This window comes from Salvelinus namaycush, chromosome 17 (genome assembly GCF_016432855.1).
Source record: "Salvelinus namaycush isolate Seneca chromosome 17, SaNama_1.0, whole genome shotgun sequence".
NCBI classification, from domain to species: domain Eukaryota; kingdom Metazoa; phylum Chordata; class Actinopteri; order Salmoniformes; family Salmonidae; genus Salvelinus; species Salvelinus namaycush.
Window position 1 is genome coordinate 7,575,575 of NC_052323.1, and position 144,179 is coordinate 7,719,753.

At 41.8% G+C, this 144,179-nt stretch overlaps 4 protein-coding genes and 1 long non-coding RNA gene across 6 annotated transcripts in view; 1 reads left to right on the forward strand and 4 right to left on the reverse strand.

The window, feature by feature from the left end:
* Nucleotides 1-42,004: 42,004 nt before the first annotated feature.
* LOC120062250 (leukocyte cell-derived chemotaxin-2-like) lies at nt 42,005-44,407 on the reverse strand. The gene is made up of 4 exons (XM_039012075.1): nt 44,283-44,407; nt 43,941-44,052; nt 43,507-43,658; nt 42,005-43,049 (listed from the first exon to the last, which is right to left on the reverse strand). The coding sequence occupies exons 1-4, from the start codon at nt 44,320-44,322 to the stop codon at nt 42,883-42,885; spliced, it is 471 nt and encodes a 156-aa protein (XP_038868003.1). The 5' UTR covers nt 44,323-44,407; the 3' UTR covers nt 42,005-42,882.
* Nucleotides 44,408-44,866: 459 nt separating this feature from the next.
* LOC120062249 (leukocyte cell-derived chemotaxin-2-like) lies at nt 44,867-47,959 on the reverse strand. Its single transcript, XM_039012074.1, has 4 exons — nt 47,825-47,959; nt 47,478-47,589; nt 47,050-47,201; nt 44,867-46,580 (listed from the first exon to the last, which is right to left on the reverse strand). Exons 1-4 carry the CDS (start codon nt 47,862-47,864, stop codon nt 46,414-46,416), a joined length of 471 nt encoding a protein of 156 aa, XP_038868002.1. The 5' UTR covers nt 47,865-47,959; the 3' UTR covers nt 44,867-46,413.
* Nucleotides 47,960-55,140: 7,181 nt separating this feature from the next.
* On the reverse strand, nt 55,141-59,806 carry LOC120061989. Its single transcript, XR_005478375.1, has 3 exons — nt 59,711-59,806; nt 56,263-56,422; nt 55,141-56,045 (listed from the first exon to the last, which is right to left on the reverse strand). It is a non-coding gene; the product is annotated as an uncharacterized LOC120061989 (long non-coding RNA).
* A 3,943-nt stretch (nt 59,807-63,749) lies between these two features.
* Nucleotides 63,750-67,321, reverse strand: LOC120061990 (proteinase-activated receptor 4-like). Its single transcript, XM_039011777.1, has 2 exons — nt 66,926-67,321; nt 63,750-65,347 (listed from the first exon to the last, which is right to left on the reverse strand). Exons 1-2 carry the CDS (start codon nt 67,035-67,037, stop codon nt 64,269-64,271), a joined length of 1,191 nt encoding a protein of 396 aa, XP_038867705.1. The 5' UTR covers nt 67,038-67,321; the 3' UTR covers nt 63,750-64,268.
* Nucleotides 67,322-88,943: 21,622 nt separating this feature from the next.
* The window catches only part of LOC120062252 (E3 ubiquitin-protein ligase RNF130-like), a 78,522-nt gene continuing 23,286 nt past the window's right edge, over nt 88,944-144,179 (forward strand). For both annotated transcript variants that reach the window (XM_039012077.1, XM_039012076.1), the window contains exons 1-5: nt 88,944-89,076; nt 89,628-90,082; nt 121,848-122,042; nt 139,443-139,693; nt 143,276-143,347. In XM_039012077.1, the coding sequence (XP_038868005.1) occupies nt 89,815-90,082; nt 121,848-122,042; nt 139,443-139,693; nt 143,276-143,347 (786 nt within the window). In that variant the 5' untranslated portion in view covers nt 88,944-89,076; nt 89,628-89,814. The remainder of the gene's footprint in view (nt 89,077-89,627; nt 90,083-121,847; nt 122,043-139,442; nt 139,694-143,275; nt 143,348-144,179) is intronic.

Genomic DNA, 144,179 nt, shown 5'->3' on the forward strand with positions numbered 1-144,179 from the left:
GTTCATTGAACAAGCATGGGAAACATGTGTTTAAACCCTTTACAATGAAGATCTGTGAAGTTATTTGGATTTTTACGAATTATCTTTGAAAGACAAGGTCCTGAAAAAGGGACATTTATTTTTTTGCTGAGTTTACATATGAGATGAGTAATTCAAAATATGTAAACATTATTAAAGTGAGTAGTGTTCCAATTATTAAAGTGGCCAGTGATTTCCAGTCTATATATATAGGGCAGCAGCCTCTAATGTGCTAGTGCTAGGATTTAACAGTCTGATGGCCTTGAGATAGAAGCTGTTTTTCAGTCTCTCAGTCCCAGCTTTGCTGCATATGTACTGACCTCGCCTTCTGGATGATGGCGGAGTGAACAGGCAGTGGCTCGGGTGGTTGTTGTCCTTGATGATCTTTTTGTCCTTCCTGTGACATTAGGTGCTGTAGGTGTCCTGGAAGGCAGGTAGTTGTCCCCCGGTGAGGCGCTAGGCAGCCCGCACCACCCTCTGGAGAGCCCTGCGGTTGTGAGCAGTGCTACAGCCTGACCATATGCTCTCAATTGTGCATCTGTAAAAGTTTGTGAGGGTTTTAGGTGCCAAGACAAATTTCTTCAGCCTCGTAAAATCCCCAGCTACAATAAATGCGGCCTCAGAATATGTGGTTTCCAGTTTTTACAAAGTTCCTTGAGCGCCGTCGTGGTATTGGCTTGAGGTGGAATATAGACAGCTGTGACTATTACCAAAAATAATTCTCATGGGAGTTAACACGGTCGGCATTTGATTCTGAGGTATTCTAGGTCATATGAACAAAAGGACTTGAGTTCCTGTATGTTATCACAATACAATCAAACCATGAGTAATTAATCATGAAACATACACCCCCGCCCTTCTTCCCGGAGAGATTGTCACGCCCTGACCATAGAGAGCTGTTTATTCTTTATGTTGGTCAGGTCGGGGTGTGATTAAGGGTGGGTTATCTAGGGGAATTGTATGTCTATGTTGGCCTGGTGTGGTTCCCAATCAGAGGCAGCTGTTTATCGTTGTCTCTGATTGGGTATAATATTTAGGTAGCCATTTCCCCATTGTGCTTTGTGGGATCTTGTCTAGGTATAGTTGCCTGTGAGCACTACTCTAAGCTTCACGGTTCGTTTGTTTGCTTTATTGTTTTTGTTCGAAGTTTCTCTTCCAAATAAAAGGATGGAAACATACCACGCTGCATCTTGGTCCACTCCTTATAACGATCGTGACAGAAGATCCCACCACCAAAGGACCAAGCAGTGTGGCCAGGAGGAGAAGACATCCTGGGCCCGGGAGAGAAAGGAGTATCAACGGTGACTCCGAAGTTCACGACCACGACGGAAGCCCGAGAGGCAGCCCTAAAAAAAATTGGGGGGGGGGGGGAAATGGGTTGGTTGGCGAAGCCGAGGGGCGAGTCTGAGAGCGAAGAGGAATATTGGGATAGACTGAGCGAGGAGTATTGTGAGATAGTTGAGCTTCCGGCGACAGTTCCCAGTCCAGAGCTTCCGGCGACAGTTCCCAGTCCAGAGCTTCCGGCGACAGTTCCCAGTCCAGAGCTTCCGGCGACAGTCCCCAGTCCAGAGCTTCCAGCGGCAGTTCCCAGTCCAGAACCTACAACGACGGTCCACAGTCCAGAACCTCCAACGACGGTCCACAGTCCGGAACCTCCTGAGACGGTCCACGATCCGGAACCTCCTGAGACGGTCCACGGTCCGGAACCTCCTGAGACGGTCCACGATCCGGAACCTCCTGAGACGGTCCACGGTCCGGAACCTCCTGAGACGGTCCACGGTCCGAAACCTCCTGAGACGGTCCACGAGCGGAGTGGGTACTTCGCCCCGCCCCCGACGGTAGATGCCCACCCGGACCCTCCCCTATTGAGTCAGGTTTTGCGGTCGGAGTCCGCACCTTTGGGGGGGGGGGGGGGGGGGGGGGGGGGTACTGTCACTCCCTGACCATAGAGAGCTGTTTATTCTCTGTTGGTCAGGTCGGGGTGTGATTAAGGGTGGGTTATCTAGGGTATTTGTATGTCTATGTTGGCCTGGTGTGGTTCCCAATCAGAGGCAGCTGTTTATTGTTGTCTCTGATTGGGTATCATATTTAGGTAGCCATTTCCCCATTGTGCTTTGTGGGATCTTGTCTAGGTATAGTTGCCTGCGAGCTTCACGTTTCGTTTGTTCGCTTTATTGTTTTTGTTCTATAGTTTCTCTTCCAAATAAAAGGATGGAAACATACCAGGCTGCATCTTGGTCCACTCCTTATAACGATCGTGACAGAGATATTTATTCCTGTCCTCGCGATGAACTGAGAACCCAACTGGCTGAACAGACTCAGACAGTATATCCGAAGAGAGCCATGTTTCCGTGAAACAGTGTATGTTACAATCCCTGCTGTCTCTCTGGAAGGAAACCCTTGCCCTGAGCTCGTCAACTTTATTATCCAGACACTGAACATTAGCGAGTAATATACTCGGAAGCGGTGGGTGGTGTGCCCACCTGAGTCGGACTAAAAGTCAGCTCCGAGTGCCTCTTTTCCGCCGTCTGAGTTTTGGAACAGCATCTGGGATCAGACCAATTGCCCTGGGGGATACGAACAAAGGATCCGGTCCTAATGCTGGTAATGCTGGTGAGTTACCGTCGCTCTGATATCTAAAAGTTCTTCCCGGCTGTATGTAATAATAATGTAAGAAATAACAAGAAATAACACATAAAAAAACGAAATACTGCAAAGTTCCCTAAGAGCCCAATGCACGGCTGCCCTATCCATTGGCGCCAGTTTTCCACTTTGATTCACCGTCATCACATTGCATTTTTGAGTTGAAATGATGTGGAAACAACTTTGATTGAAGTCATAGTCAATTGATCAATAATACTCTAAGCAAAAATATTTATCTTTCTTTTACAATCTGTAGAAACTATGAGAATAGAAAGGTTCAGAACTTTTGTGAAACATCACAGCACAGTTGCAAAATATATTGCAAATGGGAGGGGTTGAGGGAGCTGAATGGTGGGGCAAAAAAACACAAAAAAACAAGATAACTAATGTATAATATACTGTGTCCATAAAATGTATATAGGTTCAGAACCTTTGTGAAACATCACAGCACAGTTTAAAAATATATGGCAAATAGAAATCAAAACAGGATGGTCTTCAGAGATAGATAGGAAGGGTTGAGTGGAGCTGAAGGATGGGACTAAAAACAAACAAAAGATAACTCATGTAAAATATACTGTGTCTGTAAAATGTATATAATATGTCAAGTATAGGCTGCAAGCAGAAGCCTAAGTGTTGTTGTACATTAGTTTACTCCAATTAGGGGAGGGGTGGGTAGGGTTGGGGGAAAATAATAAAGGAAAATATATACAAAATAATATATATGGGGGATTGGAAATTATGCAGACAATTACATTGATAGAAACCATAATCTGTTTGCAATATTAAAGCTGATCCACCCCCTAATTAAATAAACACAACATTGATTTAACCAGTTTTTGCCCAGTGGGTAAAGTTAGGTGAAGGCACAGTAATGAGTAGATAGGGTCAAAAATAGCCTTGTGTGTCAACGGCAAGACATAATCTACAACGAATGACCAATGTAAATAAGGTCCATAAGACTCTCCATAGAGGGCTATAGCAACCTTATGTTCTGCTATGACTCGACGTACCTATGGCCCAATACCCAGAATAATGCTTTGGAGGCTTCTTGGCCACGTTTGCAACACAGATAATGACTTACTAGGCGAAGATGGAGAGCTCTTTCTCTCATCATAGCATCTGCACTTAATATCTGTCGGCACTAGGCCGCACATACTCAGGCTCAATTAATCAGCAGCCCACCTTTGGAGAGGTAGCCTATCTACCGACCGACCACCATGCCTGTTGGAGAACCCAGGCAGGGGAGTGTTCGTCCAAGGTGCCCTGAACAGTTGGGGTGCCATGGGTGTTAATTTAGACCTTGGGCCCAGAATCCCTTTGAGAAGGATTCAATCCCCCTTCTCAACGGGGGGACAAGGGAAGTGCTTCCACCCCCTGAATGTATTTCTAATTCAATCTATTCAGAAACAGCAGGCCGTCAGTATTCCAGCCAACGTGGAACCTTCCCTGAGTTTCTTCAATCACATCAGAAATGGCATGGTAGAGAGAAAGTGATAGAAAGCCAATATATAGTTGAATGTTGAATGTATAAGAAACAGAGCACTCTGTTTCTTTTGATGACATGCTGCTGAATGCCACATGTATTTGTAGGAAGATGGATGCAGACGTTCCTTTTGCTTTATTGAATTATTCTTACAGGGAATAATTATAATTTCCATCTCTGAAAGGAGAAAGAGTACAGTGCAGCCCATCAATTTATAATGTAGCCATTTCTTCCTCGGAATATTGTAATACATTGCTGCCATCTAGTGCTTTAGATAGAACAAAACGAACAAAAAGATTACTGTAAATACCATTGTGGAGCTAAGGGACATTGATATACAGTTGAAGTCGGAAGTTTACATACACCTCAGCCAAATACATTTAAACTCAGTTTTTCACAATTCCTGACATTTAATCCTAGTAAGAATTCCCTGTCTTAGGTCAGTTAGGATCACCACTTTATTTTAAGAATGTGAAATGTCAGAATAATAGTAGAGAGAATGATTTATTTCAGCTTTTATTTCTTTCCTCAAATCAAAGTTTATTTGTCACGTGCGCCGAATACAACAGGTACAGTGAAATGCTTACATACAGGCGCTAACCAATAGTGCAAAAAAGGTATTAGGTGAACAATAGGTAAGTAAAGAAATAAAAACAACAGTAAAAATACAGTGAAAAACAGTAGCGAGGCTATATACAGTAGCGAGGCTATATACAGGGGCGAGGCTACATACAGACACCGGTTAGTCAGGCTGATTGAGGTAGTATGTACATGGTACTTGGTAGATATGGTTTAACTGACTATGTATATATATGATATATGATAAACAGAGAGTAGCAGTAGTGTAAAAGAGGGGTTGGCGGGTGGTGGGTGGCGGGACACAATGCAGATAGCCCGGTTAGCCATTGTGCGGGAGCACTGGTTGGTCAGGCCAATTGAGGTAGTATGTACATGAATGTATAGTTAAAGTGACTATGCATATATGATAAACAGAGAGTAGCAGCTGCAAAAATAAGACTTTTTGTCCTTGACTTGGCACTCTGGTACCGCTTGACATGCGGTAGTAGAGAGAACAGTCTGTGACTGGGGTGGCTGGGGTCTTTGACAATTTTTAGGGCCTTCCTCTGATACCGCCTGGTGTAGAGGTCCTGGATGGCAGGCAGCTTAGTCCTAGTGATGTACTGGGCCGTACGCACTACCCTCTGTAGTGCCTTGCGGTCGGAGGCCGAGCAATTGCCATACCAGGCAGGGATGCAACCAGTCAGGATGCTCTTGATGTTGCAGCTGTAGAGCCTTTTGAGGATCTCAGGACCCATGCCAAATCTTTTTAGTTTCCTGAGGGGGAATAGGCTTTGTCATGCCCTCTTCACGACTGTCTTGGTGTGTTTGGACCATTCTAGTTTGTTGGCGATGTGGACACCAAGGAACTTGATTCTCTCAACCTGCTCCACTACAGCCCTGTCGATGAGAATGGGGGCGTGCTCGGTCCTCCTTTTCCTGTAGTCCACAATCATCTCCTTAGTCTTGGTTACTTTGGGGGATAGGTTGTTATTCTGACCTCCTCACTATAGGCCGCCTCGTCATTGTCGATGATCAGGCCTACCACTGTTGTGTCGCCTGCAAACTTGATGATGTTGAAGTCGTGCCTGGCCATTCCCAGTGGGTCAGAAGTTTACATACACTCAATTCGTATTTGGTAGCGTTCCTTTAAATTGTTTAACTTGGGTCAAACGTTTCGGGTAGCTTTCCACAAGCTTCCCACAATAAGTTGGGTGAATTTTGGCCCATTCCTCCTGACAGAGCTGGTGTAACTGAGTCAGGTTTGTAGGCCTCCTTGCTCGCGCATGCTTTTTCAGTTCTGCCCACAAATCTTCTACAGGATTGAGGTCAGGGCTTTGTGATGGCCACTCCAATACCTTGACTTTGTTGTCCTTAAGACATTTTGCAACAACTTTGGAAGTATTCTTGGGGTCATTGTCCATTTAGAAGACCCATTTGCGACCAAGCTTTAACTTCCTGACTGATGTCTTGAGATGTTGCTTCAATATATCCACATAATTTTCCTGCCTCATGATGCCATCTATTTTGTTAAGTGCGCCAGTCCCTCCTGCAGCAAAGCACCCCCCAAAACATGCTGCCACCACCGAGCTTCACGGTTGGGATGGTGTTCTTCAGCTTGCAAGCCTCCCACCTTTTCCTCCAAACATAACGATGGTCATTATGGCCAAACAGTTATATTTTTGTTTCATCAGACCAGTGGAGATTTTTCCAAAAAGTAAGATCTTTGTCCCCATGTGCAGTTGCAAACCGTAGTCTGGCTTTTTTATGGCAGTTTTGGAGCAGTGGCTTCTTCCTTGCTGGGCGGCCTTTCAGGTTATGTTGATATAGGACTTGTTTTACTGTGGATATAGATGCTTTTGTACCTGTTTCCTCCAGCATCTTCACAAGGTCCTTTGCTGTTGTTCTGGGATTGATTTGCATTTTTCGCACCAAAGTACGTTCATCTCTAGGAGACAGAATGCGTCTCCTTCCTGAGCTGTATGACGGCTGCATGGTCCCATGGTGTTTATTCTTGTGTACTATTGTTTGTACAGATGAACGTGGTACGTTCAGGCGTTTGGAAATTGCTCCCAAGGATGAACCAGACTTATGGAGGTCTACAATTTTTTTCTGATTTCTTTTGATTTTCCCATGATGTCAAGCAAAGGGGCACTGAGTTTGAAGGTAGGTTTGAAATACACTGAGTTTGAAATACATCCACAGGTATACCTCCAATTGACTCAAATGATGTCAATTAGCCCAGAAGCTTCTAAAGCCATGACATCATTTTCTGGAATTATCCAAGCTGTTTTAAAGGCAATGTCAACTTAGCGTATGTAAACTTCTGACCCACTGGAATTGTGATACAGTGAATTATAAGTGAAATAATCTGTCTGTCTAAACAATTGTTGGGAAAATTACTTGTGTCATGCACAAAGTAGATGTCCTAACCGACTTGCCAAAACTCTAGTTTGTTAACAAGAAATGTGTGGAGTGGTTGAAAAAACGAGTTTTAATGACCCCAACTGTATGTACACCTTTTTATTGTGTAAAGTAGCATAATATACATGAATATACATTTCATAGTTGCATCAGTGTTTCATCCAGTTTTTACAATTACTACCCCCCCCCCTCATCTATCTGACATACTTGGTGGGGTTGGACCTGTTGCACATCTGAAGGTGGACATGAGAAGTGATCCCGCGATAGACAAAGTTACATGGGCAACATTGTCCCCAGCCGCTGGCCCTTCCTCACTATGCCACAGTACTTTACTGGCTTCACATACCACAGCTTAAAGCACAGACTTCGGGAAAAAAGGAGAACATGTTATTAACAAATGTTACACTTAACACCAGGTTTTCACGGCTCTGGACCCTGGGCACCCACTCTGTATACAGTTTCCTTTTGACCAATAGCTTCCATTAACCCTCAAGATGCTAGCATACAGTTAACTGCCAAAATGATGGAAACACTTGAGGTAGTGAAGGATACAAAGTAAATTGAAAGCAGGTGCTTCCGCACAAGTGTGGATCCTGAGTTAATTAAGTAATTAACATGCCATCAGGCTCAGGGTCATGTATAAAAATTCTGGGCAGGCCATGACAATGGTTTGATGAACATGAAAACGATGTAAACCATTATATATGTATGCCATGGCCGTCTCAGTCACCAGATCTCAACTCAACTGAACACTTATGGGAGATTCTAGAGCGGCGCCTGAGACAGCGTTTTCCACCACCATCAACAAAACACCAAATCATGGAATTTCTCGTGGAAGATTGGTGTTGCAACCTCCAATAGAGTTCCAGACACTTGTAGAATCTATACCAAGGTGCATTGAAGCTGTTCTGGCTCGTGGTGGCCCAACACTGACACTTTATGTTGGTGTTTCCTTTATTTTGGCAAGTACCTGTATTTACACGTAGTCCCGTGTGGCTCAGTTGGTAGAGCATGGCGCTTGCAACGCCAGGGTTGTGGGTTCGTTTCCCACGGGGGACCAGTACAAAAAAAGTATGAATGTATGTACTTGTAAGTCGCTCTGGATAAGAGCGTCTGCAAAATGACGTAAAATGTAAAATCATTTTGACCCCAAAAAAGAAATATTGTTAAAAAAAGTCTAAACATATCTGTTATTTAGACACTTAAATGTCTTTTGAAACACAAATAGCTTGTGTGCTTCCTGTGTGCTTCCTCAATGGGTGCTAATAATGATATTGTCCAAAGTACACTATGGTAGATTAGATATAATATGCAATTCGTTTTCCATGCAATTTGTTTTCCAAGTAAATCCTTTTAGACAGGAACCCCATTGTTAATGTCCCTCTTTCTAGGGGCGGAGTATGGCATAGATCTGCCGTTGAATTTCACGTTGATTGGCGCATAGACTGATGCCCCGGGCCATCCGATCATGCTACGTCAACCCCCATGTGTTCGCAACAGCCAGCTCTGGACAGAGACATGAGAAAATGTAAATGATTAGAGATTCACTTCTTTTTAATGTAATTTTAGACTTTGCATGTTGTGCATTGCAGTTAGTAATTTGCTAGCGTTTTATTTTACAGCCACCGATACGCTTTATCTATAATTTCTCTTCATAATTTCTCTTCATATGACAAGGATTGGAAATAATTTGCCAATAGATTGTCAAATTGATTCATGATGACTGCTAGCTTGCTAGCTAAGATTTTGAAGGTATGATGTTGACATGAACAGTCCAATCAAAGCAATAATAGATACAATCTGATTTGATGTCATTTTATCTGTGGCCAATTACCTTGAGCCTTCTTGGATGGGTACTTCTAATGTAACTATATGGCAGCACCCAGGGGGCTTGAATTTTCTAGCTCTACCTGGAGACATAGTGTACCCATGAGTGACAGAACACTGAGCCAATCACGGCGCAACTAGAGAACATTACCAACCCCTATGCTCCATATATTCTGCTGGCTGCTTCACCACCACAGAAAGCACTGAGCTAGGCTGAAACACCTGCATTTTGAAGCAGCCTTACTCAAGAAAAAAAAGAAACCATGTGGCTTTGTTATATATTTTTTTTACATTGTTTACAAACTGATATGTGACACGTATTAATGCCAAAATAAAATGCAAAATAGGCATCACCTGCTAAACAGGTGAGCCTCAAAACAAGTGGGGGCCTGCCCTGAATGACAGGTCGCCACTGGTGATATAATTATTACCCAATAATTACTTCTCTCTCACCCACTCACAGGCATGTGCATGCACAGATGCATAAACACACATATTACACACGAGTTGCTTTACCGTCGGGCTCCATAGTGTCCTTGGCCAAATCTGTCCGATCCTCTTATCCTGTTGTATTGGTTGGAGGAGCACAGCTGGCCAAATCTTTGTGACACAGATTCTGCCAGGATGGCTTGAGGAGGAGATGGTGATATACAGTTAATAGACATGAAATCAAAAAAGAATAAGAGTCTATCATTAATCTGTGGCCTGCTGGAGGTCATTTTGCAGGGCTCTGGCAGTGCTACTCCTTGCACAAAGGCGGAGGTAGCGGTCCTGCTGCTGGGTTGTTGCCCTCCTACGGCCTCCTCCACGTCTCCTGATGTACTGGCCTGTCTCCTGGTAGCGCCTCCATGCTCTGGACACTACGCTGACAGACACAGCAAACCTTCTTGCCACAGCTCGCATTGATGTGCCATCCTGGATGAGCTGCACTACCTGAGCCACTTGTGTGGGTTGTAGACTCCGTCTCATGTTACCACTAGAGTGAGAGCACCGCCAGCATTCAAAAGTGACCAAAACATCAGCCAGGAAGCATAGGAACTGAGAAGTGGTCTGTGGTCACCACCTGCAGAATCACTCCTTTATTGGGGGTGTCTTGCTAATTGCCTATAATTTCCACCTTTTGTCTATTCCATTTGCACAACAGCATGTGCAATTTATTGTCAATCAGTGTTGCTTCCTAAGTGGACAGTTTGATTTCACAGAAGTGTAATTGACTTGGAGTTACATTGTGTTGTTTAAGTGTTCCCTTTATTTTTTTGAGCAGTGTATATATAGCCTACTAATTATCGGCTCCCACAACCATACTTCCCCAGACAACACACACCCACAGGATTCTTACATTATTACATTTTATTTAGTCATTTAGCAGATGCTCTCATCCAAAGCGACTTAGGGGTAGGGTTGTAGAGAATCGAAGGACCGTGAATGTAATAAGAAATCTTAGGTGCTGGCTGAAGGCCGGTAGCAACCACTACAGAATGTCAGAACAAGGATGAGGTGGCTGTCCAGGTTAAGGGGAGTTTAATAGAAGATGTCCACATTCTCACACACACACATCTGACCACACACATTCTGTATGGCACTTTGTGACATCGGCTGATGTAGAAAGGGCTTTATAAATACATTTGATTGATTGACCACTCATGGTTCAGATAACTGAGAATCGTGTGCAGTGAGAACTGACATTAACTATGTGGTTCTGAAAGGAAAGAGGAGAAAGAAAACTTAGGCTATAGCACTGCTATAATATGAATGACATGGCTGTATAAGCAAGCACAGGTTAGTATATAACAGCAAAGGACTATAACACTACAGCAGGTATAAGGCCTAGTCACATGGCAATAGACTAAACAGCCTATTGAACGTACACATGAAACTCAGGGAATTGTGCTCAAATAAACATTACAGTAATGTTGAAATGCATACATAATACAAATACAATGCGCATGAGTGATATGAACAGAAAACAAAATAGCCTAGCACCATAAATGTGACCGACCGGCTCAAAACGGTCTTATGTAGCAAAATTTGACATTTTCATTGGATCAAAGTAAAGACTCAGAGCAAAAAAAAAATATTTGTATCATACACTACAGTTGGGGAACAATGGGAAAGTAATTTTGCTTCGAAAGTTTATAAACTTGAAAACTCACTTTTGAGAAAATGGCCTTTGAATGTTTTGGTACTACTATTGGAGAGCCCTTCATTATCTACACCCATTCAGCATCGTTCACACCCTCTTAAGCTTTACCCCCACCCATCTCTTTAACTTCTCTATGGTAGGTGAGACGCTAACGTCCCACCAGGCCAACATCCGGTAAAACTGCAGAGAGCTAACATTCTAAATACACCATTCGTTATATTAAACATTCTTGTAAATACATGCATCTTACATAATTTAAAAGATGAACGTCTTATTAATCCAGCCGCTGTGTCAGATTTCAAAAAGGCTTTACTGCAAAAGCAAACATGCGATTTCCTGAGGACGGCGCCCCGCACACACAAGTATTACTAGCATTTTCCAACCAAGCATTAGCGTCACGAAAGTCAGAAATAACAATAAAATAAATCGCTTACCATTGAAGATCTTCCTCTGGTGGCAATGCCAAGTGTCCTAACTACACAGTGAATGTTCGTTTTGTTTGATAAAATAAATGTTTATAGCCTAACACGAAACATTTGTAAACCGCTTGCGTCGTTATTTCCGTCTCATTCAACTTTGGACGAAGTGTTCGTGGTAATTACACACACTAAACAAACGTTTATCCAGTCAAGGTTGGTTTCATTGCAATCCTCTGGTTGTTTCTAACACAACCATACTTGATGGTTCTTTTCCCGGGACATATTGACCGAAACAAACCGATTTGAAGACACCAATCAATGACCTCATTGCGCACCAATGGTAGGACCAGTCTGTCGTTGAATGATTGTATTTTGGCCCAATGACTACTGATCATCTTTAAATCTAGCTTGGAAGATAGCCAATGAGCTGAGGTAAACGGCAATACGTTTGAAGACCAGCCTTTGTCGTAAACTCTGGCGTAAAAGAGGTAAATTCGCCATTGCAAATCCTACTTGACGGAGCCACGAGTGTTACGCATAGCAGTACATATTCAATAGCATTTTCAACAAGTTTATTTATTTAAATGATGGCGAATAAATCAGGAAAAGCTAAAACAAAGTCTAGGTATACAGATTTAACCCAAATTATAGAGGAAATTGATAGAGACAGCGAGACCGAGTTGCTTCAGGAAGATTAATCTTTCAGCGAAGCTAGTTTTGACTCCCAGGCGGAAGACATGTTTCTGCATGGCGAGGATGCCATGCTGGATTGGTAAGTTCTAATGCTAATGTCATTGTTTGAAATTAATAATATCAAATATTATTCATTTGAGATTTTTTGTTGTTGATTTTCTTATTTTTATTTGCAATATATAAAAATATCATATGTAATGAAATGTGTAAAGTGTGTGTGTGTGTGTGTGTGAGATATTTTTTATATTTTTTTTCCATAAACATGGAATGGAACAGCACTTCACCATAGTGATTATGTTCCCTGTACTCTATATATATCTGTTTATTTTACGTGTTGATACAGGGCTCATACGTGAAAGTATTGTTACAGATTTTTTTATCTTTCACAGTGGCAGTGATTCTGATTATGAGCCACCAATGCCTAGGTGTACATCTCTCTCTGAAGCTGGTCCATCCAGCCAGACCCCCGCTGTCTCCGGCTCCACACCTACCCGGCCATCTAGAGGTGTGAAGTCAGTGACAAAAAAGCGGAGGTGGGGAAGAGAGAAACCTGCAGACAGAGGGCCAGAGGGTCATTGGCACTCTGTGTTAGAAGATGATGTGGAACCAAATCCACCAGTTTTTAGACTCAAAAGGCAGCCAGGACCTCAAGTAGACATGACTGCAAAGTACAGCCCCCTTCAACTTTTTCAACTGTTTTTCACCTCGTCAGTTGTTGATTCCCTGGTGTCGAACACCAATAAGTACGGGGCTAAGAAGCAGGCAGGAAAGAAAGAGGCATGGAAGACCATTTCCATGTCAGACCTTTTCTGCTACTTTTCAATGGTCATTTACATGAGGCTGGTGAAGTTGAAAACTCTAAGGGACTACTGGAAAACGTCAGCTCTCTATCAACTACCTTTCCCCATGACTGTCATGTCTTCTAAAAGGTTTCTGACTATCTAAGCCAACTGAAAATTATTCATGATTATTATTTGACCATGCTTGTCACTTATGAACATTTTTGAACATCTTGGCATAGTTTTGTTATAATCTCCACCCGGCACAGCCAGAAGAGGACTGGCCACCCCTCATAGCCTGGTTCCTCTCTAGGTTTCTTCCTAGGTTTTGGCCTTTCTAGGGAGTTTTTCCTAGCCACCGTGCTTCTACACCTGCATTACTAGCTGTTTGGGGTTTTAGGCTGGGTTTCTGTACAGCACTTCGAGATATTAGCTGATGTACGAAGGGCTATATAAAATAAAATTGATTGATTGATTGATTGATTGATCTCACGGGCGCTTCACATCAGTGACCCAGAAGTTGATGGGGAGAATGACAAGAAGAGAGGCACACCAAGGTTTGATAGGCTCTGCAAAATCAAACCTCTCTACCCCAGCATCGTTGAGGCCTGCAAGACCTATTTTCAGCCCGCCCAGAACCTGTCCATCGATGAGAGGATGGTAGCCTCAAAGGCCAGAATCAGCCTCAAACTATACATGCATAACAAACCAACCAAATGGGGTTGCTGATTCTTTGTGTGCCTACACTTGCAATTGTTTTGTTTATGAGGGGAAAAACAGTTTTGCTACCGGTAATCCCAACAGGGTGGGATTTCCAAAGACAAAGATGAATGACATGCCTAAGCGGGCTGAGCGGGGTACCATGCGATGGATCCGTGAAGATGGCCTGCTGTTTGTGAAGTGGATGGATACCAGAGAGGTGGTCATGTGCTCCAGTATCCACAAGTCCTTCAGTGGAGATCACGTCGTCAGGCGTGTGAAGGACGGTGCCGGGGAATGGACCACGAAAAATGTTCCCATTCCAGCTGCTGTGGAGGACTACAACAAGGGCATGGGAGGTGTGGATCTGTCAGATGCGCTGATAGGATACTACAATGTTCTCCACAAGTCCATGAAATGGTAAAAGACATTTTTCTAGCATTTCATTGACATTGCTGTGGTGAATTCCTTCATCCTCCAGAAGGAAATGGCCAAGAGCTGTGGACAGCCCCCGATCTCACAGCTAGCCTTCAGGGAGCTGCTCATCCAGGAGCTTGCTAGCTACAGCAAGTCCACTGCAGCACCTTCTGTCCCTTCTGCTCCAACCAGTGGTGTTCACCTGCCCAGATTCATCTCTGCAGGCATGAATGTGCCTCAGGGCAAAAAGGGCACAGTAGGGAGACGTCGTTGTGTCACAGGAAATGCCCCATCACCTACACCACCTGTTCAGTAAGCCTCTGCTTTACAGCAGAAAGAGACTGCTATGGGCCATGGCACCAGCAGCACAATATTGTGTAGAGGGCTAAGAGTCTTCACAATATTGTAAATAGAAAATGTGTAAACCCTTGTTGTTTGTTTATTATTATTATTTTTTTATTTTTTATTTTTTCATATATTTTTTTTTTTGAGGGGGTGTGTTAGAATAGCATTTATGTATTTTGTATATAGTTATTTCCTTCAAAATGTATCACTGTACCAATTCGGCCACTTGGGTACATTTGGATACATTTGTGTGGGACACCTGGGTGATTTCATGCTCAATGTCATGTAGCTCGCTCATTTTTGAAGTTATCTGTCTAAAACTTTGCTCAGCTATTGTTGCCATCTTATGTTCTTCATTCAAATCATCCACAGCATCCTATCTGTATGTTTGGCTGTTCTTGTTCATTTGAAAGATGATGCAGCAACAATAAAAAAACAGAAAACGTATGTTTATTTCCTTGTATTTTCTTCTACCAGATCTATTGTGTTATATTCTCCTACATTCAATTCACATTTCCACAAAATTCAGAGTGTTTCCTTTCAAATGAAACCTGAAAGGCCGCTCAGCAAGCAAGAAGCCACTGCTCCAAAACCGCCATAAAAAAGCCAGACTACAGTTTGCAACTGCACATGGGAACAAAGATCATACTTTTTGGAGCAATGTCCTCTGGTCTAATGAAACAATAATAGAACTGTTTGGCCATGATGACCATCGTTATGTTTAGATGAAAAAGGGGGAGGCTTGCAAGCCGAAGAACGCCATCCCAACCATGAAGCACGGGGGTGGCAGCATCATGTTGTGGGGGTGCTTTGCTGCAGGAAGGACTGGTGCACTTCACAAAATAGATGCACTTCACCAAATAAAATTATGTGGATATATTGAAGCAACATCAAGACATCAGTCAGGATGTTAAAGCTTGGTCGCAAATGGGTCTTCCAAATGGACAATGACCCCAAGCATACTTCCAAAGTTGTGGCAAAATGGCTTAAGGACATCAAAGTCAAGGTATTGGAGTGGCCATCACAAAGCCCTGACCTCAATCCCATAGAACATTTGTGGGCAGAACTGAAAAAGCATGTGCGAGCAAGGATGCCTACAAACCTGACTCAGATAAACCAGCTCTGTCAGGAGGAATGGGCCAAAATTCACCCAACTTATTGTGGGAAGCTTGTGAAAGGCTACCCGAAACGTTTGACCCAAGTTAAACAATTTAAAACTTTACGGTTTTTACTTTTTTAATTACCGTTTATATTTTTAGTTTTTCCCTCAACTTTTTTTTTCATTCAACTTTTTCACTCCGGACGCTTTATCTGGACATGGTTCGTCAGCACCTTCAACAGCCAAAGCTAAGTAGTAACATTAACATGATGCCTTCTAATTGCAGTTGCTGTACTCATAATATACAGGAGAACGATCGCCTTACGGCGAGGATAGCTGTGCTGCAAGCCCAGCTTCAGACGCAATCGTTAGGCAAGGGTAATTTCAGTGTAGGAAAGGATGAAACAGCGTCTGTGCCACCAGTAAGTACAGATAGTAGTATAAATCCCCTCGCACAGTCCCCGCAGCCGTACAACTTTCTAATGGCTTCTGGAGGGAAATGCGGTAGGAATGCTCAACCGGTGGGTGTCGCTCATTCAGCCGACAGAAACTTTCAACCGGTTTTCCCCATTAAGCAGCGAGTCGGAGTCTGAGGCCGAGCCTTCTCTTGTCTCTACTCCCCCCGTTACGGGGTCTGAGACGCTGAAGCTTCCCACCATTAGCTCTGACAAATTGAAAACCCTAGTCATTGGCGACTCCATTACCCGCAGTATTAGACTTAAAACGAATCATCCAGCGATCATACACTGTTTACCAGGGGGCAGGGCTACCGACGTTAAGGCTAATCTGAAGAGGGTGCTGGCTAAAGCTAAAACTGGCGAGTGTAGAGAGTATAGAGATATTGTTATCCACGTCGGCACCAACGATGTTAGGATGAAACAGTCAGAGGTCAACAAGCGCAACATAGCTTCAGCGTGTAAATCAGCTAGAAAGATGTGTCGGCATCGAGTAATTGTCTCTGGCCCCCTCCCAGTTAGGGGGAGTGATGAGCTCTACAGCAGAGTCTCACAACTCAATCGCTGGTTGAAAACTGTTTTCTGCCCCTCCCAAAAGATAGAATTTGTAGATAATTGGCCCTCTTTCTGGGACTCACCCACAAACAGGACCAAGCCTGGCCTGCTGAGGAGTGACGGACTCCATCCTAGCTGGAGGGGTGCTCTCATCTTATCTACCAACATAGACCAGGCTCTAACTCCTCTAGCTCCACAATGAAATAGGGTGCAGGCCAGGCAGCAGGCTGTTAGCCAGCCTGCCAGCTTAGTGGAGTCTGCCACTAGCATAGTCAGTGTAGTCAGCTCAGCTATCCCCATTGAGACTGTGTCTGTGCCTCGACCTAGGTTGGGCAAAACTAAACATGGCGGTGTTCGCCTTAGCAATCTCACTAGGATAATGACCTCCTCCATTCCTGCCATTATTGAAAGAGATCATGATACCTCACATCTCAAAATAGGGCTACTGAATGTTAGATCCCTCACTTCAAAGGCAGTTATAGTCAATGAACTAATCACTGTTCATAATCTTGATGTGATTCGCCTGACTGAAACATGGCTTAAGCCTGATGAATTTACTGTGTTAAATGAGGCCTCACCTCCTGGTTACACTAGTGACCATATCCCCCGTGCATCCCGCAAAGGCGGAGGTGTTGCTAACATTTACGATAGCAAATTTCAATTTACAAAAAACAAAATTACGTTTTCGTCTTTTGAGCTTCTAGTCATGAAATCTATGCAGCCTACTCAATCACTTTTTATAGCTACTGTTTACAGGCCTCCTGGGCCATATGCAGCGTTCCACACTGAGTTCCCTGAATTCCTATCAGACCTTGTAGTCATAGCAGATAATATTCCAATTTTTGGTGATTTTAATATTCACATGGAAAAGTCCACAGACCCACTCCAAAAGGCTTTAGGAGCAATCATCGACTCAGTGGGTTTTGTCCAACATGTCTCTGGACCTACTCACTGCCACAGTCATACTCTGGACCTAGTTTTGTCCCATGGAATAAATGTTGTAGATCTTAATGTTTTTCCTCATAATCCTGGACTATCGGACCACCATTTTATTACGTTTGCAATCACAACAAATAATCTGCTCAGACCCCAACCAAGGAGCATCAAAAGTCGTGCTATAAATTCTCAGACAACACAAAGAATCCTTGATGCCCTTCCAGACTCCTTCTGCCTACCCAAGGACGTCAGAGGACAAAAATCAGTTAACCACCTAACTGAGGAACTCAATTTAACCTTTCTGTGCTGCCATCCTGTTAGAAGGTAACAGATTATTTTATTACAATGGTTAAAATGGATTTTCATTGTGTTCCATGGTGTTATTTGCCCCCTAGTGGAGCTTTCTGGTACTTAGACTGTACACAAACAGGAAGTAGAGAATTCGTTCTGCACGCATAGAAGCAGCTAAAAACAACGCTACGGTGCAGGTCTTTCAGTGTAGTTATTTCTTGTCACGCTTCAGCCTTGGAAAATATTTGTTTGTAAGTTCGATTCAAGCATTTAGCTAGTGATGATAATCTTGTTATGGATAGAGTTGCTTACATATCAATGTTGATTGGTTGCATTTACTCACACAAATTGCAATGCCTTTCATGTATGCCGTTAGCTGTATTACTTTGCTCGTGCGTCATGCAAACGAATTGTAAAATATACAATACTGTAGTTTTGTTACCGATTCTAGTGTAATATGCTTTGTTATTCTACATAGATGGTTGTACATTATTAGAGTAATGAAAGGAGTTAGTCAATTACCATATGAGTAACAATAAGCTATATGGTTTGGCATCATGCCAGATGCATGGTACCTTAGCACGTGCTTTGTATTCATGCAACTTCAAATGTATAATGTACAGCTACAGTATGTCGGTCTGAATTGAATACTAAAGTATATTCTTTTCTGTATTTTGCAGTTTTACAACATAAACGTTTTCAATATATTCATTCAAGAAAAGTCACGCCTTGGGAGTTTTATTGAAGACTTAGTTGTTAGCTATCTGTCTAGTTTTGCATGGGAACGCAACTCAAGGGCAGAATAGTAAAAAAACATCATCACGGCGGGCTCAAGCTCAAGAATAACCACACACGGTGGTTTTGTTTCTACATTCATCAGCCAACAAAGCCTCTGTTCCTGTGGAAGACCAGCAGTCTACGGTACAACAACCAGAGCCAGGAGTTCGACAGAGAGAGATGGAGGAGCCTCTTCAGCACCTTGGGACCAAGTCTCAATCTACAAGATCAAGATCATCAAAACAGTCAAGCAGATCCTCAACGGCGAGTTCTGCAGCCATCAAAGCACGCGCCAAGGCAGACGCAGCGCGTGCACAAGTCTCCTATGCTGAGAAGGAAGCTTCTGTGATGAAACAAAAGGCAGAAATAGAGGCCAGCTTGTTGAAGCAAAAAGCTGACCTCGAGGCAAGTTTATATGTTCTCCAAGTTGAGAGAACAGCTGCTGCTGCGTTGGCTGAAGTTGCAGCCTTTGAAGAAGCTGTAGGATCAGAACGCAGAGAACTAGACACAGGGACACAGCCCTTAAGTCCAGTCCAGCGTACCTGTGAGTATGTGCAACAACATGCTAGGCCCTACTTTGCTGAACTTCCATTTGAAGTGGAGAAACAAGAGCTTAGTGTTGACCCAGCTACATGCCATAATCCAGAAAGTAGCAAACAACAGAGCATGAGCAGAGACTCTCCGTTCAAAAGAAATGAACAGCAGCATGGTGTAAATGGAAAACAAGCCCACTTCCAGTCACACACACAAAGCGTCCCTGAGTCACAAGTGGCACCAGACCTCATCAAGTACCTCCTACGCCGTGAGATGGTGAGTTCCGGACTCCTGAAGTTTGATGATCGCCCTGAAAATTATTGGGCATGGAAAGCATCCTTTCTCAATGCGACCAGAGACTTGAATTTATCAGCCAGGGAAGAGTTAGATCTAATTACCAAGTGGCTAGGGGCAGAGTCGTCTGAGCAAGCAAACAGAATTAGATCTGTCCATATTTTCAACGCAACAGCAGGGCTTAACATGGTCTGGCAACGACTAGAAGAGTGCTATGGTACACCCGAAGTGATCGAGAATGCACTGTTGAAGAAAATTGATGATTTTCCAAAACTGGCTAACAAAGACAATCACAAACTAAGAGAACTAGGTGACATTCTTCTCGAACTGGAGTGTGCTAAAGTAGAAGGGTACCTTCCAGGCCTCGCTTATCTGGACACATCTCGAGGGGTAAACCCTATAGTAGAGAAACTTCCATTCAGTTTACAAGAAAAATGGATTGCACAGGGATCCAAATACAAGGAGGACTATCGGGTAGCATTCCCACCATTCTCGTTCTTCTCGAGATTCATCAGGAACCAGGCGAAAACTAGAAACGACCCCAGTTTCACCCTCTACACCTCAACTAACCAGGTGTCTATGAAAAGTGAGAAACCTGCCAGGTACAGCAGCAAGACACCTGTGACTGTATACAAAACCGATGTGTCATCTGAGCCCTCAGACCACCAAACCAAACCCAGTAAGACAAAGATTGAAAACCCTGACCATCACTGCCTGATACTTAACAAACCTCATCCTCTTAAAAAGTGTCGTGGGTTTAGATACAAAACTCTAGATGAGCGCAAATCATATCTCAAAGAGAATGGAATTTGTTTCCGATGTTGTGGGTCAACTCAGCACAGAGCTAAAGACTGTAAGGTGTCAATCAAGTGCTCTGAGTGCGAAAGCGACAGACATCTTGCTGCTCTGCATCCAGGCCCAGCCCCTTCAAATACAGACACTGCTACAGCAGAGAAAGAGCATGGCGGGGAGCAAGGTGACGATGCTCTTCTATCTGTCACCTCAAAGTGTACGGAGATCTGTGGTGAGGCAGTTAATCCAAGATCATGTTCAAAAATATGCCTAGTTAAAGCTTATCCGGCTGGGAAAAGAGAGAAAGCTGTCAAAATGTATGTAGTGCTTGATGAACAGACTAACAAATCTCTGGCCAAGACAGAGTTTTTCAATCTCTTCAACATCAATGACAACTCTGCTCCATACACCATGAAGACCTGTTCTGGGGTAACAGAGACTTCAGGCAGGAGAGCCGTCAACTTGATGGTGGAGTCTATAGACGGACACATGCAGCTATCTCTCCCTACTCTGATAGAGTGTGATATGATGCCAGACGATAGGACGGAGATTCCCTCCCCCGACATTGCGTATCATCATCCCCATCTGCAACCAGTTATGGACAAAATTCCAGCTGTGGACCCAGACGCTCCCATCCTCCTGCTCTTAGGACGAGACATCTTAAGGGTACACAAGGTACGAGAGCAAATCAATGGGCCCCACGACACTCCTTATGCACAGCGACTCGACCTCGGGTGGGTCATCGTGGGTGAGGTCTGTCTGGGAACAGCTCACCGACCAGCCAATGTTAACGTTTTCAGGACAAACATACTTCAAAATGGTCGCACATCCTATCTGAGCCCTTGCCCTGACATCATCCAGGTAAAAGAGAACTACAACAGCGTAGCTCAGAAACACATCTCTCCCTCTACAGTGCACTCGAGAGATCCGAGCACAACTGTGAACACAGACAGCCTGGGATGTTCCGTGTTCGACAAAACACAAGACGATGATAAACCAGCACCATCAGTGGAGGACAAAGCCTTTTTGGACATTATGGACAAACAGGTTTTCCAGGATGATGGAAACAACTGGGTGGCTCCACTACCCTTTCGCCCCACTCGACGTCGCCTTCCTAATAACAGGGAGCAGGCCATAAACCGTCTCACATCACTTCGCAGGACTTTAGACAAAAAGCCTGACATGAAGCGACATTTTATTGACTTCATGCAAAAGATGCTGGATAACGACCAAGCCGAACCTTCACCGCCACTAGAGGGAGACAAAGAATGTTGGTATCTACCCATATTTGGTGTTTACCATCCACAAAAGCCTGAACAAATAAGAGTAGTATTTGACTCCAGTGCTAAGTGTCAAGGCGTGTCACTTAACGATGTTCTGCTCAGTGGTCCAGACTTAAACAACACACTCTTGGGTGTCCTAATGCGCTTCCGCAAGGATTGCATTGCACTAACAGCAGATGTGCAACAAATGTTTTACTGTTTTGGTGTACGTGAGGATCACAGAGATTACTTAACCTTTTGTCAATAGGGGGAGCAGTTAGCATTTATTTTTTCTGGGTGTTGCCAAATTAAACTGCCTCGTACTCAATTCTTGCTCGTACAATATGCATATTATTAATTCTATTGGATAGAAAACACTCTCTAGTTTCATAAACCGTTGGAATTATGTCTGTGGGTGACCCAGAACTCTTTCTACAGCGAAATCCATGACAGGTACTGCGAAGGTCTGAGAGCGAAGCTCTGGTCTCAGATCAGTTTTAAAGGTCTGTGTGTATCCTATGGAACGACATGAACTGCACCCGCCTTCCCCTGGATGTCAGTAACCAATGAGAAGTGGAATGGGCTTGCTACGTAGCTCTCAGAGGTTATAAAAGGCCAAGGAGTGAGGGTAGCCTTCTTTTCGACGCTGACCATTACGCAGAGAGGGACCTCAGGATGCCATTTTCAAACGCTCAGTTATCAACGTTAGATGTATCCGTCTGTAATTTAATTCGATATAGGTGTTAGAAACATCATAACGAAGCTATTTTAAACCGAGTTATATCAGATTATGCGAGTATATTGCTATTTTTCGGAATTTCCTCAGTATTGCGTCTTGAGGATTTGGACACGTTGGGGCAAAATAGCTATTGTTAGCTATTGTTAGCTGCTATATCAGAAGTTGAATGCAACGTTTTACAACCAAGCAACGATTCTTTTGGACAAAGGACCACTTGGCCAAGATTCTGATGGAAGCTCGTCGAAAAGTAAGAGCTATTTATGATGTTATTCCGTTTTTATGTGGAAAAATGTAAACTCAATAATGGCGATTAGTGACGCCATTATTGCGGCACTAGTCTGGCTGTAACGCACACTGTATGTCTAGTAACGTTAATTTTAAAAATCTAACTCAGCGGTTGCATTAATAAGTAATGCATCTTTCATTTCATGTCCAACCTGTATTTTTTTAGTCAAGTTTATGAATAGTTTTCGATAAAAATAGTTGTATTTTCAAAATGGCGCCGGGCAGATTGCTTGAGTAGTTGGACACTTTTTCCATTGTGTAAGCACGATTTGTGCCGCTAAATATGCACATTTTCGATCAAACTCTATATGGATTGTGTAATATGATGTTACAGGAGTGTCATCGGAAGAATTCTGAGAAGGTTAGTGAAAAAATTAATGTATTTTGGTGATGATAACGCTATAGTCCATTTTGCCTTGAATCAATGCTCGGGTAACGTTTGCAAATGTGGTATGCTAATATAACGATTTATTGTGTTTTTGCTGTAAGACACTTTGAAAATCTGAAATATTGTCTGAATTCACAAGATCTGTGTCTTTCCATTGCTGTGAGCTGTGTATTTTTAAGAAATGTTTTATGATGAGTAAATTGGTCATATACGTTGCTCTCTGTAGTAATTCTAGTCGCTTTGGGGAGATTTGTGATGGTGGCTGCAATTGCAAACTATGATTTATACCTGAAATATGCACATTTTTCTAACAAAACCTATGCTATACAATAAATATGTTATCAGACTGTCATCTGATGAGGTTTTTTCTTGGTTAGTGGCTATCAATATCTTTATTTGGCCGAATTGGTGATAGCACCTGATGGAGTAAGAAACTGATGGAGTTAGAAAAGTGGTGTCTTTTGCTAACGGGGTTAGCTAATAGATTTACATATTTTGTCTTCCCTGTAAAACATTTTAAAAATCTGAAATGGTGGCTTTATTCACAAGATCTGTATCTTTCATTTGGTGTCTTGGACTTGTGATTTAATGATATTTAGATGCTACTATTTAATTGTGACGCTATGCTAGCGATGCTAATCAGTGTGGGGGGGGTGGGGGGTGATCCCGGATCCGGGTTTCTGAGGCGGTAAAAGTTAAGGTTTCTCTGGTATGAAGACAACAATCCAGATAGAAACATAACTGAGTACAGGATGAAAGTCCATGTATTTGGGAACAGCCCTTCACCAGCCGTAGCCATCTACTGCATGAGACGAGCAGCGCTACAGGGTGAGAAGGAACACGGATCAGAACCCAAGCAATATGTAGTGAGGAACTTCTACGTCGATGATGGGCTGACATCAGTAGCTACTACAGAAGAAGCTATCAACATTCTAAGAAAAACACAAGCAATGTTGGCGGAGTCCCACATGATACTACACAAGATTGCATCCAATAGCAAAACAGTTATGGAAGCCTTCCCTATGGAGGACCGTGCAAAAGACTTAAAAGATCTGGACCTAGGAGTGGATCCTCTCCCCTTTCAACGGAGTCTAGGACTTTCCTGGAACCTGGAAACAGACAGCTTCTCATTCCAGGTGTCCCACAATGAGAAGCCTTTCACGTGGAGAGGCATCCTGTCCACAGTGAATAGTCTTTATGACCCCCTTGGGTTCGTGGCTCCAATAACAATGCAAGGTAAAGCCTTAATCAGAGAACTCTCTTCTGATCAGAGTGAGTGGGATGCCCATCTTCCCCCAGAAAAAGAAGAGAAATTGACATGTGGAAGGAATCTTTGATGGAGTTGGAACATATGTATATTCAGCGGACCTACATCCCAGTCTCCTTGTCTACCACTCAAAGAAGAGAGCTACACATCTTCTCGGATGCCTCTACAGTAGCCATAGGAGCGGTAGCCTACCTGAGAGTTATTGACTCGGAAGGTCAATGCCATGTTGGATTTGTCATGGGGAAATCAAAATTGGCCCCTCGTCCGGCCCACACTATCCCACGCCTAGAACTGTGTGCGGCTTTGCTAGCTGTTGAGATGTATGAACTGATCAGAGACGAAATTGACATTGATGTAAATGTGGCCAAGTTCTACACAGACAGTAAGATAGTTCTCGGTTACATCCACAATGTCACCAAAAGATTCTATGTGTATGTTGCCAATAGGGTAACTCGCATCAGGAAGTCTACCCATCCAGATCAGTGGTGTTATGTAAACACTGACAGCAATCCAGCAGACCATGCAACCAGGCCTATACTTGCTGCGCTCTTAAAGTACACCAGTTGGTTCTCAGGTCCACCTTTCCTGACCCAAACAAACTCAAGTGAGCCTGAGAACATAAAATTTGACCTTGTAGAGCCTCACGCAGACGCAGAGATTCGACCAGACGTCACTGTCTTCGCCTCTAAGGTTTCTGGAGCTCAACTCGGCTCTCATCGCTTTGAGAGGTTCTCAAGCTGGAAAGCTCTCAATCGAGCCACAGCACGACTCATTCATGTTGCCAGATCCTTCCATGAAGGTGCGGACAACACCAACTGCAGAGGCTGGCATGACTGTAATAAACTATGCGGTACAAGTGAGTTGTCACAAGCCACAACAGCGATCATTCACTGTGTGCAACATGAAGCCTTCAGAGAGGAATTCAAATGCCTTGAAAAAGGAAAAGAGTTCCCTAAACAAAGTACACTCAAAAAACTGAACCCAGTGATTGATGAGGATGGGTTGCTGAGGGTGGGAGGCCGCTTATCCTCCGCCGACATGTCACAAGACGAAAAACATCCTCTCATCATCCCACGGACACATCATGTCGCCACCCTGCTGGTAAGACATTATCATGAGCAAGTGGCTCACCAGGGCCGTCATTTTTCAGATGGAGCTATTCGAGCAGCAGGCTTCTGGATTATTGGGAGCAAACGTCTGGTCTCTGGTATCATTCACAAGTGTGTCACCTGCCGCAAGGTTAGAGGAAGGTTAGTTGACCAAAAGATGGCTGACTTGCCTGCAGACAGACTCTCATCTGAACCACCATTCACCAGCGTTGGACTTGATGTGTTTGGACCATGGAATGTCATAACTCGTCGCACTAGAGGTGGTAGTGCAGACTCCAAGCACTGGGCGGTGCTCTTTACATGTATGTCTACTAGAGCAGTCCATATCGAGCTCATCGAATCCATGTCCACATCAAGCTTCATCAATGCGCTGAGGCGTTTTTTCTCTATCCGTGGTCCAGCAAAAGTGCTACGCTCTGATCGAGGTACAAACTTTATAGGTGCCTGCAGGGAACTGGGTATCGACACAAATGACTCAGAACTGACTAAATACCTCTCAGATAAGGGATGTACTTGGATATTTAATCCTCCACACTCGTCTCATATGGGTGGTTCTTGGGAGAGACTCATTGGGGTTGCCAGACATATCCTTGATGCTATGCTGTTTCAGACGGGCTCCACTCGTCTCACACATGAGGTCTTGAGCACTCTTATGTCTGAAGTTATGGCAATAATCAATGGGAGACCCCTAGTGTCAGTGTCAACCGACCCTGACATGCCTGCCATTCTCACACCCTCAATGTTACTGACACAAAAGACCAGCGCTACCTCAGCCCCTTCTGGATACTTCAGCATGAACGACCTTCATGGAAAACAGTGGAAGCAAGTCCAGTGTCTCGCTGACACCTTTTGGAAAAGGTGGAGACAGGAGTACCTGACAACGCTGCAGAGACGCAGAAAATGGACAGCAGAAAAGCCAAATGTAAAAGTGGGAGACGTTGTCTTATTGAAAGACAGTCAGGCACACAGAAATGACTGGCCAGTCGGGCTTGTGGTCAAAACCTTTCCCAGTACTGACAAAAAGGTTAGGAAAGTAGAACTAAAAATTGTCAAGCAATGAGCTGCTAAGGTGTTTCTGAGACCAATCTCAGAGATTGTTGTTCTTCTTTCTGAAGCATCCTAGAGACAAAAGATACAAATAGAAAGGACATTATTTGTTTCTTGATATGTTTTATTTCATAGTGGCACAATTTCATTATACCAGGCGGGGAGTGTGCTGCCATCCTGTTAGAAGGTAACAGATTATTTTATTACAATAGTTAAAATGGATTTTCATTGTGTTCCATGGTGTTATTTGCCCCCTAGTGGAGCTTTCTGGTACTTAGACTGTACGCAAACAGGAAGTAGAGAATTCGTTCTGCACGTATAGAAGCAGCTAAAAACAACGCTACGGTGCAGGTCTTTCAGTGTAGTTATTTCTTGTCACGCTTCAGCCTTGTAAAATATTTGTTTGTAAGTTCGATTCAAGCATTTAGCTAGTGATGATAATCTTGTTATTGATAGAGTTGCTTACATATCAATGTTGGTTGGTTGCATTTACTCACACAAATTGCAATGCCTTTCATGTATGCCGTTAGCTGTATTACTTTGCTCGTGCGTCATGCAAACGAATTGTAAAATATACAATACTGTAGTTTTGTTACCGATTCTAGTGTAATATGCTTTGTTATTCTACATAGATGGTTGTACATTATTAGAGTAATGAAAGGAGTTAGTCAATTACCATATGAGTAACAATTAGCTATATGGTTTGGCATCATGCCAGATGCATGGTACCTTAGCGTGTGCTTTGTATTCATGCAACTTCAAATGTATAATGTACAGCTACAGTATGTCGGTCTGAATTGAATACTAAAGTATATTCTTTTCTGTATTTTGCAGTTTTACAACATAAACGTTTTCAATATATTCATTCAAGAAAAGTCACGCCTTGGGAGTTTTATTGAAGACTTAGTTGTTAGCTATCTGTCTAGTTTTGCATGGGAACGCAACTCAAGGGCAGAATACTTGCGCAATACCCTAGATGCAGTTGCACCCCTAAAAACTAAAAACATTTGTCATAAGAAACTAGCTCCCTGGTATACAGAAAATACCCGAGCTCTGAAGCAAGCTTCCAGAAAATTGGAACGGAAATGGCGCCACACCAAACTGGAAGTCTTCCGACTAGCTTGGAAAGACAGTACCATGCAGTATCGAAGAGCTCTCACTGCTGCTCGATCATCCTATTTTTCCAACTTAATTGAGGAAAATAAGAACAATCCCCCCCCAAAAAAATTATACTGTCGCAATGCTAACTAAAAAGCAGCATTCCCCAAGTGAGGATGGCTTTCACTTCAGCAGTAATAAATTCATGAACTTCTTTGAGGAAAAGATCATGATCATTAGAAAGCAAATTACGTAATCGTACTAGAGCAATCCAATTAAGAACAATACACAGATTGCATATATCCCCAAATCGCAGACATGCCTTTAGCCCCTCTTCCTCTTCTCCTCAGTGTCTTAAATGCAAAACTGATACAGGCACCCTAACACATTGTTTATGGTCATGTACCAAAATACAAAGATACTGGTCTGGTGTTCTGCAAGAAATTGAAAAGATCCTAGGGGTTGATCTAGAATTGGACCCAGTTTCTTTACTGTTGGGTCTCCCTAGTAGGCATGTTACTTCTGTGAGTAAGAGGAGGCTTTACAACATCCTTACCTTTGCAGCAAGGAAAAACATCCTTTTACGGTGGATTAGTGATAAGGTTCCTTCTATTAAAGATTGGCATAAGATACTTTTTGAATGGGTGCCTCTGGAATATCTGACATGTACATTGCATTCTAAAACAGATCAGTTCTACAAAGTGTGGGAACCCTATCTAAATTACCTAGAACCTGAGGTATCAGCTATTATGCTGCAAGGATTCTCTTAGAATGGTGGTGATCTATGTATTCAGAATTACACTGTATGTTCCATGTGTGGAACCTAACTTCTTAGTTTGTAAGTTTGTTTAAAATGTATGTATTGAGAGACGCAATGATGGGGATAGGGTGAGAGAAGCGGGGAGAGAAATGGTGTGTGTATGTGTGTGTATGTGTATGTATATGTATATATATATGTATGCGCAGGTATGCGTAGGCGAGTGCTGTTTTTTATATATTTTTTTTTATTTTTTTTTGCTTTGTCTCTGTTGTTGTATCTCTTAATATGGGTGAAAATTGTGAAATTCCAATAAAAATACTGTTTAAAAAAAATTAAATAAAAAGAAAGCAAATTACGGACTCCTCTTTAAATCTGCGTATTCCTCCAAAGCTCAGCTGTCCTGAGTCTGCACAACTCTGCCAGGACCTAGGATCAAGAGAGACACTCAAGTGTTTTAGTACTATATCTCTTGACACAATGATGAAAATAATCATGGCCTCTAAACCTTCAAGCTGCATACTGGTCCCTATTCCAACTAAACTACTGAAAGAGCGACTTCATGTGCTTGGCCCTCCTATGTTGAACATAATAAACGGCTCTCTATCCACCAGATGTGTACCAAACTCACTAAAAGTGGCAGTAATAAAGCCTCTCTTGAAAAAGCCAAACCTTGACCCAGAAAATATAAAAAACTAGCCTAAATCGAATCTTCCATTCGCCTCAAAACAAAATTGAAAAAGCTGTTGCGCAGCAACTCACTGCCTTCCCGAAGACAAACAATGTATACGAAATGCTTCAGTCTGGTTTTAGACCCCATCATAGCACTGAGACTGCACTTGTGAAGGTGGTAAATTACCTTTTAATGGCGTCAGACCGAGGCTCTGCATCTGTCCTCGTGCTACTAGACCTTAGACACTTAGGCCTTTGACACCATCGATCACCACATTCTTTTGGAGAGACTGGAAACCCAAATTGGTCTACACGGACAAGTTCTGGCCTGGTTTAGATCTTATCTGTCGGAAAGATATCAGTTTGTCTCTGTGAATGGTTTGTCCTCTGACAATTCAATTGTAATTTTCGGTGTTCCTCAAGGTTCCGTTTTAGGACCACTATTGTTTTCACTATATATTTTACCTATTGGGGATGTCATTCGAAAACATAATGTTAACTTTCACTGCTATGCGGATGACACACAGCTGAACATTTCAATGAAACATGGTGAAGCCCCAAAATTGCCCTCGCTAGAAGCCTGTGTTTCAGACATAAGGAAGTGGATGGCTGAAAACGTTCTACTTTTAAACTCGGACAAAACAGAGATGCTTGTTCTAGGTCCCAAGAAACAAAGAGATCTTCTGTTGAATCTGACAATTAATCTTGATGGTTGTAAAGTCGTCTCAAATAAAACTGTGAAGGACCTCGGCGTTACTCTGGACCCTGATCTCTCTTTTGACGAACATATCAAGAATGTTTCAAGGACAGCTTTTTTCCATCTACGTAATATTGCAAAAATCAGAAATTTTCTGTCCAAAACTGATGCAGAAAAATGTATCCATGCTTTTGTTACTTCTAGGTTAGACTACTGCAATGTCCTACTTTCCGGCTACCCGGATAAAGCACTAAATAAACTTCAGTTAGTGCTAAATACGACTGCTAGAATCCTGACTAGAACCAAAAAGTTTGATCATATTACTCCAGTGCTAGCTTCCCTACACTGGCTTCCTGTTAAGGCAAGGGCTGATTTCAAGGTTTTACTGCTAACCTACAAAGCGTTACATGGGCTTGCTCCTACCTATCTTTCCGATTTGGTCCTGCCGTACATACCTACACGTACGCTACGGTCACAAGACGCAGGCCTCCTAATTGTCCCTAGAATTTCTAAGCAAACAGCTGGAGGCAGGGCTTTCTCCTATAGATCTCAATTTTTATGGAATGGTCTGCCTACCCATGTGAGAGACGCAGACTCGGTCTCAACCTTTAAGTCTTTATTGAAGACTCAACTCTTCTGTAGGTCCTATGATTGAGTGTAGTCTGGCCCAAGAGTGTGAAGGTGAACGGAAAGGCTCTGGAGCAACGAACCGCCCTTGCTGTCTCTGCCTGGCCGGTTCCCCTCTCTCCACTGGGATTCTCTTCCTCTAACCCTATTACAGGGGCTGAGTCACTGGCTTACTGGTGCTCTTTCATGCCGTCCCTAGGAGGGGTGAGTCACTTGAGTGGGTTGAGTCACTGACGTGATCTTACTGTCTGGGTTGGCGCCCCCCCTTGGTTTGTGCCGTGGCGGAGATATTTGTGGGCTATACTCGGCCTTGTCTCAGGATGGTAAGTTGGTGGTTGAAGATATCCCTCTAGTGGTGTGGGGGCTGTGCTTTGGCAAAGTGGGTGGGGTTATATCCTTCCTGTTTGGCCCTGTCCGGGGGTATCATCAGATGGGGCCACAGTGTCTCCTGACCCCTCCTGTCTCAACCTCCAGTATTTATGCTGCAGTAGTTTATGTGTCGGGGGGCTAGGGTCAGTCTGTTATATCTGGAGTACTTCTCCTGTCTTATCCGGTGTCCTTTGTGAATTTAAGTATGCTCTCTCTAATTCTCTCTTTCTCTCTTTCTTTCTCTCTCTCGGAGGACCTGAGCCCTAGGACCATGCGTCAGGACTACCTGGCATGATGACTCCTTGCTGTCCCCAGTCCACCTGGCCGTGCTGCTGCTCCAGTTTCAACTGTTCTGCCTGCGGCTATGGAACCCTGACCTGTTCACCGGACGTGCTACCTGTCCCAGACCTGCTGTTTTCAACTCTCTAGAGACAGCAGGAGCGGTAGCGATACTCTCAATGATCGGCTATGAAAAGCCAACTGACATTTACTCCTGAGGTGCTGACTTGCTGCACTCTCGACAACTACTGTGATTATTATTATTTGACCATGCTGGTCATTTATGAACATTTGAACATCTTGGCCATGTTCTGTTATAATCTCCACCCGGCACAGCCAGAAGAGGACTGGCCACCCCTCATAGCCTGGTTCCTCTCTAGGTTTCTTCCTAGGTTTTGGCCTTTCTGGGGAGTTTTTCCTAGCCACCGTGCTTCTACGCCTGCATTGCTTGCTGTTTGGGGTTTTAGGCTGGGTTTCTGTACAGCACTTTGAGATATCAGCTGATGTATGAAGGGCTATATAAATAAATTTGATTTGATTTGAAAGGCAATGCTACCAAATACTAATTGAGTGTATGTAAACTTCTGACCCACTGGGAATGTGATGAAAGAAATAAAAGCTGAAATAAATCATTCTCTCTACTATTATTCTGACATTTCACATTCTTAAAATAAAGTTGTGTTCCTAACTGACCTAAGACAAGGAATTTTTACTTTCATTAAATGTCAGGAATTGTGAAAAACTGAGTTTAAACGCATTTGGCTAAGGTGTATGTAAACTTCCGACTTCAACTGTAGCCTCGTTATTGTTATTTTATTGTTGCTCTTTTATTTTTTTTACTTCTTTTTTTTACTTCTCTTAAAACTGCATTGTTTTAAAGGCTTGTAAGTAAGCATTTCACTGTAAGGTTTACACTTGTTGTATTCGGGCGCATGTGACAAATACAATTTGATTTGATTTGAAACCAATGTTTCTCACAGTTGTGTCAAGTTGGCTGGATGTCCTTTGGGTGGGGGACCATTCTTGATACACACGGTAAACTGTTGAGAGTGAAAAACCCAGCACCATTGCAGTTCTTGACACACTCAAACCGGTGTGCCTGGCACCTACTACCATACCCTGAATGGCACACATACACAATCCATGTCTTAATTGTCTCAAAATAAAATAATTCTTTAACTTCGCTACACTGATTGAAGTGGATTCAACAAATGACATCAATGAGGGACCATACAGGGATGCCAACTTTTGAGGAAAGCTTGGAGTGAGATTTGCTATGTGAATATCATTGCCCCCTGGCACAACCCCCATTGCCCCCAGGAAAATTTTACTGTTTTGAAGCACGATTCCTGCAATTCTACGTATTTTGACATGGCTTAGGCCTATGACCAGGGTGGGGGAAAAATGGGGGAGAAACAGGTCAGGTCTATTCAGGATGCTTTGAACAGTAAATGAACACTCAAAATTCGACAGCTTTGTTACTTTGAGATTTTGGGGGTGATGAAATTGATGGGCAAATGCTAGAAACAGTGGGAAGGTTGGAAGCAGGGATTGATCCCTATTCTCAGGTGGAAGGTTGTATGCGAGGCTCGGCACAGGATCATCGATTATAGCCTCCTTGTCCATAAACTACTTTCAAGTTAAGGTGTCACGATCTTGTAAATGAGCAGACCAAGGCGCAGCGTGAGTATAGTTCCACATATTTATTTAAGTGAAACTAACAAAACAACACTTACAAAGACCGTGAGGCCATAGTGACCAAACACACTAACACAAACAATATCCCACAAATGCAGGTGGGGAAAAAGCCTACCTAAATATGATCCCCAATTAGAGGCAACGATTACCAGCTGCCTCTAATTGGGAACCACACAAACCACCAACCTAGAAATCTATAACTTAACTATAACCCCAGTCACGCTCTGACCTAAACACCATAGAGAACCGAGGGCTCTCTATGGTCAGGGCGTGACATAAGGACACAAACATTTTTTTTATTTGGATGAACTATCTCTTTAAAATAGGGCTGGAAGAAAATCCTGCTTGCTCTCCAGGAGGATTAGCCTCCCTTGATCTATGTTTCTTTTTATGAAAATGTATTTCTCAAAAACCCAACCTTCAAGAAAAATCTAATGAATATCAATATTCAGGTAGTTTATGCCTACTAGTTAAAGATCCTTGCCATCATCTTACTCTACATTGTCACGCCCTGACCATAGAGAACCATTGTTTCTCTATGGTATAGTAGGTCAGGGCGTGACTAGGGGGTGATTTAGTACATGTATGTCTATGTTGTATTCTAGTTTATTATTTCTATGTGGGTATTCTAGTTTTCATATTTCTAGGTTGGTGTGCTTGATATGGTTCCCAATTAGAGGCAGCTGGTTATCGTTGTCTCTAATTGGGGATCATATTTAAGTAGCATTTTTTCCACCTGTGTTTTATGGGATATTGTTTTGAGTTAGTGCACGTAGCACCTCTGTAGTCACTGTTAGTTTATTGTTTATTTGTTTTTGCTGAGTTTCACTTTATCATTAAATTATGTGGAACTCAACATCCGCTGAGCCTTGGTCCGATATTTATTCCAGCGAACGTGACATACATAGACAAAATATGATGCCTTTATGAGCTGTGAGTCCCTCTGCCATCTCTGCCTAGCGTGTGCACAATACTAAAATGTCAAATTATATTTGATTCCAGGAGCATTTCATATCCAATGCTTATTTGTAGGACCTATTCACGGTGGTGTAAAGTACTTTAGTAAAAATACTTTAAAGTACTACATAAGTAAATGTGTTTGTAGCTGTACTTTACCCTTTATATTTTTTACTATTACTTCACGACATTCTGAAAGAAAATAATGTACTTTTTACTCCATACATTTTCCCTGACAGCCAAAATTACTCAGGACAGGAAAATGGTCCCAATTCATGCACTTATCCCTTATCATCCTGAATACCTTTATAAACATTCTTCATTTATAAATTATGTTGGAGTGTGCCCCTGTGTCACGTTCCTGACCTTATTTCCCTTGTTTTGTATTTATTTAGTATGGTCAGGGCGTGAGTTGGGGTGGGTTGTCTATGTGTGTTTTCTATGTTGGGATTTTCTGTTCGGCCTGGTATGATTCTCAATCAGAGGCAGCTGTCAATCGTTGTCCCTGATTGAGAATCATACTTAGGCAGCCGGGGTTTCACGTTTGGTTTGTGGGTGTTTGTTCCTGTGTTAGTGTTTCGCCACACGGGACTGTTACGGTATGTTCGTTTGTTGTTTTATATCGTGTATTGTTTTCGTGTACATTAAATATCATGGAAACTTACCACTCTGCACATTGGTCCTCCGATCCTTCTCGCCTCTCCTCGTCCGATGAGGAGGACGAAATAGACTGCCGTTACACCCTGGCTATCCGTAAATTAAGAAAATGGTGCCGTCTGGTTTGCTTAATATAAGGAATTTGAAATTTTTTACTTTTGATACTTAAGTATATTTAAAACCAAAAACTTTTAGACTTTTATTCAAGTAGTATTTTACTCTATGACTCACTTTTGAGTCATTTTCTGTTACGGTATCTTTACTTTTACTCAAGTATTACATTTGGGTACTTTTTCCACCAATGCTTATTCAAAACTGTCCACTGTCCACAAAGACAAGTAGGAATATCAGATTTCAAATATGTTATTACACTGGCAACATTGGGAAGTGGAATAATAAAATAAGTCTAGGGAATAACAGTAGTGTTCTTGCTGACAAGCATAGTAATTGCCCATTTATTTTAGCCCATTGTTAAGAATGAGAATTGTTCCATTGATCAGACAAAATAAATAGATCAAATCTGAAGAGAAGTTTACATTAACCTGCCCCTACACCCTAACCAAATAATTTGTCTATTTATTTTCCCACTCTAGAATCAAACATACACTTTAGGGTTCACAATCTGTTGTAAAAAATAATATTTCCATACTTACAAACAGGTCACCCGACCAAACTTCCCTGCTAAAACATACTGTAGGTATGTCTGCTGCTTTTTCGTTGTCAGACCCAAAATGCCAATCACCAAAACAAGGGGACTAATGCAAGTGTAGATTAAATAGAATTCAGTACATGCTGTCAAAAGGCTGCATTGTACAATATATTAATGGACAGGAGTAACCGCAGCCTAACTTTTGTTGACAACATTTTACATAAAACAGCGTTACCGTGCTGCTCTTTTTATAGTTTTATAAACTCAGCGGAGAACGTTCTCTCTCTCTCCATTCAGCTCCGCTCTAATCTTGGGCGTTTCTTTAAAACATGCCTCCAATCCCCTTGATCCTTCAATAACTTGACCAATCATATGCTTCAAAGTGACGTAACAAGACAGGACATAGAGGTTCTGCTCGTGATGTTCAGTTGCAGGCGCAGATTTCAAAAAGATTTGGGGCACAGTTGAAAAGTTAACGAGCTGACTATGCAATAGACGAAGTAAAATAATAAATGCAGTCGTTTTCATTGCGTGAGACAGGTGTGTCATAAGAGCGTGAGAAGAGGGTCAAATGCATGTGTTTCACAGCCAATGCGTGGGAGTTGGCAGTGCTGGTTCATAGCTTTCACCTGGTCAGTCTATGTCCCTCAAACTCAACTCTGAACCTCTAAGCCAGTTCCACTGCATTTTTTTCAGTGTTCCGCACTGATCAGGGACTGATTTAGACCACTGACACCAGATGTGTGAAATTAATTACCAGGTAGAACAGAACTAGCAGGCTCCGGCTAGTTGAGTTGAGTACCCCTGGTCTATGTCATGTAAAGACCAGGTGATCCTAATGTTTTGTATATAATGTGGTGTGGAATGGGTCATTGTGTGAGAGTAGACCCTGTAGAAAGACAGTGTGCCAATTGGCCAGTCCAGAAACACTCTTACTCTGAGGCGGAAGGAAGGCAGGTGTCTCTGGGGTTGAGGGTTGATGAGGCAGGAAGCATATAATAATAATATTTTCATTATTGTCGAGTAATCATCCATAGGGCAGCAGAACAGACACCAGAACTTGTCATATCCTCCAATGTGACAGGCATGATTCAATCCTTTTCTACCGATGTCTTTACATATGTCACTGCTATTATAGCCATCCCATTCCACTCTACCTCACAGTAACAGCATCCAATCAAACCCTCTCTACACAGCACATTTTCCTCGGAATCAAACCTCTCTGGGTAATCAGGATATGGCTGCTCTCATCTTGCCAACTCAACCTTTCTGTTCCCCCTCAGAGAGAGAGAGGTTGGGATTTGCTGTGTTTGGGTCCAGCATCTGCAGATGCCTGTGATATAAACAACATTGATTGTTTATAACTAGCACACATACACTTCTTCAGCAGCTGTGGTTTTACCCAGAACTCTTCCTCGTGGTCCACACTGTGAGAGAGACAGAGGAACAGACAGAGACTGAGTGACACACAGGCTGTATGAAGTGAAGCCTAGTCTAAAAGGGTGACAAAGTAAGAGCTCTACTTAATATCAAGACCTTACTGTTCTCAGGCCAACAAGAGAAATCCAATTAATCTGTAATAAATTTGTTAGAAGAGTGTTTCCCATTACTTGGTCAGAAAAAAAAAAAAAAAAAGATTTGCAAAGCAGAGAAGCACGGCCTTCATCTGTGACTCCACACAGAATGACAGCTTGCAGAGGTCATCATGATTTTATAACAGGACATCTGCCATCTGGTGGTCAACTGAGTTTGAACAAATGTTTCTTATTCAAAGATCCTGTATTGCAGTGCAGTCGTCACTACAATGTTCCCCTGCTGTACTAATGTAAGAAACATATATCAATTAAAGATTTATTTAATCAAATCAGGTTTTCAGGTTAAGACAAGACAGATACAATTTGCACTGTCATTTAGTATTAATTGGATAATTGTATTAGTCACTTTAACAACTGAATTAGTTAATAAATATTTTTAATCATCTCAAATGTACAGTCAAATTGCAGCACTAATATCCTGCAGTTATCTCACAAGGGTTAAACTTCACAGCAATGTGAGACTGAAATGTAATGACATGTATAATAGTATTTACACAGTATTTACCTTTATACGTGTATATTGAGCCAACTTACTGGCTACTGTACTGATGATGTGCTTTGACACAAATGTTTCTAAGTATTAACCTCAGTTTCTCTAGTTCATAGTTTTTATCCCAGTCCAGCAGAGAGGAGCCTGAATCCTGCAGTTCCAGCTTTCTCAGGTGAGAAGAGATTAAGCTGAGAGCTGAGGCTAACATTTCACAACATCTCTCTGTCAGATAACATTTGTTCAGCCTAAATGGGATGATATATTGTAACGTGATGAGTAACACGTTTTAAAAAATGTTGGTAATCAATTTTTTTTAAGTCTACAAAGTCAAATACACAATTACATTAAACCAGGTTAATCTATTTGGTTCATTTCACGTTATCTACCAAGAAAGTCTATGTCGAGGAACATAAAGCGCATAATTCACTACATAAATGTTCTTAGTCTGCAAGTATTAATATCCAGTTATACCTGTAGGTATGCATCTTTGGACCTGTGACTTCCAAGTAAAAACAGTGACAAGTAGACCCTAACAAACTGTCCAACAACCAGTCATGTGAAGAACCCTTCAAAAGTACTACCCTCAGTGTCTCCAGTTTAGTGTGGATGTTTAGTTAGATCACTCAGCATCAGGTTCGGACTGAAATCTAATTGAAGTCTGCTTTCATCCAGACCATCGAAGATGAGCATGACTTTACAGTCGGCATATTTATGTGTGCCATTTTTTTGGGTTCAGGGTGGAAATAATTTATAAGCCCATGAAGACTGTACTGCCTTTATTTAATCAATTTCATATTTTCGGAAAGATGAAATCCACATCCTGATTGGCTTTTCCTTCTGCCCAGTCATGGATAAACCTCTGCACAGAGACTGTTTTTTACGATGCCAGTGATTGCCCTTCATCATTACGGTTCTGATTGGTCTCTCCGTTTCTTTCTTCTGTCCAGGTAAGGGTTTGAAGATGTCATGGCAGTTGATTGGAGTGTCTGAGGATGTTTTTCTCCTGGAAATCTCCTCAATGAATTCAATCTGCCAAACCTCATGTTCGTTATTAACCCCTTTACTCTCTCCCTGTGTGATGTAGAGTTGTGTGTAGCGGCTTTTCACTCAGATATCCAAATCCAGACTGGCTTTATGTTCCTCTTTAACTCTCTGTGTGATGTCATCCACTGGAAAGAGCAACTCATTTTAAAAACTTGAAAAAGTAAAGCTACAAGAGAACTTTGTGCGTGCGTGCGTGCGTGCGTGCGTGCGTGCGTGCGTGCGTGCGTGCGTGCGTGCGTGCGTTTGTATAGTGGAGCTTTTGATCACTGGGGAAATTACAGGGCTTCTATCCTAGTTTTACTTTGTAGTCAAACAAATCTACTTTGAAACAAAGTAAACACCTCACACACATGGTTATGGGCTTTAAAAAGAAGACACCTATACCATGTCAGACGTAGAGTCGAAATGTATTACATTTTGAGTTTGCATCCCAATAAATCACTTTATATAAATCACAGAAGACTGAAATATAACAAAACGTTTGACATTGAAACACCCGATTTCTGACGGAGACAGAGACAAAGAGAGAGACAGAGAAAACACTGGTAACTGTCTGTGCCTGTGTCCTCACCCTGGTGCTACAAAATGGAGATACAACTTTTGACATGAAGCATTTCAGTCTGTCTCAACTTTGGTCCTTGTATATCACACCACTGTTGAGATTGTTACGCTCTTCTCTCTTCCCTTCAGTGTCACCCTATTTTATCCTCTCTTCAGTGTCCCCCTATTTCATCCTCTCTTCAGTGTCACCCTATTTTCTTCTGTGTCGCCCTATTTTATCCTCTCTTTTATCCTCTCTTCAGTGTCGCCCTATTTTATCCTCTCTTCAGTGTCCCCTCTTTTCTTCTCCCTTTACTGTCCCCATCATTTGTTACACAGGCAGGTGTTGAAAAGCAACAGCCATATTCAGCTTTCTATCTTGCTTTTCAACTCATTCTAAAATTCTCCTGGCTTCTTGTGTCATCAAAATTCAACAACCTTTTGAATGTGGCATCTAAAAATACCTAAAAATAAATTGGCCTAAAATGGCTTATGATGAAAGTTACTCTAAAGACCCTAAAAACTCATCATCGTCAGTGTTTACTGAGTAAAGATTTGTACCTTTCTGGTAACAGATACAGTTGCAGCCAAATATATTGGCACCCTTGCCATTTTTTATTCAATAATTCCCTATTTCTTCTCAATTAAGTTAAAATTGAGAATATATTTTGGTGTCCAGACCTTGTTATTGGATTTTCAACATAAATACCATGGACAAAATGATTGGCACCCCGGAGCTAGTACATGTTTGCACAGCCTTTGGCCTAGATAACTGCTGACAAACGCTTTTTGTAGCTATCATTGAGCTTGCTGCATCCTTCTACTGCCAATTTGACCCACTCTTCAGCAGCAACCCAGCAAACATGCCCACATTGGCATGATGTGGGCCCAATAATAATTTATGTATTTTATGTAGCACTTTTCATTACAAAGAGAATCTCAAATACGCTTTAAAAACTAAACAAAACAAATGTAGGGTACTGGCAGTGGCAGGTCTTGACGATGGTCTTCCACAGCTGACAGGGTGCTGAGGCTGTTCAGAAAAGCAATAGTAGTGCAGGGCGTGTCGATGATACAGGGAGGGAGAAGCGTCAGTCGGATAGACAGGCCTGGAGCTCTTCATCAGGCATATTCGGCGTATCCTCCTACTCCTCCTCCGTAGGTTGGCTGGATCATCAACCACTGAAAGTGTAGCCTGAAGTTATCTTACAAACTAATGTAAAAAATAACCTTCAAATGAGTACCGCATCCGTGGCTACATTTTGAGGTTACTGTAACTATAAATGTCTTATGTAATCATATAAAGCGTGCATGTTCAAGAGAGCATGCATAGGTCGTCGCAGGTCTGTGGAGATCTTCACAATTGCTGTAATAATCTGTGCAGAATCTTGAACGGCATTGGTCACTTGCACCATGTGCTTTAATGTAATCTCAACTGCAATCCAGGTCATTTGGTTCTGCTTGATGAAGCACAGTGATAACATATTACACTTTTGTGTAAATAAACAAAATAGCTGACACTGTATTCCCATTTAAACTTTGCTGTGCATTTATATGGTTGAAAGCGCAGTGATAGACATTTGGGTGACAGCTAATCCAAAAATCAGACATTGTTTATCGATAGAAATTTGGTTGTGCTTTTAGATAGTTGAAAGCATAGTGATAACACATTGGAAATTCAACTCACTTTTGGCTGTCTTTTTGAGTGGATTAATATTGGTTGTAATCTCATTGATCAATGTCACAACCAAATATTACCCAATTATCCCATGTTGAAATGACGTGGTGTGCCCAATCGGTTGTGACAGAAGTGAGCTTTTCTCTGAGTTGTGGTGTCAGTCAAACTTTGACTCTCTGCCTTACTGTCACTGAGAGAACAGGAAGTAGGTCAGTGATTGTTTCAGCAACACATTTGAAGAAGCAGAGAGAGAGAGTAATAATTATATTCTGAAAATAACGCTTTCATTAAAAATCTAAAAGAGTTAAAGGGTTGGGGTTCATTTCAATGTCAGTTTACTGCTATTCTTTCCAGGTTAATTTAAATGTTAGTTTACTGCTATTCTTTCCATACCATTTTACCTCCTGTCCAGTGCTGAATTTAACCTGAAAATGTTGGTGCGGCAAACTCAATCAACAAAGCTCATATGCATTAAAACCAGTACACTACACTGGCTACACATTGAATGCACTAATAATTCATCTCAAAAATTATTTTGGAGCCACACACACAAATGTTATAACATTTGGGTTATGATCAGTTTATGGCTACGTCCCATATCTTTAGCTCTTATTTCACGAAAGACCATGGTAGTCGAGCATACTTTTATAGAGTTAACTAACTATTAATCGGTCTGTAATATTGTGACACAAAGGGGCCTGGTTAATTAACAATATGCAATATTTATAACGCTATTCCCTCGCTTCATATATTGCACAGTTACAGTTCCATCAAAGACATGTATAACTAATCCTTCTTCTACATATGGTTCCATCGGTATTACAGTCTGCCATCAAACATCAACAATAGCCACTGCTCTATGATCCACCACCAACCACTCGACTAGAATCTTCTTTTCCAGCTTGCTTTATTTTAATGGATAACCATATTTTAAAGTTTAGGTGGCTAATTAGCACCAATACATTTTATCTCTACATTTCCTTCATAACACTATGTTTGAAAATAATTTGCTCTGAGATAGCTAAGCTTGTCGACATGTTTCAACTAGCTAAGCTACCTAGCTTCAAGACGTGGTAACAGTGTGTGGTAAACAACTAGCTAGCTATGAAGTTGACAAAGTTACCGGGCATTAGATGTTGATTTATCTGTGGCCAATGACAATGGGTCTTCTTGGGCGGGCACTTTTACTGTAAATCAATGGAGCACCGAAGAGGGGCTTTTGCTAGCTAGCTCTCTGAGCAGGTGCTGCGGTGACGTAGTGTCCCCGCGAATGACAGCACCCTGAGTGTAGTGTCCCCATGAGTGACAGCACCCTGAGCCAATCACACGCAACCAGAGAAGATCAAACGCTCTGTACCCCTCCACCACATAAAGCACTGAGCGAGGCTGAAACAGCTGCATTTTGAAGCTGCCTTACTCAACAAAAATTGACCAAAACAACAATACAATGGAAACCGACCATGTATGCTTTATTAGGTCAATCATTTTTTGTAGAAAATGTAATTGTTTTCTAACCGTAAGTTTGTTATTCCGCTGTACTTGGAATAGATGCCTGCCCTAAGTGTCTCTGCTTCACTGCTCCTACCATCTCTGCACCACTAGTTTCCATATCAGTCCCTTAGCTGCATTGTTCATTGGCATCTCCACTTCCTCTCTCCGAATGGACTGTTTAGCTAGCACATCTACTTCCTCATTCCCTTCCACCTCCATCCACATGGGCTCGACATTGCCTTACTGGGTGCGCTTGTTTTGTTTGGTTTTAGTTGTGTAAAGTAACACATGCTCAGAATATTAGGTTGTTTAGTGCACTAGAAAAATGTGTCCTGAACACAAGTTGCGCAGCCACGCCCTTGTTTTTATTGAGACAATGAAGAATGATACTGTCGAAAATATGAAAAAATCCAAAACGGAGCCTCAGATACAAAAATAGACATTATTTATTAGGAATGATTTATGATGTATTTATTTTGTTGTTAATACCCCAAAAGCACCAACATATTTTGACCCCTAAATGCACCAACATGGGTCATTTTTGACCCCAAATTGGAAATGATGGCAAAATGACATTTTCTGTCAAACAGTAACACTTTTTCTTTTATTAATCTTTTGTAACACAAGCTAATGGTTTAAATTCCCCAAAATATGCATATATTTTTACATTTTCACACATTTATAGTCAAATTTCATGTTTAAAAATATACATTTTAGTATGTTTTTCATGTTTTAAACAGTTATTTTGATCAATAGAAGTTTCATTCCAAATTTTCCGAAATGTTGGTAAATTAGCTTTTATTGTCTAAAGAACTTATTAAAGAGATGGGTGTTTTTTCCACCATCTAGTCATGGTATGGGGTTGTTCAATGACAGACATGTATTTGTTTTAAATCTATAATGTTTTTTTCACAAAGTTTACTATTGAGTCCACATTGTCAGATTAGCCACGTACAACTAGTATACAAAAAAGAGATTATATATATATATATATATACCACAGAAATTATATATTAACACAGAAATCATCATGTCATGTCTGTAACTAGTTGCATAAAAGGATTTAAAAAAGGGTTTCGAAATTATAAATTTCCCCCTGTTGATGCTTATAGGGTTTTAATGTCAAACTTTATTCCAGAAGTGTGCAACATGTATGTATTTTTACTGTAATAAAAATGTTTAGAATAATAAGCACTTTTTTTTTTTAAACACAGTAAGCCCATCTATTGGCCAATGATTACAATCATTTAGTTAATTGATTGATTGATTGATTGATTGATTGAAGGAGAGGCCAAAAGGGACTCCATTAGAAGAACTTGGTGGGGTCAGACTTGTCACACATCTGGACGTGGACGTGAGAAGTGATCCCTGGGTAGACACTTTGCATGGTCAGCAGGGTCCCAATCCTCTGGCCCTTCTTCACCACCCCAGAGTACTTGTCAGGCTTTACGTAGAACAGCTTAAAGCACAGACCTAGAAAACAGTGTCAGTCAATTAGACAATCGATTCAACCATTACCCAATTATATGCCACATATTCTTCCAATATCCATTCCGCCATGTGACATATTAGTTGCTAGTATACCTCAGTGAAACAACAGAGCCAGAAAATCGGGATACGGCACAGCCTAAAAACACGCCACTTCAATACAGCCATGACCAAAAGTGACTTTTTCTTAGTGGTCAGGAGAACTTAGACAGCAGGTAAGGAGAATTAATGTAGCAGGTTAGGAGAATTAAGTTAAGGTTAAGAAAAGGATTAGGGTTAGGGTTAGCGAAAATGCTTTCCTAACCTGCTACGACAATCAGAGTGAAGTGGTTGGTTTTTAGGGAGTTCCATCGGAATACAGTGCATATTTACAAGCATAGCATTAACTTAACTATTTATCTCGGTTATTAAAAAAAATAAATGATTCAGGATAGACACTGACCCTCTCCACTGAGGTTGATCCCATCGTTGATGGCTGCCTTCTTCGGGTCTGTGTACACGATCACTTTCCCGTTGAGTTTCACGTCAAATGGAGCGTACACTGTGGCCCCATCATTACACACAATGTCCAGGCCCTGATGCACACGGTCTCCTCTGGGCATAGATAGGAAAGGGTATTAATGCTGGGGGATTCACAAAGTATTCAGAGTCTCTCAATCACAACACTATGGTATGTTTTCATTCTTGTACTGTATACAGTAAGAGCATTAATATTGAATTAATGGGTTTTTAGATTTCAATCATTGTCATGGAATCTTATCAACTAAAGTATGAGGTAAATTGCGGACAGTAAAATAATACAAAACCTAACTGATACATCAAAATACATGCCACAAATACTACAGACACACACACACACACACACACTTGCCATACCTGCGTGCGCCGTAGTGTCCTTGTCCCCATCTGTCTCCTGTCCTCCTCCTGTTACTGGAGTTGCCGCTGCACAGCTGACCAAACTTGACCATCTCACACTCTGACAACACAGCTAGAGATGGGATGGACCACAGATATATTGACTAAGGAGGAAAATCTGTTATGCTGATATTTTCTACTAAACTATTTAAGGGTATTTATATTAAAATCCCAAAATTATATTGAACACAAACTGCACCCAGAACCAAATTGCATGTGCGAGCTGGACAGCTACTTGATTTGATATTGCAATGGATTGACCTAATAGTTGAATGAATATATGTCATTTTTGGTTATTCTTACCTATGAGCACCACAGTAAACAAAAGAACAGTAGTCTTCATGGTAAAACCTTAGATGATGCTTTCACTCAAGGAGAAAATCTACAAGAAAGTCTTGCCCAGCTTCCATCTGTGTTTCTGACTGCATAATGTCTGTGCTTAAATACCTCTTGAAGTTAAACTTTCCCACATTGCACACCCTTGTTTCACACTCTTTCATCAGAGTAGAATACCCTGAATTTGGAAATGCTTTTTTTACTTTATGAAACCCAGAAAAAAAAGATTTGGTAGAACAAAATGGTGGACAGCAGGGTAAACAAGTGGTGTTATGCTAAAATGTTTATTCTATTCTTCTGGGTAATTGACTGTATGTTCATATTCTTATATTTTATAATGTTTTATTGTTGTTGCATTGTCGAGAAGGAACCGCCACGAAAGCATTTCTTTGGACTTGAAACTTGAAGCCTGTCCCTGACCTTTACCTGTTTCTTGGCAAATAAGGTTTGTTCAGAATACTCTGATTGGGTTAAAAAAAATACAGAAAAATGTTGACAAATTATGACATTTGGGTCAACTATCACTTTAAGCAATGAATATACTCCACTAGTAGAGAATAAATGTAAACTTTATAACAGAAATAAGTGCCTAACACATGGTGTACATTATACAATAATACCAATATATAATAAAGAAAAACACATAATGGCCGTCTTTGACCTGTTAATGTGATAATGTTCAAGTGTATTGGTTAGTATGTAAAGCACCTCAGTCTCAACTTTGGTCCTTGTATATCACACCACTCTTGAGATTGTTACGCTCTTCTCTCTTCCCTTCAGTGTACCCCTATGTTATCCCCTCTTCAGTGTCCCCCTATTTCATCCTCTCTTCAGTGTCCCCCTATTGTATCCCCTCTTCAGTGTCACCCTATGTTATCCCCTCTTCAGTGTCCCCCTATTTCATCCTCTCTTCAGTGTCCCCCTATTTTATCCTCTCTTCAGTGTCACCCTATGTTATCCCCTCTTCAGTGTCCCCCTATTTCATCCTCTCTTCAGTGTCCCCCTATTTTATCCTCTCTTCAGTGTCCCCCTATTTTATCCTCTCTTCAGTGTCCCCTCTTTTCTTCTCCCTTTACTGTCCCCATCATTTGTTACACAGGCAGGTGTTGAAAAGCAACAGCCATATTCAGCTTTCTATCTTGCTTTTCAACTTATTCTAAAATTCTCCTGGCTTCTTGTGTCATCAAAATTCAACAACTTTTTGAACGTGGCATCTAAAAATACCTACAAATAAATTGGCCTAAGATGGCTTAAGATGAAAGTTACTCTAAAGACCCTAAAAACTCATCATCGTCAGTGTTTACTGAGTAAAGATTTTTACCTTTCTGGTAACAGATACAGTTGCAGCCAAATATATTGGCACCCTTGCCATTTTTTATTCAATAATTCCCTATTTCTTCTCAATTAAGTTAAAATTGAGAATATATTTTGGTCTCCAGACCTTGTTATTGGATTTTCGACATTGCAGAACCAACTCAAGATAAATACCATGGACAAAATGATTGGCACCCCGGAGCTAGTACATGTTTGCACAGCCTTTGGCCTAGATAACTGCTGACAAACGCTTTTTGTAGCCATCATTGAGCTTGCTGCATCCTTCTACTGCCAATTTGACCCACTCTTCAGCAGCAACCCAGCAAACATGCCCACATTGATGTATTTTATGTAGCACTTTTCATTACAGAGAATCTCAAATACGCTTTAAAAACTAAACAAAACAAATGTAGGGTAGTGGCAGATCTTGACATGGTCTTCCACAGCTGACAGGGTGCTGAGGCTGTTCAGAAAAGCAATAGTAGTGCAGGGCGGGTCGATGATACAGGGAGGGAGAAGCGTCAGTCGGATAGACAGGCCTGGAGCTCTTCATCAGGCATATTCGGCGTATCCTCCTACTCCTCCTTGATGCTTATAGGGTTAATGTAAAACTTTATTCCAGAAGTGTGCAACATATATGTATTTTATACTGTACTAAAAATGTTTAGAATAATAAGCAAATTATTATTTTTAAACACAGTAAGCCCATCTATTGGCCAATGATTACAATCATTTTGTTGATTGATTGATTGATTGATTGTAGGAGAGGCCAAAAGGGACTCCATTAGAAGAACTTCGTGGGGTCAGACTTGTCACACATCTGGACGTGGACGTGAGAAGTGATCCCTGGGTAGACACTTTGCATGGTCAGCAGGGTCCCAATCCTCTGGCCCTTCTTCACCACCCCAGAGTACTTGTCAGGCTTTACGTAGAACAGCTTAAAGCACAGACCTAGAAAACAGTGTCAGTCAATCAATCAATCAATTAGACAATCGATTCAACCATTACCCAATTATATGCCACGTATTCTTCCAATATCCATTCCATTCCGCCATGTGACATATTAGTTGCTAGCATACCTCAGTGAAACAACAGAATATCGGGATACGGGACAGCCTAAAAACACACCACTTCAATACAGCCACGACCAAAAGTGACTTTTTCTTAGTGGTTAGGAGAACTTACACAGCAGGTAAGGAGAATTAATGTAGCAGGTTAGGAGAATTAAGTTAAGGTTAAGAAAAGGATTAGGGTTAGGGTTAGCGAAAATGCTTTCCTAACCTGCTACGACAATCAGAGTGAAGTGGTTGGTTTTTAGGGAGTTCCATCGGAATACAATGCATATTTACAAGCATAGCATTAACTTAACTATTTATCTCGGTTATAAAAATAAAAAAAATGACTCAGGATAGACACTGACCCTCTCCACTGAGGTTGATCCCATCGTTGATGGCTGCCTTCTTCGGGTCTGTGTACACGATCACTTTCCCGTTGAGTTTCACGTCAAATGGAGCGTACACTGTGGCCCCATCATTACACACAATGTCCAGGCCCTGATGCACACGGTCTCCTCTGGGCATAGATAGGAAAGGGTATTAATGCTGGGGGATTCACAAAGTATTCAGAGAGTCTCTCAATCACAACACTATGGTATGTTTTCATTCTTGTACTGTATACAGTAAGAGCATTAATATTGAATTAATGGGTTTTTAGATTTCAATCATTGTCATGGAATCTTATCAACTAAAGTATGAGGTAAATTGCGGACAGTAAAATAATACAAAACCAAACTGATATATCAAAATACATGCCACACATACTACAGTCACACACACACACTTGCCATACCTGCGTGCGCCGTAGTGTCCTTGTCCCCATCTGTCTCCTGTCCTCCTCCTGTTACTGGAGTTGCCGCTGCACAGCTGACCAAACTTGACCATCTCACACTCTGACAACACAGCTAGAGATGGGATGGACCACAGATATATTGATTAAGGAGGAAAATCTGTTATGCTGATATTTTCTACTAAACTATTTAAGTATTTATATTTTATATTAAAATGCCAAAATTATATTGAACACAAACTGCACCCAGAACCAAACTGCATGTGCGAGCTGGACAGATACTTGATTTGATATTGCAATGGATTGACCTAATAGTTGAATGAATATATGTCATTTTTGGTTATTCTTACCTATGAGCACCACAGTAAACAAAAGAACAGTAGTCTTCATGGTAAAGCCTTAGATGATGCTTTCACTCAAGGAGAAAATCTACAAGAAAGTCTTGCCCAGCTTCCATCTGTGTTTCTGACTGCATAATGTCTGTGCTTAAATACCTCTTGAAGTTAAACTTTCCCACATTGCACACCCTTGTTTCACACTCTTTCATCAGGGTAGAATACCCTGAATTTGGAAATGCTTTGTTTACTTTATGAAATCCAGAAAAAAAACGATTTGGTAGAACAAAATGGTGGACAGCAGGGTAAACAAGTGGTGTTATGCTAAAATGTTTATTCTATTCTTCTGGGTAATTGACTTTATGTTCATATTATATTTTATAATGTTTTATTATTGCTGCATTGTCGAGAAGAAACCGCCACGAAAGCATTTCTTTGGACTTGAAGCCTGTCCCTGACCTTTACCTGTTTCTTGGCAAATAAGGTTTGTTCAGAATACTCTGATTTTGACAAATGATGACATTTGGGTCAAGTATCACTTTAAGCAATGAATATACTCCACTAGTAGAGAATAAATGTAAACTTTATAACAGAAATAAGTGCCTAACACATGGTGTACATTATACAATAATACCAAATTATAATAAAGAAAAACACATAATGGCCGTCTTTGACCTGTTAATGTGATAATGTTCAAGTGTATTGGTTAGTATGTAAAGCACCTGGGTATAAGAAACCATCAAAGGTTTCACAAATCAGTTTTACATAATTGACCCCTTTGACCCTTGAAAAAAAATCCTCATAGTTTCTATGGGCTACAGGCAGGGATACTTTTCCTTTCTCTGCTACAAGTGAACAGAACATGGTAAAACGGTGTGCCTGGGGCACATGTAATGCTGACAGTCTGTACCTGGAGAGGTAAGAGAGTGGTGTCTTTTTTATACCCTTTCCAAAACCAAAACCTAACGGAAAGAAGTGTAGGTTGTGGATAAAGCTTTGTGGTCATTCATAGTTGAACACAAGCAAGATAACGAAGGACACATATGTTTGCTCCAAGGTAAGCAACTAAGTGAAGTTAACCTTTTGCATAATGTACAATATCTCAATATATTACAAGGAGAAAAAAGAAGCCAGCTACCACCTGGTTGAAGGGAAATGTCACAATTTTTCCGCTTCATAAGATCAGTGTTTCCAATGACATAATGAACCAATTAGTAGACAATTTGTAGGCAATTCCTAATCATAATTGGTTCAAATCACAGGATGCACACCGATGATGTCAAAACATAGAAACATGTAATTTTCACATATGTTGATGTTGGGGTGGTGCTGGAGATGATGAAAATGAAGTTGAACAATTGTGACATTTCCATTTAACAATAACATAACAAAAATAACATTCATTTTCATATTCCATCTATCATTGTTACCACCATTTTGGCTGGTGAAATATAATGTCCCAAAGTCCATTTATTGCATGTTACAATTCTGAGGTAGATTCTCCATAAGGCACATGCATTCCAGTCTCTCACATTAGAGACTAGGAAGGAGTCGGGCTGCTGCCTTATAATTTACGATGGGCATGAGGTCATAAACCCCACCACCCACCAATTCCTCTATACCTCTCCCCCTCTGCGGGAGGGATGTCTGTTCACCCATGACTGAGTGGGCATGCACGCCTCAATCATCAAGTTTGCAGACGACACAACAGTAGTAGGCTTGATTATCAACGATTACGAGACAGACTACAGGGAGGAGGTGAGGGCTCTGGGACTGTGGTGCCTGGAAAACAACCTCTCACTCAACGTCAACAAAACAATGTAGATGATCGTGGACTTCAGGAAACAGCAGAGGGTGCACTCCCCTATCTACATCGATGAGACCGCAGTGGAGAAGGTGGAAAGCTTAAAGGTCCTTGGAATACACATCACTGACAAACTGAAATGGACCCCCTACACAGACAGTGTGGTGAAGAAGGCGCAACAGAGCCTCTTCAACCTCAGGAGGCTAAAGAAATGTGGCTTGTCACCTAAAACCCTCACAAACTTTTACAGATGCACAATTGAAAGCCTCCTGTCGGGCTCTATCACCTCCTGGTATGGCAACTGCGCCACCCGCAACCGCAAGGCTCTCCAGAGGGTGGTGTGGTCTACCCAACACATTACCGGGGGGCAAACCACCCGCCGTCCAGGACACATACAGCACCCAATGTCACAGGAATGCCAAAAAGATCATCAAGGATATCAACTACCTGAGCCACTGCTTGTTCACCCTGTTATCATCCAGAAGGCGAGGTCAGTACAGGCGCATCAAAGCTGGGACCGAGAGACTGAAAAACAGCTTTTATCTCAAGGCCATCAGACTATTAAAATGCCATTACTAGAACATTAGAGGCTGCTGCCTAGACATAGACTAGAAATCACTGGCCACTTTAAAGAATGGAACACTAGTCACTTTAATAATGTTTACATATCTGGCATTACTCATCTCAAATATACCGTATTCTATACTATTCTACAGTATCTTAGTCACTTAATAATGTTTACATGTCTTACATTACTCATCTCATATGTATATACTGTATTCTGTAAGGGCCGGGGATGAAAAGCAGGTACGTCAAACATTTAATCAGGAACAGACATAAAACAAGACAGGAACAGAGCCAGCACATGAGTATACAAGGACATATGACAATCAATGCAGAAGCAGGGAACAGAGCGGGGAAACAGACAGATATAGGGAAGGTAATGACAGAGGTGATTGAGTCCAGGTGAGTCCAATAATCGCTGATGCACATGATGGGGGGGAAGTGCGTAATGATGATAGCTGTAACGGGCTTCCTCCTTCTCTTCATCCGAAGAGGAGTAGCAAGGATTGGACCAACGTGCAGCGGGGTGTGAATTCATACTGATTTATTAAACAAAAATGACGAAACACGAAATAACACTTAGAAAACAAAATAACAAAAACGAATGTAGACTGACCTAAACCATGACAACTTACATACAACACGAAGCACGTAGGAACAGGTACAGACTAATTACAAACGAACAAACGCTACAGTCCCGTGTGGTGCGCAGACACAGACACGGACGACAATCACCCACAAACAAACAGTGAGAACAACCTACCTTAATATGACTCTCAATCAGAGGAAACGTCAAACACCTGCCTCTAATTGAGAGCCATACCAGGCAACCCAAAACCAACATAGAAACAGAAAACATAGACTGCCCACCCAAAACTCACGCCCTGACCAATAAACACATACCAAACAACAGAAAACAGGTCAGGAACGTGACAATAGCAGGAGTGTGCAATGCTGGAGAGAGGAAGAGCGGGAGCAGGCGTGACATTCTAGGTATCTTAGTCACTTAATGTTTACTTTTTTGGCATTACTAATCTCATATGTATATACTGTTTTCTGTACTATTCTATGGTATCTCATTCACTTAATAATGTTTACATGCAGTTGAAGTCGGAAGTTTACATACACTTAAGTTGGAGTCATTAAAACTTGTTTATCAACCACCACAAATTTCTTGTTAACAAACTATAGTTTTGGCAAGTCGGTTAGGACATCTACTTTGTGCATGACACAAGTAATTTTTCCAACAATTGTTTACAGACAGATTATTTCATTTAGAATTCACTGTATCACAATTCCAGTGGGTCAGAAGTTTACATACACTAAGTTGACAGTGCCTTTAAACAGCTTGAAAATTCCATAAAATTATGTCATGGCTTTAGAAGCTTCTGATAGGCTAATTTACATAATTTGAGTCAATTGGAGGTGTACCTGTGGATGTATTTCAAGGCCTACCTTCAAACTCAGTGCCTTGACATCATGGGAAAATCAAAAAACATTGTAGACCTCCACAAGTCTGGTTCATCCTTGGGAGCAATTTCCAAACACCTGAAAGTACCACATTCATCTGTACAAACAATAGTACGCAAGTATAAACACCATGGGACCACGCAATGCAGTTCAAGAAAGAGTTAAGAAAATGTTTACCAGATAAACTAAAGTAACATAATAAAATAATGAGGCTATATACAGGGGGCACCGGTACCGAGTCAATGTGCGGGAGTACAGGATAGTCGAGGTAATTTGTACATGGAGGTAAGGGTGAAGTGACTATGCATAGATAATAAACAGCGAGTAGCAGCAGTGTACGTAACAAATGGTGGTGGGGGGGGGGGGGGCATTTGATTAATTGTTCATCAGACTTATGGCTTGGGGGTAGAAGCTGTTAAGGAGCCTTTTGGTCCTAGACTTGGCGTGCAGTAGCAGAGAAAACAGTCTATGACTTGGGTGACTGGAGTCTGCTGTCCAACTTCCAGCCACACATTCTTATTGTAGGCCAGTCCTCACACACCCATGCACACAGACAGAAATCTGAATGGGTATTCTCAACCTGGTCTCAGAGAATTTCATATTATCTGCGTAAATCCGAGACACTCCATTTAGTATGATATGTTACATTTCATATGGTATGTAATAATTTGTGGATGTCCATCAACCATTTTCTATGATATGTTACAAATTACAATTTGTATTATATGTTATGAATTTGTGAAACATATGTGTCACACCCTGTTTCACCTGTCTTGTGCTTGTCTTCACCCCCCACCAGGTGTCTCCCATTTGTTCCCGTTATTCCCTGTGTATTTCTACCGGTGTCTTTTGTCTGTCTGTTGCCAGTTCATCTTGTCAAGTAGCGTGTTTTTCCGTGCTCCTGTTTTTCCTAGTCTCTGTTTTTCTAGTCCTCCCGGTTCTGACCCTTTGCCTGCCCTGACACTGTACCCGCCTGCCTGACCATTCAGCCTGACCTCCAGACTGCCTGCCACCCTGTAACTTCAGGACTATGACCTGGTTTATGAACTTATGCTTGTCCTCGACCTGCCTCTTGCCTGACCCTTGTTTTTCAATAAATATCAGAGACTCGAACCATTTGCCTCCGGTGTCTGCATCTGGGTCTCGCCCTGTGTCGTTATAATATGATATGTTAAGAAATCTAGCTAGGTGGCTAACGTTAGCTAGGTGGCTAACGTTAGCTAGGCTAGGGGTTAGGATTATGTTTACAAGTTAGCTTAAAGGGTAAAGGTTAGGGTTAGGGTCAGCTAAAATGGTTAATGTTAGGGTTAGCTAAAAGGGTTAAGGTTAGGGTTAGGGGAAGAGTTAGCTAGCATATTTAGTAATTGCAAAGTAACTAAAAAGTAGTAAGTAGTTGAAAAGTTGCTAATTAGCTAAAATGCTCAAGTTGTCCGTGATGATAATCAAATGTGCAACCTTCGGGTTGCTAGACGTTCACGTTATACGCCCACCCATCTTCATCTGTTACTTCTGACACTGTCCTGAGAACATAAACATAGAACCATGTAGGTGGAAACATTTGATGACATTTGTTTGTGGATACCATACTGTTTCTGCTGCTAACCATAGATTTGTGCCTATACAGTAAGTACCTGCCCATATCTAAAACATGGGTTTCTTTGATATGTAACAATTGAATATATAATGGATTTGCATCTGTGTTAAAATATCCTCTTGTGGTTGAATTGGTTATTACATGCATTAGATGTAAACAATGCATTCACGTGTAGCTCACCAATCAAAGTTATAACTGCAGTAGACTTCTCTTCCGGCTCACTTTTGCCCTTGTCTCCAAGACCGCTGGAATAGGCTTGTCATCAATCTTCTTGCCTTTTGGCTTATGCCACTGTTGTGTTTCTATGTCCTGATAACGTTGAGTGAGCGCGTGTCGCCTGAGCATGCATTGAGGTAGTCCTACCTGGCCTGCTGCATACAAATGTAGTAAAGTGCCCATTTGGCAATGTATGATTTCTGATTGTCTTAATTCAACAGGTCCACCACTAATAAACTGAGCAGCTCAGTCATTTTTTTTCACCTCACACATTCTAAATTAAGTCTGTTTGTTTACATCCATTGCAAATGATAGTTCCTCAGTATTTGAAAAATCTTTCCAACACTCCCGGCCTCGTTAATCACCAAGCCTCGGTGTGGAAGAGAAAAATATCAGGATCTGATGATCCCATATATCCAGTTGGAAACCGCTGTCTGTCCTGAGCTGTCTGTCCCGAGCTCACTGGCGCGGGAAACTCTGAGGGCCCGTGAATAGGCTAGTTGATACAATGTTGCAAGTTCGCTAGCAACTGCTTCGGGCCAGATCCAGTTTTTTATTTTATTTAACCTTTATTTAACTAGACAAGTCACTTCACTAGCAATAGCTCAAGTCAAGACAGACAGAAACGGAGGCAGACAGGCGGAGTAGAGAGATGAATGTGATTGAAAGAACCTGAATTTTCATCATATTTTCTACTGTTTTTATTTGTTGGCTTTAGGCCTATGTATTTACTTAGTCGACGATGGAAGTTCTAGGCCTACTGCTGCATTTACTCACATAGGAAGTTCCATGAAAAAAACGTGCCAACCTATGGATATCAAAGGCCAAACAAGAGAGGTAACGCTGTGGTGGAAAATAGGAAACCACTAGACTCGTTTTTAGATGGAGTGAGTTTTGGATCAATGCTACTTGGGAAATCCATTTAGCATCTTTGAGGAAAATCTGGAATGAGTTGGAGGAAAGTGTGGAGTCGGTGAGAGTCACAAGAAGTGGTCATATTTCGATTTTTTTGTATGTCTGCTGAGCAGAATAAGCATGTTTTAAAACTCAAAAAGATATTGGAGTGGAATGTTTCCTGTATGGATTTTCGTAGCAGGGCACCTATCAAAGGGGTTATTTCTGGAGTGGCGCAAGAAAAAAAGGCAGAGGATATTACTGAAGACATCGATGGAGTGGTTGGTGCACGTCAACTGACCTGTATGGTGGATGGAGAAAATACATTTGCTTCATCCATACTACGGTTCTTTGCCAAGGGCTAAAATAGAAGTCATTCCTATTTCTGATGCAGATCGCGCTACAAGGCCTGCCTCTCCCATCTCCTCATTGGTTTGCAGAAGCAGGTACCCACGTGCCATCTCCTCATTGGTTATACCCACGTGGGTGATTGAAAGACTAACTGTTTTGCCGGTCGTCGTGGTAATACTATGAAAGTTTAGATGCCAATCATATAAGTTCAACGATGAAAAAGTTAGGGTGAAGGAGAATGAGGTGGGAAGGGTAAGGAGTGTCCAATGTGTCACCTATCTGGAGGCGATGTGAACATTCGAAAGGAACGGGTGGTGGGGAAGAAACATCAACCGAGGGATAATGAAATGCTATGAAATGTTTAAAAAGGTGGACTTTGTATTATTTATTGCAATGATCATAAACTGTACAGCACAAGCAGAGAATAAGTCCCCCAAAAATTGGAATCATTGTGAATGCAGCTGAATTTTTTTGGAGTCTTTGTGATTTCACAGCCAAGTCTGTGCAAGAAATCCTGTCGGTGGATGTTTCGCCATCACAGGCCCCTGAGCCTGTGTAGAGATGTATTGTGGAGTGGACTGGGATTGAAGAAGTGGATGGGTTTTGTGAGTTGATTTGTTTAATTTTGTAAGATGTTGTTTTCCCCTTTCCTGCAATGTTTGAATACCCCGTCCAGCTGGTGGCGGTAATTCACAATAACATTGGATTCCAACCGCCGTTAAACCCCATCAAAGAAGAAGAATATATCAAAGGCCCGTCCAACTGATTAGTTTCGGCACCAACCCTTGTTGTGGCAAGCTTGTAGTGGACATTTCACCTTGGGCTCTCCAGAGTTCCATTGAAGGCCTTTTTGTCTGCTCCTATATGAGTATAATTGATGGTTGTCTCAAAAATACCGAGTACCTATTTTGGGAGTTCCCTTAGTATTATTACTGTGTGTTTCTCCATGTTCGCAGGAAGATAAAAGTCTAAGCTTGTCCGACTTAACAACAGTAACCAAGGGAGGTTATTTTGCGAAGGGTTAATTACTGTAACAATACTGTGACAATAATTTCACTGCTTCTAAATCTATTTTTTTATGACATAAATCAGTATTACTTAACCAAACATCTTGTTGTTTTGGTTGAACAATACATATTTTAATCAAATGTGAATGTTGTACAAAAATATCATATTTGCAGCATATACCTGCCTACATATAACACAGACAAATTTCATCAAGGAGTAAACATTTGAAAGCATGCTGTCCGGTTTAAGCCGTGTAACATTTCTAACTGACGGTGTTAACGTCAGTTTCATCATCACCCTCCTCCTCTTCCTCAGTGACATCTGTCTTTCTCTGGCTGGACACAGGAAAAGAGAAAAAACACACATTAAAGACGTGAGTGCAAAGCTTTGATAAAATAAGGGAGTGACTATTTGAACAGACACGTATTGTTAGGCATATGACACCTAGATGGCGGAAAGCTGGTAATGTTTCAATCAGACTGTCATAATCAATTGGACCCACTAGTAGAGCTTCAATTTGCAGTTTAACTCTGCTTATAGGCCTAACTTTACCGCGCTTCAGGATGCTCTGGGGGAGGATTTTGGGGACTTCGGGCTGTCCTGCTCTTTGACATTGCCTCTTCGTGGTCCTTTGTCGGTAAAATCACATTGTCGCAGTGACCACTGCTAGGAGAGTGACCAAGAGCACCAGCCATCACTGCAGTGGATATGTCTAAGGGAGATGAGGTAGGATTTGTCAGGTTTTCGAGTGTTACGTGCTTAACTTTAGACAAATCGTCTGCGTCTGTGACCTCGGGATATCTGAACTCTTAGCATTCTCTCACTATCACTCATTGCGTCAAGATCCATTGTGCCGTCAAACAAAGCAAGACGAGACGAGTGTCACCTGCAAAGGCTGCAATAGGTAAAAATGACAGGTAAGTCACAACGTATTAACAGATAGTCACATGATACATAACTTTACGACAAAGTGAGACTTCATGACGCATACTGGATATTTGTTGCATGACCAACGCTACGGTTTATCTCCGTTTTTCAGTGAATGCATCAATAGCAATGTTATCATCCATAACATAGTTATAGCAATAGGAATAACATAGGAAAGTACAAAGGGAATCTGATCTTAAGTTGAACGTATGACATCAGCTCTTTGCAGCCACATTCACGTCAGTAGGACTAAGCACAGACGTGGCATATGCTCAGGGCCCTGAATATGATCAAAATGTGCTGAATCTCAACTTCTCCACTAGATGTCGGGCTACACCACTTTTGTTTCTGGCATGTCTTGGTTCTTCACCTCATTTCACCTCTGTTTCACCAATTAGCTAGATATTTGAACTACAACTAATCAAACCAACTAAGAAGTGATGAAATGTAAACCTTTTTACCATTCATCAAATCATGACCAGTATTGTTTCTGTTACCCACATTATATTGCACAAATACTTACATAATGGCCAGTGTTCATGATTTAGTGACAGAGAAGTTGAGATGACGATGACAGTTTAGATGTTCCGTTTGTATTACCACTCATTTCTCTTCAATTGAATTTTGAGTGTCACTGCCCACCACAAACAATGAATTTGTTTTCCTGAGTATACTGCATGTGTTACCAAACATATTTCACCTCAACAACCCTTACAATAGATCAAAACCTCATCCAAATGTCATTCAGGTTTCAGTTTAGGTTCCTGTGTTCAGACGCTGGGTTCCCTGACGGTTATCACAATCCTATTTTTCCAATAATCTTCATGAGAAAAGCCTCTTTGGAGAATCAATTGAAATGACGTAGGGGAGTTACTCTGGGGATGCTGTGAATTGCTAAACCTGATTGTCTGTGTTTTAATGGCCATGCTAAGGCTTTCCAGACCATTAGAGGAAGAAACCATTAGCCTCACAGGTCATTTAGCCTCCATTTTGTCAGCCCACTATGAGGCTGGTAGTGTCTGCTATGGGTTTGCCAAAGCTAACCCTGTTGACATGGAGAAAGTCCATTGATTGGTCTAGTAGTTAAGTGTGTGCATCCTAATTGCTCTAATGCACATGCACACACACACGTACACACACAGCATGCATACGCCAAACATGGAGGTACACTCACAAACATAGAGGTATGAATGTGTGTTTATTTGTCCTATACATACTGTACAGAAAGTGCCCATACAAGTGTGTAAACACTAACATTAATACTCTTTCTCCCTCCTTCATTTAGTTACTGAGTACAATTAATAATTATTTGGCATTTTAACCAAACTTACCTATTTTGAGAAGCTCAAATGGGCCATTACTTTTATAGATTTTTCAGATTTGCATTGGCTCACATCTATAGCTACCCTTCTCATCTTCCATCCAGCTTCAGGAGACTGAAAAAATTTGGCATGAGTCCTCAGATCCTCAAAAGGTTCTACAGCTGCACCATCGAGAGCATCCTGACTGGTTGCATCACTGCATGGTATGGCAACTGCTCGGCCTCCGACCGCAAGGCACTACAGAGGGTAGTGTGTACGGCTCAGTACATCACTGGGGCCAAGCTTCCTGCCATCCAGGACCTCTATACCAGGCAGTGTCAGAATAAGGCCCTAGCAATTGTCAGACTCCAGCCACCCTAGTCATACACTGTTCTCTCTGCTACCGCACGGCAAGCAGTATCGGAGCGCTAAGTCTAGGACCAAGAGGCTTCTAAACAGCTTCTACCCCCAAGCCATAAGACTCCTGAACATCTAATCAAATGGCTACACAGACTATTTGCATTGCCCCCCCCCCCCCTCTTTTACGCTGCTGCTACTCTCTGTTATTATCTATGCATAGTCACTTTAAAAACTCTATCTACATGTACATATTACCTCAATTACCTCGACTAACCGGTGCCCCCGGTTATATAGTTAATATTGACTCTGTACCGGTACCCCCCTGTATATAGTCTCGCTATTGTTATTTTACTGCTGCTCTTTAATTACTTGTTCCTTTTATTTCTTATTCTTATTCCTAATTTTTTTAACTGCATTGTTGGTTGAGGGCTTGTAAGTAAGCATTTCACTGTAAGGTCTACTACACCTGTTGTGTTCGGCGCATGTGACTAATAAAATGTGATTGGGTGTGATTTGATGCTCAGCAATTGGAGAGGAATTAATGACATGCTGAAGAGAAGTTTCTAATCTAATGTAGTTCATCTCATAGGTTCAATCGGTATGGCTGGTCTGAATGGATAGCTCACATTGCTTCCTCTTCTATGTGCATAATGGGAATGTATGTTAGTGTTTAAAAATATGAACATCATCAGCATAGCATCATGTCTCTCCTCGTGTTTTCCATTATCAACGTACAGAATGTCATTCACCTATTTGCCTCATAGCCTATGAGCAGCATAATGCAAATTCCTTATGCTTGTTGTTTAACCTATGGGCACAGTCTTATCACATTCCTCTCTCTCAACCAATGGGCATACATCTTGGGATGTGTTTGTATGTCAAACTTACCCATGTTCTCGTACTTGCTGTGTCACAGCGAAAGTTACCGACAACCCTCCACCTCCCCACCATCACCAGCTAAAACCTGTCATTGGAACCTTTTAATCTCCGAGGGGGAGATTTCAATGCCAGCTGCCTCGCATAGGGCTACCTGCCATCAAAGGATCAGGCTCTGAGGATCATCCCTCAGAGACGAGGCCATTCCCCAAACTATTTCAAGAGGTGTTTACACTTGCATTTTGTCTCTGTTGTTCATTCAGTTCAACCTTAATCTCAATTGAATTAACCAAATACAGGAAAAGGAGAACTTGGTACGTTGCAAAAGTGACAAATGTCTAACCAACCTATTTTCAAACGTGCACTTACAGTATTTCAGATGCCAAAGCCTTTGTATATGTGCAAAAGTTTATTTTTAACAAATGGTTTTCTTTGTATGTCAGACTACGTCGTAAATTCAAATATTCCATTAGACACATGCAGATATTGTTATCAATATTGGTATTTTCAAAGTTTATGAACAAAAAACTACATACCTAGTCAAATGTATTGGAATCCCAATGAAGACAAAGGTTATTATTCTGGTTTAGACCCACCCAACAGACGCTTCGACTGGTCATGGGTGTCACTCACTTATTCCCCCCTTCCCCCCCATCCCCCAAGACTGCTATGCCATGATACCCCTTATCACTCCACACAATTGGCCAAAAGAAGGCGTTGGATCCACTGCTTGCTGGCACTTGATTACACACTCATAGGCTTTGTCTACTTGGTGTTACATTGATATTAATCCCTTTGTTTAAATAAATGCGCATGTATAAACGTTGGTATTGCTGTTGAAAGATGAATAGTTCTTGATAGAGTGGTTTGGTATTTCAATGTGTTTTGAGAGCCCCGATAAACAACCATTTACATGTTGATAGTGGGAGCTAGTATTGATTTACTGCCTCTGTGGAAAGTTCCACAGCGAAGGCAAGTGCACTGTGTATGTCTTGGCTCCGGAATTGACGAGGAAACTTCCTTCTGTGTTTCGTTTTGGGGAAAAACCATTGTCAGTAGATAAGCAAAGAACACATTTGGTTTCCACTCAAGTGATGTCAGGGAAGTTTGAGAGAGTGTGAAAAAACACATTTGGTTTCCACTCAAGTGATGTCAGGGAAGTTTGAGAGAGTGTGAAAGAACACATTTGGTTTCCACTCAAGTGATGTCAGGGAAGTTTGAGAGAGTGTGAAAAAACACATTTGGGGTGATACTGTATATGTGTGCTTCAGCATATTATAGGATATAACTCCCATTCCCCTCAAAATATTATAGCACTTTATTTTTGTGATTTCTTTAAACCTGTGAATATACGTAAGTACAACAATAATACAACATACTTTCTTAGTAAATGCCAGCTGAATAAATACCAGTGGAAACAATACTATAAAATACCAGGCCACCAATTCAAGTATAAACCAGCCTAATGTACATCAAAATCATTATTAATGGCTAAATGAAGGGTATATAATTCTGACAAAGCCACATTATGATGTTTTGCTGACTCTATCCTTCACCTTAAAAACCCTCCATGATGTATAATCTTGGAGGGAAATATCCAAAACCTGAATGTGTTCCAGACAAGCAGTCACAGAATGGTATGAATAGAATCCATTCCAGACGCGTACCCATTTTCACATGGACATGCCTATATTTGGCCAACACGTCTAAATGGAAAAAAAAGATGGCGTCACTTAGAACGGCTTAATGTAATATGCTGTTGTTGACCTCTAGGTACAAACTGTTCAGCTATTCCACAGACAATTGAAACATTTACCACAGAGCTGTAAGCTATGGAATAGGTCACACTACCTGTAGGAATGTACCCCTGGATTGTTGAGATAATACAATGAAAACAAATGTGTAATACTGTGTAGTAATGCTGATTCCATACTATGAGATATTTGTATCAGTACATGTAGATCATGAAAGGGTTATACCCACTCTATATAGGCATTTCACCTAGACCAGGTATCCTCAAACTGGGGGTACGCGCAATGCCGTAAATATATATACACTACCGTTCAAAAGTTTGGGGTCACTTAGAAATGTCCTTGTTTTTGAAAGAAAAGCACATTATTTGTCCATTAAAATAACATAAAATTGATCAGACATACATACAGTGTAGACATTTAATGTTGTAAATGACCATTGTAGCTGAAAATGGCAGATTTGTTTTAATGGAATATCTCCGTAGGCGTACAGAGGCCCATTATCAGCAACCAACACTCCTGTGTTCCAATGGCACGTTGTGTTAGCTAATCCAAGTTTATCATTTTAAAAGGCTTATTGATCATTAGAAAACCCTTTTGCAATTATGTTAGCACAGCTGAAACTATTGTTCTGATTAAAAAAGCAATTAAACAGACCTTCTTTAGACTAGTTGAGTATCTGGAGCATCAGCATTTGTGGGTTCGATTACAGGCTCAAAATGGCCAGAAACAAATAACTTTCTTCTGAAACTCGTCAGTCTATTCTTGTCTATTCCATGCGAGAAATTGCCAAGAAACTGAATATCCTGTACAACGCTGTGAACTACTCCCTTCACAGAACAGTGCAAACTGGCACTAACCAGAATAGAAAGAGGAGTGGAAGGCCCCGGTGCACAACTGAGCAAGGGGACAAGCATTTGCTGCCAGTTGAGGACTTGTGAGGCATCTGTCTCTCAAACTAGACACTCTAATGTACTTTTCCTCTTGCTCAGTTATGCACTGGGGCCTCCCACTCCTCTTTCTAGAGCAAGAACTAAGATGACTTTCGAGTAGTAAGACATGTATAGAAGCAACAGATACCATTAATAAGAAGGGGCTAGAGGCGTCTTATATGGTGAGCTACCGAGTGGCTAGGACAGGCAGGCCCCATACTATTGTGGAGGACTTAGTTCTTCCTGCTGCCGCGGATATGGCTGGGACAATGCTAGGGGAAAAGGCCAAAAAAACTATGCAGACAATGTCTTCATCAAACAACACTGTTTCAACACGCATCAGTGATACGGCAGGAGATGTTTTGAAACAATTACTGCTTCGCATACAAGCCAGTGAATTATATGCATTACCGCTGGTTGAGTCAACAGACGTGGCGGCCTGGCACAGCTCCTGGTATATGTCCGTTACGTCAGTTAAGGAAGAGATCCTCTTCTGCAAACCACTGGAAACCAGGATAACAGGAGAGGATATTTTTAAAGTACTGGACAGCTTTGTGACATCAAATGGACTTTGGTGGTCAAGATGTGTTTGTCTTTACTGATGGCGCAAAAGCCATGACAAGGAGACATAGTGGAGTGGTAATGCACGCGCAAGCAGTTGCTCCCGACGCCACCTGGGCACACTGCAGCGTCCACCGAGAGGCTCTTGCTGCCAAGGGAATGCCTGACAGCTTGAAAGACGTTTTGGACACTGCAGTGAAAATAGTTAAAGCAATGCCCCTGAACTCTTGTGTATTTTCTGCACTGTGCAATGATATGGGCAGCGACCATGTAACGCTTTTACAACATACAGAAGTGCGCTGGTTATCAATGAGCAAAGTATTTACACGTTTTTTTTAATTGAGAGACGAGCTTAAAGTTTTCTTTGCTGACCATAATTTTCACTTGTCTGACCACTTGCATGATGACGAGTTTCTCACACGACTGGCCTATCTGGGTGATGTTTTTTCTCACCTGAATGATCTGAATCTAGGATTACAGGGACTCTCCGCAACTATATTCAATGTGCAGGACAAAATTGAGTCTATGATTAAGAAGTTGAAGCTCTTCTCTTTCTGCATTAACAAGGACAACACACAGGTCTTTCCATCATTATATGATTTTTTTGTGTGCAAATGAACTCAATCTTACGGACAATGTAAAAGTTGATATAGCAAAGCACCTGAGTGAGTTGGGTGCGCAATTACGTAGGTACTTTCCCGAAACGGATGAAACAAACAACTGGATTCGTTATCCCTTTCATGCCCTGCCTTCAGTCCACTTACCGATATCTGAACAAGAGAGCCTCATTGAAATTGCAACAAGCGGTTCTGTGAAAATTTTATTTAATCAGAAGCCACTGCCAGATGTCTGGATTGGGATGGGCTCTGAGTGTCCTGCCTTGGCAAATCGTGCTGTTAAGACGCTGATGCCCTTTGCAACCATGTACCTATTTGAGAGTGGATTCTCAGCCCTCGCTAGCATGAAAACTAAATACAGGCACAGACTGTGTGGGAAATGATTTAAGACTTTCTCCAATACAACCCAACATTGCAGAGTTATGTGCATCCTTTTAAGCACATCCTTCTCATTAACCTGTGGTGAGTTATTAACAATTTTCGATGTACAAATAAGATTTATATGTAAGATGGTTAAATAAAGAGCAAAATTATTGATTATTATTATATTATTATTTGTGCCCTGGTCCTATAAGAGCTCTTTGTCACTTCCCACAAGCCGGGTTATGACAAAAACTCACACTCATTCTTATGTTTAATAGATGATTTGTATAGTGTGTGTGTGTGTGTGGCAGGCTTACAATGATGGCAAAAACAACATTTGAGAGTGTGCTGACCCCGGTGCTAGAGGGGGTATGCAGCTGGAGGTTGAATGTTTGAAGGGGTATGGGACTATAAAAAGTTTGGGAAACACTGACCTAGACCGAAGAATAGGGACAACACACCCTGCAGCTGTGTTTATCCCATTTTGTCGTATTTATATAAGACAGTCCATTAATATAGAGTGACTGTGTAATCCTGTAGAACTCTAATGATACAAACCCTCATCTCGAAAACCAGACCATAGGCAACAGTGAAGAGCATTTGAAAATTGTGGGAGGCAAAGTGGATATCTAAAGAGACTATTGTATCCCTGTATGATGATGGTTCCTAAACACCTCCCTCCATTGACTGCATGTTTATGGAAATTGCACAGAATGCCATCCATTTTTTGTTATTCACAATATACGATAAAAGTCATTGGCTGTATAAATGAGATGAGTCTCACGTAAACCAGAGGAAAACATTGTGTGCCACAACACAAGATTGAGTCTTCGTCTGATCCTAGTGCCTACACGTCTAGTTCTCTAATGCCTATCTGCATGCTACCTCCCCCTCTGACGTCACCGGGCTCCGACTAGACTTGGACAGCAGTGTCACCTTTGACCTTTGCGTCCCCTTTGAGGTGGACGAATAGGACACCTGGTTCCCCGTGGTCGAGTCTCTCCCGTTGTCGCCGCGGCAACACAGCACCGTCCTGACCTTTTCCCTGAAGTCGTCAGAGACGTAGTAGAAGATGAAGGGGTCGATGCAGCTGTTCAACGTGCTAACAGCTAGGCTAACCATGTAGGGCACGTACAGGTCCTCCCCGTCATCCACCAGGTAGGAGTCGGAGTAGTGCAGGAGAAGGAGGACGTTGCTGGGTAGCAGGCAGCCAACGAACACTACCAGCACTAGCACAGTGACGCGCACAGCGTGGGCGTAGCGCTGGCCTCCCGCCACTAGGGTGCGTATCACGGAGCCGTAGCAGTAGAGGACGACCAGCAGGGGGAGCAGGAAGCAGAGAAAGAAGAGTGTGAGAAAGTAGGGCAGGAAGTAGTTCTCATGCTCCTCCTCTGGCAACGCGTCGTGGCATGTGGTTATGCTCGGCTCGTCCAGCTTGTAGGACTGGCGGGAGACGAGGAGAGGCACCATGGCGGCCAGCACCACCACCCACACGCCCAGGCTCATGTAAAGGGAGGTGCGGTGGCTGCGGAGGGTTTTGGCACCGAACGGGTGCACCAATGCCACGTAGCGGTCGACGGCGATGAACGCCAGGCACAGCACCGAGCCGTACATGTTGCCGTAGAAGAGCGCCGTGACCACGCGGCAGAAGGGCTCGCCGAAGACCCAGTCGTTGCCCTGGAAGTGATAGACTATGCGGAACGGGAGCACCATCAGTATCATGAGGTCGGTGGCGGTGAGGTTGATAAGGAGGATGGTGGATGGCATCTTCTTGGTACGGAACAGAAGGACCCACAGGGCCAGGAGGTTAGCCGGGAGGCCCACAGTGAAGGCTACCAGGTAGAGCATGGGCACGTAGAGCACGGTGGTGGGAGCCTGCACCTCCTGGATCTGCTTGTCTTTCAGGGTGGTGAAGTTGCAGTTGGACACCAGCTTGAAGGAGCGCAGCCCTGTCGAGGTAGAAACAGAAGAGATTTGATGATTTGTTAGAGGTTCTGCATGAAATTTATTTTCAGTATAAATGCATTCATATACTGATATTTTACCTAGCAAAAGCTGTGCATCCTAGTTAAGCATTCAGATAAGGCATACCCCTAACTTGAAATGTGTAGGTGACACAAACTTCTAATAACATCAATGTGTGATATACACAAAGGATGGAGAAATGCCTGCATTTCTTAAGTTAGGATTCAGCCCAATGCGAAAAGCTTGCAGGTCTTTCACATCCGTAGTCGAAAGGACATGTTGGGTGAAAACTTGAGTTACGCGAGTGGATCTCAAGCTAGGATTCAGATCATTAAGAACAAAGTGATCTCATCAGCTTGAAAATAACCTATGGTCATGGGAGGGGTCTGGCAAGACCATTAAAGTGGTCTGTGGTACTGTATGTCCGAAGGTGTGCGAAGTTGCTGGATATTGGCGGGAACTGGAACACGCTGTCGTACACGTCGATCCAGAGTATCCCAAACATGGATGACATGTCAATGGATGAAATGTCTGGTGAGTAAGCAGGCCATTGAAGAGCTAGGGCATTTTCAGTTACCAGGAATTGTGTACATATCATTGCGACATTGTCTGCCATCTGTCCCGGAAGGACAGAAGAAGGAGGAGGAGGAGAAATTCTCACTAACAGGGATGTAAAGAAATTTGTGCATAAGCTTTTATGGAAAATGTCTGGGATCTTTTATTTCAGCTTATGAAACACTTTACATGTTGCCTTAATATTTTTGTTCAGTATATTTATCACATTTGAAATGCAGATAGATGAAGCTCGTTTAGCTCCTACACACTTAGAAAAAAGGGTTCGACAAGTATAACGGCTGTCCCCATAGTATAAATGTTTTGGGTTCCAGGAAGAACCCTTTTGGGTTCAAGGTAGAACCCTTTACACAGAGAGTTCTACATGGAACCCAAAAGAGTTCTATCTGGAACCAAAAATCACAGTGTTCTTCTATGGGGACAGCCAAAGAACCCTTGTTGGTTCTAGACAGCACCTTTTTTCTAAGAGGGTTAGCTCTCTTGTTCAGTACCTTGCATGTGCGTGTAGTGGCTCAGCATTGTGAACACTCGTTTTTTTCAATCACCAATGACATTTACATTCCAGTTTAGCCTGATGTTGTTTTAGCCATTACAGTTAAGTGGCAGGCTATAGTGACAGTTCCCAGAGAGCTCAGGCTCATTTCAGCTAATAATTTAATTTACAGGAAATAGCTGGCCGGTATATGGCAATAATGTACATAAACTACCCTATAGAGAACACATTCCTACTCAGTAGATAAGAGGCAGTAGATTGGCTTGCATGCCGGTATATCTTCAAAATCACAGGGAAAGATAAGCTTCCTCAACTGAAATGACCACATCCAAGCTACGTACATGAACACCTACCAAAATAAAAAATAATTCACACACAAACACACACATTCAGAGTTTTTAACGACAAACCCTTCCATACGAAGGGTTTGCTTAATGAAAGTGACCTGAAGGAGTTTGGGTCGAAAGAAGAAGAAGAAAAAGATGCACCAACTTACGGACGCCCATGCCAGTGCACTCTTCCGTGGTGGGAGAGGAGGAACAGCCATGGCTGAGAGCAGAGAGCGAGAGCAGCAATAGCAGAGTCCCGGCTGGAGCAAAGAGACCCATGGTGCTGCAGAGGATCCGTACTCTCTCACAGCGAAAGCTATAATTTATGGTTAGGAGCTACTTCCACAAGCAGAGAAAGCTGCCTCTCCCTTCCTTCCTTCCTTTCTCTGCTCCGTGTAATGCAGCCCCCCGTGTCCCAAGTCCTGTGATGTAATACAGTGAAGTCTGAAATTGTTATCTCCTTTGCCACAATATCACCCTTCAAATCACTGTATTCCTGACAAAGTTTGTCAAGAGTCTTCGCTGTGTCTCAGATGAGTTCAGCAGCTTGACTTCAACAGACTACACCGGTCTCTTCTACACTGTACTCCTATGCTCAATTCTAATATGGTCCAGCTGTGTGTCTAGTTCTGCCTCTGGGGGAGGTGCATGTTTGGTGGTGGGGGCATGACATTGTCCTTCTCATGCTGTGATTCATATGAGGAGAGAGCGGTGAGTTGATCTTCGCCACGCTTTGAGGAACAGGAAATATGGTAATTTCACCTCTGGGGCCATAGTAAGGCATGCATTATTCCAGACAGACATCCATTCACACCCAATGACCCTTTCTCGTAAGAGCACACACACACAAACACACACATACAACCACACACACACACTTCCTAAGTAAGTGTCATTGTGCTCAAGAGTTCCATGTTCTGACATTCATTGAAAATATCCTGTCCTAAACAACAGCCGTATGTTCCCAATCCACCTCTCCCTTGCAGCAATCTTTGTTGTCCATACCGGACTCAATCGTGCATCCTCAGATGCCATTTAAAACACAACCCACAAAAAATGTCAGGTCTTGACGCCAGAGGATATACATTCCTGCCGTTCTTAGGAGGACAAGCTGTTGTTAAATAAGTTTCAATAATCCGACACTGGGCAGAGAGGTTGTGCTTTCCACCCAAATACTCTCTTGTATAAATATCCAACCATTCCTTTTATATGAGACCTCTATTTTTCACGTAGCTTGGTTTATTTACTCCTCCTGTCTTGGCAGTCTGTCCTTCCGCACACGTATACCAAGCAACCCTACTCAGACACACACAAATAAACATTACAAACACACAGTCTATCAAGCTGGATAAGCACATGTCCTGTGTCCCCAGTATGGTAACTGTGAGGAGAGAGGTAGAGGCCTGCATGAGGAGCAGACACTTCCGTCAGAGAAGAACAGGGGCATATCAAGGCAATGGCCTTGAAAGGACTAATAGCAAAGTCAAATAGGGTCTGCAACACATCAGCATTACAGTCCTTGTCCCTTCTAGCACAGGGCAAGTGGATTAAGAAGGACTTCAACTTCTGTGTCCACAGTGCTTAGCTAATGTTATGCTGATGTGTTTTCATGTGAATTGCTGACATCTCACAGGAAACGATAGGATCTTAGCAAACGGAAAAGAGGGATCACGGATGTAGGGGAAGTGTGTGTGTGCATGCCACCCTGGTGTTTATATATTCAGCCTCAACAGGCTATTACTGATAATGTGTTTCTGTAATTGTCTTATTGCATCTGGCAAAGTGTTACCAAACACATTTACTCAAAGAACTTTGCAAAACTACGGTGAAATCTCTCTTTTTTTTATGTGACCACATTTTCAAAAAACTCCAATTAAGATTCAAAGATTGTTGTAATTGGCTTCATTGAGTATAGGCCTTTACACATCACACATCACCTCAATATAAGATACTAGGCTCCCGTAAATTGTATTTTATGAGTGAGTCGCGTTCTCAATAAGCCTACTGTTGATATGGCTTATAGGACAGAACATTTTGAATAGCCTATGTTGGAGGAGTGTATCTTTGGCAGGTAGCCTAGCAGTTAAGAGCATTGGTCCATTAACCCGAAAGGTTGCTGGTTTGAATCCCTGAGCCGACTAAGTGAAAAATCTGTAGGTGTGCCCTTAAGCAAGGCACTTAACCCTAATTGCTCCTGGATAAGAGCGTCTGCTAAATGACTCAAGTATAATTGTAATCAGACAATAGGCGCTCTTTGGAAATGGGGATGAATACAAGCCGAATGGAGAAATGCAGGGAGGACCATGTGAATTGTGAATCATGCAAAAGCCTCACAAGTAGACCATTTAGAAACCTTTTATGGATAGGCTACTTATGCATGGCCAGGATAAAAAAGACACCAGATGCATTACTGTGGAACCAGCTTTTGTCATAGTAAGGTAAGGGTTTATTAATTAATCAAACAAGAAAACAAGAAGTTGCTAGAGGAAACTAACTTAAATGTTTCAAAATAGGAGTGTCACCAGATTATCTTATCTTTCCTACCATGGTGAGCATATAGCCTACATAGAGTTTTTTTTATGTACATCCAAAATAATAACAGGAACTGGCTAAAATAACGTCATAGCCTACGTAGATAAAAAGGGGATGTCCACTCACTGTTTTGCTGCTGACAAACTTTTAAATAAAGCTTTGTTGATTAACATCTATTTTAAAGCGGTATCATGAGCCAAACCCGATAGTCTTGTCTACTTGGTGAAACGCATTGGGCATGATAAAAAAACTGTCTTCATTGAGAGGAGGGGAGGCTATGCTTGGTTATTAATCAAATTAAACAAAAAGGACATGAACAAAAACAACATACCTAGTCAAATGTATTGTAATGAAGACTAAGGTTATTATTCTGGTTTAAACCCACCCAACTTACGACTGGTCAAGAGTGTCACTCATTTATTACCCCTGCGTTGTTTGCGCTATAACCTGTTCATTAATGTGCCCTGCGACCATTATGTATAGACCTCAATGCAGAGACAATAAGAAGACAGTGGCAGAATAAATTCAAAACACACATTTGTTTTATCACAAAACCGGATAGCAACCTCTGTCCGGTGAAGTCTACAATGCATATGCATCTACAGAATTGTCAAGCAAGTTGTTACCGACATTTTCGGACCATTAAAGAGCCACAGAGAGTTACCGCAAGTCGCAAAGAAAACAGGAGCTGCCTCCACTATTCCAGCCCCATTTCACCAACAACATCAAATCACCTCTGCTTAGTCTAATACAGTGACAACTAAAAGATACCAAAAACAATTTAGTCCAATCAACAGCTAAATATTTTGTGGCTGTCCATGGTTCTGATTTCTGTGTGTGTGTGTGCGTGTGTGTGTGTGTGTGTGTGCAAGAAGAAAAACATGTTGACTTACCCTACTTGTAGAAAAAGCCAATGCCATCTTCCTCTCTTTCATTTTGACGAAATCGTCTATCACTCTATCATACAGTACACGCTTTTTATTTTTTGTTGTCCTAGGGTATCTGGCTAAAATGCTTGTTCGCTAGCCTAACTTCCATTCATGGAAAATGTTAGCTACGTAACATTAGCCTTCTACATCTAGGTAGATATTGAACTTCCATCCTCTCAGGCCAGGGGCACAACAATGTATGAATTAATGGTTGGATCAGAATCGCCATTATAATCATTGGCCAGTACTGAGAATTAAGTAAAACCACAAGTCCAAATCCCTATCTCCATCCATGGCTAATTTTGGAAAGGGCCAATTTTAGCTAGCTAGCTAGCCACCGGAGGACAACAACACAATGAGATGCAATATTTCAAGTTGTTCTGTCATTGATGTATGCTCTCAATGGGATTTAATAGGAGTTACCACTAACTGTACATTTCGACCAGAAGTGGACTGCCGCTTGACAACTCTTCACTCCAAAAGATTGGCCGCTTCGTGGGTGTGGGCGTGAACCTATTCAAGTAAGTAAGTAAATACATTTTGAAAATGTAAACAATATATATATATTATTAGCTAGCTACAGCAGGCCACTGTGTGTAGGCTAATGAACTGCTTGTTAGCTAGCTAGCCAACTGTACATACTATAGCTAAGTGAAATATCATCAGCTAGTTAACTTCATGTTAGCTTGTTATCTTGATATAGGCCTATTTGTAAATTCAAAAGGCATGCTCCAAATGCATTTGTAAATAACAGCAATGGAAGAGGGTGAAATTATTTTCTGCTCCAGCTGTCAGAATTTGAGTAAGTGTACTAGTTAGATAGGGCAGGTTGTATGATGACGTTATGAAAATATTCTACAGTTATATTCCCTAGAGAGGAAAACTAAGAAGACAGTCAGATATATAATAGTCAGGGCTGTCTAAATGTAATAAAATGAAGCCTGTTTCTTTGTGATGCCTGTCCTCAGATATGGAGAGCTGCGGAAGCTTGTCTGCCAATGAAGAGGTCCAAGTGAATGTCCCAAAAGACTGCTAACACATCCTTGTATTCCATGGGTTGTATGTGTACTTATGTTAGCAAATGTTGTATACAACAATACAGTTAAATGTCACACACAATGTAGGCTACAAATGTAGTATAACTGTAACAGGCCAATCCTTCTCCTGGAGATGTGCTGGGTGTGCAGGCTTCTGTTCCAGCCCAGCACTAACACACCTGATTCAACTTATCAAACCCAATGAGCTTGATAATAATGTGTATTATTGCCGGGCTGGAATAGAAGTCTGCTCACCCAGTAGATCAGGGAGTGGAGCAAGGTTGGCCACCTGTTGAACGCGGAACGAGGGAGAGATTGGTTTGTTGTTTTGGAATGTTTGTTGTTTTGAAAGTGTAGTGAAAAGTTTCTTAGTAGCTAGCTAACTTTTTAGTTTGGATCCCGCAACGCAGTTGGCATCAGTTGCTGGGACTGCTACTCTCCGTCCAGATATCCTGCCGACCAAGGCCAAGTCTGAGGAGCTATTTGGCGTAGCAGCTAGCCTAGCTAGCTGCCTATCAAGCTAGCAGGGTTTTCTTGAGGGCTTGAACGTATTCCGTGACCCGGTTAGCCATTGTGGCTGGGACCGCGGATTGTCCCGGGTTTGTGGCTGTCTAGATTCCTGATGTTTGTTGTTGTTTTCAATCTTCCCTGTGACCTGTCCTGTCTGGAACTGCGAGGAGTAACAGCGTAACCTACATTGCTAGCTACCATGACAAAGACCAAAGCCGGCGGGAGTACTGTTGAGGACAGTGGTGTCTCTCTATCACAGGGGAAGGGTCTTTCAAACGAACAAAAATAGTTCTATAAGCAGTTGTTACAACAAGAAAATAGCTTGAAGTGACTCTATAGCCACTCCTATCTGTCATATCTTTAATCTGAGACTAGAGGAAAGTCTTTGTCCTCAGGCCTGGAGGGAAGCCAAAGCTGCTACCCAAGAGTGGTAAAGCGGCCTTTACTGGTTCTAACAGCAGACCCATCAGCTTACTGCCAGCTCTTAGCAAACCCCCAAAAATGTGTTTGACCAAATATATTGCTATTTCTCTTTAAACAAATTAACAACATACTTTCAGCATGCTTATAGAGAAGGGCACTCAACATGTACTGCACTGCCACAAATGACTGATGATTGGTTGAAAGAAATTCATAAAAAGAAGATTGTGGGAGCTCTACTGTTAGATTTGAGTGCAGCCTTTGAAAATTATTGACCATAGCCTGTTGTTTAAAAAACATGTGTTATGGCTTTTCAACATCTGCCATATCTATCTAATAGAGCTATCTATCTAATAGAACTCAAAGGGTTTTCTTTAATAGAAGCTTATCTAATGTCAAACATTAAAAGTGTGGTGTACCTCAAGGCAGCTCTCTAGGCCCTCTACTCTTATATTTTTACCAATGACCTGCCACTGGCAATGAACAAGGCATGTGTGTCCATGTATGCTGATGATTTAACCATATACACATCCACAACCACGGCAAATTAATTCACTGAAACCCTTAACGACAAGTTGCTGTCTGTTTTGGAATGTGTTGCCAGTAATAAATTGGTCCTGAACATCTCTAAAACTAAGAGCATTGTATTTGCTACAAAAGTTCAAGACCTCAGCTGAATCTGGTAATGAATGGTGTGGCTGTTGGACAAGCTGAGGAGACTAAATTATTTGGTTTTACCTTAGATTGTAAACTGGCACGGGCAAAACATGTACACTACCAGTCAAAAGTTTAAGAACACATACTGATTCATGGGTTTTTCTTTATTTTTTACTATTTTCTACATTGTAGAATAATAGTGAAGACATCAAAACTATGAAATGACACCTATGGAATCATGAAGTAACCAAAAAAGTGTTAAAACAAATCAAATCAATTCAAATAGCCACCCTTGATGTCAGCTTTGCACACTCTTGGCATTCTCTCAACCAGATTCATGAGGTAGTCACCTGGAATGTATTTCAATTAACAGGTGTACCTTCTTAAAAGTTCATTTGTGGAATTTCTTTCCTTAATGCACAACACAATCAGTTGTGTTGTGACAGGGTATGGGGGTATACAGAAGATAGCCCTATTTGGTAAAAGATCAAGTCCATATTATGGCAAGAACAGCTCAAATAAGCAAAGAGAAACAACAGTCCATCATAAGACATGAAGGTCAGTCTAGTGCAGTTTAACCTCGTTCAGCTAGGGGGCACTATTTTTATGTTTGGTAAACGGACTATTTCTCAGGCCCAGATGCTAGAATATGCATATAATTGACAGATTAGGATAGAAAACACTCTAGAGTTTCCAAAACTGTCAAAATATTGTCTGTGAGTATAACAGAACTGATTTTGCCGGCGAAAACCTGAGCAAATCCAACCCGGAAGTGCCTTTTATTTGGAAAAATCCCTGTTCCATTGCTTGCCCATCCTCCATTTAAAGGGGTATCAACCAGATTCCTTTTCCAATGGCTTCCTCAGGCTGTGACCAGGCTTTAGACATAGTTTCAAGCTTTTATTTAGAAAAATGAGCGAGATTTATCAAAACGCGTCAGGTGTCCTTTGATTAGTAGATGCGCCCGAGAGTTGTAGCTCGACATTTTCTTTCTCTGTAGTATTGAATAGTTTACCGTCCGGTTGAAATATTATCGATTATGTATGTTAAAACAACCTGAGGATTGATTATAAAAAACGTTTGACATGTTTCTACGAACATTACGGATACTTTTTGGAATTTTCGTCTGCCCTTCAGGACCGGAACGAGCCTGTGGTTTTCTGAACATAACGCACAAACCAAATGGCGGTTTTTGGGTATAAAAATAATCTTTATCGAACAAAAATAACATTTATTGTGTAACTGGGAGTCCCGTGAGTGCAAACATCCGAAGATCATCAAAGGTAAGCGATTAATTTTATTGCTTTTCTGACTTTCGTGACCAAGCTAATTTGCGACTAGCTGTTCTTACTGTTTTGTCTAGTGATTGATAAACTCACAAACGCTTGGATTGCTTTCGCTGTAAAGCATATTTTCAAAATCTGACACAATAGATGGATTAACAACAAGCTAAGCTGTGTTTTGGTATATTTCACTTGTGATTTCATGATTATAAATATGTGTAGTATTTTCTTTGAATTTGTCGCTCTGCAATTCAGTGGTTGTTTACAAAAATGATCCCGCTAAAGGGATCCCTGCGTCAAGAAGTTAAGACACTTTAAGACATGAAGTTTCTTCTAGTGCAGTTGCAAAAACCATCAAGCGCTATGATGAAACTGGCTCTCATGAGGACCGCCACAGGAATGGAAGACCCAGAGTTACCCCTGCAGCAGAGGATAAGTTCATTAGAGTTAACAGCCTCAGAAATTGCAGCCAAAATAAATGCTTCACAAAGTTCAAGTAACAGACACTTCTCAACATCAACTGTTCAGAGGAGACTGAGTGAATCAGGCCTTCATGGTCGAATTGCTGCAAAGAAACCAATACTAAAGGACACCAATAATAAAAAGAGACTTGCTTGGGCCAAGAAGCACGAACAATGGACATTAGACTGGTGGAAATTTGTCCTTTGGTCTGGATTCCAAATTGGAGATTTGTATTCCAACCGCCGTGTCTTTGTGAGATGCGGTGTGGGTGAACGGATTATCTCCGCATGTGTATTTCTCACCGTAAAGCATGGGGGAGAAGGTGTTATGGTGTGGAGGTGCTTTGCTGGAGACACTGTCTGTGATTTATTTAGAATTCAAGACACACTTAACCATCATGGCTACCACAGCATTCTGCAGCGATATGCCATCCCATCTGGTTTGGGCTTAGTGGGACTATCATTTGTTTTTCAACAGGACAATGACCCAACAACTCCAGGCTGTGTAAGGAGAGTGATGGAGGGCTGCATCAGATGACCTGGCCTCCACAATCCCCGATCTCAATGAGTTGGACCACAAAGTGAAGGAAAAGCAGCCAACAAGTGCTCAGAATATGTGGGAACTCCTTCTAGACTGTTGGAAAAGCATTCCAGGTGAAGCTGGTATAGAGAATGCCAAAGCTGTCATCAAGGCAGAGGGTGGCTATTTGAAGAATCTCAAATATTAAATATATTTTGATTTGCTTCACTTTTTTGGTTACTACATGATTCCATATGTGTTATTTCATAGTTTTGTTGTCTTCACTATTATTCTACAATGTAGAAAATAGTAAAAATAATGAAAAACCTTTGAATGAGTAGGTGTTCTAAAACCATTAACCGGTAGTGTGGATTCAATGGTTGTAAAGATTTTAAGAGGTCTGTCCATAATAAAGAGATTCTAGTAAAGAGAAGCAAGTCCTTTTGTCTTATCTTGATTATTGTCCAGTCGTGTGGTTGAGTGCTGCAAGGAAAAACCTAGTTAAGATGCAGCTGGGCCAGAACAGAGCGGCACGTCTTGCTATTCATTGTAATCAGAAGGCTGATTTAAATACTTGTCACGTACGTCGTAGTGAGGAGACCAAGGCGCAGCGTGATTAGAATACATTCTTCCTTTTAATAATGAAGAACACTTAACAATACAAAATAACAAAACGAACCTGACCGCTATAACACTGAGTGCAAACATGCAACAGCACATAGACAATAACCCACAAACCAAAACTGGAAAATGGCAACCTAAATAGGATCCCCAATCAGAGACAACGATAAACAGCTGCCTCTGATTGGGAACCAATCCAGGCCACCATAGACCTACATATGTCTAGACTAGACACACACATCTAGACATACAAAACCCTAGACAAGACAAAACAACACATACCACCCTCGTCACACCCTGACCTAACCAAAATAATAAAGAAAACAAAGAATACTAAGGTCAGGGCGTGACCCCCCCCCCCCCCCCCCCCCCCCCAAAGGTGCGGACTCCGACCGCAAAAACCTGACTCTAAAGGGGAGGGTCCGGGTGGGCCTTCTTCACGGCGGCGGCTCGGGTGCGGGACGTGAACCCCGCTCCACCTCAGTCTTGGCCCACTTAGGTGGCGCCTCTGGAGCGGGGACCCTCGCAGCGGGCCCCGGACTGAAGACCATCGTAGAGGGCGCCACTGGACGGAAGGTCGCCTCTGGACTGAGGGGCAGCTCCGGACAGGAGGGCGACTCTGGCAGCTCCGGACAGGAGGGCGGCTCTGGCAGCTCCGGACAGGAGGGCGGCTCTGGCAGCTCCGGACAGGAGGGCGGCTCTGGCAGCTCCGGACAGGAGGGCGGCTCTGGCAGCTCCGGACAGGAGGGCGGCTCTGGCAGCTCCGGACAGGAGGGCGGCTCTGGAAGCTCCGGACAGGAGGGCGGCTCTGGAAGCTCCGGACAGGAGGGCGGCTCTGGAAGCTCCGGACAGGAGGGCGGCTCTGGCAGCTCCTGACTGACGGGCGGCTCTGGCAGCTCCTGACAGGAGGGTGGCTCTGGCAGCTCCGGACAGGAGGGCGGCTCTGGCAGCTCCGGACAGGAGGGCGGCTCTGGAAGCTCCGGACAGGAGGGCGGCTCTGGAAGCTCCGGACAGGAGGGCGGCTCTGGCAGCTCCGGACAGGAGGGCGGCTCTGGCAGCTCCGGACAGGAGGGCGGCTCTGGCAGCTCCTGACTGACGGGCGGCTCTGGCAGCTCCTGACTGACGGGCGGCTCTGGCAGCTCCTGACTGACGGGCGGCTCTGGCAGCTCCTGACTGACGGGCGGCTCTGGCAGCTCAGGACAGACGAGGCGCACTGTAGGCCTGGTGCATGGTGCCGGAACTGGTGGTACCGGGCTGAGGAAACGCACTTCAGGGCGAGTGCAAGGAGCAGGAACAGGGCATACTGGACCCTGAAGGTGCACTGTAGGCCTGGTGCGTGGTGCCGGAACTGGTGGTACCGGGCTGAGGACACGCACCTCAGGGCGAATGCGGGGAGGAGGAACAGGACGTACTGGACTCTGGAGGCGCACTGGAGGCCTGGTGCGTGGTGCCGGAACTGGTGGTACCGGGCTGAGTACACGCACCTCAGGGCGAGTGCGGGAGGAGGAACAGGATACACGGGACTGTGGAGACGCATTGGAGATCCGAACATAGAGCTGGCTCAATATGTCCTGGCTGGATGCCCATTCTAGCCCAGCAAACGCGAGGAGTTGGAATAGAGCGCGCCGGGCTAAGAATGCGAACAGTTACACGCGCCCCACTGTAAGCACGAGGAGTTGGCTCAGGTCTCCTACCTGACTCAGCCAATCTCCTCGTGTCCCCTTCCGTGCTAGCCGTGTACCTACATATCTTCGCTGTTCCTCTATTCTCCGGTATCCTTCCTCGTAGTATCGCCGTTCCGCTTTCACTGCTTCTAACTCCTCCTTAGGACGGCGATACTCCCCCTGCTGTGTCCAGGGTACTGCTCCATACAATATTTCCTCCCATGTCCAGGATCCTTTTCCGTCCAGTATTTCGTCCCAGGTCCATTTCCCCATTAGGCGCTGTTCCCCCGTATCACGCTACTTGGTCCTTGTTTGATGGGTTATTCTGTCATGATCGTCGTAGTGAGGAGACCAAGGCGCAGCGTGATTAGAATACATTCTTCCTTTTAATAATGAAGAACACTTAACAAACACACATCTAGACATACAAAACCCTAGACAAGACAAAACAACACATACCACCCTCGTCACACCCTGACCTAACCAAAATAATAAAGAAAACAAAGAATACTAAGGTCAGGGCGTGACAATACTATGCATGCCAGTCTCTCTTGGCTAAGAGTTGATGAGAAACTGATTGCATCACTCCTTCTCTTTATAAGAAATGTGTTGCAAATCCCAAATTGTTTGCATAATTAACTTACACACAGCTCTGACACACACACTTACCCCACCAGACATGCCAACAGGGGTCTTTTCACAACCCCCAAATCCAGAACAAATTCAAGAACGCGTACAATATTATATAGAGCAATTATTGCATGGAACTCCGTTCCATCTCATATTGTTCAAATGAACAGCAAACCTGGTTTCAAAAAACAGATAAAGCAACACCTCACGGCACAACGCCTCTCCCCTATTTGGCCGAGATAGTTTGTGTGTATGTATTGATATGTAGAGTACGTGTGCCTTTAAAAAATATATATGTAGTTCTGTCCTTGAGCTGTTCTTGTCTATTAATGTTCTGTATTATGTCTTGTTTCATGTTTTGTGTGGACCCCAGGAAGAGTAGCTGCTGCTTTTGCAATAGCTAATGGGGATCCTAATAAAATACCCCAAAAATACCTCCGGTATGGACTTTTTTGTTCACCCGAAATGATGCTTTAGTAATAATAGCCTACTTACTAACATTTAATAACAAGTTAGATTATTTGTACATTTTGAAATTATATTTTGATTCATTCAATGTTGTTAAACTTACAGAAGGCAAATCATTTCTGCAAAACGAAATATAAACGTTGATATTGGTTGGCAGCAATGTTCCCTCATGCGCAGCTCACCTCGGACTGCTGTGCAGAAGAAATATCAGCATGTGCTTGAAATTGAACTTCACTCAACTTTCTGCAGTTAGTTAACACCATCAACTTTCATTCTACTGTGGCAACTGTGATCGAATCAACGCAATATTAGCCACTTTCAATGCAACATACCGAAAAACAAAATGAACTATGCAAGATTTAATATGCAAAACTAACTATGCAAGAGATTTTCCTGAAGGCAGAGCGCATTGGAGTAGGATTCTTTTGCATTGACAGGCATTACTCAGGCTGTATTCTACACATACCAGTGCGCCATAACTAATCAGATCTGCAGTAGGCCTATATGCATTTGCCATATTTGGATCTGTGCCATTCACTTTGAACTGGACTGTGTTTAGGCTGCAGTATGAATTACGCTTGTTTTGAGATCAAAGTGAGACCTGCATGTAGCAATGTGTGCAAATGTGTTCATATTCTTTGCTAGTTAGTGATTTATTAGCCCAGTTATAGCTCATTTCTAGTCTACAATGGGGGAGTGGTTGCTTTCAACAAGAGCACAAAATGTGTGCATTTCTAGCCATCTTTGAAAAGCGAGTCAGGTAAAAAGCTATTTTTATGTCTTAAAGGTGAAGTGTTGTATTTGGAGGCGGTCTTGAATAAACTAAGTAGCCAATAGGCAGAGTGTAGCATAATTTGTCTGATTTTCTGTAATAATGGTAGGAGAATAATAATACCTTTTATTTTGTAAAGAGGTTTCTTGCATCAAACACAACATGTTCAGTCATCACCTTGTCTGAAGGACAAGTGGATAAACCTGTTAATGTCAAGGCCTGTTTGAACCCCACACATTGGCTACTACTGTAGGCAGCTATTTCCATGTTAAAATGTTATGGGGTGCGTTTTTCTCAATTGTTTTTGATGTTAAGCGACTCTGGTAGGCCTACAAGTGTGTGCAAAGCTGTCATCAAGGCAAAGGGTGGCTATTTGAAGAATCTCAAATATAAAATATATTTTGTTTGTTTAACATGTTTTTGGTTACTACATGATTCCATATGTGTTATTTCATAGTTTTGATGTCTTCACTATTATTCTACAATGTAGAAAATAGTAAAAAATAAAGACAAACCCTTGAATGAGTAGGTGTGTCCCAACTTTTGACTGGTACTGTAAATATATATATATATACATATGTTTTACATGCATTTAATCCCTTATTTTTTGCACTAAACTATCTTCATACTGTATATACTGTACTTCCATTTATTTTTTAACTGGTACTGGGGCCCTTCAGATGAGTCTTGTGTGGCTTGTGGGCGTCCAAGAGCAAAACCGACATGTACTTGGTCGTGAGAGGTTCACCTTTCCAAAGAGGGGTCATATTAGTGTATAGCCCAAACTGTTCGGACGCTGCAGACAGAAGTTGGCAGATCGGCTGTATCGACATCAGACGAGTCCCAAGACGCTTGTGGGGCACGTAGAGCAAAACAGAGAACACCCTCCTGTTCTTGAGACCCTCAACTTTCCATAGAGGGGTCATAAATTTAGACTCGACAGAAGATTTAGTGAGAAGACACATTTTCGGGATGTCTCATGTTCTGACAAACACCGCTCTAGCTCTGCCACCTTTCAACGCAGATGCGGAAGTGTGACATCGGCGGATGCAAAAATACAGATATTTTTAGTTTAAACTGATGAAATTTGCTGGGGATTTTTTTTATTATGCTAATTCCGCAGGAAATCGACTATAGGTAAAAAAAAAATAATAATAATGGTGTCTCTTAGCTTTCATTTGACACATATTTTATCTGTTCCTATGAACTACACATTAGTGCTCATGGGACTTTTTACATGCAAATGCCCACATGCAAGCTAGGTAGAACTACAGTGTAATTTTCCTTTGACCTAGTTCATTGTTTTAATGCAGAGAAGAATGAATGTAGATTTTGATATTTTTCTCACAAAGCCACTTTTGCCTAATGCAGTAGAGTTGGTCTGTATTTAATGACACTGAACAACAATGTAAACACAACATGTAAAGTGTTGGTCTCATGTTTCATGAGCTGAAATAAAAGATTGAGGAAATTTTCCATATGCACTTAAAGCTTATTTCTCTCAAATGTTGTGAACACATTTGTTTACATCCCCGCTAGTGAGCATTTCTCCATTACCAAGATAATCCATTCACTTGACAGGTGTGACATATCAAGAAGCTGATTTCACAGCATGATCATTACACAGGTGCACCTTGTGCTGGGGACAATAAAAGTCTACGCTACAATGTGCAGTTTTGTCACACAACACAATGCCGCAGATGTCTCAAATGTTGAGGGAGTGCAATTGGCATGCTGACTACAGGAATGTCCACCATAACTGTTGCCAGAGAATTTCATTTTAATTTTTCTTCCATAAACTGCTTCCAACATCGTTTTAGAGAATTTGGCAGTACATCCAACCGGCCTCAAAACTGCAGACCACGTGTAACCACGCCAGCCCTCCACATCAGGCTTCTTCACCTGCAAGATTGACTGAGACCATCCACCCGGACAGCTAATGAAACTGTGGGTATGCACAACCAAAGAATTTCTGCACAAACTGTCAGAAACTGTCTCAGGGAAGCTCATCTGCGTGCTCGTCGTCCTCATCAGGGTTCTGACCTGACTGCAGTTTGGCGTCGTAACCGACTTCAGTAGGCAAATGCTCACCTTCGATGGCCACTGGCACGCCGGAGAAGTGTGCTCTTCACAGATTAATCCTGGTTTCACAGTCCCATGTTGCATGGATCTGTACACAATTCCTGGAAGCTGAAAATGTCCCAGTTCTACCATGGCCTGCGTACTCACCAGACATGTCACCCATTGAGCATGTTTGGGATGCTCTGGATCGATGTGTACGACAGCGTGTTCCAGTTCCCGCCAATATCCAGAAACTTCGCACAGCCATTGAAGAGGAGTGGGACAACATTCCACAGGCCACAATGAACAGCCTGATCAACTCTATGCAAAGGAGATGTGTCGCGCTGCATGAGGCAAATGGTGGTCACACCAGATACTAAAAAAAATGTCTGATCCACGCCCCTACCTTTTTTTAAAGGTATCTGTGACCAACAGATGTATATCTGTATTCCAAGTCATGTGAAATCCATAGACTAGGGCCTAATTTATTTATTTCAATTGTCTGATGTCCTTATATGAAATGTACTCAGTAAAATCTTTGAAATTGTTGCATGTTGTGTTTATATTTTTGTTCAGTGTAAAATTAAACAGGAAATTAGAAGACACAAAATGTGCTGTGCTTTTTCCAGACTGTTCACTGTTACCTACTTCAACCACCAGAGGTCAGTCTTGACAAACAAAACTAAAAAAGCTAAACCTGTTCTTCACTGAGGAAATATGTGGGTGGAATACGGAAAATGCTCTGTTACCTGCACTCAGTCTCTGATTTATCATAACATCAGCAAGACAGCAACAGTGGTATGTATGAATATTGGCTATCTCAAGCCTAACTGCACTACTGATGAGAGAGAGCAGAAGAAGCAAAAGAGCCCCTTCATAAAAACAAATGACAGGCACTGTCAAGGATTCTAAGGCCAAAATGTATCTTTCATATCACAGAGACAGCACTGACACATGTATTTACTTTAATTAAACCGAATAGTATGTTGCCCCCCTTAGTTCATCTGTCATATCAGTAGGGACTCCTCAGAGATCCTGTGGTTACACAGCCCATCTTTCATAATTTACTGTAATTTCAACCGCCCACGAAAGCCTCTGTGATTTAGTGCAAGGTCACATACACATACATGTTTATTGTACTATAACAACAACTCAGCCATCTCTCTACTGTCTTTATTGTCCCACAGTGCATTCTGAAATTATTCAAACCTCTTGACTTTTTCCACATTTTGTTACGTTACATACAGCCTTATTCTAAAACGGATTAAATAGTTTTTTTCCCCTCATCAATCTACACACAATACCTTATATTACAGCCTTGAGTGTATGACTCTCCAAGCTTGGCACGTATTTGGGAAATTTCTTCCATTCTTCTCTGCAGTTCCTGTCAAACTCTGTCAGGTTGGGGCGGCAGGTAGCCTAGTGGTTAGAGCGTTGGACTAATAACCGAAAGGTTGCAAGATCAAATCCCAGAGCTGACAAGGTAAAAATCTGTCGTTCTGCCCCTGAACAAGGCAGTTAACCCGCTGTCATTGAAAATAAGAATTTGTTCTTAACTGACTTGCCTAGTAAAATAAACAGAAATGTTGGATGGAGTTGTTGCTGCACAGCTACTTTCAGATCTCTCCAGAGATGATTCAAGTTGGGGCTCTGGCTGGGCCACTCAAGGACAATTAGAAACGTGTGCTGAAGCCACCCATGTGTTGTCTTGGCTGTGTGCTTGGAGTTGTTGTCCTGTTGGAAGGTGAACCTTTGCCCCAGTCTGATATCCTGAGCACTCTGGAGCAGGTTTTCATCAAGGATCTCTCTGTACTTTGCTCCATTCATCTTTGCCTCGATCCTGACTAGTCTCCCAGCTGAAAAACATCCCCACAGCATGATGCTTCACAGTAGGGATGGTGCCAGGTTTCTTCCAGACATCACGCTTGGCATTCAGGTGTTCAATCTTGGTTTCATCAGACCAGAGAATCTTGTTTCTCATGGTGCCTTTTGGCAAACTCCAAGTGGGCTGTCATGTGCCTTTTACTGAGGAGTGGCTTCCGTCTGGCCACTCTACCATAAAGACCTGATTGGTGAAGTGCTGCAGAAATGGTTGTGCTTCTGGACGGTTCTCACATCTCCACAGAGGAACTCTGGAGCTCTGTCAGAGTGACCATCGGGTTCTTGGTCAGCTCCCGGACCAAGGTCCGGAGATCTCCGCCTCGGCACAACCCAAGGGGGGGCGCCAACCCAAACAGGAAGATCACGTCAGCGACTCAACCCACTCAAGTGACACACCCCTCCTAGGGACGGCATGGAAGAGCACCAGTAAGCCAGTGACTCAGCCCCTGTAATAGGGTTAGAGGCAGAGAATCCCAGTGGAGAGAGGGGAACCGGCCAGGCAGAGACAGCAAGGGCGGTTCGTTGCTCCAGAGCCTTTCCGTTCACCTGAAGAGATGAGTCTTGTGACCGTAGCGTACGTGTAGGTATGTACGGCAGGACCAAATCGGAAAGATAGGTAGGAGCAAGCCCATGTAATGCTTTGTAGGTTAGCAGTAAAACCTTGAAACCAGCCCTTGCCTTAACAGGAAGCCAGTGTAGGGAGGCTAGCACTGGAGTAATATGATACATTTTTGGGGTTCTAGTCAGGATTCTAGCAGCCGTATTTAGCACTAACTGAAGTTTATTTAGTGCTTTATCTGGGTAGCCGGAAAGTAGAGCATTGCAGTAGTCTAACCTAGACGTAACAACAGCATGGATTAATTTTTCTGAATCATATTTGGACAGAAAGTTTCTGATTTTTGCAATGTTACGTAGATGGAAAAAAGCTGTCCTTGAAACAGTCTTGATAACTTCGTCAAAAGAGAGATCAGGGTCCAGAGTGACGCCGAGGTCCTTCACAGTTTTATTTGAGACGACTGTACAACCATCAAGATTAATTGTCAGATTCAACAGAAGATCTCTTTGTTTCTTGGGACCTAGAACAAGCATCTCTGTTTTGTTTGAGTTTAAAAGTAGAAAGTTTGCAGCCATCCACTTCCTTATGTCTGAAACACAGGCTTCTAGCGATGGCAATTTTGGGGCTTCACCATGTTTCATTGAAATGTACAGCTGTGTGTCATCCGCATAGCAGTGAAAGTTAACATTATGTTTTCGAATTACATCCCCAAGAGGTAAAATATATAGTGAAAACAATAGTGGTCCTAAAACGGAACCTTGAGGAACACCGAAAATTACAGTTGATTTGTCAGAGGACAAACCATTCACAGAGACAAACTGATATCTTTCCGACAGATAAGATCTAAACCAGGCCAGAACTTGTCCGTGTAGACCAATTTGGGTTTCCAATCTCTCCAAAAGAATGTGGTGATCGATGGTATCAAAGCAGCATTAAGGTCTAGGCTCACAAGGACAGATGCAGAGCCTCGGTCTGACGCCATTAAAAGGTAATTTACCACCTTCACAAGTGCAGTCTCAGTGCTATGATGGGGTCTAAAACCAGACTGAAGCATTTCGTATACATTGTTTGTCTTTAGGAAGGCAGTGAGTTGCTGCGCAACAGCTTTTTCTAAAATTTTGAGAGGAATGGAAGATTCGATATTGGCCGATAGTTTTTTATATTTTCTGGGTCAAGGTTTGGCTTTTTCAAGAGAGGCTTTATTACTGCCACTTTTAGTGAGTTTGGTACACATCCGGTGGATAGAGAGCCGTTTATTATGTTCAACATAGGAGGGCCAAGCACAGGAAGCAGCTCTTTCAGTAGTTTAGTTGGAATAGGGTCCAGTATGCAGCTTGAAGGTTTAGAGGCCATGAGTATTTTCATCATTGTGTCAAGAGATATATTACTAAAACACTTGAGTGTCTCTCTTGATCCTAGGTCCTGGTAGAGTTGTGCAGACTCAGGACAACTGAGCTTTGGAGGAATACGCAGATTTAAAGAGGAGTACGTAATTTGCTTTCTAATGATCATGATCTTTTCCTCAAAGAAGTTAATGAATTTATTACTGCTGAATCGAAAGCCATCCTCTCTTGGGGAATGCTGCTTTTTAGTTAGCTTTGCGACAGTATCAAAAATAAATTTTGGATTGTTCTTATTTTCCTCAATTAAGTTGGAAAAATAGGATGATCGAGCAGCAGTGAGGACTCTTCGATACTGCATGGTACTGTCTTTCCAAGCTTGTCGGAAGACTTCTAGTTCGGTATAGACATGTGTACCTTTCCAAATCATGTCCAATCAATTGAATTTACCACAGGTGGACTCCAGTCAAGTTGTAGAAACATCTCAAGGATGATCAATGGAAACAGGATGCACTTGAGCTCAATTTCAAGTCTCATAGCAAAGGGTCTGAATACTTATGTCAATAAGGTATTTCTGTTTTTATTTTGAATACATTTGTAAAAACCTGTTTTTGCTTTGTAATTATGGGGTATTGTGTGTCAATTTCATCCATTTTAGAATAAGACTGTAACGAGGGATCTGAATACTTTCTTAATGCACTGTATATGTCACCCAAGCTCCGCCTCTCTGATCTTTACTGCACGGCTCCATTGAGAATTAAATGTAAGCCGATCCCTCATTGTAGCGACCTGCCTGGTCTAAGGGGAGCCAATTTGCTGTCTCCTCTCCTCCTCCACTGCACTCTCTCCTTTCCTCATCTCCGTCCTCAGCCAGACTCCCTCTGTCCTCTCTTCCTCCACCGCTCTCCCCTGTCCTCCTTCACAACACTCTCCCTATCCTCCTCTCCATCATTCCCCCACTCCTATCTTCCTCTGCCAGAATCCCTCTCTCCTCTCCTTCACCACATTCCCTCTCTCCCTCATCCTCCCATGGTCTTCCTCCTAGTCATCCATGTTTTTAATAATGGCTAAAAGTCTGTACACTGGCCATGCACTGGAGACTCATCTCAAACTCCCCCGCCTCTTCTTATGGCTACTGTTGGCTGTTAGTCTAAAATCAACTGGCTTTTGTGCAGAGCACAGCAAAGGTGGGAAAATACAAGAATCTGTCAACAATGGTCAGAGGGGGTCTAGACGGTATAGTGACAAATGTACAAAGATGTAGAACACCAGGGGAAGCCATTTTTATGTGTTCAGGTTGAAAGAGTGTTACACACACACTGTGTAAGAAGGGGGAAGGACATAAGCACATCTTTGAGCTTTGTGCAGGTGCTTGTTGTCTGCATGTGTGTGAAGCCTTATTTTCCCATTTCCCCCCGAAATGTCCGTTTGTGAAAACACTATTATAAAATCCCCAAATTCACAAGCAACATTGAATAGGCTACATAGCAGATACTGTACCTGTCACTGCAGGATAGTGACATATTGCTTGCCCTGATCAATAACAGACTACAGGCTACCAGTATAGAACATGGGTTCAGCTTACACATTCTTTTCCTAATTAGCTGCCTAGAAAAGGTGCTATCTAGCAGTTGTGGGAAAAGTACCCAATTGTCATAAGTGATTAAAGATATCTTAACAGAAAATGACTCAAGTAATTGCTCAAATATGCTTAAGTATTAAAAGTAAAAGTATAAATAATTTCACATTCTTTTTATTAAGCAAACCAAATGGCATGATTTGCTTGTTTTTTTTATATTTCCGGATAGCCCCGGGTTCACTCCAACACTCAGACATCATTTACAAACAAAGAATTTGTGTTTAGTGAGTCCGCCAGATCAGAGGCAGTAGGGATGACCAGGGATGTTCTCTTGACAAGTGCATTAATTGGAGCCTTTTCCTAAGCATTTTGGGAGTTGTCAAAAAATGTATAGTAAAGTACAGTACAGATACAAAAAAAAAGAATACTTGAGTATTACTTTAAAGTATTTTTACTTAAGTACTTCACACCACAACTCTCTAGGGGCTCTCGAGTGGTGCAGATGTCTAAGGCACTGTATCTCAGTCCCTGGTTCCAATCCAGGCTGAATCACATCTGGCTCTGATTGGGCGTTCCATAGGGCAGTGCACAATTGGCCCAACACCGTCCGGGGTAGGCCGTCATTGTAAGTAAGAAAAAAACCTAAAAGGGTTCTTTGGCTGTCCCCATACAATATCCCTTTTTGGTTTCAGGTAGAACCCTTTCCACAGAGGGTTTTACGTGGAACCCAAAACGTCTTTCCATGGAACCATAAAGGGTTCTACCTTGTACTAGTTCCGACGTGGCCATGCTACCCAATCCCTGGACAGCAGGGCCACACATTTTTACATAGACAAAAACCTAAACGTCCCTTGTCTGTCACCATTGTTGAAAAAATGTATATTTGAACTTACTCTACCAATTGAGTTCTTATATAGGGTGGAATTTGAGACAAAATATCCAAAGGAACGTAGTATTAAACAGACTTTTCAAACTTGGGTCTCGAGCCACTTCCTCTCAACTTTCTGTCAAAATAAAAGTCCTGCATATGCGCCATATGGGCACAAACAAGCTATAACTTGTTGGGGATTTTTATTGTGACATGAGGAAAACAGAGAGGACGTGAGTCTACCACAGACCCATGTTTGGAAAGTTTGTTAAATAATTGCCTACAGTACGTTGGTACCTTTGGATATTTTGTCTCAAATTCCCACATACTGTATATTAGGGTGGCAGGTAGCCTAGTGGTTAGAGCGTTGGGCCAGTGACCGAAAGGTTGCTAGATCGAATCCCGAGCTGACAAGGTAAAAATCTGTTGTTCTGCCCATGAACAAGGCAGTTAACCCACTGTTCTTAGGCTGTCATTGTAAATAACAAGTTGTTCTTAACTGACTTGTTAAATAAAATATGAGAAGAAACCCAAAGACAATTAGTAGAATAAGTTCAAGTATAATTGTATTCAACATTGGTGACAGACAATGGACCCTGTAAGTAGAGTTTAATTCGGTAGAGTACTGTACATTAGAGTACTGTACACCCAGTACTGTTCAGTAGAGTAGAGAATGTTATAATAAAGGAGGATACAGTACTCTATTTTACTGAACAATACTTTAGGATATTACATCCAAATTACAACACAATACATTGGATCATGACACACATCATCAATACAGGCACATATCAGGCATCATAATTAATACACACATATCATGATATCATGAGGTGCCAGATTACATTTAAACCAAGTATTTTTCGGCATATCTAAGCATACATCTTGAGCTATCTGTATCCTCCTGACTCGTGGTTATTTTTTTATTAACAAAACAAAATATTATTAGTTGCATCTCTGCTAAAATCTGGTTAAAACGATTGAAAGGAAGGTGAGTGGCTAGTACTACAGAGAAACAACCCCCAAATAATCATTGCATTTATTCATCAAGAAGGACTCAATAGCCTATAGCTTGATCTAAGCTCTGTGCCTGGTCCAGTCAACTCAAAAATATAAACAGGATAAATATGAGGGGGCACGTGCCCCTATGTGCCCTTTCAGGAACCCTTTTTTTCTACGAGTGTATATGTTCTTACAATTGTATATGGGGGACACTGTGGAACCAAAACGATATATCAGTAGGCCTAGGCTCTGTATTTTATTAATTAATGTCGACAGGTGATGTAAGGCTGATTTAAGGTTACAGGTGGGCGACTCTTTAGATAACGAACGCTTGTATACTGTCGTGATAGTACACCCGCGGCTCTCGCCCCCTTCTATGTGCGCGAGCTTTGTGTATGCTCACGTCGCGCTTGCGCTGTGTAACCAGAAGAGCCAGAGAAAAAAAAGACGAGAGAGTGGATTCGATTTAATAAAGCAAAGCAAGAGGTTTTGTATCAATATCGTTTTGGTTCGACGAAATGGAGAAGGTAGGTTGCGCACCATGGCTTTCAGAGGTGCGAATTAATGCGAAATGCGTACATTAATGGCTCCGATTAAGGGTAGCTCGCTATCGCTATCATTGGTACGCTATTGTGAACACAAAGCAGTAATGACAGCTGTTCACTTGTGGCAATAATGCACATCTGTAAAAACAAATAATTGTCTTTAGAAAGACATTGCCACTATTGAAAATAAGGCTATTCCTAAAATAAGAAGTGTATCTAATTTTAATGTCTAGGCTTTGTATTTGGGATATATTCGGGATAGCCTACTAAATAATCGAACGATATAAATGCGCATTATAGTTGACATTGATATAGAGCTTATTATTTTCAAATAATTGGCTCTCCTTAGGCTGTCATGCGATAAAAGGTTACACGACTTGTGTTGTAAGATTAAGCCATTTACAGCAAATAGGCAACCCATTACATCTTAAGTATATAGCCTACACCTCTCTAAAGCCATTTGATTTGATTCAATTATTATTTCAGCTTTTCATTCTACAGTTCTAATGTGCGGGTTTTTGTTCGTTCCAAAGGCAACGTAGGCAACATGTATTGGAATAAGAAAACGATGTGAAGAGCACAGCATGTTTTTATGACGGGACGCCGCAGGGAAGACGCCGAGCCCCCATCAGTTTATTTGGGGGAAAATCGTTGGAGTTGTTCAATTCCCTGAGTAACAGCTTGGATGTAAAGGGGACATTACAGTAAGACATTCCAAAGATGCCCAAGAGGTGGACCGCAGCAACGCCATGCAGCTATCTCCCTCTCGTCTTGTTGGTGCTCGTTCTGCCCAGGTGTATACTGTCGATCCGTGCCGACAAAACCATCAGCAAGGAAGACCATGTTACTGCTACGGTCAATGCCACCGTACTTGACTCCAAAGGCAATCCAAAGCAAATTCTAACCAAGGACGATGGCACGTACGGCCAGAATTCACCGAAAGTGGACGCGAAAGGAATCGTGATTGGACCTGCACCGAATCATGGAGGTAGGTTATATATAATTTATCAGCAGTGATGTATAGTTGCATTCAGGGTAAATACATGGTGTTAATGCATGCATGATATTTAAGTAGCTTACCCCATTAATGCAATTGTTTGAATGATATTGAGGAATTGCTTTATAGGCTACTTAAGATGTCAATAATACTACTGCTGACATGCAAACTTTGCTTCTAAATGGCAAGTGAAAGCTGTTCCCATAGTATTTTCTAGTTCCAGACATTGCTTCTGTGTAATCATCAAGAGGGGCACATACTGTGTGTGTGGGTGGGTGGGTGTACATAAAAATGGCATCCAGAAGTTCACCTGACTCTGGGGAAGTAGACAGTTGCCAAAATCCCGAACCCAAACTTCTTTCTTCATCAACACTATGACCCTTGGTCCCCCCCAAAAAACAGTACAGTTCACGTAACAGGGTTGACCTTTAATCACATAAAATAAATAATAATCTTGAGAAATGTGTCGGTGCATGTATTTGAGATCATTGCACGCAGAGGGCTCTTGCGTTGTATTTTCTATACGCCTATCATAACATCTAAGATAACACTTGTCAGAAATAATAGAGGTCAATGTATGTTTTCTTCAAGCAATTGTATCTATAAGAAACATCTGAACTATTTGCCAGGCTCTGCTGGTGACACACACCGCACACAGTAACTAGACAAATGCAGTGTCTCTCCAACTGACACACAGTAATAAACTACTGGGATATTTGTGATCCAGTTTGAAGTGCCTTCTACCAGACTGCTGCTGTATTAATAAATACACAATTGTTTAGGCAATATTTTCCTGTTATTCCAAGATGCTATATTGTCCCTGTCTCTTTCTTCAGTAGTCGCATTTCCCCTTTCGGCCCTTGTCTTTATCTGTTATGGTGCCACATATTGGAATTAGCTCATGTTTCTGCAAAGCTAAGCTAGTTTCTGGTCACTTCTCAAAATATCAAAGGAAATCTCTGACATACTTTACATGCTATTTTGTTCAAAATCGAGCACTACTTCCTTTTCAGGATTTGCAAACAGTGGTAACTTTTCAAATCATGAAAAAAGGATGCTCTTCTAATTCTACCCGTTTAGTTATTATATATTTTCTGTATTTTACCCCCCTTTTTCTCCCCAATTTCGATCTTGTCTCATCGCTTCAATTCCCCAATGGGCTCAGGAGGCAAAAGTCGAGTCACGAATCCCCCGAAACATGACCCGCCAAACAGCGTTTCTTAACGCCCGCCCGCTTAACCCGGAAGCCAGTCGCACCAATGTGTCGGAGGAAACACTGTTCGACTGACGACGTGGTCAGCCTGCAGGCGTCCCGGCCCACCACAAGGAGTCGCTAGAGCGCAATGAGCCAAGTAAAGACCCCCCAGCCAAACTCTCCCCTAAACCGGACGACGCTGGGCCAATTGTGCACTTCCCTATGGGACTCCCGATCACGGCCAGTTGTGATACAGACGGAGATCGAACCCAGATCTGTAGTGACGCCTCTAGCACTGCGATGCTGCTTCTCTTGGGAGGGCCTAACCATTTAAAAAAAAAAATTGGACTTCGGGACCTCCTTGCTGTGTAAACTCATATTTACCCCATTTCCCTAAGCCCCTTGTTTGAGTGCCTTCGGACTAATCTGGCTGTGGTAAACAGACTGGATGGGCTGAATACAGTATGCAACTGTAGCTGTCCTGTATCTCTCCCCTCAGCTTTCGATGAACACTTAACAGCAGTGTCCCCAAAACACCCTTCCCCAGCATTTATGTAATCGTTCTGAGGAGGCCCTGACTGACTTGTGAGGGCTCGGCTTAATGGGGACTCTGAAGAACACTCAGAAGGGGGGTTGAGGGCCATTTCGCATGCTTGTTATTTACAACCACAACATCATGTTCCACCCACCCCTTACATACATCTGGTGTGCACTGTGCATTCACCACAGGCTGTGTGTTGTGTGTTTTGAATGTGTCCATGATTTTGTGTGTGACTGTATTACTGAGCATCATTTCATCCTTTAGCTATAAACATTGTGTGCTAGTACACTCTTTTGGTCCACTTTTTCCCTACTCCAACAAACTATTAACCGGGTCTCTAAGCTTCTGTAGTAGAACATTACATAATGGATCACTTAAACACGTTTTGGCTGAATCATTCTGGCCCTGAGATGTGTTGCATGTGTATTGCAATGATAGGCCAATGGTGATGGGGCCATATCATCTTCCCGGCATCGGAGGCGTGAACCCTCGTCTCTCTGCTCTGGTCGCTAGCTTTGTTCAGGATGCACAAAAAAGAGCATGAAATTGAGAGAAAGTGAAAATGAGGTCAAACATCTTCACCTAGCCAGTCCCTCCAGGATTCTGCAATGGCATTTTTTTGGCAAAATCAACAATTCCCCACATATTATGCAAGGGCTTGCAAATTTCAACATTCACCACACTATTAGCAGTGAAATCATTGCAATATTATAGCATAAAACTGACCAATCACTGCAGTACAAAAAGAGGGCTCGCAATTTCAACCAATCACACATTTACCACATAATGTGGTTCAATCAAGCCAAACATCCACAAACTTTTTCCCTCATCACTGCATTTTTGCCACAAATTGGACAAAATGATTGCATATTGCCATGCAAAATGTCAGAATTGCTGCAGCAAAATCTGGCATTTTTGCCCGCAAATGTATTTAAAAAATCCTGCAAAATCATGGAGGGACTGCATATCCTGTACTTCTGTCAAAGGAAGAGCGAGGATACAAGCAAACAGTCAGTTTCAATTTTCCTACCTCTCTTTGTTCTTGGCATAAGGATTCTTTGTTCTGAACAGTTCTTTGTCTTCCTTGTTCACAAAGAACAAAATTATACCCTTTTTGTAAAGGTTTTACTTGATATAGAACATGATAGGTGTACAGTTGCTATGGAAACTGAAATGGCCAGAAAAGTAATAGCACTGTTTCCATTTCTGTTGTGGGCAGAAGGTGCCTTTTGAATCGTCCAAGTGTATAATCAAACTTCAGTATGGGCAGCCTAAAATAGTTACAAACCCCCTGCTCTTGTTGTGTCCAAAAGTATGATAGAGAACTTCATTGGTTGAAATCTGATTTGACGTACAGTGCCTTCAGAAAGTATTCACACCCCTTGACTTTTTCCACATTTTGTTGTGTAACTGGCAATAACCCACAAGGTTGTTTAATTTTTTTTTTTTACTAATTATTAAAAATGAAAAGCTAAGATGTGTTAAGTCAATAAGTATTCAACCCCTTTTGTTATGGCAAGCCTAAATAAGTTCAGGAGTAAAAGTTTGCTAAACAAGTCACGTAATAAGTTGCATGAGCTCACAATGTGTGCAATAAACGTGTTTGACATTGACTTTTGAATACTTCCTCATCTCTGTACCCCACATACAATTATCTGTAAGGTCCCTCAGTCGAGCAGTGAATTTCAAACACAGATCCAACCACGAAGACCAGGGAGGTTTTCCAAAACTACAAAGATACAGGCATCCTTCCTAACTCAGTTGCCAGAGAGGAAGGAAACCGCTCAGAGATTTCACCATGAGGCCAATGGTGACTTTAAAACAGTTACAGAGATTAATTGCTGTGATATGCGAACTGAGGATGGATCAACAACATTGTAGTTACTCCACAATACTAACCTAAATGGCAGAGTGAAAAGAAGAAAGCCAGTACAGAATACAAATATTCCAAAACATGCATCTTGTTTGCAATAAGGTACTAAAGTAAAACTGCAAAAAGCTTTATGTCCTGAATACAAAGCGTTATGCTTGGGGCAAATCCTACACAACAAATCACTGAGTACCACTTTTCATATTGTTAAGCATGGTGGTGGCTGCATCATATTATGGGTATGCTTGTCATCGGCAGGGCCTAGGGAGTTTTTCTTCAGGATACAAATAAATGGAATAGCCTTAAGCACAGGCAAAATTCTCCCAGAAAGACACTGGGATACAAATTCACCTTTCAGCAAGACAATAACCTGAAACACAAGGCCAAATATACACTGGAGTTGCTTACCAAGAAGACATTGAATGTTCCTGAGAGGCCTAGTTACAATTTTGACTTAACATGGCTTGAACATCTATGGCAAGACTGTAAAATGGCTGTCTAGCAATGACCAACAACCAACTTGACAGAGCTTGAATAATGTTAAAATAATAATGTGCAAATATTGTACAATCCAGGTGTGCAAAGCTCTTAGACTTACCCAGAAAGACTCACAGCTGTAATCGCTGCCAAATGCGATTGTAACATGTATTGACTCAGGGGTGTGAATATTTATGTACATTTGATATTTCTGTATTTAACTTTCAATACATTTTCAAAAAAAATCTAAAAACATGTTTTCACTTTTTCATTATGTATTATTGTGTGTAGATGGGTGATTAAAAAAACAAACATATTTCATCCATTTTGAATTCAGGCTGTAACACAACACAATGTGGAATAAGTCAAGGTGTATGAATACTTTCTGAAGGCACTGTAGATTAGCCTTGAGTCCTAGACTAGGACTTGTTTTTGGTGTCACTCAGGTTGACTGCCAATGACCTAGTTTCCATCGTCTGCTGCTGGCACCGTGGTGGCAGTTCGGCCTTGGTGGGGTGGCGTGACCTGTGCCACAACCCTTCCAGCAAACCACCAACCCCAAACTCGTGTCAGGCAAAGTTGAACATCAACAGCATGTTAGTAGGCATATGACCAAGGGAAGGGTGAAAAAATATACTTGGAATAATGTTCAACAAAGTAACAAAAGGACGAGTTTGTATGTCTTGGGTCATAGTTACTTAGGAGAGCTCTGTTGTTTGGTATCACATCAACACTAATGTCCATTTACCGTACTAAACGGGAATTGCTAGTACTGTCATGGTAAGGTTCTTCTGTTGAAGGGGTTACTTAACTGGGATAGAACTGGTTTTCCCACTGCCTACACTCTGTGGGTGCCGTACAGGATTCCATTACTCTACTGAAGGTCAGTCAAGGCCATCGCGTATGTACATTGGTGAGCAGGAACACTTCCCTGTGCTGGTCTTTCTTCAGTTCAATAGGTCTGACAGAAAGCAATCTCATAGCACCACACATGAACCTGACTCAATGGAATTATCACCAGCACTCGATTTCAAGGACGTCACATGCCTGTTGAATGCTTCGGTCTTGGCAGTTACCTGCATTCCACTTGACACTTTTGTGTTTGTATAACTGAGGGAATGAGAGACATTTGATTTCAATACAGCCTTTTCCTCAGAGGTGTAGGTATGAGACTAACACAGAACCCAAACCGGCTGCGCGCGTGCGCCATCATGCATACATTTATTTTGTCCCCCCACACCAAACGCGATCACGACACACAGGTTAAAATATCAAAACAAACTCTGAACCAATGACATTAATTTGGGGACAGGTCGAAAAGCATTAAACAGTTATGGCAATTTAGCTAGTTAGCTTGCACTTGCTAACTTATTTGTCCTATTTAGCTAGCTTGCTGTTGCTAGCTAATTTGTCCTGGGATGTGAACATTAGGTTGTTATTTCACCTGAAATGCACAAGGTCCTCTACTCCGACAATTAATCCACACATAAAAACGATCAACCCGAATCGTTTCAAGTCATCTCTCCTCCTTCCAGGCTTTTTCATCGTTGAACTTATATGGTGATTGGCATCTAAACTTTCATACTATTACCATGACAACCGGCAACACAGTTCGTCTTTCAATCACCCACGTGGGTATAACCAATGAGGAGATGGCACGTGGGTACCTGCTTCTATAAACCAATGAGGAGATTGAAGAGGCAGGACTTACAGCGCGATCTGCGTCAGAAATAGGAATGATGTCTATTTTAGCCCTTAGCAGACACGCGTGAGCAGTGTGGGTGCAATAATTGAATAACATAGATTTCTAAATTTATTTTGCAACGCACACACACGCACCGCGAGCGGTGTAGTCAGTGTATAAGCAGGGACAATTCTCTTTGTCCACTGTCTCTTATCAATCCAACAATTCATCCACCTGATTTTTTCAGAGTCACTGGAGCTAGGTGTGTGTGGCAGGTCAGAGATCAGCCCTAGGCAGGCCGCAATCACACACTATATTTAACTAGGCAAGTCAGTTAAGAACAAATTCTTATTTTACAAGGACAGCCTACCCCAGCTAAACCCTCCCCTAACCCAGACAACGCTGGGCCAATTGTGCACCACCCTATGGGACTCCCGATCACGGCCGGTTATGATACAGCCCGGGATCAAACCAGGGTCTGTAGTGATGACTCTAGCACTGCGATGCAGTGCCTTAGACTGCTGTGCCACTCGGGAGCTCGTTAAAGTACTGTGTTCTAAATTTGGTGACTGCTATTATTACAAAGCTAACACGTTCTCCACGAGGACCAAATATTGTAAGGACTTCATAAAAATGGCAACTATATTGCTGCGGTGGCTGCCAGCTGTCACTTCTATGGAGGCAATGAATAGAAACAGAAACAAAATCTTGGCTTCATCAAACTGGTTGACTCTGGAGTCTTGGCAGAGATATATAGATGGTATCAGAGCACCTATAAAGTACAACTAATCTCTTCGCAGAGCGCCTTGACCTTTCTTTGTTTGTACCCTTTGAACCTTGACCCTTAGTTGTGCCTAGGACATTTCATTCAAACTACTTCGCTCTGCTGATTTTGAACTCCGTCTGTGGTCTGTTAGGTGAGGTGTCAAACTGATCGTATGCATTTAATTCAGTTCTCTTTTATGTTAAAGGAAAGTTTATCTTGTAACATCCTCACATAACCTTTTCAATAGCCCCTGAATTAAATATGATTTGTTATACAGAGTGTGAGTACTGGTAGTACTTCAGGAGAGAAGTTTACATTTCTGAAAGCCATTCTAAACACAGTCCACAGCCTCCAGATCTCTTGGAACATAAACCTGTTGATTTATCGCTTCCTGTTTTGAGTCGTGTAGCATTAGAATATCCTCCTCGGGCCATTCTGCCTTTCCGTCTCTATCTCTCTGCGTCTCTGGCTACCCAACCGTAGGACTGAGGTGGTCTCCAAGGGCATAGGACATATGGTGGCGAGTTCAAACGATCGAAGCCCAAGCTGCTCTGCCTTCGCTAGAACCATAAAGAAGAGCAGTCGCTCGGATTAATGTTCTTCTTTCCCCTCCTCGCCTCCGCTCCATTCACTTTGCCCGGTCTCTCCCACCAGCCAGTGCCAGCACCTTAGTCCTAGAAATCATAGTTTATGAATGAGAAATCATTCCAAAACCAAGACAAGCTATCAAGATAGTACCACCCAATCAGAAGTCAGACCCAGAGCAGCCAGACTAACCAGCCTTGTCAGATGGATGGAAGCCTGTCCGTATAGAGTACTTGGCTAGTAAGACCGTGTGTCAATGGAAACCCTGTTGTGCCGTTGTGTAGTTGCCGAGCCAGGTGATTTGGGAAGCTCGAGTGAGCCCACATGGCGATAAATGACCCTGGCATGGCGTGGGGATGTAGGCTAATTAGCCTCACCCCAGGCCATGGATGACCAACACTCCCTCGCTACTGGGAAGAAATATCGGCTTGCATAGCCGCGGGAAGTATACTGAGGGTGCTGCTGTACCCCCTGAAAAATCTGAATATAAAATGTATTTTAATAAAAAATTGTAATACATTCTCACAAAAGTAGTGCACTGGGTCTTTATGAGTATTAGCGGGCCGATATAGACGTCTGTAGCGCAGGCAAAAACATTATTTAAGCATCTCCGCTCTTGCAAAAAGGTAGTTGTATAATTAAGAACAGTATCTTTCAGGATTTAATAGTTGTAATTGTATAATACAGTAATTGAGTACATTGAGACATCAAGTGATGATGTGGCTCAGTTGGTAGAGCATGGTGCTTGCAATGTTAGGGTTGTGGGTTCGATTCCCACAGGGGACCAGTACAAAAAGTATGAAAATGTATGCACTCACTAAAGTAAGTTGCTCTGGATAAGAGTGTCTACTAAAATGGAAAAGAACTGAAATTGTCAATTCATTATTCACATAGAAATAAGTTGCATTTGCAAGGTATTTCAAGATACTGGAATAAATATCACGCAAGTATTTTTATATTTCACGAAACGGGTTAACTGTTTTGTACAGATAATTATCAGACGCAAGTTACAAATTCTGGTAAACAATCCAATACAGTTAATAAAAAATACAAAAAAGTAGTGCGCTGGACCTTTACTTGTCCTGTATTAGCAGACCGATAGATGTCTTCAGCGAGGGCAATTTTTTAAATTTTGTTGCATCCACCAAAATTGCAGCACCCTTACCCCCAAAACTACTTCCTGTGGCTATATCAAATGTAGATGTTTTTTTCCCCCGATGATTTTTTATTTTCAGCAGCAGTGGCAACATTTTCATTATATTGTTATCTTCCTTTGAAACTCATCTGAATATCGAGGACAGCTTAATTGTATTTCTTGATCTCAATGACTTCACCAGCCATTTCTATATTAACCCCAAAAATGATCTAACTAGCGTAAAGTTACTGTTACTACACTAACAATTGTTACATACATCTATTAATAGGGGTGGCTACACTTCTAGGATTACAAGCTAGCTAGCTAGTCACCTTGGAGGTTTCTTGGACAATCTGATGAGAATGAGCAGATATGGAACTTGTTGCAATCTGTCACTCTGGGGGGATGCCTTAATACTGTATGCCTTGTGAACCTGCTCAGTCTCTCCTTTGTCGACTGTATCGCACAATTGACACAAAACAATTATGTGGGCTGTAACATTGTAATACCACACACGCAGGGTAGGAAATGTATGCAGGAAAAATAGGAAAAACAAAGAATTTAATTTCACACCAAATTGGTTTGGATCGTTTTTTACAAACTCTGGCACGTGTTCCTCCTTAGTTCGGTTCATTTGGACTGGTGTGAACACTCTATCCGCACTAGGGAGTGCACTAAACAACGCACTGTGGTTTGCTAATAAAAGGGTGGTCTCGGTCTGATCCTATTAGTACCATGATGCAGTTCGCTCCAGGTGAGAACGCAGTCCGGACCAAACACCGGAAAAGAACCAGAGGCGTGCAGAATTTGATAAAATGCATGCAGTACGATGGCTTGATATCTCTGAGACATTCTGTGAGTAGCAGTGCTTTTATAACCTCATCAGATTAATCAATCAATCAAATGTATCTATAAAGCCCTTTTTACATCAGCAGATGTCACAAAGTGCTATACAGAAACCCAGCCTAAAACCCCAAACAGCAAGCAATGCAGATGTAGAAGCACGGTGGCTAGGAAAAACTCCATAAAAAGGCAGGAACCTAGGAAGAAACCTAGAGAGGAACCAGGCTCTGAGGGGTGGCCAGTCCTCTTCTGGTTGTGCCAAGTGGAGATTATAAGAGTACATGGCCATTTAAGGCCAGATTGTTCTTCAAGATGTTCAAACGTTCATAGATGACCAGCAGGGTCAAATAATAATCACAGTGGTTGTAGAGGGTGCAACAGGTCAGTACCTCAGGTTAGTTGGCTTTTCATAGCCAAGCATTCAGAGGTAGAGAGACGAAAACAGCAGGTCCGGTGAACAGGTCACGGTTCCCTAGCCGCAGGCAGAACATTTGAAACTGGAGCAGCAGCACGACCAGGCGGACTGGGGACAGCCAGGAGTCATTAGGCCAGGTAGTCCTGAGGCATGATCCAAGGGCTCAGGTCCTCTGGGAGGGAGAGAGAGAATTAGAGGGAGCATACTTAAATTCACACAGGACACCAGATAAGACAGGAGAATTACACCAGATATAACAGACTGACCCTAGCCCCCCCGGCACAAAGACTATTGTAGCATAGATACTGGAGACTGAGACGGGTGGGTCAGGGGGCCACTGTGGCCCCGTCCGACGATACCCCCGAACAGGGCCAACCAGGCAGGATATAACCACACCCATTTTGTCAAAGCACAGCCCCCACACCACTAAAGGGATATCAACAGACCACTAACTTACTACCCTGAGACAAGGCTGAGTATAGCCCACGAAGATCTCCTCCACCGAACGGGCGCAAACCGGACAGGAATATCACGTCTGTGACTCAACTCACTCAAGTGACGCACCCCTCCTAGGGACTGCAGGCAAGAGCAGTAGTAAGATTAGGGGAGACGGGGGCTATACCGGGGGTATAGGCTACTGAATATAGACTATTCACTTCGCAGTTAGATCGGCTATTCCTCCTGCATGTTTTTTGAAGACCAAAGCGAAAGTAATATGACGTTTGGGACACAAGTTATGCTTCTTGCTAATCATAGATGGATTTAATGTGAGCATTTTTCTCCAATAAACAAATGGCTTGCATGAACGCGTGGTATTGTTTAGGTATTTTACTTTGTTCGACATTTGGCAATGTGAAACCAACCGGACCAAATTAGAAAAAATTCTATGTAACAAATATTCGAACACTGTTTCAAACTATAGCTCAGAACTACGTGTGAAAACACCCTTAGTCAGTGGTGACTAATGAAAGCCTTGGTAGTGGAGTTCCATCCGGTGTTCTCCTATTAGACTGCAGTGTATTATTTCCATTGTGTGCTGCTACAGTATCTGCGGGCTGCTAGCTGTGACTCTGTGAATGTGAGGGGGGGGGGGGGGGGGGGGGGGGGGGGGGGGGCAGCTCTGAAGCAGACAGAGAGAGAGCAGTCTCCTAAGCCTTCAGTGATGATGACGGATGAGCCGTTTTGATTGGTTGGAGGTTGGTGGGTCGAACAGAGCGCTCCATCCGCAACATTAAGGAGAAAATGTGCCGTTAAATGGCCTTGGACGCACCAGCCTAACCACAGACAAGAGATGAATTTTAGAAAAAAGGGCAGCAGCCCAGCAGTACATTTGGCCATGTTGGGATATAGAATATACCTCAAATTGGTTGCCTCTGTTAGGAAACAGAGCAGGTTTGGGGAAGATGAAACTCAGATTTAGTTTGCCTTTGTTATTTGATCATGACTTTACTTGTACAGTGTGTTGTTACTTATACAGTATGATGCCCAAGGGATTGACATTCATGGCAAAATTGGATGAGTTTTCCTTCTCACTCACACACTTATAAAGTAGACGTGTAAATATCGGCAGAATTTCTTTTTTTATCAGTTATTCAGAATATTAGATTATTAACAGGAATATGTAGGTTATAATAACCTTACCTTGACCTTATCCTTAAGAGGGTTTAGCTGTGAGGTTGGTGTTCCTGTTACCTCACAGTGGTCCTGCTGGCTCTCTGTCACCTGTGTGAGCCGAGCCCACTAAGCCGAGTGAGTCAGACGAGGTTATGTAATACATAGGTTGTCCTACTCCCCACCACCATTACGATAACTCATTCATTAAACAGAAGTCTGAGCTTCAAGGGAGAGCAGTCCTCGGGGAGTGTGCAACTGGAGGAATCCCACAGACAGTGATTAACTGGAACTAAGACGTTAAAACTGTAGCTTTAATAAATAGCACTAGCCATGTTTTTAGAGCTTTCTTGGTTGAAAACTAATCTGGTAAAGATACAGTACCCGTCAGAAAGTATTCACACCCCTTGACTTTTTCCACATTTTGTTGTTACAAATTGGGATTCAAATGGATTTGTCATTTTTGTCTACAATCTACACAAAATAATGTAATGTTAAATTGGAAGAAAAATTCTAACATTTGTATTAAAAAAGAAATCTCTATATTTATCACTTTTTTGCCTTATTGCAAACAGGATGCATATTTTTTTTTTTTTTTTTTTTTTTTGGGGTGGATCAGCTTAATATTGCGGAAAGAATGTTGCTTCCAATGTAATTGTCTGCATCATTTCCAATCCCCCATATTTTTTGGGGTAAATATATATATCCATACATGCATGCATACATATATACATATATACATACACATACCTATATAGACATACATACTTTTTTAAAGAATATACCTTTATTATTATTCCCCGCAACCCTACCACCGCTCCCCCAATTGGAGTAAACTAATAAACACTTCTGCTTTTACCTTCAATTTATACATCTTATACCTATTTTACAGACACAGACTACTTTATAATAGTTCTCTCTTGTTTGTTCTTAGTCCTTCCTCTATTTCTGTTGTCCATCCAATTTTATTTCCACTTGTAACTGTGCTATTTCACAAAAGCTCCGCACCTATACACATTTCACAGATCCCGTATGCCCTACATTGTTTATCTTGTTATTAGTCCCACCCTTCAGTTCCACTCAACCCTTCCCATCTATCTTCCAACATCATCCATTTCGGATTTTTATTTGCCATATATTTTTCAACTGTGCTGTGATGCTTCACAAAAGATTTGAACCTTCCTATTCTCATAGCTTCTACAGATTGTAAATTAAAAATAAACATTTTTGCTAAAATAATTATTATATTATTGATTGATTGACTATGGCTTTTCAAATCCCCCAGTATTGCTATCTGTAGCGTTAGTTCTAGGCAAATGTTGCAATTCTTCAGCCATTCCTGGACCTGTGACCAAAAACGAGCTACATATGGACAATACCAAAATAAATGATCTAATGACTCTGCCTCCTCACAACAGAATCTGCAGAGCTGGGAAGATTGTATACCCCATATATATAACATTCTATTAGTTGCAAGAATTTTGTACAGTAATTTAAATTGAAAAATTCGAAGTTTTGAATCCGGCGTTGTTTTGCGTATCAATTCATAAACCATGTGCCATGGAATGGGTACATCGAAAATCTCTTCCCAACTATTTTGCAATTTATATGGCACAGCTGTCAGTTTTTTGGTCCTTAAATGAAATTGGTATATGTTTTTATTTATCACACTTTTCTTTAACCATTTATGTTCTTTAATACAGGGCCGACATACAAGTTCCTTACTTTTTTCCCCTTCTACTTGCCTCTTCCATTTTTGTGGTAATGCTGCAATTAATTGGTTGTAATTTTGGGTAGAGCAGACATTTCCATATGTCTGTGTTAGCTGCATGTGTGACATAACTCCACCAGTCCTATTTATGATATCATTCACAAAAATTATACCTTTTTTAAACATTTCTTCGATAAATACAGTTTTTTTATCAATTACTATATTTGAATTTAACCACAATATTTGTTGTACTATTTGTTCCGTCCTTTCAGGTGGATTAAACTGAAATTGCAACCAACTTTCTAAGGCTTGTTTAAAAAATAAGGATATTTTGGAGATTATTTCCTTTTCAAACAACCGAAAGTGAGCAGGTGTAATCTGAATAAAGGGAAAAAGGCCCTTCTTGAACATAGGATGAGACATTCGTACCAATTTACTAGAGAACCAGTTTGGATTTAAGTATAACTTTTGTATGACTGATGCCTTTAGTGAGAGGTCTAATGCTTTAATATTTAATAATTTCTGCCCTCCGAATTCATATTCGTTATATAAATAGGCCCTTTTAATTTTATCTGGCTTGCCGTTCCAAATAAAATGGAATATTTTTTGTTCATATAATTTAAAAAGCAGGTCACTAGGTGTAGGCAAAACCATAAGCAAATAGGTAAACTGTGATATGACTAAAGAGTTAATCAGGGTGATTTTTCCACAAATAGACAAGTATTTTCCTTTCCATGGTAGCAAGATCTTATCTATTTTTGCTAACTTTCTATAAAAATTTATTGGAGTGAGATCATTTCTTTCTTTTGGGATTTTTATACCGAGTATGTCCACATCTCCGTCAGACCATTTAATTGGTAAACTACATGGCAATATAAAATGTGTATTTTTTAGTGATCCAATACGTAATATGGTACATTTATCATAATTTGGTTTTAATCCAGAGAGGATAGCAAAGGTATCTAGATCCTCTATGAGGCCGTGGAGAGACTCTAGTTGTGGTTTTAAAAGAAAACATGAATCATCAGCGTACAATGACACCTTAGTTTTTAAGCCACGGATTTCTAATCCATTAATATTAATGTTTGATCTAATTTTAACAGCTAACATTTCGATGGCAATAATAAATAGATATGCCGATAGTGGACAACCTTGTTTTACTCCTCTAGATAGTTTAAAACTTTCTGAGATGTAGCCATTATTTACTATTTTACACCTAGGGTTACTATACATAATTTTAACCCATTTTATAAGAGATTCCCCAAAATTGAAATATTCTAGGCATTTATATATAAACTCCAGTCGTACTTTATCAAAAGCCTTTTCAAAATCAGCTATGAAAACCAGACCTGGTGTCCCCGATATTTCATAGTGTTCTATTGTTTCCAGTACTTGCCTTATATTATCTCCAATGTATCGTCCATGTAAAAAACCTATCTGATTAGGATGAATAATATCTGACAAAACTTTTTTTATTCTATGCGCCAAGCATTTTGCTAGGATTTTTGCATCACAACACTGAAGTGTAAGAGGTCTCCAATTTTTTAATTGGACTGGATCTTTATATATACCACTTGGGTCCTGTTTCAGTAATAACGATATCAGACCTTCTTGTTGCGTGTCTGATAATCTACCATTTATATAGGAGTGGTTAAAACAAGCTAATAATGGTCCTTTGAGTATATCAAAAAAAGTTTTGTATACTTCCACTGGTATGCCATCCAGCCCTGGAGTTTTCCCATCCTTAAAGGCCCCAATTGCATCAAGCAGTTCCTCCTCTGTAATTTGGCCTTCACATGAGTCTTTCTGTACAGATGTTAATTTTACATTATTAATAGGAAAAAAATCCATACAATTAGTTTCAGTTAGTGGAGATGGAGGAGCCTGAAACGAAAACATATTCTTAAAGTACTTTACTTCCTCTTTCAAAATATCATTTGGTGAATCATGCGTGACTCCATCATTTGTAACAAGTTTTAATACATTTTTTTTGGTAGCATTTCTATATTGAAGATTGAAAAAGAATTTGGTGCATTTTTCCCCATATTCCATCCAGTTCGCTTTATTTTTATAATATATTACACTGGATCTTTCTTGAATAAGTTCCTCCATTTCTTTTTGTTTTTCCTCTAACTTATTCTGTGCCTCTATAGTACTGTTTTTATTGCTATCTAACTGTACTGTTAGTCCTTCAATTTCCTTTGTTAATATGGACTCTTTTGATCTAAATTCCCTTTGTTTTATAGATGAGTACTGAATTGCATGGCCTCTAAAGGCACACTTAAAAGTGTCCCATACAATAAGGGGATCTGCTGTACCTATGTTATGTCTGAAAAAGTCAGTTATAAAATCTTCTGTCCTAGTTCTAAACAATTTATCATCTAGTAGACTTTGATTAAATTTCCAATATCCTCGCCCACGTGGAAATTCTGTAAGAGAAATATATATGCCAATTATGTGATGATCCGACCGCATTCTGTCCCCTATCAACACTTTTTTAACTTTTGGTGCCAGAGAGAATGGTATAAGAAAGTAGTCAAGACGACTAGCTTGATTCAGCCTCCGCCATGTATATCTCACTAAATCAGGGTATTTAAGTCTCCATATATCCACTAATTCCAATATATCCATGACATTCATGATTTCCTTAAGTGCCTGAGGGTGATAGTTTGTAGTGTGATTTCCTTTCCGGTCTATAGAGGTATTTAAGACCGTATTAAAATCTCCCATTATAATAATAGAGTCTAGTGTTGCTTGTAGAGTTGATAAATTCTTATATATATTTTCAAAGAAGCTTGGATCATCATTATTCGGACCGTATAGGTTAACAAGCCATATTTGTTTATTGTCCAATAACATATTTAAAATAATCCATCTACCTTGAGGATCTGTTTGGACAATTTGCACATTTGGATCAAAATTATTGTTAATTAAAACCATCACCCCTTTTGAATTTCTTTGCCCATGGGAGAAATATATTTTGCCCCCCCAGTTCTTTTTCCACAAAACTTCATCTAAAACTGTTGAATGGGTTTCCTGTAAACAATAGATATTATAATCCTTCTCTTTTAGCCAGGTAAATACTGATCGTCTTTTCTTATTATCTGCTAAGCCATTACAATTGTAACTGGCTATACTTATTTCACCACTTACCATAATGAGACACACCTTTCATTCTTTTAATCAGAATATATTTTTGTAAACGTACTATTAAAAAGTAACATAATGATTGAGTGTCTATATAGTTGTACCATGATATTTGCATTTCTACTAAGTAAACCTCCAATTGGTCCCTACTATTCCACCCGCTAAAAGGCCTCATCTCGAGATGGCTTGTCATCCCAATGCCCGGTAGACCACCCTCGACCCCCTGTATCCCATAGCCCTGAACCGACTGGGATCCATTCTTTGAAAAGAGCTTACAGTGCCATTTACCGAATTGAAGAAGATCAATTACCATATGCATTTCCATTGCCCTCACCTCGATTTGTATTATATATATCTGTGGATCATCCTCTATTGTCCCTAACATCTTTTACTTCTTCCTTCGCAACAGTTGTGGGATACACACATACACCCACACACACTCAGCCCTTACCCCCACACAACCATAAGCTCACTTTCTCAACAATTGCACCATCCCAGAGCCCAACTCAAGATGGGTCATGATTTACAAATGCACTTGCAGTTGCAGCTGCATGAGAAGGCCTGCAAGACCGCACAAAAAATTAGCAAAAATTGAGAGATTTATTTACCATTGTCATATCCTAGATAATGGAGGTCAAATGTACACCTTATTCCTGAAACACCCACAATACGGCCACCCGTCATGACCATGTCCCCACGCATCTCCATGCAGTCCGACTTTGATTTTGTGCCGCCAGGGCCACAATAATATACCCCCTCTCTGAATGTCCGAGTGTGACCCCCTCCCCATGGGTTACTGCAGCTAGTGTTGCCAGCACTGCCACTGCCTGGGTGGGGGCACCCCACCGGAATCCCCACCGGCTAGGTACAAGGTCGTCAAGGTTCTCATTAGCAGCTTTGAGAATTTCCTTGTATATTATGCTCTCCCTTTATGGGGCTTTGGCTTTGCAGGACCAACCCTGCCAAGCAGGCTCAGAATCTTGAGGGGGCAGTGCTGCTCTTGGTCTCTGACCTCATTTTAGCTGCATACAGACCGCTTACAGCGGGCACATAAAACAGTTAGGGACTTCTCCTTAGTATCTGGGTCATTCAGGTGGGTGTCTAGGGTATAGTGCCATGGACCGTACCATTAAAACAGGATAATAAATAATTAGATATAATTTATAAAAAAATAAATAAAAAATGTAGTTCTCCATGATAGGACAATAAATAAATAAGACGTATAATTCATTATAAAAGTATATCCATCATCTGAACAACATTGAAAGCCCTCTCATACCCGGCTCACAGCAATACATTGGCTCTGGGATATGCAACCATTTCATTACTCACTCACTCAACTTTCCAAACATAACAAATAAAATAAAAAATAAACACAAACCATACCATCCACACATACTGTGCCTTCTGTTTACTTAGTTTTTATCTTCACTATGTTGAATTAGTGCTTGTGTGTTCAATTAGTTATATGTGAAGATTTATAGAAAAGCTATATTTTTTATTGTATTGTTACAATCAGTAACCGGGCTTGAATTGTGTTTATTTCCCTCGTCTATGAGAACTTTGTAATTTTTAAAATAACCATGGAGTAGTCTTTGTGTCTCTGAACAACTGGTTATCAATATATAGTTTATCAACGACGAGAGCTACTCGTCGTTGAAAAAGAAAAAAGAAAAAAAAAAAAAAAACAGGATGCATATTTTGGAATATTTGCATTCTGTACAGCCTTCCTAATTTTCACTCTGTCATTTAGGTTATTATTGTGAAGTAAATACATCGTTCCTCCGTTTTCTCCTATCATAGCCAATAAACTCTGTAACTGTTTTAAAGTCATCTTTGGCTTCATGGTAAAATCGGTTGCTAAGCGGTTTCCTCCCTCTTCGACAACTGAGTTAGGAAGGACACCTGTATTTTGTAGTGACTGGGTGCATTGATACACCGTCCAAATTGTAATAAATAACTTCACAATGCTCAAAGGGATATTCAATGCCTGCTTTAAAAAAAAAATCCCATCTACCAATAGGTGTCCTTCTTTGTGAGGCATTGGAAAACTTCCCTGGTCTTTGTGGTTGAATTTGTGTTTGAAATTCACTGCTCGACTGAGGGACCTTACAATTATCTGTTGGTGTGGGGTACAGAGGTGAGGTAGTCATTCAAAAATCATGTTAAATATTGCACACGGAGTGAGTCCATGCAACTTATTATGTGACTTGTTAAGCACATGTTTACTCCTAAACTTGTTTAGGATTGCCATAACAAAGGGGTTGAATACTTATTGGCGCAAGACATTTCAGCTTTTAATTTTAATTTCTAAAAACATAATTCCACTTTGACATTACGGGGTATTGTGTGTAGGCCGGTGACACAACATCTCAATTGAATCATTTTTAAATTCAGGATGTAACACAACAAAATGTGGAAAAAGTCTACGAGTATGAATACTTTCTGAAGACTGATTGTATTTGAAAAACTCTATCTATTTGTATTTATTATTAGCAGTAGCAGCTACTCTTCCTGGGTTCCAGCATAATTAAGCCAGTTATACAATTTTAAATACATAAAAATACATTTCACAATAGATTTCACCACACATTGTGTGCCCTCAGGCCACTACTAAAAGGACCTTGCTTTCTCGTTGTAAGCACATTTACTTGTAGCTCCCAGCCGAAAAGCGTTACACTTCTGTCATCGGATGGAAATGAAGCTATTTTCTACCGAATGTGTTGCACAAATGTATTTTCTGTGAAGGAAAACGATAGTTGCACGTCCCTGATCACTCTATTGAAGCAAAAAAACACTGTTGCCTTTCAATATAAAACGCAACCCCTGTCAATACACAGCTGGACTCGCCTGCTCCCGCTTTCTCCCATTGTGCTATTTACAAACAAACACGTGACTGGCTCAGCTATTCTGTCTTCATAATGTAAAATAATGTGACCGGTGAAATAAAGAACACAGTCTGTTTCATCTCCTAACTTTGACTGCAGTTACTTAAAAAATAGCTACAAATATGAAAATGTATAGAAAAACTTCATTTAAATAGCTTCAACAATATTGACGATTTTGAAAAACCATCCCATGACTATTTCCAAATACCCCGGTATACGGTGTACTGCCCAAGTCAAATTTGTATGTTTTTTTACATCAGATTTTTCCATGTCATGGCTCTATGTAGTATTGTGCGCCTCCCATAGTCTGTTCTGGGGGACTGTGAAGAGACCTCTGGTGGCATGTCTTGTGGGGTATGCATGGGTGTCCGAGCTGTGTGCTAGTAGTTTAAACAAACAGCTCGGTGCATTCAACATGTCAATACCTCTCACAAATAAACTCAGCAAAAAAACAAACGTCCCTTTTTCAGGACCCTGTCTTTCAAAGATAATTCGTAAAAATCCAAATAACTTCACAGATCCTCATTGTAAAGGGTTTAAACACTGTTTCCCATGCTTGTTCAATGAACCATAAACAATTAATGAACATGCACCTGTGGAACAGTTGTTAAGACACTAACAGCTTACAGATGGTAGGCAATTAAGGTCACAGTTATGAAAACTAAGGACACTAATGAGGCCTTTCTACTGACTGAAAAACACACAAAAAAAGATGCCCAGGGTTCCTGCTCATCTGCATGAACGTGCCTTAGGCATGCTGCAAGGAGGCATGAGGACTGCAGATGTGGCCAGGGCAATACATTGCAATGTCCGTACTGTCAGACGCCTAAGACAGCGCTACAGGGAGACAGGACGGACAGCTGATCGTCCTCGCAGTGGCAGACCACGTGTAACAACACCTGCACAGGATCGGTACATCCGAACATCCCACCTGCAGGACAGGTACAGGATGGCAACAACAAATGCCTGAGTACACCAGGAACACACAATCCCTCTATCAGTGCTCAGACTGTCCGCAACAGGCTAAGAGAAGCTGGACTGAGGTCTTGTAGGCCTATTGTAAGGCAGGTCCTCACCAGACATCACTGGCAACAACGTCGCCTATGGGCACAAACCCACCGTCGCTGGAGCAGACAGGACTGGCAAAAAGTGCTCTTCACTGACAAGTCGCGGTATTGTCTCACCAGGGGTGATGGTCGGATTCGCGTTTATCGTCGAAGGAATGAGCGTTACACCGAGGCCTGTACTCTGGAGCGGGATCAATTTTGGAGGTGGAGGGTCCGTCATGGTCTGGGGCGGTTTGTCACAGCATCATCGGACTGAGCTTGTTGACATTGCAGGCATTCTCACCGCTGTGCGCTGCAGGGAAGGCATCCTCCTCCCTCATGTGGTACCCTTCCTGACATGACCCTCCAGCATGCCAATGCCACCAGCCATACTGCTCGTTCTGTGCGAGATTTCCTGCAAGACAGGAATGTCAATGTTCTGCCATGGCCAGCGAAGAGCCCGGATCTCAAACCCATTGAGCACGTCTGAGACCTGTTGGCTCGGAGGTTGAGGGATAGGGCCATTCCCCCGAGAAATGTCCAGGAACTTGCAGGTGCCTTGGTGGAAGAGTGGGGTAACATCTCACAGCAAGAACTGGAAAATCTGGTGTAGTCTATGAGAAGGAGATGCACTGCAGTACTTAATGCAGCTGGTGGCCACACCAGATACTGACTGTTACTTTTGATTTTGACCCCCCCCCCCCCCTTTGTTCAGGGACACATTATTCTATTTCTGTTTGTCACACGTCTGTGGAACTTGTTCAGTTTATGTCGCAGTTCTTGAATCTGGTTATGTTCATACAAATATTTACACATGTTAAGTTAGCGGAATGACGTTTGTTTCCCTCTAGGCTTCAGAGCACACACTATCTTGTAGGCTTAGATTGAAGAGATGGTAAATAGGAGAGGCAATATGGTCCACTATCATCCTCAGTAATTTTCCATCCAAGTTGTCAGACCAACGTGGCTTGCCATAGTTGATACACAAAAATAATTGTTTCACCTCTTCCACACTCACTTTACAGAATTCAACATTACAATGCTTGTCTTTCTTAATTTGGTCAGTTTTGCATGGATGTGTATGTTCAGAATTTGTTGTTGGCATGTCATGTCTAAGTTTGCTAATAACCTGGTAGGTTGACTGATAACCTGAACCAGGCTGCAGGCACTGGTTACAATTTTAAGCTTTTTCTTGAGTGGGCAGCTTGATGAAAGCCAGTCAATATTTAGGTCACCCAGAAAACATAAATATTTAGGTCACCCAGAAAATGTTGAACAAGTCTGGCATTTTGCAAAAGTACAGTATGTCTCAGTTTAACACCAATGCGTTTCACCACATCCCACATTTGACATGTGCCATGTAAAGCCTTGTGCAACAGGAGATACACAAGATCAGTGTGCAAAGCGTTGTCTATTCTCACCAGAATACCAGAAGGTGGTTTACTGTCTTGTGGGTCTTGTCGCAGATTCACACTTTCTGTTCATGTTCTCTCGCTGCATAGTGCAACATTGCTCTGAGTCACCCCACTCACTCTATTATTAAGACACTATCAGTCGCTAGCAAGTAACTCAGCTTAACACCAAAGCATTGCATCGGTCTTCTTCCAATGGAATATATCACCCAAGGCTCTGCAGAAATACATATGGGCAGTGTCAAATTGAAGTGCATCACGAGATGTCTTATTTTGTGTACAAGGCCTGTGGATGACAAGTGCTGTCCTTGGGGGGCCAAAAAAAAACATAGTTCTGAATTGCACTGTAACTCTCAGATATTAGTAGGAGTGAAAATTATCCTGTTGCGAACTTCAGAATTGTATTTGACTTATTCCACATTTAATTGTGTTAAACACATGAAACATTTGTTAATTCAGGCTGTTTCTCACCCATCTACACACAATAGCCCATAATGACGAAGTGAACATGTTTTTAGAAATGTTTGCACATTTATTGAAAATGAAATACAGAAATCTCATTTACATAAGTATTCACTCCCTGAGTCAATACACGTTAGAATCACCTTTTGGCAGCGATTCCAGGTGAGACTTTCTGGGTAAGTCTCTAAGAGCTTTGCACACCTTTCTTGTACAATAGTTGCACATTATTCTTCTTTGTGCACAAAATTCTTCAAGCTCTGTCAAGTTGGTTGTTGATCATTGCTAGACGGCCATTTTCAAGTCTTGCCATAGATTTCCAGGCCATTTTTAAGACAACTGTAACTAGGCCAATCAGGAACATTTCAATGTCGTCTTGGTAAGCTATTCCAGTGTATATTTGGCCTTGTGTTTTAGGTTATTGTTCTGCTGAAAGGTGAATGTCTCCCAGTTTCTGTTGGAAAGCAGACTGAACCATATTTTCCTCTAGGATTTTGCGTGTTCTTAGCTCTATTCTGTAGTTTTTTGTTGTTGTTGTTTAAACTCCCTAGTCTAGCATACCACAACATGATGCAGCCATCGCCATTGAAAATATGAAGCGTGGTACTCAGTGATGTGTTGGATTTGGCCCAAACATAACGCTTTGTTGTTACACACTATTAAACACTATTATTGCACAGTCCATGCAACTTATTATGTGACTTGTTAAGCAAACTTGCCATAACAAAGGGGTTGAATACTTACTGACTCGAGACATTTCAGCTTTTGATTTTTTATTAATAAAAAAATTAACACAATTCCACTTTGACATTATGGGGTATCGTGTGTAGGCCATTGACACAAAATCTCAATTTAACACAACAGAACAAAATGTGGAAAAAGTCATAGCCTAATTTGTTTTCAAGGGCCTTTGCTATAAGAGCTACTGCAAATGCTCTGATGGTTCCAGTGATACATTACCATGCATACATGTAGGGTTTTTAAGCCTCAGAACTAGGCCATGCCTCCATTGGTTGAATTTCTATTTGTCAATTGGCTTATCAGTTCAGAAGTCGGTCAACTTATTTTATATAAACTTACCTCAGGTGAAAAGAATAAAGGTTACTTCATTATTTCAAGCAGAAATATTACCCGCCACCTCGATTCGGAGCCCAATTATTATTTTTTTATTGGATAAAGGTAGAGACTCAGCGCTACAAAATGGTATATCATACACTGCAGTTGGGGAACAATGGGAAAGTAATTCTGCTTTGAAAGCTGATTAACTTGTAACTCCACTTTTGAGAAAATGGCCCTTGAATGTTTTTGGTACAGCTACTGTAGAGCTCTTATTTGTCAACACCTATTCAGCATCGTACACACCCTCTTAAAGGAAACATCCACTCAAAACCACTCATTCCTTTAATTTACAGTTTTAAATAATACTAATATGTGAGAATATAATTTCTTGTGAACAAATGTTTCATTTTGCCATTATAATAAGGTGGGTAGCTTGGAAAATTGTTGTGGAAATCTGTTGCCGCTCAAGTCAACTATAAAATCCACAATGCAAACGTAGCTACACAAAATAATACCAAAGACAATATCAGCATGTAAAGTAGCTAGTTAGCTGTAAAATCGGCTAAAACAACAAGCTACATTATCAATTTAGGAGTCTATAATCTCACCATGTTCAACCTGCAAATCAATGTGCCACTGAGTCGTGTCTGACATTTGCAACGGCAGATATACTTTTGAGGAGATGGGTAACGAGATGGGTAACGTTGCCCATGCTACGTCAATGGGCCACATGGTGTATTCTGGACGATTCTGGGACAAGGAGCGCTCTCTTTCAAGGAGTGAATGGGAGTCTATTAGGCACTAGCTCCAAAAAACAACATTAGCAGGAATTTCGTCAACGAGAAGTACAACATTACAAACATTTTCTGAGATGTGAGATAATTAACTTGCAATCTGTAATATCGTACAGCTTTGGAATATCGTATAGCCGAGGAAAATGGGCCTGTTTCTCGACATATACACTGACTTTGAGAAGGGATTGCGTGACGATTAGCTTAGCAACTGCGTGATGCAGCATGGACGGGGCGTTATATGATTCCTATCTCCTTTCGATAATATTTCTGGCAACAGAACCATGCAATGCACCCTGGACTGAACTGGCAGACAAATTTGAATAATGTGCTAGCCCCTCCGTTAAATGACACATTTCTCGAGGTAGGAATATCGAAAACATTTGATCAATGGCTCATTCGAGAGAAGACATCATACCGAGTTATGACATCGGCCAGAAATGAAATCTGACATGTATGATAGACAGTTTCGCAATCTAAAAGTCGTATTCCTATTAACTTCCAGTGTGTAGTGAGAGCGATTTTTATCACAGTGCTACGTCATACCGGACGGATTTCTGCCTGCTTGAACACTAATAACTCAGATACACATGAAATGACCCAGGAAATCAATAGAACATCACGCAGAGATGCACAAAAACAATATAACATGCAAGATGGGTGAACCTTTCCTTTAACCCTTAGCCCCACCCATCTTTTTAAGGATTCACATGTGAGGCCATGTGCTAAACAGAGTGAGACGTGTCAAACAACCAAAGATTTCAAGACTAAAAGTGGTAAAGTAGTAGCCTACAATAAGGTAAAGTTCCAGGTAAAAATACACTTTATCTAGTCCTTTGCCTATGTCTTTGGTGCAGGTCATGTTGTTCTTCACATTACCATCTCTGGTAAACACACACTATATCAATTAAACGTGTATTTGTCATATGCACAGGATACAGAAGGTGTAAACGGTACAGTGAAATGGTTACTTGCATATTTGCATAGTAGCAATATCAAAAAGAGAAAGTGTCCAGATAAAAACATATTGTTCCAGCAAGCATGTTTCTCATGTTTCAGTCACAATTTCTAAACCATACTGTACTGTCTTTGAGTCGTGTGTGTGTGTGTGTGTGTGTGTGTGTGTGTGTGTGTGTGTGTGTGTGTGTGTGTGTGTGTGTGTGTGTGTGTGTGTGTGTGTGTGTGTGTGTGTGTGTGTGGTCTAAATAACTAAACTGACTAGTTTGCCTGTCTGTAAAGAGAAGGGTGGGCCTTGCGTTGATCCTGCTGCTCTGATTGGAAAGAGTGAAGCTGTATTTCTCCGTCCACTCGCTTCATAATATCTCCCGATCACTTTTCCTTGCATGTTTTCAGTCTGATCGTTTAGATTGCTGCTGCCTGCTACTATGATACATCACATGGCGAGGACGTTTGCTATCAATGTGCATAATATCTAACAAGTGGGGCAAGGGTAGGGGAAAAATATGAAATGTTAATGCCCATTCTGACTGAGTGACAGCAAACTTGGCTGCCCTCTGCAAATTGAGGAGACACACAGACACACCCACTGTTCCGCACACTGCTACTAATCCTCAGCTTCTTTGCAGTGAGAACGTGCAGGAAGATATTTTGCCAACATCTATTTAGACATATTCAAACACTATCGTTTTTTCCCGATCAAACTATCAACTGTCAATTTACGGATACAATTACGAGTATGGCCATGTCGGCACACCCCTGACACACTTGTCTAAATTGATGGGTAATGTGAGGGAAATGCTATAACCCCCAGCCACATCTAGCTAAGTGGATGGGTCGCTATTGTCTAGACATGTTCATGAAATACAATAGATGGCCGTAATCACACCCAGACACACCTGGCTAACGTGATGGGTCATGTAATCATCTGACAAAGTGGAGTATTTTGTTTAGACATGTCGGTAGCTAAACATTGAGCCATAATCCCAGCCCATACTACTAGCAACACAAACTGATTGTCATAGCTAGCCACCGTGCATGAGACGCTGTAGTATGAATCTGGAGGTAGCTAAAGCTAAGCATCTATGTTCAATGTTAGCTAGCTAGCTAACATTAGGCAATATCTAACAATGCAAATCGCTTTATGAGATACAAATAATATTACTACACAGATCATACACGTATCTTATCTAGCGAGCCAGCAAGCTTGCAATGAAAACGACTTTCTGACCAAATTAGAAATGTAGCTAGAATCTGACCTGTATATATGGATTAACACTTCACAGCAGACTGAAACCCCTTTTACTTTAACTCTGTTTTGTTTGTACATTTTGTTTGGCCCGCGTTGTGTCAAGTCACTCCAGTTCACACTGACCGTGTGCAGAAAGTTGTCCAACAACTTTTTCCCACTGATCTTTGTCGATAGCGTCTGCTAAATTCTGGGCAGCAATGTTGAGAGCAGTAACAACACTTTAGCAGTTCTCCATGGCTAACGTTATATCTTTAAAAATGCTGCGGTAGCAAGGATTGCCTATGTATAATGAGCTGCTCACATTATAGACAGAAGCATGCTACATGGCAGACCAATCCGAACTCATCTCTCAGCATGTTCAGCCCATCCATTATCTCAGCCAGTCATGGCTAGCGGGAAGGTTCGTGCCTTTTTCCGTAGCTAAACCAATTAAGCTTGTAATTGAACAATTGTACAGTATATGTATTTACAGATGGCATACAAGTGTGTTATTAAGGTACATGAAAGTTCACATGTTCCAGAAGGCATTTCTGCCCAAAAATAACGCATTTTGATCATAAAAAAATATGTTCAAATGCCTCTCCTGTGAAGTCGACATACACCTAGCTTCTTGAAACGAGTCACAAATGCTCTGCTTATCATGTGGTGTGGGTGTTCAATTCACATCTTTCGACTATAGCCCAAATTTAGAATGTCGATGACGATTAAAACAAACTGTCAGTGACCCTTAATTACTGTCTACCAATCTAATGAGTATTGATAGCAAAAAAGCTTCTGGGATTTTTGTCGTACTGTGTGCATTGCGTAGCAGGTTTATGTTTTCAGGCCAGTATTGCCCAACATTTGTGTGTGCGTGCATAGCGCTTTACTTACAGCTTTTCTGGGTCATATTGCAAGGCTTTGATTTGATCCCATCGCCTCATATGAGATGGAATACTGTGCTTCCTGTATCTCTCCCAACAGTAGGCCCACTTCATCATTTTCAGAGTCAGGGTGGCTTACCCATCCAATGTCAGCCCTGAAATAGATACAGTATGGACCATTGTTTGTGGGTGGGTATGTGCATGAGCATGCCCCAACTACCAATTCCAATGCATCTAAGGCAGACCTGAACTGTCACTGCTAGGCGCCAAAACCATCAAATGTAGCTAAAACCGGGCTCAATCAACATGTGCAAATGATTGGAGCACTATGAGAAACTGTGTGGTAAAGTCATTTTCCCTCGAATGGTTGCTACTGCTACTCTCATAAATGTTCAAGAACGGGATAGTGCTGACACCTCAACGATAGTGGCTGAAATGAATCTGCCAAAATTCACCTGGAAGGCTGCTTATTAAGATTGCATTCCCATTTGTGTGCATTTCCTCCCACACTTTCCCAGACAGGGTCGGAAGCAGGCAATTCGAATTAGACCATGGAGCAATGAGGAGGGGAGGGGACATTTGCTGCAAATTGCATTGTCTCTTTTTTAAACGATGACACTTAGCTTTTTTTTTGGCACTCCCCTTCCTTGAAAAAAATAAAGAATACAAATGATGTTGAGTTTTATCTGGGCCAAATTCCAGGAAAGAGCTTTTGGGTGTTCATCTGCCTTTGAAGTATTATTAAGGCAGGGAAGAGAGAGGGAGGTTAGATGACACTACAGGGTGTAAGCCCTCAAGGTAGGTCAAGGGCACTGGCCGGACAACAGAAGTCAAATCGCCAAAACCACCCTAAGTGGATTTGTGACGTAATCCATATAAAACGCACAGTCAATGGAAAAGACTATGCAGCATTTTCCCTTTTTATCAATGTCATTCTTCATACAACCTTGATGATGTCAATATAATAAACACTATGGTCGTCCTTTACAATATCTCAATGAGTTTTATATAATCATTCATGATTTGAGTTGATTTAGATTTCACATATTGATCTTGCATGAGGAAGTTCATGTTCACTTCATCATCAACATATTCTTAGTTATACGTATCTTTGGTTAGGCTCCTTGTTTTTAGCTTGCTAAATATATAGCTAGCTACGTAAACAGATACGCTAGCCCAGGGGTGTCCAACTCAATCAGTGCCATATTAAAAATACACAACAAATTTGCGGGCCAGACATGCTATATTTTAGTAGCGTAGCTAGGACTGTGGCGTGTGTCTGTACACTTTTGTCGTGGAAATTCATACTGAGAGAGACTGTAATTTCTTCAAACAATCATCTTTATTTAATATCAATTAATTATTGCAATAATGAGACCAGTCACGAGTAACCTAACCTTTACAAACAATGCAGAGTTTTTAAAGATGCTTAGTCATGGCACCATAAGTCACTTTGGGTTTATCCTGTGGTCATCTGCCTCTGGTGTTGTTTCCCAGATGCAAAAAGGATTAGACACAATAAGGAATAGGTTCTACTCCCCCAGGCTCCCTATCTTGGGTTACACCCACCATATCTTATCTATGGAATATCAGCTTTAGGTTTTTAGGCTTCTCTCAGATCACACAGACATTTAATAGAACAGACATGTCTTACTATTAGGTAAGTATATAATCATTAACTATTAATATCAAACAAATCAGGTAAATATGTAATTTTTCTATCACACTTTCCCTCGACTGCGCGCTGTAAACGGCACACACAAAAGCAGCCCAATTGAAGTTTGATTTACCGACGCGAGCGGATCTGATTCAGAGGGGTTGGGTTAAATGCGGAAGACACATTTCAGTTAAATACATTCAGTTGGACAACTGACTAGGTATCCCCCTTTCCCTATCAGGCTGTAATTTCATAAAGTAGATGATTCAATTGTTGACTCATTTATACTTGCTTGTGTGTCCTATTCGTCCCCCAGGCCTTGTGTTTGACACACGTGCGCTAGCCTCTTAGTCACGTTATGACTGACTTGTAATCATTGCCCATGCTAGTTTGATTGTATTGACATCCCCAACCTTAGGTAGAGGAGTCTGTTTTTGTTCAAAATATTGAGTCATTGAAACTGAAACGGTGCATCCCGAAAGGGTGGAGGCAGCAAACAATGTACCAGGCCGGCTGTGATTTACAACCTGATCAAATCCAATCAAATGTATTTATATAGCCCTTCTTACATCAGCTGATATCTCAAAGTGCTGTACAGAAACCCAGCCTAAAACCCCAAACAGCAAGCAATGCAGGTGTAGAAGCACGGTGGCTAGGAAATACTCCCTAGAAAGGCCAAAACCTAGGAAGAAACCTAGAGAGGAACCAGGCTATGAGGGGTGGCCAGTCGTCTTCTGGCTGTGCCGGGTGGAGATTATAACAGAACATGGCCAAGATGTTCAAATGTTCATAAATGACCAGCATGGTCAAATAATAATAATCACAGTAGTTGTCGAGGGTGCAACAAGTCAGCACCTCAGGAGTAAATGTCAGTTGGCTTTTCATAGCCGATCATTGAGAGTATCTCTACTTCTCCAGCTGTCTCTAGAGAGTTGAAAACAGCAGGTCTGGGACAGGTAGCACGTCCGGTGAACAGGTCAGGGTGCCATAGCCACAGGCAGAACAGTTGAAACTGGAGCAGCAGCACGGCCAGGTGGACTGGGGACAGCAAGGAGTCATCATGCCAGGTAGTCCTGAGGCATGGTCCTAGGGGTCAGGTCCTCCGAGAGAGAGAAAGAAAGAGAGAAAGAGAATTAGAGAGAGCATATTTAAATTCACACAGGACACCGGATAAGATAGGAGAAGTACTCCAGATATAACAGACTGAGCCTAGCCCCCCGACACATAAACTATTGCAGCATAAATACTGGAGGCTGAGACAGGAGGGGTCAGGAGACACTGTGGCCCCATCTGATGAGACCCCCGGACAGGGCCAAACAGGCAGGATATAACCCCACCCACTTTGCCAAAGCACAGCCCCCACACCACTAGAGGGATATCTTCAACCACCAACTTACAAGGCCGAGTATAGCCCACAAAGATCTCCTCCATGGCACGAACCCAAGGGGGGGCACCAACCCAGACAGGAAGATCACGTCAGTGACTCAACCCACTCAAGTGACGCACCCCTCCTAGGGACGGCATGGAAGAGCACCAGTAAGCCAGTGACTCAGCCCCTGTAATAGGGTTAGAGGCAGAGAATCCCAGTGGAGAGAGGGGAACCGGCCAGGCAGAGACAGCAAGGGTGGCAATATCTTTTGGACTACCAAGAAATGTATTGGTGAATTATATTAATCATACATTGAACTGCACCCATCTATTCTGCCAACAATGCAATCATGGAATTTACAGTCAGAAAGAACCTATTTTTAAAACCTCTTATAAAGTTGGTTTTGACACAAAAACTGGGAATTTTATATTTTTTACTGATATTGTGATTGTCTGTCTGTTTCATATCTGCAAAGTAGTTAAAACGCTGTCAGTTCTACTTTAAACCAGCCTGACATTTGGACTGGCCTGTTCATGTGGTCGATTGACCTTATGCACAGGGACTCATCCGTGTTACACATTATTTACCCGAATTGGCACCCTATTCGCCATATTATAGTGCACTACCTTTGACCAGAGCCCTATGCAGGCCCTTGTCATATTTTAAAACTAAAAAGAATTTGCACTATATAGGGTGCAATTTTTGACACAAAGTATTGCACTATATGTCAAAAGAAGTACACTATATAAGGAATAGGGTGCCATTTTTAGATGCACTTAGCATGTTTTGTCATGGGTTTCCTGCTGAAATGAAGAGCTTTGCAATCTACCGGTTAGCTAGTACACAACATCAGCCTGATTGACAGATACGGAAAAACTGCCCATTTTGTAACCAGATCTCTTCTTAATGCAGTGTAACCCTTTTTCTTTTGTGTCTTCTCAGTAGTCACTCCATGCAGTTCTTAGCCAAAGATTGTTATAACTAACCCAAGATAGACCACGGCCTATCGTTTCCAATGGGAACAAATGAAACATAGTGGGCAGAACAAACAAGGAGGTGGGCACAAGCTTGCGAGATCTTATAGGTGCGTTCTAGCATGTATTTGCGTACTTCCGTTAGGGAGAGCCCGCTCTGTGAAGTGTGCATGTGCAATAACTCAATCCGACCTTGCACTCCTTTTAAACAATTATTCTTATTTTATTTTTTTTGTAAAGGGTAAATTCTACAAAACTTAGTCGACTCTGTTCGTAACAGATTCTAGTTTTGGGAACTGTATTGAGATCTTCTCCCACTGCCGGCCACTTAGTTTCCTCTCATCACCATATTTGGTGGTGATTGGAAATGCCAACCGGATGCTTCAGATGTATACATGCGGTGAAACATCTGGGTCATTGCTCTATCTGTGACTTAGCTTCAATGGTGCGATTTGTTTGCTTTAGTGGTCCATTATATGCCACTGGATTTCCTGGTTGTGGATTTGTTAAAAGGGCATTAAACATCGTTAGACCGAAATATGAGCCATTGGCTGCTATCCATAGGCAGCTGTGTGCAGTTTAAACTGCTTTATACACTGATAAAGGTTAAGCAGCTCACAGAGACTGAGCTGTGTGTGTGTCCTTGTGGTTGTACATTTGTATGTGTATGTGGATTCTAACCCATCCAAATGTAAGAATCTGCAACAGTTTTATTAAAAAACATTCTTCATATGTTTTCTTTTAAAATGTATTTTTTTAGTTATCTGTTATCTACCCCCACACTCGTTCCATGCTATAACTCTTGATCTACAATGACTTTATTTGATTACTAAATGACATATTAATGAGTTATAAGTAGTTTATCAGCAGACCTTCAAATACACTTGCTTTATTTTGGCCAGGTTGTAGTTGTAAATGAGAACTTGTTCTCAACTGGCCTACCTGGTTAAATAAAGGTGAAATTACAAAATAAACACTGACACCACTCACCTTTTTATACAGCCTGCTAAGGTTCCTAACACTCCACCCCTCTCTTTCCCTCTGTCCAGTGGTGGACCTCCAGGGCTGCGACCCCCACACTCGCTTCGTGGTGCCCCCCCGGACGGGGCACTGGGTGGCCCTGCTGCAGCGCGGCAACTGCACCTTCAAAGAGAAGATCCTCAAGGCCTCCGCTTTCAACGCCTCCGCCGTTCTCATCTACAACAACAACTCCAATGAGGACACCGTCAAGATGGGCCATGAAGGTGAGGAGTGAAGATCTGGGTCATATTGATATTCATGTGTTATTCATATGGCTCGTATATATGACCAGGGTAATATCGGGTGGCAGGTAGCCTCGTGGTTAGAGCGTTGGGCAGTAACCGAAAGGTTGCTGGATCGAATCCCCGAGCTGACAAGGTAAAAATCTGTTGTTCACAAGGCACAACCCACTGTTCCCTGGTAGGTTGTCATTGTAAATAATAATTTGTTCTTAACAGAATCTGAATTTGTTCTTAACTGACTTGCCTAGTTAAATAAAGGTTACACAATATGGAATCATTCTTATGGGTACATATGGCTTGGCCTATTTATATGGTTTGTTCATTTTATACATCTTATTATGGCTTGTTGACAGTATATGGCTTGTTTAAATAGCCTATGCAAATGGTTTAGTTCTATGGCTTTATGTATGTATGTGGCTTCTATGTAGTGATGGGGGCAAAGAAATTATTTTTGACGATATCGTTTTGACAACATCTCAAAATATCTTATTTTTAAATACGAGGCCAATTTGTTTTCCGCATTTTTATTTCCATGACTGATCAAAACTTGTTTCTCATGGCTCTCTCTTGTCCCTCTGCAGCAGACATATGGTGAGCGATATGTTTGAAACATTGAATCACAATAAAATCACAGTATCGAATCGCAATACATATAGCCTCCATACACAACTGGTGGTCCGCAGACTGGATCCGGACCCAGAACAGGGTCAATGCGGATCGCAGGTCGGGCTTTGACCCCTGGTGTCATATGAACACACATAAGATATGGAAAAATGTATAGAATTGTGGGGAATTAGCTTTAAAACTGCAACATTTTCTCTTTGCCAACAAGAGGAGTGTGTGAACAGTTTTTGGGGTCGCATGGGTTGCGAGGTGGGGGTTTGTTACTATGCAGATAAATAACATTATCCATCCAGACCTTTGTCACCTTGGAAATGTGTGTGACCGGACCTTCTCAAATAGTACATGAGTACCCCTGACATATAGAATCGAGAGAATCTGCTGCTCGGTGTGTCTTAGCCTGTGATGGTGGTGAAGTTAGCATTTAGCTTTATGTTATATGGTGCTTATAGCCAGCTAGCCTGCTGTGATGGTGGGTGTATGACAATTATACCGTCTGCCAAGGGTCATTGACAGTGTGTGTATGTGTAGCAGTCGTAGTGCAGTATGTTTTCTGGCAGTTTGTCGTTTGTGATGTGGCTGCAGGGGACAGTACAGGGCACAGACAGTGTGGCTGTCCTGACTGGACTGAAGGACATGGAGAATGACTCCTGCATGCTGGACCTTAGCCACCACCACAGCTAAACACCAACACAGCCAGCGGGCTTGGGCATGGCCGGTGTTCTGTTACACTGCAACATGTGCACACACACACACACACACAGAAGCGTGTTCGGGCACACAAACATATTTCCAGCATTGTCACCTCTCTCTATCCTTCCCTCCGCCTCTCTCCTTTGCTTCACATGCATTTCTTCCTACTCACTCTGTGTCATTGCTAGCATCATTGTCTCAGTCTCAGCTTATTTAAGCCACAATGTGAATTCATATGAGTGCATTCAGACCTTCTGATCTTTGGATCACAACTTTTACATGAAGCGTCTCTAAGAAAACAACATCCGTTAAAATACAATCGGACACTTCATGAATGAGTCTACTGTATCAGTGAGTGAGTGAAAGTAGCTGACGGCTAGCCTAGAGACATTTTGTACTTCACCTTCGCGTCCCCCCACCCCAGGGGATGCCCTGAGCTAATTCGAGGTAGCGTTGAAAAGCCTGCATGAATGAGACAGTCTAGTGAGCAGGTGAAGAGAGAATGAGAGAGAGGGAGAGAAATAGAGGGCGGGTGCTGGTGTAGCGTCCCTATAGCGCTGAGGAGCCAATAGCTGGGAAGGCAGGCAGGCAGTGGTGGTTAGAGGAAAGGGAGAGAGGGAGTGAAAAAATGAAACAAAGTGACAGAGCTAGCTGGGAAAACAGTTGTTGCTTGAGTCTAGTAACGGTAGGTGGGGAGGAGAGTAGCAACAAGGGAAAGGGAGGGAGGAAGAGGTAGGGGTAGAGAGAGGGAGAATGAGTCAGAAGGTGTGATAGCACTGTCTGGGTGGGATCGATGGGCTTTTATAAATATAGAAGGGGGGCCATGACTAATTTATAAGGTCATTTTCTATCATGAACGAATGGTGGAATTCGGATTTCCCTGAGCGCAAACCTTTCAGTATTGATCACTGTTTGCTTGAAAAGCACGTCATTTATCATGGATGGGAGTTATTTGTCAATATCACGGGGATATGGGAGATGTATGCATTTGACTTTGAGGAAAGATGTGTGTGTGTGGGTGTACATGCTGGGCTTGGGTGGTATCCAGATTGTTATACCTTCATACCAACCTTGTGGTATCCCGGGATATTCGTTAATACCAGCACTGAACAAAAAGACCGCTATTTTTAGACCACTCTGAGCCTCTGTAATCCGAATGTTAGCAAGTACATGTAAATCCCAAAGCAAATGCTAGCTAAATACTAACGAGCACATAAAATGTTTGTATTTAATTTGTATTTATTTTTACCCACTTTTTGTCCCCAACTTCGTGACTACCATCTTGTCTCATCGCTGCAACTCCCCAACGGGCTCGGGAGAGGCGAAGGTCGAGTCATGCGTCCTCCGAAATATGTCTCGCCAAGCCACGCTTCTTAACACCCGCTCGCTTAACCCGGAAGCCAGCTGCACCATTGTGTCAGAGGAAACACCGTTTAACTGACTACCGAAGTCAGCCTGCAGGCGCCTGGCCCGCCACTCGGGAGGCCCTACATGCAAACATTTTAAACAGTTTCTGACATACAGTGCCTTCAGAAAGTATTCACACTGTACTTTTTCCACATTTTCTTGTGTTACAAAGTGGGAATAAAATTGATTTGTCATTTTTTGTCAACGATCAACAGCTGTGAGTTTTTGTGAGTAAGTCTCTAAGAGCTTTCCATACCTGGATTGTGCAACATTTGCCCATTATTCTTTTCAAAATTCTTCAAGCTCTGTCAAATTGGTTGCTGATCATTGTTAGACAACCGTTTTCAGGTCGTCATAGATTTTCAAGCAGATTTCGAAACTGTAACTCGGCCACATTCACTGTCTTCTTGGTAAGCAACTCTAGTGTAGATTTGCTTTAGGTTATTGTCCTGCTGAAAGATGAATTAATTTCCCAGTGCCTGGTGAGAAGCAGACTAAATCAATTTAGGATTTTGTCTGTGCTTAGCTCCATTCCGTTTCTTTTTTATCCTGAAAAACTCCAAAGTCCTAAACGATTACAAGCATACTCAGAATGTCACGCCCTGACCATAGTAAGCAGTTTTTTACTGTGTTGGTTGGAGCGCGATAGTGACTAGGGTGGGTCATCTAGGTGTTTGTATGTCTATGATGGCCTGATATGGTTCCCAATCAGCGACAGCTGTTTATCGTTGTCTCTGATTGGGGATCATATTTAGGTAGCCATTTTCCCCATTGTTAGTTGTGGGATCTTGTCTACAGTAAGTTGCCTTTGTGCACTCTAGTAGCTTCACGTTTCGTTTGTGCTTTTGTTTAGTGAGTTTATTAAAATGATGTGGAACTCTATGCACGCTGCGCCTTGGTCTCATCATTACAACGATCGTGACAGAAGATCCCACCAACAAAGGACCAAGCAGCGTGCCCAGGAGGAGGAAGTATCCTGGACTTGGGAAGAGATCCTGAATGGGAAGGGATCCTGGACTTGGGAGGAAATCCTGGCAGAACAGGATCGCCTTCCTTGGCGAGAGTTGCCTAGGAGCATGAGAGGACAGCAACGACGTCGGGGAGGTAGGCCACAGAAACCCCAATAAAAATTTTGGGGGGGGGGGGGGCACATGGAGCAGTCGGCGAAGTTGAGGGGTGAGTAAGAGACTGTCGAGGAGTTATTGGACAAATTGGAGGAGAGTGAACGGAGGGGAGAGTTAGAGACCTTCGAGGAGTTGTTGATCAAATTGGAGGAGAGTGAAGAGAGAGAGGAGCGTGTTAGCTGTCCGATGCCACCTGTGCCAGTTACTCGTACTCGTCCTGAAACGTGTGTTAAAGTTCCGGAACAATTGATGCCGGCTATACACACCAGGTCTCCAGTGTACCTTCACAACCCAGTACGTCCTGTTCCTGCTCCTCGCACTCTCCCTCAAGTGCGTGTCCCCAGTCAGGCCCGTCCTGTTTCTCTTCCCTGCACTCGCCCTGAGGTGCGTGTCATCAGCCCGGTGCCACCTGTACCGGTCCCACGCATCAGGTCTCCAGTGCGCCTCCACAGTCCAGTACGTCCTGTGCCTCTTCCCCGCACTCACCCTGAGGTGCGTGTCATCAGCCCGGTGCCAGCTGTACCGGTCCCACGCAGTTATCGAGTGAAAAAAAGCAGTTTTCCCATACATCTCCTCCTTCTCACTACCACGCATTAGTTTCGCTTCCCCACCCGCCATTTTTTTAAAGACCCGACGGAGCTCATTGCCTTCTTGAATCATGCAGAAACGGGCAGCGTGGAGGTCTCGGCATGAATTCTGTTGGAAAAGGGGAGAAATTGTGCTTTACAATGGTATTGACATTAGAGTTGATCTGGAAGTATTACGTTTTTTGGGCGCTAAAATAAGGTCAATTGTACGGACCAAGGCGATGTACAAAAGTGAGTGAGTTTACGTTAACTAGATAGCTAACTAGCTACTATGGTATCAAACCAAATGCACAAATGCAGAGCATTAAGCACATTTTAGACAGTTAACTTCTTATGGCTGCAAGCCCGAAGCCGGGCACAATATGACAACAGCCACTTCAAGTGCAGGGTGCGAAATTCAAAATATATTTTTTAGAAATATTTAACTTTCACACATTAACAAGTCCAATACAGCATATGAAAGATAAACATCTTGTGAATCCAGCCAACATGTCCGATTTTTAAAATGTTTTACAGCGAAAACAGCACGTATATTTATGTTAGCTCACCACCAAATACAAAAAAGGACAGACATTTTTCACAGCACAGGTAGCATGCACAAAGCCAACCTAACTAACCAAGAACCAACCAAACTAACCAAGAAACAACTTCATCAGATGACAGTCTTATAACATGTTATACAATAAATCTATGTTTTGTTCGAAAAATGTGCATATTTGAGGTATAAATCAGTTTTACATTGCAGCTACCATCACAGCTACCGTCACAAATAGGACCGAAGCAGCCAGAGTAATTACAGACACCAACGTCAGATACCTAAATACTCATCATAAAACATTTCTGAAAAATACATGGTGTACAGCAAATGAAAGACAGGCATCTTGTGATTCCAGCCAATATTTCCGATTTCTTAAGTGTTTTACAGCGAAAACACAATATAGCATTATATTAGCTTACCACAATAGCCAGAAACACAAGCCATTCCCCAGCAGCAACAGTTAGCGATCGTAACAAACCAGCAAAAGATATATAATTTTTGACTAACCTTGATAAGCTTCATCAGATGACAGTCCTATAACATCAGGTTATACATACACTTATGTTTTGTTCGAAAATGTGCATTTTTAGAGCTGAAATCAGTGGTTATACATTGTGCTAACGTAGCATCTTTTTCCCACAACGTCCGGATATTTTTCTGACACTTTTTCTGACACACATATTCTGACCAAATAACTATTCATAAACATAACTAAAAAATACATGTTGTATAGGAAATTATAGATACACTAGTTCTTAATGCAATCGCCGTGTTAGAATTCTAAAAATAACTTCATTACGATATGCAGTTTACGTTATGGCGAGAGCGTGCCCAAAACCTGGCCGCAAACTACTAGTTCACATGTACGACAGATATATGAAATAACATCATAAAATGGGTCCTACTTTTGCTGATCTTCCATCAGAATGTTGTACAAGGGGTCCTTTGTCCAGAACAATCGTTGTTTGGATTTAGAATGTCCTCTTCTCCAGTCAATTAGCACGGAAAGCTAGCAAAGTGGCGCGAAGCTCTCCTTCCTGAACATACGCAGACAAAGCAACACGCCTAACGTAAAAAAAAAAATCTATAATTTAATAAAACTATATTGAAAAAACATACTTTACGATGATATTGTCACATGTATCAAATAAAATCAAAGCCGGAGATATTAGTCGTCTATAACGACAGCTTATCAGAAGGCAAATCCAGGTCCCTTCACGCGCTCTCCAGAAAACAGGAATTTGGTGACACGTCATGCAAAGAGCTTTTATTCGACCCCAGATCAAGTTATACACTTCATTTCTTCTCTCACTGCCTGTCGACATCTAGTGGAAGACGTATGAAGTGCATGTATTCTAATAAATATCAAGGACCTTTATAGGCAGGGCCTAGAACAGAGCATCGATTTCAGATTTTCCACTTCCTGTCAGGAAGTTTGCTGCAAAATGAGTTCTGTTTTACTCACAGATATAATTCAAACGGTTTTAGAAACTAGAGAGTGTTTTCTATCCAATAGTAATAATAATATGCATATTGTACGAGCAAGAATTGAGTACGAGGCCGTTTGAAATGGGCACCTTTTATCCGGCTACTCAATACTGCCCCTGCAGCCCAAACAGGTTAACTTAATTGTTATAAGATATCTAGCTGGCAAACATTTAGTTGTGAATTAGATACAATAACTAAATCACCTGGCGCGTGCTGCACAACAGTGAGTGACTCACAAGGCGCCGGTCTCTCGTTGTTGTGTGCTTGTAAAGAAACACCATGTGACTGGGGACTACCGGTAAGCTTCATAATGAAAAATAAATGAGCAGGTGAAATGAAGAACGCAGTCTGCTTTTTCTCCTAACGTATTGCACAAGTGACTGCAGGTATTTACAATTATTCAAATCTTTAAAAATCCAGTGGCTATTTCCAAATACCAAATACCTTGAAAAACCATCTGGTGGCTATTTCTAAAGTAGAAATATAAATAAATATTGTAAAAAGGAATAAATAAATAAGGCACTAAAGTAAAACTGCAGAAAATGTGGCAAAGAAATACACTTTATGTCCTGCATATTATTAACCTTCATTTAAACAGGAGAAACAAGCTGAGCTGAGTTTCTTTTACAGTTGTGCCCTGTGATACAACAATAAAAACAACAAAGCAATTAATACGAATTTAAAACTAAACAAATGTAAAACATATAAAAAAAAGTTGGAGATTAAAAATATTAAAATTTGATAAACATCTATGAGAAAAACACACATTACAAAAAGCAATCACAGTTCATAATAAAAGTTCATGTAATTTGCATTAAACTATCTTACAGGCACCAAAACATCTAACTGGAGTTCTCTCTGCAGTTCATTCCATGAGTGTGGAGCATGATATTCAAGTGCCGTTTTGCCTAACTCTGTGTGAACCTGGGGTATCTCTAGGACTAGCATGTCCCGTGACCTAGTCTGATAAATAATGTTTGGCCACTGGATTTTTTTGTTAAAATAATTAGGAAGTTTCTGTAAGACAGCTTTATAAACCAATATCAACCAGTGTTTGGCCCTTCTAAATGTCAGGGAGTCCCGGCCAACCGAGGTGTACAAAAAGCAATGATGTGTGCAAAAGTTTGCACCAGTAACAAAGCGCAACGCTGCATGATACACTGCATCCAATTTCTTCAGTACTGATGCTGATCCATGCATATATAAAACATCGCCATAATCAAGCACTGACATAAAAGTGGCCTGTACAATTTCCTTTCTGTGATGACAGACAAGATTTATTTCTATAAAAAATCTCATTCTCAATTTCAGCTTCTTTACCAGCTCAGTTATATGAGTTTTAAAAGAGATATTATCATCTGACCAAATTCCAAGGTATTTATAGGTGGGAACACGTTCCAAAAGAGAGCCATCATGGATAGCAATGTTCAGATTTTCCAATTGGATTGTGAAAATTGGATTGTGAAAATACAGTATACTTAGTTTTACTTGAATTAAGCACCCGCCTAAGATCTACAAGTGCATCTTGAAGCAATTGAAAGTCAGATTGCAGGAATGTAAGGAATTTTTTCACTGAGTTTCAGATATAATTTATGTATATAGTGAATAATAAAGGACCTAAAATCGAACCTTGTGGGACTCCTTTGTGTACAGTGACAAAATCTCATTTTACCCCATCTGAAATAATAGCCTGAGATCTATCACTGAGATAATTCTGAAACCACAAACATGTATCTGAGGCCAACCCCAATGAGGTCAGTCCCTTCAGCAGAAGAGAATGATCAACTGTATCGAAAGCCTTCGACAGGTCAACAAACAAAGCAACACAGTTCAACTTCTTATCCAAGGCTTTTACAATATCATTTACAACCAGTGTGGTGGCTGTGATACTACTGTCCCCTGGTCTAAAACCGGACTGAAATTTGTTCAGTATGCAGTTGTCAGACAAGAAAGAGCGCAGCTGTACATTTTACCTATGACTCTTAACATTTCTGCAAGACAAGACAGCTTAGAGATTGGTCGATAATTATCAAGGTCACCAGTATCCCCACCTTTGTGCAGAGTCAGCACATAGGCAGTTTTCCAAATCTTTGGTATGACCCCAGAGGTCAGCGTGAGGTTAAAAATATGAGTAAGAGCACCAGAGATAAGTGGTGCAGCTCTAGCCAGCAACCCTGGGTCAAGTTTGTCAGCCCCTGTTGCTTGCTTAGTGTCTATGGCTAGCAAGGCATCAATAACTTTCTCCTCTGTGAAGAGGCTTAGTGAGAAACCCTGACCATCAGCATACTCATGCATAATCCCTTCATGTGTATCTTTTCTTCCGTCATTTGTGGTTGACATTTTCTCAGAAAGATTGCTTGCTGCAATGAAGTGATTGTTGAAGGCATTAGCAATGGCATTCTTATCAGTAATGAGTCCAGTATCCAACCCTATCTGATTTGGGAGTGTAGAGTGCATATTGCTCTGTAATGTTTTAACTACTTTCCAGAATTTGGCTGGATTCCCATAAGTCATTTAAACTAGTCACATAGTAATCCGATTTTGTTCTTCAAACAAGTCTGATGCACAGGTTTCTCAGCGGCCTAAAAGTCAGCCAGTCAGAACAAGAATACGTTTCTCTAGCCTTAGCCAATTCTACATCTCTTTTACGAATAGCATCAGAAATGTTTTACTCTAACCTTAGTGTACGGAGCGTGTTTATCGGCAATGGAAATACAAAACACTAGTACATTTTTCTAACGTCAACATATACTACGTATATTCAAATGTAAAAACCCAAGTCCCTTACAGTTTTTAAAAACGTGGATTGTTGCTATCAACCGGGGTACTTGAGGTGTTTGCACAAGTATAATCGCCAGTGTGAACCAAGTGAATGGGGACAAGATTACTAAGTACATTACCCCTACGTTTATGAAAACGTGGTTAAAGGGTAGTCTGATACAATACTTGCTATAGCAATACTGGGACTAGCCCTATATAATTTTTATTGTTTAAGTACCTTTTCCATGTTGGATGATAGGAGGCGGATGCCATTTTTACCCAGATGAATAACATCATTGACGAAGTTCCTCTGTTTTTGGAAAAAGCAATCAAAATTGTCAACAAATGACGTGCCCATGTCTTTAGAAAGACGCATTAGCCATAGATGAAAAGACCACATATGAATAAAACTCTGTCCCACAATGGCGATGAGATTGGATGGTTCCTGAGATAACGCTTCTTCCCACAAGGCTTCGAGCTGTTTCCAAGAGCAACAAGTTGTTGTTTCTGAGTCTCTCAGACTTCACTCCCATAATGTCATTTGAACCAACGTGCAACACAACTGTTGTCAGGTCGGGAATCTGCTTCTTGACTACTGGTAAAATTCAAATTTATTCGGTGACTTTAGCACCTGGAAAACAAAGTGTGCGTGTATCTTGGATTGATGCTTGCTTTACCATTGAGCCCCCGATTTAAAACGGTAGCTAGCCGTTTACCGTTATTGTTTTCTTCCGAAGCCTTTTGCACAGCTCCATTTTTATTCTTGGTTTTTCCAACTCCAACTCGGCCACCACAGATCACGGGGATCAGAGCTCCTGGCGCAAACACAGCGCGGGCAGAATAAGAATCATCCGGATCAGATGACCGCGGACCTGAAGGCGCTGGAACGTCAGGATCTAAAGCAGCAAAGCTGTTTGACGTCTGGAGAACACTCATTGCTTCCGTCGCTGTAGAGGATCGAGATCGAGGTCCTCGCTGGCATTGAGTCCCACGCCGTACTGCGATGTGTCTCCATGGTTGGATATCTTGGTCCACAAAGGAGCCGCTAGCTGCAGCCTCTGGAGAAGAACCAGCATCCCCCCGCGACAATGGCCTATCCAACGACGATAGTCTTCCCGATGGTGAGACTCCCCTCAGCTTGGTGGTGTTTGCTGCCAATGGAGTGGAGAACGAGAAGGTAGGAGGATGTGGCTTCCCCAATAGCTGGTACAAATTAGCGATTTGTTGACTCAAAGTAGCAACTTCTTCTCTATAGCCTTCGGCAATTGCTACATTGGAAATTCAGGTGTTTTTCTTTATCTCGGAAATAGACACAGCTCCGGCATCTTATATATTGCTTGTGCAATTCAACGTCCTACATCGTGCGAGTTGGTCAGCGCATATAAAGCGTTATGTTTGAGGCAAATCCAACACAACACATCACTGAGTACCACTCTTAGCATGGTGGTGGCAGCATCATGTTATGGGTATTCTTGTCATTGGCAAGGGCTAAAGTTTTTTGGGGAGATTAGAAGAAAAGGAATAGAACTAAACACAGGCAAAATCCTAGTGGAAGACTTGGTTCCAACACAAACTGGGAGACAAATTCACCTTTCAGAAGGACAATAACCTAAACACAAGGCCAAATATACACTGGAGTTTCATACTAAGACAACATTGAATGTCCATGAGTGGCCTAGTTACAGTTTTGACTTAAATAAGCTTGAAAATCTATGGCAAGACTTGAAAATGGCTGTCTAGCAATGATCAACAACCAACTTGACAGAGATTGAAGAATGTTTTAAAGAATAATGTGCAAATATTGCACAATCCAGATGTGCAAAGCTTCTTAGAGACTTACCCAGAAAGACTCACAGCTGTAATCACTTCAAAAGGTGATTCTAACATGTATTGACTCAGGGGTGGGAATGTAAAAAACATATTTAAATTATATATTTCTGTATTTCATTTTCAAGAAATTAGCAAAAATGTCTAAACATGTTTTCACTTTGTCATTATGGGGTATTGTGTTGAGATGGGTGAGCAAATTTTTTATTTCATCTATTTTGAATTCAGGCTGTAACACAACAAAATGTGGAATAAATCAAGGGGTATGAATACTTTCTGAAGGCACTGTACCAGAGATGTTGTGTGGAGATATGGGGCAGAGAGAGACATCAGCCTCACAGAGGATGGCACACTGACAACAGCAAATTTGACTGTGCTGATGAGGATTTATGTGTGCGTGTTAATGTTCATAGACATGCCTCTGAACTCTGTTGTGTATGGGGATGGTGGTGAGACAAAGAGAGGACGAAAACGAGAAAAAGCCTTGCTTTGGTGCTTTTACTGTGAAGTGCTTGTATTGTAATGGGGTGCAAAGGATGTCATTTAGTCACACAATCTCTGAATAGAATTTCCTCATAGTCACAGGTCTAGGAAAAGCTGACCTTTCGCCAATCCTACCCTTGACCATAAGGGGAAAAAACTGAACCAGACCTTGGATCAGTATCTGGAAGCAAGCCATCACGGCAGGTCTAGGTTCAGCCATTAGGCGCCACCCATAAAACAAAGCCAAAGAGTGAGGCATGTAAACATGCCTGGGCACGTGCCTGCCTGGCTCTGTCTGATTTCCTCTGTGGTGAATGCCTGTCTGGAAACTTGACTTAGCTTTGGAGATTTACAGATAACTGCTGAGAGAGAGAGCGAGAGAGAGCTCAACTTGTTTATGCCTGCTCTTGTGGTCCCTGCAGTCTCATTTTAGTTCAGCGTCTTACTGTGTTTTGGGGTTTTATCAGACCACAACCTGTAGGCTGTGTGTGTGCAGGGCTCAAAACTGCGACCAAAACACTTGCATTTGCGACCCTTGGCAGTGCGTTTTTTTATTTTATTTTTTGTTATCAAGATTCATTCAAGCAGCAATGGGTTTGCAACAGTGGGTATGCAGACCAGGTATTCAACAAGTTTAGTTTGAAGTCTTGGTTGAATCTTTGCGATGGAAAAAATGATTTAATCAATTTTAGAATAAGGCTGTAACGGAACAAAATGGGAAAAGAGGGAATGTGTCTGAATACTTTCCGAATGCACTGTACTTAACTATCAAAAGTAAATGTAATTGCTAAAATATACTTAAGTATCAAAAGTAAAAGTAAAAATCATTTCAAATGTTAGTTTTTTAAATTTACGGATAGCCAGGGGCACTCTCCAACAGAAATAATTTACAAATGAAGCATGTGTGTTTTAGTCCGCCAGGTAAGAGGCAGTAGGGATGACCAGGAATGTTCTCTTGATAAGTGCGTGAATTTGACCATTTTCCTGTCCTGCTAAGCATTCGAAATGTAACGAGTACTTTTTGATAGATTTTTTTTGTTTTTGTAATATTATTATTTTATTTTTACCTTTTATTTAACTAGGCAAGTCAGTTAAGAACAAATTAATTGGATGTCCGAGAAAATGTATGAAGTAAAAAGTACATTAATTTCTTTAGGAATGTAGTGAAGTAAAAGACATCAAAAAATATAAATAGTAAAGTACAGTACGACTTAAGTACTTTACACCACTGTGTACATGTCTAGACAATACTGACCCATCCACTTAGCTAGATGTGTCTGTGGGGTGGTTATAGCAATTCTTTCACATTACCCATCAATTTAGACAAGTGTGTCTGGTAGGGGTGTGCTGACATGGCCATACTCGTAACCGTGTCTGTAAATAGACAATTGTTAGTTGGATCGGATGATACTCATGATCTGGAAAAAAATTGTTGTGTTTTAATATGCCTAAATAGATACCTCCCTGCACGTTCTCACTGCAAAAAAAGCTGTAGATTAGAAGCAGCGCGTGGAGGGGTGGGGGTGTGTGTGTGTCTGTGTGTCCTCAATTTGCAGTGGGAAATTTCATATTTTTTCCCCTTTTTTAGCACATGGCCTCACATGTGAATCCTTAAAGAGATGGGTGGGGCTAAGGCTTAAGAGGGTGTGAAAGAGGCGGAATAGTTGTAGACAACGAAGAGCTCTCCAGTACTGTAGGTGTACCAAACATTCGAGGCCATTTTCTCAAAAGTGGGGTTACAAGTGCATCAACTTTCAAAGCAGAATTGCTTTCCCATTCTTCCTTAACTGCAGTGTATGATATACCATTTAGTAGCTCTGAGTCTCTATTTTTATCCAATATAAAAAACACTTTCAGATTTTGCTACATAAGACCGAATCGAGGTGGTCGGTCACATATGTCATTCCCCTCTGCACAAAGTCATTGACACTTAGCAACATTATTTACATTTTAGTCATTTAGCAGACACTCTAATCCAGAGCTATTTACACAAAAAAATTGCACAACAGATGTTTCACCTAGTTATCTCAGGGATTCGAAACCAGATACCTAGCGGTTACTAGTCCAATGCTCTTAACCGCTAGGCTACCTTCCACTTAACATTACGTTGCCCTTATGCCATCATGCATTTACTGTAGGACGACATTTGGCAACTAAAATCGAATTACTTAGCTATCGTCAGTAGGTGTAGAAAACAAACAAGGATTGAATTGTAATAAAAGGAAACTACTTTAGCTGTGTTCTGTTTTTATGAGTAACTGGTGTGGAGTTCCATCAGAAGACATCACGTGTCCAGAAGTCGTTATGTGTTTAATCCAAATTAAGTGAAGTTTGAAAGTCCCAAGGTCAACCCGAGGTATCGCTCCTTTTTCTGTGTCAGCTTGTTATTATGTTTTCAGCATTACAGAGGAGGGAAGGGGACTAGTTAATCTTACATTAAAAAAAAAATGGGTTATGTTTTCCAAAGAAATAACCACAGATTTTCAGAAACGCACACATTCGTATCTGCTTTCTTGCTATCCACCTCCCACACTCACATCCACACCTTTGGCAGTTAATAAGTCAACGTGAGTCATGGCTGATTTCCCCCCTGGGCTTTTGGTACAACACGTGTACTGTGCTGGGTCTATGGTACCCTAGCCTAGTCTAGCCCGGCCAGGTCCCTACATGTGTGTTCAGTGCTTGGTCTATGGTGAACTAGCATAGCCTAGCCCCATAAAACCAATGATTCATGGGAGCGGCCCGTTGTGCAGCGCCATAGTTTTGACTGGCCGTGATTTCCCATCAACCCTGGGCAATAGAGCATATTGTAAAGCCAGCTGCACTTCTTTCGTGATAAGCGGAGCTGGTGCGTGTGTATGTAGAGTATTAGGACCGGGGGCAGGGGGGGGGGGGCGTGCCTCAGGTCAAGGTTTCTTTCTCTTTGTTGTTTGTCCTGCTTGCTTTATGGCCGTTAGATAGTGAAGTGAGGGCCAATTTCGATTGAAATGAGGTGCAATTCCTATCTATAGAGGGTTGCGTTTGGGTCTTTCTGTGCATGTGTGCGTGCGTGTCATGCGTAAGTGCGTGCGTATTTGTGTGTTTGAGTAGACATAGCTCAACTGCAATAGTCAGCAGGAGACCAACTAGGTTGTCGGTCAGTGGTTTAACAACTTACTGTTCATTTGAACCTTGTTTTGCGGCGGTTGACCACAAGCCAACCACAATGTGGTTGTTCTGTGGACGCCCTTCAATTTGGGACCATAGATGGATTAGCTGACAATGTCACAAAAACGATGTGTGCGCTTCCATGGGGCAGAAGTCAGCCTGTTGTGATTCTGGATGGCCAGATTGCTAGCAAGATTGACACTGCCATGTGGGGAATTGTAAGTGGCTCGTTTCAGCTCGTTTCATTGATACCATTTCTTGGTTTGAGGTGTTTTTACTGATTTCATGTCAATGCTAATATGACTAAAATACGCTAACTAACTAACCAACAACTGTAGTGAAATATTTGAGAGACAAGTGCTCATTGTGCAAATGTATTTTCGTTTTCAACATGTTGTCAACAATCTAAGCCAACCCCGTCGGTTTTGCCCCATAGTTGTTCATGCCTCGGTTTTGTTGCTAAACAACCAACCCGTCTATTAGAGTACTGTTTTGGTGCAGTTGAATTAAGTTGTGGTCTGTTGACACATGAATTTGAAGTGAAGAAAGATGGTTGTGGTCAGTTGGCACATGAGTTTGAAGTGACGAAATCCCTTCCTCCCTCCATCCTCTCGCTGTTTGTCAGGTAGCTCAGTGCAAGGGTGCTCTCAATCACCCCATATCTCGTGGCACCCGTGCTCCCCAAACACGCTGAGTCAGTAGCCAGGTGGCGTTTGGCTAAAGGGCACCTTTAAGAGAGGGCTTCCACTGAGGGAGGGAGGGAGGGAAGGAAGGATAGGTACAGAGAAAGAGAAGGAGGGAGAGAGAGAGAGGGGTAGAGAGAAGAATAGTGTAATGACTTAACTGTTGTCATTCAGCCTGCACGACAGGGAGTCATTATACCCAGCCTTCTGAATTACAGCCCTTTTCTCTCTCTTTCTGTCTCTCCCTTTTTCTTTTGATCTCTTTCTCTTAAGAAAACAGATGTTTTAAGGCCAATTCTGGAGGAATTACCATCTGGTAACATTATTGATAATTCACAGTCAAACTTTCAAGGACTTTAGGAGCCAAATGATCTGTGAAGGATAGTCTTGATGCTTCTTTCGTCACAATGTTGGTTTAATTCTGGAAGTGCAAAAAACAAACAAAATATCTGACACGGGAAAGAGGATGAAGCAGTTTGGGTACTGGCTTTTTTTGTCATTTTGACATCATTGAGGAAGGGGGATGTCTGTAAGGAAAAAAAAAATACAAAGTTCAAAAGGAGGGATGTCTGAAGAAAAAGAAAGAGAGGTTTATATCACAGTGCGAATGCAGGTAGTCACCGTCTCTAGAAAATAGAGAATGTGTGCTACAGGAGAAAGGTAGAGGCCTCATGTTTTCTCCACTCAAAGTGGATGTTTCCTGTTGTCTTAATCTCACGGCCTTGGTGTGTGTGTGACCAGTGTGCCATTCGTCAACACTGAGGCAAGGTAAACTGCGCACACGCACGCACGCACGCACGCACGCACGCACGCACGCACGCACGCACACACAGATGTGTAGTAAACAGGCACGTAGATTTAGACAGATTCCCGTACACACACACTGATGTACAGTAGACACGCTTACACACACGAGCACACGCAGACAGACACAGTGCACTTTCAGCTGCTATTAGTGGTAAGGCAAGCTGTGGTAAAAGAGCCCCGAGGGACAGAGAGGAGTCGTCTCCAGCAGTAACATGACTCCCCCTGGCCTGTAGCAGTCAGCTGCCTGGACCCTCTTACTACCACCAACTTAAAATGGAGGTGTTTATGATGATCACAGATGGCTCCACCACTGCTTATATAGTTTAAAATAAACAATGATTATTTTCCACTGGCTAATGCTCTGCAATGCATTGCGGTCATTGTCCATGAATGAATTCCATTATACCACATCACCTTTGTTGGCATAATGTTTCACATTTCTTCACATAGGGTATTCAAAATTCAGGAGCCCCTATTCACATAATGGATATATTATACGTTCTCTTACACGTTTCTCTTGTCTCCACATGTATTCCCTCAGGCCATGGGATATTCAATCCGTCACTACACAGCTGTGTTGGCTGTGCAGGTGTTCAGAACCCGGTCTTAGTAGATGAGGAATGGGTTGCGCTCGAGAGTAGATCTGATCCACTGACACTGTCTATTGGGACTGGCTGGTGATGCCATGCAGATGGATGGCAGACTCTCTCCATGCCACCCTATTAAAACCCAGCTCCAGGGGCTTAACGCCTTGAAATGCAAACGCAGGGAACTGATTAATGATCCTACATCTGCCCACGTAGAGGAATGAGAATCTGTTGACTGGCGACTGGCTCTGTGGGTCTTTTCATCGTGGTTAAAGAGAAATTGGTTGGAAAGCCTTTAAATCTACAGATTTAGAATCGGAAGGGGCTCTGTTATTGACTTTGCTCTGTGGATCCTGTCAATATGGGTGACGCGAAATTGCCTATCCAATAGTAGTTATTGTGTTATGGATCTGACATTTAAATCTGACATGGCAGATTGAATATAGTGGAGGGGACATGTGCAAACTGTGAATAAGTGTATGCTAACTGACTGCCTCCAAAGTCATGGATCGGGACTAACTGGTCATTGCTTTCATTGACTTGACGTGTCACAAGAAAACATGCAAAAGCTCTGATTGGATTACCACAAAAACCTAGCCACTATTAACTCCCCTCTACTGTGTTCATTAGGTACGGGTGACACTGTGGCGGTGATGATCACTGAGTCGTACGGCAAGGAGATCCTGGGTCTGCTGGAGAGGAACCTGACGGTGCTGGTGAGTGTGGTGGTGGGCCAGCGTGGCCAGGCCAAGAATATCAACCGCGGCTCCCTGGTCTTCGTCTCCATCTCCTTCATCGTACTCATGATCATCTCCTCTGCCTGGCTCATCTTCTACTTCATCCAGAAGATCCGCTTTACGAACGCACGTGACCGCAGCCAGGTAGGACATAGAGTATGTTTGCTAATGGTTACGCTTTTTTATACAATATGGTATTTATTTGGTGTTTGTGTACTTAGGGTCAAAGATGGGCAAAAGATACATCAAAATGTATCTTGTTACAAAAATACCAATTTATCAATGTACTTTTATAGAGTTGTATTTTGATAAAATACAAAATACAAATACCTACAGGTATTTTGTATTTTCAAAATACTTGCCAAGTACATGCCTTCACTATAACAACATTCTCAGTGACGGTAACAAATAAACACATTACTTGCTATGACTGTGATATGTGGTTGTTTATCTACATTAGTTGAATGCACTGCCTGTAAATCACTCTGGATAAAAGTGTCTGCTAAATGACCAAAATGTGCATGTAAAAATGAACAAAAGCACAACAGGTATTATTATTATCTGCTTTCTTTCGGGGGCGGAGCTCATTATAATAATACCCAGCATGCTTTGCAAGTGATCATTTTTTCATTTACATGTTGGTCATTTAGCAGACTCTATTATCGCACCATAGTGCCATCAAGACTTCTGATACCAATGCAGGGTGAAAGGGGGCCACCAAATTATGAACCACTATAACAAATTGTACAGACAAAAACAAATGTACAGGTCTCAAAAGTATCTTGTTACAAAATACATTGGATTGTAGTTCAGGCCATTTGAAATACAAATGACAAAATACTCAAAAGTATTTGAATTATGTATTTCAAATATATGTAACAGGAAAAACTGCACATCTTTTCTTAGCATCCAATCCTAACTTGAGATCCACACATCTAGCTCATAGTTACCACACTTGAATGGTTTTATTGCAGTCAGGTACTAATGGTATTAGTTCTCCCATCATATTTTTCTTAAGAATGGAGGCAGACGTCCCGATATGAATACCCAGGGCTACAAAAAATCCAGCTTCTTTTAAAAAAAATGGAAGTTATTAACAATTGAGTGCAAACATCTTTAGATAGTGGTGACAAATGTTGTTGAGGCATATGCTCTCAATGTCACTTTGACATACCAGTATTCAGTCGACTGTCTGTGAGGACTCATATTAGGTAAAAGAAGTGGATAGCAGGTGAAGCGCCAGTCACCTTCATGACCTCCAGATGTTGACTGTATGTCTGGCTCGGTTGACCTTCCTCTGCTCTCTCTCGCTCGCTCTGTACCCTCTCTTTCTCTCTCTCTTTCTGTCTCCCCCCTTCTCTCGCTCTCTCGCTGTGAGAGAAAACAGCCATGAAATGTTTATGTGATAAATCGTTCATGAATCCTTAATGGAGGGTCGTTGTTGTAAAACTCTGCTTCCTTAGCGTCTGGCATCTTTAAAAATACACACACACCCCTTTTCAGTTGGTCTGGTCTAAGACACTACCTTTAGTACCTTAATTGTGCCAGAAATTTAAGCCAGGATAGTGGAGGACAGTAGAGGTGAGTGGGTCCTGTCCCAATTGTTTTAAATAGCCTAATTTCCTTTTGTCCTTCCCTCTGTGGTATAAACCTTCAATGTCATTTCACAACTGTGGGAAAGAAGACAAAACAAGGAGCCATTTAAGACTGTTTACAAACAGTGCTGATCGATGTAGCATCTGACAGGGCGAGACTCCTCTCTAGCTAGCTATCTATCTGAAACAACCCTTCACCAACTGTGTTTGTGTGGTCACTAAATACTGTGGGTCACTAAATACTGTGGGTCACTAAATACTGTGGGTCACTAAATACTGTGGGTCACTAAATACTGTGGGTCACTAAATACTGTGGTCACTAAATACTGTGGGTCACTAAATACTGTGGGTCACTAAATACTGTGGGTCACTAAATACTGGGGTCACTAAATACTGTGGGTCACTAAATACTGTGGTCACTAAATACTGTGGGTCACTAAATACTGTGGGTCACTAAATACTGTGGGTCACTAAATACTGTGGGTCACTAAATACTGTGGGTCACTAAATACTGTGGGTCACTAAATACTGTGGGTCACTAAATACTGTGGCCACTAAATACTGTGGGTCACTAAATACTGTGGGTCACTAAATACTGTGGGTCACTAAATACTGTGGGTCACTAAATACTGTGGCCACTAAATACTGTGGTCACTAAATACTGTGGTCACTAAATACTGTGGGTCACTAAATACTGTGGGTCACTAAATACTGTGGGTCACTAAATACTGTGGTCACTAAATACTGTGGGTCACTAAATACTGTGGCCACTAAATACTGTGGGTCACTAAATACTGTGGGTCACTAAATACTGTGGGTCACTAAATACTGTGGGTCACTAAATACTGTGGTCACTAAATACTGTGGCCACTAAATACTGTGGTCACTAAATACTAAGTACTGGGAGTTTAAAGACTATCACTCACTGTCTCTCCTCTCTGAGGCGGCAAGAGGTCACCAACTTTTGTTTGTTTTAGTTTAACCCCACAAACTAATTAAACTGCCTAGTCAACTGCTTCTGTATGTTTGCAATGCTCACATGTTCTCTCTTTCTCACACACACACACACACACACACACACACACACACACACACACGCACACACGCACACACCGCAGTGTATTCTTTCACACTAGAGTGCAGTATTAATCAGTGGGGGCTGTGTTAATGAGTGAAGATCCACTTAGGTCAGTGAGATAAGTCCACTACACTCACACTGAGCTCTAGTAGTAGTTAATGGGATGGACCAGACCTAATACTTCTGCTGATGCCTTGGCACAGTGGGAGTGTCACTCACTCTCACACACACATGCACACACTGTCTCTCTCTCGCTCTCACTCTCAATCAATGTCACTGTGTCTACAGTACTGGTGCCAAATCAGCAGCCTGTTTAATCAGTGGAAAGAAACTGAACAAGGTCTTTCCCTTCTGCAGCATATGTGCTTTACAAATGTCTGTCTCTCTCCACACTGTGAATACATAGCTAAAATTAGACCCTGACATCTAAGCTTCGGCATCTGTGCAAGGATTGCGCCACTTATTTTCTCAAAGGGTTCTAGAAACGTGAAGAACCATGCCTGAAAGATGAGACAGTGTTCTGTTTCTTTGTACACTGACCTCACAATTAACATTTTCCTGTTATTCCTCTCCAGTGTAAAATACAGCAAAATGCTTATGATTCTGGCTCTAGGTCTTTCAGCATTGTCCCAATGTACTGAACCTCCCTCATTGGCACCTTATTCTGCCCTCGGTTGAAAAGTCCCAAGATCAATTATTAACGCTATTTTTACAGTAGAACTTGCCATGTCTTCGGTTGACTGGGCTAGAGCTCAATGTACTGCACTATTTTTGTTCCAATTCTCCAATGGTTCAAAATGTTTAAAGCAAAAAGGTTCCCAGCCATTGAAATGAGTGTGAATGTTATTTATGTTCTTCAATTAGCTATTTCTAATAGAGCTACACTATGGAGTTTTGGGAAATTAGTTTAAGAGTCATTTGTGCTGAATAAGGTATATTTCATTGTTCTTTTTAATTCAACCTTCGGGCTACATTTTTCTCTCCATATTCACCTTTATATTCTCCTCTCCACTCCTCTTTCTCCCTCTCTCTCTCTCTCTCTCTCTGTGTCAGCGTCGACTTGGAGATGCCGCTAAGAAAGCAATCGGGAAGCTGACAACCAGGACGGTGAAGAAAGGGGACAAGGTACACCTGCCAGCACTGCTTTCTTGTTTCAAGTTTCACTTTTTTTTTATGTCACGTGCACAAATACAGTAAAATGCCTTTCTTCTGAGCTCCAAACCCAACAATGGAGTAATATATCAGTGTAGCACTAAAAATAACATAAGGTAGAACAAAAACACACGAGAAAAACAAATAAGAAGAACATGAGAAAGTAAGAGGCTATATACAGGGTCAGTTTCAATACCATATTTACAACGTGCATGCAGGGATACCGGAGTGATAGAGGCAGATATGTATAGGGGTAAGGTGACTAGGCATCAGGATATATGATAAACAGAGTAGCAGCAGCGTCTATGATGATTGTATGTGCGTGTGTGTGTAGAGTCAGTATACATTTGTGTGCATGTTGTGTGTGTGCTGGAATGACAGTGTGATTTGTGTAGAGTCCTGTTAGTGTGCATAGAGAAAACAAATACAAGGGTAAACTCAGATAGTCCATGTAACCATTCTGTTTGCTATGTAGCAGTCTTATGGCTTGGGGATTAAAGCTGTCCAGGAGCCAGTTGATGTCAGACTTGATGCACCGGTACCGCTTGCCATGCGGAAGCAGAGAGAACAGTCTATGGCTTGGGTGGCTGGAGTCTAATGATTTTCTGGGCCTTCCTTTCACACCGCCTGATGTAGAGGTCCTGGATGGCAGGGAGCTCGGCCCCAGTGATGTACTGGGCTGTCCGCTCCACCCTCTGTAGCGCCATGCGATCGGGATTGGTGCTGTTGCCGTACCAAGCAATGATGCTGCGAGTCAAGATGCTCTCAGTGGTGTAGCCGTATAACCTTTTGAGGATTTGAGGGC

Bases quoted from the DNA above. Each gene is read 5' to 3' on its own strand.
- LOC120062249 (XM_039012074.1), bottom strand. From the start codon at position 47,864: ATGAAGACTACTGTTCTTTTGTTTACTGTGGTGCTCATAG. The intron at 47,590-47,824 runs GTAAGAATAACC...TCCCATCTCTAG, and splicing joins GTTTACTGTGGTGCTCATAG to CTGTGTTGTCAGAGTGTGAG. The intron at 47,202-47,477 runs GTATGGCAAGTG...ATCTATGCCCAG, and splicing joins GGACACTACGGCGCACGCAG to AGGAGACCGTGTGCATCAGG.
- LOC120062250 (XM_039012075.1), bottom strand. From the start codon at position 44,322: ATGAAGACTACTGTTCTTTTGTTTACTGTGGTGCTCATAG. The intron at 44,053-44,282 runs GTAAGAATAACC...TCCCATCTCTAG, and splicing joins GTTTACTGTGGTGCTCATAG to CTGTGTTGTCAGAGTGTGAG. The intron at 43,050-43,506 runs GTCAGTGTCTAT...ACTGTTTTCTAG, and splicing joins GATCAACCTCAGTGGAGAGG to GTCTGTGCTTTAAGCTGTTC.
- LOC120061990 (XM_039011777.1), bottom strand. From the start codon at position 67,037: ATGGGTCTCTTTGCTCCAGCCGGGACTCTGCTATTGCTGCTCTCGCTC. The intron at 65,348-66,925 runs GTAAGTTGGTGC...CTACCTCGACAG, and splicing joins GTGCACTGGCATGGGCGTCC to GGCTGCGCTCCTTCAAGCTG.